General features: G+C 40.0%; 2 protein-coding genes across 4 annotated transcripts in view; one reads left to right on the top strand and one right to left on the bottom strand.

Moving 5' to 3' along the window:
* Positions 1–13,626, bottom strand: part of POLA1 (DNA polymerase alpha 1, catalytic subunit) — a 283,541-nt gene extending 269,915 nt beyond the window's left edge. For all 3 annotated transcript variants that reach the window (XR_010022374.1, XM_063083538.1, XM_063083539.1), the window contains exons 1-4: positions 13,525–13,626; positions 8,885–9,009; positions 6,032–6,128; positions 4,915–4,995 (exon numbers count right to left, since the gene is read on the bottom strand). Coding sequence is in view for 2 of the 3 variants with exons in the window: in XM_063083538.1 (XP_062939608.1) it covers positions 4,915–4,995; positions 6,032–6,128; positions 8,885–9,009; positions 13,525–13,567 (346 nt within the window). In the remaining variant the exon portion in view is untranslated. The remainder of the gene's footprint in view (positions 1–4,914; positions 4,996–6,031; positions 6,129–8,884; positions 9,010–13,524) is intronic.
* A 30,507-nt stretch (positions 13,627–44,133) lies between these two features.
* PCYT1B (phosphate cytidylyltransferase 1B, choline) lies at positions 44,134–119,898 on the top strand. The gene is made up of 8 exons (XM_063084296.1): positions 44,134–44,250; positions 69,282–69,381; positions 81,230–81,346; positions 91,060–91,211; positions 93,822–93,900; positions 99,937–100,079; positions 102,584–102,772; positions 119,686–119,898. The coding sequence occupies exons 1-8, from the start codon at positions 44,134–44,136 to the stop codon at positions 119,896–119,898; spliced, it is 1,110 nt and encodes a 369-aa protein (XP_062940366.1).
* The last annotated feature ends 24,281 nt before the right edge of the window (positions 119,899–144,179 follow it).

The raw sequence follows: 144,179 nt of genomic DNA, 5'->3' as shown, positions 1-144,179 counted from the left end.
CTTCTGGAAATTTTTCCTGAGGAAAACACCATATGCACAGAGTTATTAGATGTAGCACTATTTGTAATAGCAAATTATAGAAAATAATCTAAATGTCCACCCAAGGAAACCATTTGAATAAATTATGGTACATCCATACAATGGAATAGTATGCAGCTATATAGAAATAAAGAAGAAAGAAAGAAAGACCTAATACGGAGTGACTTTCAGGATATCCTGTTAAGTGAAAAAAGCAAAGTACAAAACTATCTATAGACTTTATCTTCTGTGTAAGAAAGAAAAGGAAATAGAAATACAAACACACAATTCCACTCCTGGGTATATATCCCCCAAAATTGAAAGCTGGTGTCCAAACAAAAACTTATACACAAATGAGTACAGCAGCACTGTGTACAATAACCAAGAGGGAAACAACCCAAGTGTCCATCAGCTAATGAATAGATAAACAAAATATTATATCCACAATGGAATATTATTCAGTCATAAAAAGGAATAAAGTACTAATACATGCTACGAGATGAATGAAACTTGAAAACATTATGCTAAGTGAAAGAAGCTAAACCCAAAAAGTCACATATTCTATGATGTTATTTATATAAATGTCCAGAATACACAGAAAGCAGATTAACGGTGGCCAGGGGCTGGGGAAGGAAGACCAGGGAGTGACTGCTTAATGGGTATGGGATTTCTGTTTGTAGTGATGAAAATGTTCTGGAACTAGATAATGGAGATGATTGCAAACACTGAATGAACTAAATGTCACTAATGGTAAATTTTAAGTGTATTTTACCACAATTTTTTAAAAAGGGTATTTTTCATATACCTAAGGCTGTGAAAAGATTTGTAGGAAATTTGTGAAAAATGTGAGGCACAAGAAAACAGAATAAAATTAATGGCCAAAATGTTTAGTATGCAAAATTCAGATCTCAAAATAGAGTATGAAAAGAGGTCAACAGAGGTTTAAATAGCAAAAAAAGCTTAATGAGGGGTCTTTAATCTCACCATTGTACGTTAGTAGGACTTAGACAGAAGGACAAAAAGAAAGATAAACATGAGTAAACATTTGAGGTGGAATTCTTCCACAATTTATTTAGTGTTTGTTTTCTTTTATTGCATTTTCACAATGATTTTTATTCAATGGCTCTTGGTTCATTTTTTTTCTCTACCTCTATTTGAAAACAACATGCCAGGGATTGGACTTACACCATAAAGAGTTGACCTTTTTACTTCTAGACAGAACTCTACAATTTCTTAAAAGTCTTTAAAGTGGACTGCAGAATTCCATTTCCCTTCCTAAGATCTTGTGACTTTACTGGGCTCCAAGTGAGGGACACTGAAACAGTGGGGACTTGTGGGTGAATGTTGTTGGCAAAGAATAAAACAAAAATTTCTAAGACTAGCTCTCTTCCAGAATGTCAAATCACTCTTTTCTCTAATGTATTACTGGGAAGAGATAATGTGATAACTATGGAAACACAGAGATGGCTCATTTATTCAAATACTGCATACAAGGGGTCTTCAAAAAGTTCATGGAAATATTCATATTATATTTTAATCTAATTTTTCCACGAACTTTGTGAAGTACCCTCTTACTTTCTTTGTGTCTGTTACTATGATTGACATTGGGGTGACCAGGACATGGGTCCTTTCTTAGAGAAGCTCCCTGTCCAGTCCAATCTCCTAATTTACAGTTGACAAAACCAAGGTCTAGACAGGTGATGGGACTAGTTCAAGATGATACAGACAATTAAGAACACAGCCATAACTCTAACAGAGGCTTCCTCAGTTCAGGGAGATAAAAGGAGCACATGAGTTCATTCCCTTCTTCATGGACTCATACAAACTAGGAACACACAATTAGCCACACTGCTACCAAAGTATAGAGCTTTACATCACACAGGCTGGCAGAAACCAGAAAGACAGTCCACATATTCTAATTTAACTAATGCATGAATGAATAAATAACATTCCACTTGGAAAAAAAAATACACACCTGCTTATTTTTTGTAAAAGGAAACATAGGAAGGATAAATCAGAAGCTAATAAAAATTGTTACCTATGGAGATGGGTAGAAACGAGGTAGAAGGCACAGGGATAAGAGCATGATTTATCTATCATTTTGATTTTAAAATCATCTGTTTTATAATATTTAAAAATTAAATTAAAACAAAATGATTTTTAAAAAACTGAAATTCGAATACAAACAAAAACAAATGAACCTGTGTAGTAAATTGATAATATAACACATATTAATATAACATATATTACTTTTCATATATAACTTCTGAAGACAACATTCTGACTGTAGACCCTCAGCAGGATATATGCCAAGAACAAAAAAACTGGAAAGAAATCATAAGCTTTACTTAGAAAGGTTGTTGGTAGAGGTACTGGTTTAGTAATTCTAAAACTTTTGTGTATATTTTAGAAGACAAGGGTTTTCATTAAAGGCAAAGGCAGATGTAAATATAGAATTGGGAAGATGAAGAAGCCGGTGATGTTGGATTTTAAACAATTGTATATATCAGTATGAATTCATGACATACATACATATAATCTCCTAGCTCTGCTCACTGAAAGGACCTAGAAGCTATTACACCCCAGTAGCAATGAGCATAACCACCCCCCAGATCTGAACCATTAAAAAGAAACAGGATTCTTGGGAGAAATGGTTGATTCCAGGTCGGGGACAGGAAGTGTACGAGCTAAACCCGGAACATCTTGTTGGCCCAGAAAGCAAGGAAATGCTTAAGGACTGATGCGGCCATATCAAAAGGACACAGAAGCTAGCTCCACTGGCCAAATCTGAGATAATTTGAAAATCATGGGGGCTGACCAGTTAGCTCAGTTGGTTAGAGCACAGCCTTATAATGCCAAGGTCATGGGTTCAGATACTTGTACTGGCCAGCCACCAAAAAAAAAAAAAAAGAAAGAAAGAAAGAAAGAAAAGAAAATCATAAGGAAAAATGATAATGGATACTAAATTATAACAGTAAATTTTTTAGAAATCCGTGAGTTTTGAAGTGATAATTTAGAAAAGGAGAGAAGGATCAATAGATCCTGAAAGCATTGGGTGAAAATTCATGGAGAAATGAGCTATACACATGGTCTCACATTATCAACCAATATTTGCATTGATCACAAGGAAGAAATCTGACAAACACCTTAACCAAGAGAACAAACTTAATATCAATAATAATGGGATGACTGACATTATATAGCCCTGTTATGATCAGTTGGAAGGACACAACTGCATCTATATTGTAGATGTTGCCAAAACATTTATTTATAAATAAATATTTATTTTTGCCAAAATATTTAACCTGAATCTAAACACAAAGAAGCAAGCAGGCAAATTCCAGGTTGTGAAACATTCAACAAAACAGTAAGCCTGGTCCCTTTAAAATGTCAATGTCATGAAAGACAAAAAGAGGTGGGGAGGAAGGTGCTGTTCTACACTAAGATTAAAGAGACATAAAAAATAAAGTGGAATCTGCATTTTAAAAAAATAGCTATAAAAGACATTACTGGGCTAATTGGGGAAATTTTAACATAGATAAGATATTAGATAATATCATGTTAATAGTATCATAGTTAAGTAGACAAGTATCCTAAGTTCACTGAAAAAAAATCTCTGCATGTGTTTGGGAAGAGAGAGAGGGGAAACAAATGTTGCAAAATATTAATCTATAAATGTTAATCTACAAATGAGAGTCCAGACTGTAAAGTGCAAGACAGCACAGACTTTAGACTTTGTAGCAACATACATCTCTCTTGCACTGTTACATATTCTTTGCATTTTTCTTTCTTTTTTTTTTTTAAACACTCTTTAAAAGTGTAAAAACCTAAGAATTAGCTCGAGGGCTGTACAAAAATAGGTATTATTTCCTTTTGGGGTAACGAAATGTTCTAAAATTGATTGTGGTAATGGCTGCACAACTCTGTGACAACAGTAAAAGCCACTGTATGGTATGTGAATTATATCTCAATAAAACTGTTTTTTAAAAAAAAAACCTGCTGTGAGTGGGCCATAGTTTGCTGACCCCTAATTTACCACTTGATGGTAGAAGACTAATTAACAAACTAAACCAATAAAAACAAATACTGAAGAGAATTTCCCATTCTCATTTTACGGAAACCAAATCAGGCTTGTTTACTTAAAAAAAAAAAAAAATTGGGCCGGCCCCGTGGCGCACTCGGGAGAGTGCAGCACTTGGGAGCGCACCGGCGCTCCCGCAGCGGGTTCGGATCCTATATAGGAATGGCCGGTGTGCTCACTGGCTGGGCGCAGTGCGGGCAACACCAAGCCAAGGGTTGTGATCCCCTTACCGGTCACAAAAAAGACAAAAAAAAAAAAAAATTGCCAATGATTGTGTAGCTAAAAAAATCTGATACATTCATTCATTTTAAATTTCAATTAAACAAAGCAAATTGATTACTCTAGTTCTAAACCTGTACTGTAAAATTGTACTATGCAATTACCAAAGAGCTAAAATTCTAAGTACATCACTTCAGTAGGAATTAAAAGGCATCCCTCAAAATCGGCAAGTCTAAATGACCACAGGAATGAAAATCTCAAAATAAGTAAAAGACCAAACTCTTTGGAAAATAAAGACATGAAACTTTTCATTTTCTGGTGTTATTTTGCTTCTTATGTTTAATTTTCTACATTTAACATCAAGGTCAAGGGTTCAGATCCCCATACCAGCCAGCTGCCAAAAATAAATAAATAAATAATGATAATTTTCTACATAACTATGCTTCTCTCAGTATCAGAACATATTCTATGCCTACAAACAATTTTGGTAGGTACTTCTCCCTCAAAGGGAAATTGTATGAGAGTACCAAGTCATCTCAAATTTCAGACAATTCTTTAAATCTCAAACAACACTCTTGAAAACAAAATGTGAGTACCTTTCTCACTAGCATCAAGGGCATCGTCTTCAAGGTCATCATCAAAAATCTCTCGGCCATCTTCCACATAGCCAATACCATCTGCAGGAACAAAATTTAATACTATACTGGAATCAAGTTTCTAAAAGTGGCCAATAATATTTTAGCCATGACAGAAAAAAAACCTTTTATACCCACTCAGATGTTCTCATGGCCTGTGCCATTTTTAAGTGCAACAGAATCCTGTTCAAATAGGCGTCAGACAGGGCACAGCATTCACACAGCAAGTGTGGAGTCAAAACCAAAGCAATAGTATAATATACCTAGCTAGGTGAGCTAGGGAAATGCCTCAGCCCACAGGATCAAAGTTTGCCACAAAACGATGCTTTACAGCAGTTTTACTCTACCAGAAGAATAAAAAGAAAAAGAATCAAAATTACCACAAGCCCAGAAAGGCATCCCAGTCTACAAGAAAAAACTGGCAATATAGCTGAATCCAATTACAGAAGGAGAAACATAAACGTAGTCACAGCGCAGTCTACATCTCTTCCCTGCGGTCAGCATTCACATGCCCAAGGAGTCAGACCCCATACACAGGAATCAGTGAGCTTTCTACAGGTGGCATAAGAACATCAGGACCAGCCTTTACACAGTGCTTTCCACTGCTCAAGTTACTTTTCACACTTAGAACCTCATGTACTTCTCATAACAATTCTGGGAGACAGGCAGTTTTCTCATTCCCACATTACAGATGAAGAACTTGAGGCTCAGAGAGTTTAAGTGACTTGTCTAAGGTCATACAGTTGGCAAGTAAGAAAGACAGAACTTGAACCTGCGTCCCTTAATTCCAAATGCTGTGTGTTGGCCCCACAGGCATGTGGCTCCTCCCAGTTTCGACACAGCTATTTCCTAGAGGATTTATACTATATCCTGAGGTATGTGCCTAGACTCTCCAAAATGTCCCCAAATGAGCTTCCTACTGTTTTGCTTCCTCATCCTCAAATAATTAAGGAAAATCCAAACCAAAGGTGTGATCCTAACAGTGTGTTACATCTGCCTAGGCAAAGCAGCAACTCCACCACATAACCTACGAGAAGCAACTAATTCAGTGCCTGGCAGGCAATTTCCTCCCACATACCATCATCCACGATCCAGTCATCATCCTGGCGTGCCTGAACCAGCTTCGAATACTGTTCTTCATCAACTTCTTCATAAACACTTGTGAAGTCCTCGACCTGCCATTACACAAGTTTGAGAAAAAGCTTCAAATGGAGTGAAACTGTTAAACAATTCTGATGGAAAAATTGTCAAATTGAAACAGAAATGGCAGCCTGAAGGAGTAGCTGCAACCAAATCATGAGTTCTGACATTCAACACCACTACAGGGTTTTCCTTAAATAGACATCAATTAACTTAGTATTACTTTTTGGTTGAGTGTTAACAGAAGATATTAAATGATTCCATTAGCATAATACACTTGTCACACCATCAATTACTCATCTACTTCATAAAAAACAAACTGAATTATAGCCAATTCTTCATTAGGTGCTTTGGGGATTATTCTCTTGTAATTTCTAGACTGGTTTCTCCTACACTCAGCAAACCTGTAAGTCATGCCACCTTCCTCTCCACTAGCTGACGTATGCTCTGCAAATAGACAATAATTTTAATAATTGTTCAACTAGCCAAATATAATGCAAAAAGAAAATCTCCCTCATCTGTCCCCCTCTAAAAATGAGCAAAACAAATAGACTCTATATTCTACATGCAAACTAGAAAGGGTTTTTGAGTGACCTGTTTGCATTACCACTGATTGATTCCCCCACCATTCTCAGGTCTTGGAACTGCACAGGGACTTGAATGCTGAACTATTTTGAAAGGCAAGTCCAGAGAGTGTGGTAGGTCCTCTGATTACCTCGGCTGCCAGAAGGTTGGAGCACCATGAGCTACTCATATGAATAAAGCAGACCGTCTCCACACAGTTAAAGCAACAAACAGAACAGATGCACATCACTGCTGCAGCTGCCCATAGTGGCAGGCCACTGACTTTACAGATAGATCCTGGGAGCTGGTTAGCAAGATCACATAGATACCCCATTAAAAATTCCTCTCTTCGGGCCGACCCCGTGGCTCACTCGGGAGAGTGCGGCGCTGGGAGCGCAGTGGCGCTCCCGCCATGGGTTCAGATCCTATATAGGGATGGCCGGTGCGCTCACTGGCTGAGCGAGGTACGGGCGATACCAAGCCAAGGGTTACGATCCCCTTACTGGTCACAAAAAGAAAAAAAAAAAAATTCCTCTCTTCTCTCAAGAGTTCTGCCTTTTTCGAATGGGGTATGGGAAAAACAACTCCACCTAAAGAGCTAAGACCCGGGCCGAGCCCGTGGCGCACTCGTGAGAGTGCGGCGCTGGGAGCGCAGCGACGCTCCCGCCCCGGGTTCGGATCCTATATAGGAATGGCCAGTGCACTCACTAGCTGAGTGCCGGTCACGAAAAAAGACAAAAAAAAAAAAAAAAAAAAAAGAGCTAAGACCCTAGGAAAAAACTTGGACACAAAGCTTTGAGAGTCTGATGGCCAGAGCTGACTGGATTTCTGCCACACCTACAAGGCTTATAATAATTACAGGATTAGACTTAGTTTTCACCTCCTTTTTACTTACTCTACAGGGATCACTGGCAAGTACTGATTTGGCCTTTCACCATTCGGTGAATCTGGCATAATTATTTTTGTTGGTTGAAGACATACTTTGTCTCGTATTTAAGTAATTCACTTATATACTATCAAGAAGACAACAGAAAACTAATTTTAAAAATCATTTTGACTTTATCTTGAAAAATAGCATTGCTACTGCTCAGCATGAACTCTTAGAGCCATACAATTAACATCCCAGTGTTTAAAGGGAAATCAGCCACATTGTGCCAACATCTGAAATGCCCCACAGAACTCCTTTACAGAAGTACCTACAATAAAAATGTTTTACTCCTGCTTTACTGTAATCCTTTTAGCAACCCTTTATGATCTGGTTGCCTCACTTAACAAATGATACCAACTGGCAAAAATCCTCTTCTATTTGCTTAATTGCCCAATATAGTATAGGCCATGGTTAAACATGCATATTCTGAAACCAGACTGCCTGGGCTCAAATAAAGTATCCGCCACTGTGACCTCACTAAACTTTCTGTGCCTCAGATATTTCACCTGCAAAATGCTGTTAATCACAGTATCTAACGTCATATGATTATTGGAAGGAGTAAATGAAGAAATGCATTGGTAAAAGCACTTAGTGTGTTGTTTAAAAAGTATATTAGCTGCTGCTGTTATTATTTTCTAGTACTAGTTAATCTCTTTTTAGCCTTGAGATAGTCAATGTACTTAGAGAGTGTTGAAGGTAAAGCTACACAACGTTATGCAGATGGTAGCCACTCTGATTTTTACCTACAGGCCATAAACAGCAGGTAGAGGAAAACAGCCAAAAGAGCATCACATTCAATCTCACAAGTAGGACAAGGCAGAAGTAAGGTCCAAGTCTCCACTGCCACTCCCACTGCAAATGAGATTAGGAAAAACAATTCTCTCCAAGAAGCAGTGCTTAGCTAGACTGCTCAATACTTTTTTTTTTTTTTTTTTGGTGTGTATCTTTACAGATTATTAATGAAAGTTTTAAGAGTAAAGTAAAAGCACCTCTAAGTTCCCCCATGGGACTTACCAAAGATGCAGCATGCTCAGTAAGGAAAAATATAAATATACCTACTTTCATTTTGGAATTTTAAAATCATCTATAAAGTGCCTTACAGGAACTTTAAGGGTCGAGTCCTTGCCATACTCTGTAAATCTACCTCATGCCCACTCAATATTAAGAAAATACTATTAAAAGAAGCTTGAAATATAGAAATATTTCGAATCAGTGGCAAAGGTGACTGACATAATGCTACCTGCAAGCTACGAATCAGATAAAGCACAGGGGGAAAAGAAAGAAAAAATGGTTACTTACTTCATATTTATACTTCTCACCAGCTTTAGCCTTTTTCAGTCTTTCTAGAGCTTCTTGGCGCCCCTTCTTTGATTTTTTTTCTCGCCGGGCTCGAGAAGCTATAAAACTCCCCGAATCTGACACAGCTGAAAGAAAGCCAAATTTACATGAGATATTACAAAATTGTCAGCCATCTTCCCTCAAAAACAAAGAAACATTTCTAGCCAAGAATAATACACAAATTTAATATTACACAAATGGATGTTTTTTATAATGTAAATAATTCACAAAGCTCATAGCCAAATATGCAGATCCTGTAGCTCTTCAGAAATTTTCTCTAAAATTCAGCTAAAACACCTGAAGCCACTGTTATTTTTTTCCTAAAAAAAAGAAAATCCCAAATTCAACTGATATCCTGTGGAGACACTAGAGAAGGGAGATCAGCCATTGGCTAGTTCATAACCTTTCTGTTAGAAATGATAGGCCACAAGTAATCCAGTGGGTTGTAAAAGAACAATTGTTTTGTGTTCTATTAATCAACATTTGAAAGGTTTTAAGGAGTATCTGAGAGACACAAAGATCAATAAGACACCGTCCTTGTACTCACAGAACTTAGAATCTAATATGGGAAGTAAATAGCAACTGGCACTAAAACAATATTTAGAAGTGATACATGTCCTAAAAAAGGTTCAGATAAAGTACCTGTAATTTCAAAGGAGGAACCGATTGGAAACTGGGGGAATTTAACAAAGATGGCTCTGAGGAGATTCTTGATTCTATCACTGATTTCAATGCTTTAAGTTGGTTATGACATTACAGGATGAAAAATTACTGAAATACCAGAGGTCCTCGGTGTTCACTTACTCAACTTTTGAATTTTTCATGCTTTGGGTCATTATAAACTGACCACCCCACACAGTTACTGAAATGAATTCATCCAAAGAACTATGACTTTCATATACCAGCTGATGAATAACCAAATCAAGCATGACAGTGCTGTCTGCCAGCCATGAGTTTAAGCTCAGCACGACTGCAATCTATGTCTGTGAAATTGAATATTTTATTGTATTTGGTGCTAATTAATTTACAAAAAGGAGTAGGTAGAGAAAAGGTGAAGTATTGATCAGAGGCATCCTAAAAGCTCCAACTCCACTGGAATGTTCATAACAACATTAAGCTGTTTGACTAAGTGTCTGACTGAAATAGAAGATACAATTTAAAGAACATGTTACCAAAACCCGGCAATAAACTGTTGAAAACTATCTTAAAAGTGAGGCATAATTAGAGATCCTATTTTTTTTCTAGTTTTCTGGGAATGGAATCTCTCTTTATAATTTCTCAGCCTATTGTTTGACTTTCACATTTGACTTTTAAATCCATTTTCAGAAAGGCATAAAGTACAAATTAAGGAATGCAGATACTTAATGATGACAGCCATAAGATCTTGGTTGTCACTCAAATAATTTCAAAAATCGTGAGCAGGCCTACATCAAAAGGTTTCGGAGATTACCATACAAGATTACTGAACACAATCACTTAGAGTGAAAAGCTGGCCTCAGTACATTCTCTTCAAGACTCCCTTGACTCCTGACAAAATCTATACGTCTTCAAATAGGCTTACTCCACAGGCAACCATGTTCCGCTACACAGGTTTGGGGTACAGTTACAAATAAGACAGAGTTGCCTGTCCTCAAGGGGCTCACAGTCAAGTAAAGTAAATGGATCTGAAACTACCACCATAGTATAAACATGGTGCCACAGAAGAGGAAAGAACTTAGTACTGTGGAAATGTAGAGAAGAGAGTTGTTAATTTTGCCTGGGAAATCAGGGAAGGATTCACAGGGGAGATTTCCAATACTCCAATACAGGCCTAAGACAAAGTAGAATTTCACCATCAGAGAAAAAGGTAAAAATGAGGCACAAGCAGGGGAAGATGCATGAGCCAAATTACAAAGGGATGAAAATACAAGGTGTACTCAGAAACTGAGATAAAGTCAGTGTGGAAGGTAAATTCAACATGAAAGTGTAGAGTGAGAAAGAGAATGAGGAGATGAGGGAGAAGCAGCACATCCCAGCACTACCATTTACTGCGTGACATGAGACCACCTGCTAACCGGTTAAGCAGTGGACAGGTTTTCTTGTTGTTTTAAGCTGCCCAGCATCTGAAACTGTTTGTGAAATTTCCCCCTTATAAAGTCCTGATGGGACGCAGGGCCTATGTCCCACTACAGAAGCTGAAAAGGCAGATGCTCTTTCCCAGACACCCTTGCAGCCAGGGCATGGACATAGGCTTATGAAATAGGCTCTACCAATTAGGAACACCTGCTCAGACTTTAAATCAGAAGCTAGTGTCACAACAAAGGGTGGTGACATTAAGGAAGATTCTAGAAGTAGCAACAGCTGCAGGAGGATTAAGAACCTGGGGCAACAGTGCCGACAATGTCCTAAGAAACAAGCTATAGCATCGAGTATTTGGTCTTGGTTGGCAATGACCTCCACACTGGCCCAGTTTTGTGGCACACTTTTAATCACTGTTCCTGGCTAAGCAGCCTCCAGACCAGCTTTCCAGTCATCCTGGAGTTTCTGTGAACAACACAATGTTCTAATAAATCCCTTTTCTGTTTAAATCAGCTACAGTTCGTTCCTGGAGCTTACAACTAAGGACTCTGACTAACGCAGAGCCTCAGGGTCCTCATCTGTGAAACGGGGATAATCATGTCTGCTTCAAAAAACTGTTAAGGATTAAATGAGGATGCGTATCTTACTTTGTACTTAGCAATATAGGAGCTCATTTATTTAATGTTTGTGTCTGTGTGTATAGATGCCGGGTAGTCAAGCACACACACACAAACACGCTACATCTAGCAGTAACACGCTGTAGCTTCAGAAAGCAAAAATAAAGCAAAGCAGTTTTCTCAGGGAAGCCTCAGTATAGCAATGCATAAAATTACATGTTTACCATCTCAACTCCATAAAGAGAGAAACCATGTCCAGCCTACCCACCATGGTAATGCCAGAGTATGGCAGAATGCCTATGCCTAATAGGTACATAATAAATATTTGCTGAATGAACAAATGAATGAACCATTATACCCGCTTTTTTGATCATTAAACTCTCCCTGATGTCTTTTCTTATATAACAGCAGCTAGTTAGACTTTTCAACTGTTCACTGCCATTGTCAAGGTGCCCCATCTTCTAATACTTAAGAAAAAAAAAGGCCTAGATTTTCTCTTTTGGAATGTCTCCAATGCTTCATGTAGGTAAGCTAGCAAAAAAGAATAAGCATGAAAAAATCTATTTACAAAATTTTAAATATTTGGTTCAAAATTATCATCTGGAGTACTTCTATCCTCAAGATCAGAGACACTAGCTTGCAGCAATCTTCCAGGTAATAATCTTTCAGTCTGCTCTAAAGGAAAAATTCCAGTAACAAGTCCCCAGCAACTACTTAATCAACACCATGATTTAAAAGGTGTCTCAAGATTGCACGGTATCCTCCAGAGAGTGATATCTTGATGTTCACAGATGACGTACAGTTTTAGGGTGAAAAAAGGGCTTCATGGCAAATCACTGATAGAGGGCTGCAAAGACTCACACCCTACATCCCATTTGTAATTCAGGTTAGTCGACTCTCCAAAATAAATTGTCTTAAAGAAACAAAAATCTAGAAGAACAAATTGAAATCTGTGATTCACAACTAGGTGAATGCAAAGGAAGCTGATTAGGAAGCAAGTTCTCGTTAATGGTGATGTATTTGAGTGACAGGACACGTGATGCTTGAGCTAAGAAATGGAAGCATCTGATTTTAAGTTAGAAGTTCACTGAAGTCACACTTTAGTTGAACACTGTTCAAAAATCAGGAATCAGACAAAGCTACTTGCATTTCTTATTCTATTTTTAGAAATAAAATATTACCACTGACAAACTGAGTGATATACAGGGCATCCGAAATGCTGCTGAACTGATCGGGGTTTTTGGGGGGGGGTTGGTTTTTTTTTAAGAAACTTCACCAGAAATGACTAGATTTTGGACACTATTTCTAAGCAGCACTTGAAGAACTTTCCATATAAGAATTTGAAAGAAAAATTGTTAATGCATATAGCAGAAACCCATTCCCTAAAAAGACAAAACGTATTTGTATCTGGTAACAACACTTAGAGCTTTCTTTCCCACTTTGTTACAATTTTCCTGAGAGTTCCTAGAAAGGGGGACACACATCTGTTCTGTCTTAGCCCTCAAGCGGATACTTGCGGTGGGAGCAGTGAAATACTTTCCGCCAAGACAGTGTCCCACCGGGGCCAGTCTACATGAAGTGCGCAGCACGTGGGCATGACTCACCAAAAGAAATAAAAAGAAAAGTAAGCGAGTGTGGATACCCTCAGGAGCAGAGGTGAGGCGGCCTCCCAAACAAAAAGCACTGCAGGGGGTTGCTCGGGTTTACCAAGAGCAAACCTCCCTGCAAGGAAGCCCCGTCCGATGCCAGAAGGGTCCCCGCCCGGGATGACCAAGGTCTGCGCCCAAACAGACCCGCGGGGCAACCCGGGCGCGAGCCTCCCTCAGAAAATATAAAGCCGAAAGCCCCAGAATCCCCACCACCCGCTGTCATGCCTCGGTCCCCACATTCCCAACCGGGCGCCTCGCGCGCGGAGTCGTCCCTCACCGCTTGCCCCCAGCTCGCAGTCGTTGCCGTGCACGGGCGCCATGGTCCCAGAGTCTCCCAATTCCGCGCCAACCAACCCAAAACTGGCGCGGGGGCCGAGACTGGCGCCAGCCCGAAAGCCAATCAGCTGCTCAGTAGACTGCGGACTTCCGCCCGGAAGGCCACTGACGCGCCGCGCCCCGCCCCGCCCCTGGCCTTCCCGCGGGCGCGTGTTTGGCGCCCTGTGATGACCCCTCAGGGAAAAGCTGGCGCTAAGGGGAGGCCGGAGGAGAGCAGGAGAAAGAAGCGGTCGGGCGCTGGAAAGCAGAAGCCTAGAGACTGCGCAGGCGTGCGCATGCTGATGGGAAAAGATTTAGGCTCGTGGGAGTAGGGGCTCTCTGGTTCTAAGCGATGATTTTTCCGGGAAAAGAGGCGCGGGCGGGCAAGAGGGTGGGCGTGGCTGGACCATTTTCCATGGAGCCTGGGAAAGCGACTGCCTCCTGCTGCGTACTCTGAGTTTTGCCTGATGCTTTGATTTTTTTAAATATACAGTATATGAAAGCCACCACTTAAAGGTATATGCATCATCTTAACCAAATGACTGGTACAATGTATACATCTCATTTTATCTTTTTCCAAATAGATACAACATATTTTTAAGTAATGCCTGCTACACGTTTGTAATATTTTTTCCTACATTTTTGCTCACATGCTTGTTGATACCTTCTTCGTGTGACAACAGTTTTTTAATATTTTCTCTAAAGAGGATATAAAGAATTCAGCCTGTCCTCTAGCATGGTCTCTTAATTTCTAATCTTTTAGAAATTTTTCTTTAAGCTTCATAACTCATTTAATATCATGTTAAGGTATGATCTGTATGTTGTGATGCATAACACGTAGTAATTCATACTTAGACACACTTGCTGTTTAAAGTACTAGTATAGATTTATGCCTACACTTCCTTTTAAAAAATTGTTGGAAATTTATATAGTTTTATTATCAAGTTTATCCCTAACAGGAGAGAATCATTTTGGCTAGACATCAATAAAAACTAAATCCTTCTCTTAGCAATTTCACATCTGATCACTTACCAAATCCAGTTTGTAATTCAAATCTTGTTTCTTTTTCACTACTGCTGTGCTCTGAATGTTTCTGTCCCCCCCAAAATTCATATGTTGAAACCTGATCACCAGTGCGGTGGTATTAGGAGGTAGGGCCTCAGGAGGTGACTAGGACATAAAGAGGAAGCCCTCACAAATGAGATTAGTGCCCTTATAAAAGAGGCCCCAGACAGCTGCCTTGCCCCTTCTGCCATGTGAGAACACAGCGAGAAGGCACCATGTGTGAGCCATAAAGTGGGCCCTCACCAGACACGGAATCTGTGGGTGCCTTGATCTTGGACTTCTCAGCCTCCAGAATTGTGAAAAAATAAATTTCTGTTGTTTATAAGCCACCCAGTTTATGATATTTTGTTATAGCAACCTAGACAGACTAAGACAACTATGCACATACTTTGGAGGCCAGGACCTGTAGGACACTTTCATATCATGATATGACTTCTGGCCCCACACTTTCAAGTCACAACTCCAGTTAAGTCAGTACAGTGGGGTAGGAATATTCCTGGAAGCTAGTCCTACACCAGGAGGTATATCAATAACGCAAGAATATATGAAAGTGACTTCAACCCACATAAATAGATGACACTAAGCCTAAACTAATGCAACATCAACTCAACTTTCCCATAGTAGAATCCCAAAATGCTTATGCCCATTCCACCATCACCAGGCAGGAAGGAAAGTGTATTGAAGGGACACTTGGAGGTTCTCAAGAGCTGATTGTAAAATATTCAAGAATTTTGTGATCTGCTTGTTAAACTGTTGGTAACGTGAAATCAGCCTTGGTGGGAATATTTACACCATGGAAATTGCAAGTGGTACAAATCAGAGCTTTTTATTTATTTATTTATTTTTACAGACAGTTTGCCAGCAAGTTGAAAGAAGTCATAACTGATCACAGCTAAAATATCTTACTATTGCAAATTGTATTTTTTCAAAAACATAAGGCCATTGCTGGAGCATCTTCCAAAGCCTTGGAAGCAGCCCATAGGCAAATGAAAGACCCTGAAGATTAAGTTTCATCAGTTTCACTGTAAATCTACCACTTTCATCTAATCATTCAAAAAAAATCACAATTTGTCTTAAACTTGCTCTCTCCTGTCCAGGACCAGTTTTACACCTGTATTGTAAATTGTTTTTGAGTTTCCTATTATATTCAGCCAAATTTAATTCTATAAGTTATACTTATTTTACTTATGAAGAAATTGAAACTCAGTAAGGTAAGTAGCAGATGGGAGATCCAGCCTCTTATTTGTCTAACTCCAAAGCTGATACTTTTTCCCACTGTGCAATTGTTTCTGATGAAAGTGTTGGGGGGTGGAGGGGAAGGAAGGAGCATGCCCCCTAGGTCAGACATTACTAGCAAGGTAAGTCTGCCGACAAGGTATGTATGTGTGTATAAATCTGATGCCTTCCCGAACCATATATAAATTAACTTTAGATCGAAAACAAAGATTATGTCTTAATTGATCTTTACTTTCATTCTCCTCCATTGGCATAAGTAATCAATGGTTAGCCACACTTGATACACTTGTTATATTTACACCTCTTTGATACAATGGGCATGTTCCCCAAAATGTCTGTCAATATTTACCTGTATTTTACATGTTGTAGGCCACCTTACATTTTTTAATTTAACTTTTTATTTTGAGATCATTGTAAATTCATATGTAATTGTAAGAAATAATACAGAAAGATCCCACGTACCCTTTACCCAGAGTCTCCCAATGGTAACATCTTGCAAAACTATAGTAACATATCACAACCAGGATTTTGACATCAATACACTCAAAATACAGGATATTTCCATCACTAAGGATTCCTCATGTGGCCTTTATATAGACATACCTGCTTCCCTCCTGCCCTGCACCCCCACTCTGAGCCTCTGAGCCACTAGCAACCACTAATCTGTTCTCCATAATTTTGTGTACAGGTCTTTGTATGGACATTTCATTTCTCTTGGGTAAATACTTAACAGTGGAATTGCTGAGTCATATGATAAATATATATTTAACGTTAAAATAAACTGCCAAACTGTTTTCCAATGTATGAGAGATACAGTTGTTCTGTATCCTCAGCAGTACTATCAGTTTTTATTTCAATTTTCATTCTAGCCAGTGTGTATTATTATTTCATTGTGAGTTTTAACTTGCATTCCCTGATTACTAATGATGTTGATGATCTTTTCATGTTGTTATTGACCATCTGTAACTTTTATTTTCGTTGCATTTGTTCTGTTTCATTTTTCCTCTTCTTTGGTTTTAATGGAGCAGTTTGTATGATTCCATTTTACTTCTTCTCTTGGCATATTATTTATACTTCTTTTTTAAACTTTTTAGTGGTTGCCCTAGGACTTACAATATACATTTAAAAATAATGTAAGTCCACTTTTAATTTTTAACTGAGTATTCCCAATTCCTCCCTCCTGTCCCTTTTGACATTGCTGTCATTCGTTTCACTTATCCATAAACTATAATCAACCAATACATTGTCGCTATTTTACTTTAAACTGTTATCTTTTAGATCAATTAAGAATAAGAAAAATAGATTTTATTTTACCTCCATTTATTCCTTCTCTGACGTGCTTCTTTTCTTTATGTAGATCTCAATTTTTGACCTATACCATTTTCCTGCTGCCTGAAGAACTTTTAATTGTGGTCATTACCATGTCACCAACACCAGCAGCAGGAAATCTGTTCAGCCATCCCTTGATCCCCTTCGAAGAGATGATACACAGATTTGTAGTCCCTGTGTTGTCAACACAGTTGACCACCACTCCTACTGGAAGACACAAGGAAATCCAGAATTTTGCACTAGAGAACCCACACATCCTCATTTTGACATCTTGAAAGCCAGAAAAGATCAGAACGTTGCATGTCTTCTTTGATGAAGTGTTTGTTCAACTCTTTTGCCCATTTAAAACTTCGAATTATTTGTCTAATTATTAAATTATGAGTTTTTATATATCCTAAATAACAGCCCTTTATAAAATATGTGTTTTGCAAATATTTTCTCTCAGTCTATGGCTTAGCTTAACTGTGTCTTCAAAGAGGAAAAATTTTTATTTTTGATGTTATTCGATTTACTCATTTTTGTGGTTCATGTTTTTTGTGTCGTATTTAAGAAATCTCTGCCTAACCCAAGGTCACAAGGATTTTCTACTATGTTTTATTCTAGAAGTTTTATGGCTTTTACATTTAGGTCTATGACCCATTTGAAGTTAATTTTTGTATATGGTGTGAGATAAAAGTTGAGGTATTTGGGAGGGGACGTTGTTTTTTGTTTTTGCGTATAGATATAAAATTGTTCTGGAATCGTTTTTTTTTTTTTTTTATTGTGGTAAAATATACATAACATAAAAACTTACCATTGTAACCATTTTAAAGTGTACAGTTCAATGGCATTAAGTACATTCATATAGTTGTGTACCCAATCTCCAGAACTCTTTTCATCTTACAAAACAGAAACTATAACCATTAGAAAACAACTCCCCATTACCCCCTCTCCTCTGCCCCTGGCAACCACCATTCTGCTCTCTGTTCTGTGAATTTGACTACTCTAGGTGCCTCATATGAGTGGAATCGTACAGTATTTGTCTTTTCGTGACTGGCTTATTTCACTTAGCATAATGTCCTCAAGGTTCATCCATGTTGTAGCACATGTCAGAATTTCCTTTCCTTTTTAAGGCTGAATAATATTGCATTGTATGTATAAACCACACATTTCGTTCATCCATTCATCCATTAATGGACATTTGGGTTGCTTCCACCTCTTGGCTATTGTAAATAATTCTGCTGTGAATGGTACCATTTTTTAAAAGGCAATTTTTTAAACCATGGAATTACCTTGGCACTTTTATTGAAAATCAATTGACCACATACATGTGGGTATATTTCTGAATTTTCTATTTTGTTCCGTTTATCTATATGTCTGTACTAATTACAATACCACAGTATCTTGACTATTGTAACTTTATAGTAAGTCTTACAACAGGGAGTCTGAGTTCTTCAACACTGTCTCCTTTTCAAAATTATTTTGACTAATCTAGGTCTTTGTATTTTCACATAATTTTAAAAAACAGGTAATCAATTTCTACCAAAATGCTTGCAGGAATTCTGACTGGGATTACATTGAATCTATAGATTAATTTGGGGGATGTCTCAGTCAGTCCAGGCTTCTATAACAAAATACTTTAGACTGGGTAATTTATTTATTTCTCTTTTTAAAATTCATTTTCCTTAATTGACCCATGATAATTGTATTACTTATGGAGTACAATATTATATTTGGGTACATTCATACTGTGTGCAATGATCGTATCAGGGTGCTTAGTATATCAATCACCTCAAACATTTGTCACTTCTTTGTGTTAGGAACATTCAACAACAACTTGACTAGCTATTCAAAGATACACAGTACTTTGTTGTAAACCGTAGTCTCACTACATTACTATAGAACCCTAGATCCCACTCTTCCTATCTAATATTTTGTATCCACTGACCACCCCCTTCCCATCTCCCCTTCTAATAAACAATAAAAATTTATTGCTCACAGTTCTGGAGGCCGGGAAGTCCAAGATCTACTTCAAGGCACCAGTAGATTCAGTGTCTGGTAAGGGCCTCTTCCTCATAGATGGCACAGAATATCTAAGTGTGTTTTTTTTATAAAATCACAAATTGATGCAGTTGCATTGTCCATAGAAACGAACATTTGAAGTTGGAGACGTTCTTAGAAATCCTTTAACTTGTGGCTCCTCCCACAAAACAACTTCTTCAGGATTCACATTTGAAGGCGAAGACTCTATCTTGCCTTGGAAGGTGAGAGAATGGAGAAGAGGGAAAGCAAAGGGAGAAAGATGCAATGAGCCAGGCTCTTGAGTCAAGCACAGAAATCTTGCATCATGCAGGGCTGCTGGCAAACAGCAAAAAGCCACGAGAAAGATGTAGAGGCCATTAGGAAATATATCATATTTAGTTTTTCTCCAAGTCAGTTGCACACCAAGCAGAAAATCTATTTTTCTGTTAGTGAGAAAAATGTCTGCAAAATCCCAGTGACCCATTAAGATCATTGTTATGAGGTGGGGGAAAGGAAACTATTTCTGAGTTATTTGGCTTATCACTGTAACAGCTTAGAGAAGTTTTGTTAATGGCCTAATGGATCAACAACCTTTAAAGAAGTTTATTTGCTTGGAGCTGGGTTGTTTCACTAAGTTACTGCGAATGAAACTACAGTGTACCTAAAAAGAAAGCTAATAAATTCCAAATGTCCTTGCTCCCTACAATTCTCAATGCATATATTTTTCTTTGACACCATTTGTTCTCATAACTTCATCCTCAGCATTATTCATCTGCCTTCAGTTCCCTCAGGAGTATCTCCCACTGTCAAATCAGTTTGCTTTTCTTTGCACTATTCTCCTATACATTCAAAGTCACATTGAACAAGAAGAAAATAGTGCAATTTCAACATCAAATTAATTTGTTCATTAACAAAATGTTCATTGAGAACTTAATATGTGCCAGGCACTGTTCTAGGCACTGAGGGTATCAACAGTGAAGCAAAGTATCTGCCCTTACATTCTATTAAAAGAGACAGACAATATACCAATAAATATAATACATCCCTCTGTGATTGGTATTATGAAGCAAAACAAAGCAGGGTAAGGGAGAATAGAGAGTGATGAGTTGGCGGTGGTTAAATTGATTATTTAAGTCAGGGAAATATTCAATTTAATGGCACTCATATACTGATTTATAGTTCCATGATGTCTGGTACTGTCTTAATTGTGTTCATTTTTCACCTGGCTTCAGGCTTGGCAGATAGTAGATGCTCAATAAATCCAATTGAAGCAGTAATATGCAAAAATACCTACATTGTACTCTTGAACTTGGACATATCTTGATATCATGCAGATGGACTATAACTCTAGTCCATACTTTGCATTCCTTCTCCAGAACCGTTGCTAGCTAATTCCAGGAGAGCAGAAAAAGCAAAAAGGCAGAGGATCATAGGTAGTTACTTTCCTCCAGGACTAAGGAGACTGTCATCTCATTGGTTCCCTAGCTTCATCTCAGGGCTAAGATCCCCAAAGCAGCCTTGGGCGAAGTCATTAGTCAAAAAGTTTCTACAACCGAGTTAACCAGCAAACAAATGCAAATAGAGATGATTTTTCTTGACAGCTAATCCAGGCTTCATTTAGTTTCAGAGAAACTTTCTATTCAGGTTGATCTGTCTGTGCTGCAAGTCGGGCCACCATTTCAATGGATGCAGTGAATCACTGTGGAGGAAATAATGTGCATAGGACTTGGGATTTTTTATTCTTTTTTAGTTCGTTACCTGGAACCCACCCCTAGAATGTGGCCTACCTCTGATGGCCAATCCCAGCCTCTTTGGGGGAATGGTCTGTAGGGAATAAGAATGAGGACAAGGGGAAGCCACAGGAGGGAAGATGAAAGAGGTATCTGCTTGGATCTGAAAAGAGATTTGCAGGGTGAGGGCTATAGGCAACTGTGGGGAGAGTTTCAATATAAATCCAACATCTCTTTCCTTGGGCTCCTCAGACTCTTTTAGACTCAAGTATGGGGTTTATTTCTCTATTGCTCTCTAAGGTCCCCCCATGCTGAGGATTCTCTCCTAACAGTCCTCATATTGTTTAGAAAAATAAGTGTATCAGTCCAAGTTCAGTTAGGGAAGCAGAGCCACTATGAGCTGTGTAGGAAGGGATCTATCATAGGAATTAGTCCTGGCACCACTGTGAGAGGGTGGGGGAGTGGAGGAAGTGAGAAGCCACTCACTGTGAGTCTGAGAAGCCCAGCACATCCAGCTGCCCAAGTGGAAGAGGGAGCCGGTGGGGAGACCTGTGGGAAGCTGTTCCTACCTCTGTGGGCTTACAGCCAAGAGTCCAGCGGTGGGCCTGGGGCTGCTGTTAGTCAACAGAGTCAGCAGTCAAGAAAAAAGATCTGAACGCAGAGCAAAGGAGAGCGAGAACAAGCTGGGACGTACTGTCATCTCCACCTCTGTTTGTCACCACGCCTAACCACTATAATCTTTGGAGAGTAACTGCTGCTGGCTGCTTCACTCTCCGCTTCCAAATCTTGTGCAAGTTCCTCTTTTGACCAACTCTAACCCAGAGCCTTACAGGAAAGGGATCTTGGGCAATGTGACTCCAGCTTACTGAATCAGCACGCTACACACTATACGCTAGGAAACCCATGGCTTATCCACTGATGGAGCTCCCCCAGCAACTGGCACGGCACCCGAATGGAGAAGGTGCAGGATGAATGGATGGAGGGAAAGGCCAAAAAGTATCCTTGACTGATCAGAGCAAGGTTTACTGTCCTGGAGCTTGGAATATGGGAGAAAAATACTAAGAGTTCTCCTGCTAGGATAGGACAGAGGAAATCTTTACTTAGCTGAGGTGAATTTAGGTGGACAGCAATCTTCATTCTGAGCTGAGGTAACAATCAGCAGCCAAAGTCCCCATTTTGATGCAGGCAGACTTAAAAAGATACTTTTTCTTAGAAAGGCCCAAGCACATGCATATTTAAAGAGTTCTTTTAACACACCGAGTTATCTGAAGGAAAATTACCTTAACACAAATTATGAAGACTCCACATTGTAAAAATGCACAAGTTCATTATCAGTGGTGCTTAGAATAGCTGCTTGGAAGGGATAAAGTGTTTGTTAGAATGAGTTAAAGTACATTTTAGAGATTTATTTTCTCCATCTTTATTCTTCTATTTAAAGAAAGTGCTGAGTTGTATATTAACACTTCAAGGTCTTGACCAATTTCTACCTTGAAAAAAGTAGAGAGAAAATGTTTGTCATTCCAGGGGCATAATCAGTTGAGCTGGCACACAATGTCATAGTTAATTCACCCACGGAATTTGTTGCCATAGCTCCAGCGAGAGACAGGGTAAATGAAACAATGGGCTTTTTCACGACTGCAGCTTTCATCACAACCTGCCTGTCCCTGCACAACAGGCCATCATAGCGCCGGTCCCGAGCACAGCAATTGTCAAGGAACAACAGCCCAGAGGGGACAAGAGGAGGCTTGCGATAAATAGAGCAAGAGCGCCCAGCACTTGAATCTCTGCTCGTCAATAACTGGGATTCTCCTCGATCCTACGAGTTTATCTTTAAGCGCTGGGCATAGAGAGATGGCTTGACCTTTGGTCAAGTGCCCCAGTAAGACAGGAGGAACAAAAATTTCACCCTGTGACTCAAAAAAACTCCAGAGGGAAGAGGACCCTCGAGAAGAGGGGAGGAAGGTCAGGAGAGACATGGTGGGCCACCAGGAATGCACCATGGAAAAGGACACCATGGACAATTGTGCTCCCACATTCTGGCAGAAGGTAATGTAGATGCTTTCTTATTGATTTTTGCCTCTCTGAATATCAAAGTCAGTTGAAAAATAAAGTCCTATGTATCTGCAAGTGTAATGGACCTGTGCTAATTAATAGAGTCACACTAAAAATGGAAATACAGTATTATCACCTCCATCTTAAGTTGATAAAAAAGAAAAATAAATTGTGGCTAATATTTCTCAATCCCCTTACACAGTATGTAAGCTCCCTGGACATAATTAGATGAAAGGAACAAATTTGCTTTCTAAAAACAAAAAAATGTGAAATCAATATATCAATATGAGGAAATGTAGGTAGTTCAAGGCAAAGAATGATGCTATGGGAGCCTGAGGGCAATAGAGAAATGTTTTAACAAAATGTTCATTATCCTATAAAATGAGAAATTCTCCTACTAGAAACATCATAAAATCCTGATAAAAGCATCCATTTCTGAATTCTATGCTATGCTATCACAAAGGTGAGACAACTTTATATGGTATTTTATTTGGGGGGCAGGTACCTAGGGGAAAGTGTGTTTGAAGGAGAGCCTTGTTAAACCAAATGAGTTTTCGATGGAGAAAGTTTAGGCAATGGAACAAAGTGTTAAGAAGTACTGCAAACGATGTGAAGAGATTTAGGACCAGGATCAGCTTCCCAGCAACCATGGAATTTCTCTGCTTAACCATGAAGCTGGTTTCACTCCACGCAGTTTCTCAGGCCTCATGGCTGTAGATGGCTGGTTTAAGCACCATAGGCTTCAGAAAGCAGTCTGGGTCCATAACCAACAGACACTTGAGCTACATGACTGGTAGGTTATTTCCCCCAATCAGTCCCTTTCTTGGTTGCCTTCATGCTATTTCAGATTTGGAGAAATTTGTATATTGAAGACTCAGGAGTGACTAGCTCGCTTTATTGAGCTGAGGAATCTGGACACATTTATTTGTCATTCATTCTTTCATGCCTCGTTCCAAAAAATAGATTTGCAGTGATATCAAAACAACTAGATTCAGTTCTTGACTGGTACAAACATGGAAAATTGAGATGATCTTTCTATGTTCCAGTCACGTAGAATTAAAATTGTGCGAATATTACTCTGTCTTCCCATACCTTTGGCGAATTGAAAAATAGACAAAGGCCTCTAAATTCATGGTTTCCCAATTTCATCACTTTTCGTCATAATAATGGTTGACATTTTTAGTCCTTAGTAGGTGACACGCCCCTAAGGTGCTAAGTACTTTCCATGCTTCATTTCATGTGATAACGTTCAGTAAAAGGGCTCAAGCTCCTAACCACTCCCCTATCCTGCTAATTTGTGCTTCAGTTTCTCCCAGTTAAATGGAATGGGTTTATTTAACTTCCTTGGGCAGTTAAGATGGATTACATTATTAATTGTAAAAATAATAAGCGATTGCATTAACATTTTTATCATGCTTTTCAGTTCTTGATGTATTTTTCACACACAGGTACCTCAACTTCTGTAAATGTAACTTTCTAACTGCCAGCTCTTTTGGGCACCATACATTGATACCCCTGAAGCTGACACATGGTCATTTCTGGCTATTGCTAACGGTGCTGCTTACCAGCCAATATTTACAAGCATTGTCATTAAATATTGTATCTCAAAGGTGACGATAATTATGGATTTATTCATATTTCAGAGCTCTCTGGGAATAGAAACTCCCTTGAAATGAGTTGATTATTTTCCATATATTTAACTTTGGCAGTTGATTGGCACTTATTTGGAAATAGAATAATGCCCAAACATTAGCTCAATTCTTCTTACCCCAAATCCTGTGAAGTAGATATTATTTATATTTTCATTTTCAAGTGAGAAAACTGAAGCTCACAGAGGTTAAGTAAAGTGTCCAAGGTAGTAAGGGTAGAGCTAGAATTCAAGTTCCTAGAATCTGATTTCACTTTAAAAAAAAACAAAAACAAAAAACCTATTCTGTCAAATAAGGTAGCCACTAACCACATTTAGTTGTTTAAATTTGAATTTAAATTAATTAAAATTAAATAAAATTTAAAACTCAGTTCCTCAGTCCCACTAACCATATTTCAAGTGCTCAATAGCTACATGTGGCTAGTGGCTACTCTATTTGGACAGTGCAGATATAGAATATTCCATCATCACAGAAAATTCTATTGAACAACACTGATTTAAACCATATATCTTTTAGATATATTGATACATGTCCTCAAAATGTATTGCAGTTTTGTTACAAGTAATATGAATTTTAAATTTTACAGTAAAATCTCATTCATTTGAAGTTGACTCATTCGCATAGCACCAAGTTAACTTTGATCTGCAAGTTAGTAATAAAGAAAAGAGTCAAGGAGACTGTTAAACACACTTCAGAGACCAAAGATTTTTAAGCACCATCAAATAACTCCAGAAGCACTCACTTAGATGTAAGCAATTGATATGATAATTACACATCATTTTTATTTATTCATTAAAACAGGAATCCCCTAAGGTGCCCTTGTAGGAAATGTGGTTAGCCTAGTTATTTCTAGCAATCCTTCTGCTATTTCTAAATTCTATGTAAAATCATTTTATACTACTGATTTACCTTCGTCTCTTCCTTTGGTTCATAAAGTTAATTGGTGACATAAAATGCTTTCACACTGAAATTTCGACTAGCTCAAGATCTAATTCCAAAGCCCTTGCTTCTTCCTCTATACCCTGTGATTCCCTGGAAGGGGTGGTCCTGTGGGCTCCACTTAGAGCCTGGTATGTAGTAGGGGTTCCATAAATATCTATTGGTTGATTGACTGACACAGACAGTTCTTTCAAGATACCACTCATTGAAGTGGACTCTACTTTTTTACAGAGAATATGTGGATCAAATGGAAAACCGTCTCCCATTTTTTTCTTTTTCCCTTTACCAGTCTTTGCTGCCAAGTCTCCATGGTGAGATAAGGGCTTCCTGTTTGTGAGAAAGAGATGACTCCCAGGCATTCAGGTGGGGGGAGGGGAGTGTGATCTGGTCTGACAATTTGGAAACTTAAACCTGCCAGCTCCTTCAGAAGGGAGAGCTGGCTGGCAAATATGCTGCCTTCCCACCACACTGCCACCAGTTAGCTCCATCAGTCCTTAAATATGATGTAAAGCACATTTGCCAGCTACCATGCTGGTTCTAAGTAATAAATAGGATGGATAGAAAAGAGAATTTTGAGTTGTTCAGAGAAGAATGGCACTTGCATTTCTAAACTCTTAGCTGAGGTGGTTTATTACAGCTTGCTGGGAATGGTCATACCAAACATTAATGCCTTTTTAGCAAAACTAAAACCCAATTCCTCAATTTGGTGTTAAGCTTCAAAGAATATGATTTGTCACTTCCTTGTCTTCTTTAAGGAAAATTTCTAGCCCGCAGGTCATAAGCAAAGAAGGAAAAATTAACAGAAACAATGCAAATGTACAATAAGTACTTAGTTTTTGTTTGGAAGGAATGAAACAATTCAGAACCCTCTAAATTTATGAAAGTTCAGACGTGAGCATTTTTTAAAGCCACTTAAAGGTAAAGTAGATATTACATTTTTACTTGTTCCAAAACATCAGTAGGCCTTCTTTCCTCTCATCTCTCCACACAGGAACTCCGGTATTACGGAACAGGCATGTATTTGCACAGCCTTCAAGATAACTCGCCACAGTTTTGTCTCCTTAGGAAACTATGTGGTAGGCTGATCCAAGGGTCACATGTCCTCTTAACTCAATTAGCAGATGTATAATCTTTGTCATAGGCTGCTCTGCTGATAGTTCTCACTCTGAACATTAATAGGCGGAGCCCATGCTGACTCTGAATCAGACTCTGTACAGTGCACTAACCTCTCTGTAGACTGTAGATCTTCACCCACTGGGGTCCTCTAAGGTAAGCCTTAGCGACCACACATTCTCTAAATCCTCCCCAGTTTACTGAAATGGCCCAATTGGCATGCAAAAAGATGTGGAGTGGGAAGCTAGACTTGTGAGTGTCTGTGGTGAAACCTGAGGTTTCCCTGGTCTTCCTAGTGCTGGGAATATGGGGAGAAGAGTCTTATTGGTTTCTCTTATTTTTGCCCTTCATTCTCAAGAACTTGGAGTCAGCTCTCAAATACCAGGGGATAAAGAAAATGGTGGAACTGGCATAAAATTACTTTTATCGCATTCTCACAATGAGGCCTAAAAGTGTGAAAACATGCTTTTTATTTCAGTTTTGCTCCAGGTATTAGAACTTCTTAAAGTTCTCTTTGTCTTTCCATGAGCCGCAGATTCTCTCTCTCTCTCTCTCTCTCTCTCTCTCTCTCACACACACACACACACACACACACACACACACACACACACACACACACACACAGAGAGAGAGAGAGAGAGAATTTTAAAAATTGGAAAGTATGGCCCAGGACAAAGAGAAAAATATAATCTATTTCAAATCTGCTTTCCTTAGTTCCATTGATTTAAGTCATAAATGAAAGCATGGAAAAATTTAAATGATAATTTATTTTGAAAGCAAAAGGCCAACATGATGAGAATTTTTAATAGTACCATCATATTTACTTAAAAAATCGATATTTAAGAGTTTGGCCTACATATATATTCTTGTTCTGTATATTCTTGACTTTGGAGACTATCTCATTCATCTTGGATGCATGGCTCTTGACGTGCTGTGCTTAGTAAATGTTTGTTGAATGAGTGAGGGGAATTTAAATCACTGTTTATTCTGTATTCTCCTTGCTGAGGGAGAGTCCTGAGTTTGTCCATGTAGGTCATCTCCACATCGTCCAGGAGAATGAATGGGTTTCAACCCAGCCTTTGAGGCATGGATCAATGTTGGATGGGCTAACTTCAATTGATTCCAGCCTCTAACTTGATTGACATTATCATTAACACCAGTAACAAAAATATTGTGATCACTGTTTACAAGTCTCTCCACCCCAAATCCTGCCAGACTCCTGCTATAGGTTTGTGATGTCTGAAGGCCAGGTGGGATCAGCTTAGAGATACTACAGATGGCAGGCTCACCATTCTACAACTTTTTCTTCAGCTTCCCTAGAGGGGTTGGAGCTACACTAGCCTTCAAGAGAGATGAGTAAGATTTGTGTACATATCTGTCTCATAAATTCTTTTCCTTGTGGCTACTACTACTTAGGGTGGCAATTGAAGGAATTTCTTAAATATCACATAAAGAATTCAAAGCAAAAAATGGAGAATTGATAAAAGAGCTTTGTAGGGTTTTCTCCATTACACAAGGTAGGAGACAGTTATAATCAGCAGGCAGCCTAGAAGTCTTCTTACTCTATACAATGGGTATGAGTAGGTCAGTTAATTGAAAAACAAATATAAATAAAATGGTTATAATGGGGAGTCATTTAAAAAATGATAAATACATACATTAAACATTTTATTTAAATTTAAAACAAATATATTATTAATTTGCCAATCCTTTGATTGGGCCGCTATTAGAGTTCTGTGTTGTCTTTTTTTCATTAGGCAGACACATATGCTTTGTCTATTATTTCCATTTTTGGCTTAATCTAAATGGAGTGAAAACTCAAGATACTTTCAAAATACTCTGAGTACAGAATCCAAAATTTTTGGCCATTTTGTCCCCTAGCTTTTACTGTTGTCTTGCCCTCACCTAATTCAACTGCAATTTTAAAAAGTCACATAACCGTATCTTAAAAGCAACTCTTTTTTTGCATCATTTTATCAGTTTATATAATATTAGACTAAGTTATATAATCGCAATCACAAGTACAATGGGCATAAATGGGTTTGGGGAAAAGTTCAGTTAACTCTTGGAAAATGTACAACTCCAATGGTGGGAGCAAAAGTAACCAGGCATCCTCAAGAGTAGCTTACCTACTGACCAGACGTGTTCATAGTGCACTTAGGACTCTTAGAGGAAACGGAGAGCATTGGTTAATTCTGCGGGTTGGTGAACTTGGAGGTTGCTTAAGGGAATCACTACTGTTCCTCTTTGGACATAAAATATAATAGTAATCAGGCTGGAAGGAAATCTTTTTGTGTTTGTCTTCCATGCCTCAGGTCTATTACATTATTCACCAAGCGCATACCTACTTTGTGATAGGCACTCAGGAGACTCAAAGATACATTTTTTAAAGATATAATTCACATTTTAAAGTGTACAATTCAATGTTTTTTAGTATATTCATGGGGTTATGCAAACTTCACCACAATTTAATTTTAGAATACTTTCATCACCCCACAAAAGAAACCCCATACCCATCAGCAGTCACTCCCCACCCCACCCAATACCGTCAGCCCCAGGCAATCACTAATCTGCTTTCCGTTATATGGATTTGCCTATTCTGGATGTTTCCAGAATGTAAGTGAAATCATACAATATGTGGTCTTTTGTATCTGGCTTCTTTCATTTAGCATATGTTTTCAAGGTTCATCCATGTTGTAGCATGTATCAGTACTTTATTCCCTTTTTATGGATATACAACATTGCATGGATATACCACAATTTATCTCTTCCTTCATCAGTCGATGGACATTAGGGTTGTTTCCACCTTTTAGTTATTGTGAATAATGCTGTGATGACGTTTGTGTACAAGTTTTTTGTGGACATATATTTTCAATTCTCTTGGGTATATATCTAGGAGTGGAATTGTTAGATCAAATGATAACTCTATTTTTAACTTTTTGAGGAACTGCCAGACTGTTTTCCAAAGTGGCTACACCATTTTATATTCCCACCAGCGATGCATGAGGGTTCCAATTTTTCTGTATCCTTGACGACACTCATTATTTTCCGGGTTTTAAAAAATTATTATTATAGCCATTCTAGTGAGTGCAAAGTGGTATCTCATTGTGATTTTAATTTGCATTTCCCTAATGGTTAATGATGTTGAACATTTATCATGTGTATACATTTTCTTTGAGGAAACATCTTTTCAAATCCTTTGCCCATTTTGAATTGTGTTATTTATCTCAAAGACCCGTGCTTGCCCCAAAGCAGGGTTTCTCAACCTCGTCATTATTAACATTTTGGGCTGGATAATTTTTTGTTGTGGGGAGCTGTCCCGTGCATTGTAGGATGTTTAGCAGCACCCCTAGCCTCTACCCACTGGATGTCAGCTGCGCACCCCATGTGGCAATCAAAACTGTCTCTAGACACTGCAAAATAACCCTTGCGGGGGGTGGGGGAGGGCAAAATCTCTCCTAGTCAATAATCACTGCTCTAAAAGATCCTCCTGATCAGCTAAGAAACATTTACATGGAAACATAACTCAGTTTTAGTGGAGTGGTGGAGGAAGAAGCCAGTCTGAGCGTGCTGAGGATGATGTAAGAAAGTGGATAGACCCTGGGGGTATGAACTGCTCTTCCCAAATCTGGTTGGTGAGTTAACTAACAACACGAGAGATAAATATCACAGTTACACAGGAGAATTAGGTAATAATATAAGATAAACAATAATTCAATGCAATAACACAAGAGGAGTTGTAAGGCTGGATATGAAAATATCAGAAGTGTGGTATATCTAGAGTGATAGGATTTCTGAGAAAGAGAATTGGCTATGAGCTGGTCTCTGGGGTAGAATCTCATCCCCTGACCCTCTGAGGCATGAAGTGCAGATGACTGCTAAGTCGCCATTCCCCGTTAGACAAGCTCTGGGCTTCACTTCTCATGTTAGTTTCATCTCTTGGTGGGGATGTATATACATCCATCTCAGACATAGATTGTATGGTTGCAAGGAACAGCAACCACTAAGTTAGCTCTTTTGATGCAAAAAACTGTCTAATAGAATCCACAGAAAGTTGAAAAGCAGGCTTCAGCTAGGACAGGAACCAGGGCAGTCTTGCGAAGCCCTCAGAAGGGGTCGTTTACTCTATTTTCTTGAATGCTCTGCTTATATATTTACTCTAATGCTCTGCCTACATTTCAGCTCTTGACCCACTCGGTCTCCATTCTTAGTTCTCATTTCTGAAAGAGGGGATCTGAGGATCTGAGAAACCATTTAACAGGCAATGGCTTGGCTCTCTTAATCAGGTGTCCCAACCCAATTTCCTGGGCTGTGGCATGGGGCAGTTTTCATAAAAGGGGTAGGGTGGGGTGAAGGGAGAAATAAAGAAATAGGAAATACATCATAGTTCCTTAAGTCCTATGATGCAGGACTCCGTATTTTTCCCACTTTTTATCTTTTCAAAGATTTTTACTCCATTTCCCCCCGAAACACACAACACACCTCACAGAAGTGGCCTTCCTGTCATTTGCCAGTTGAGTGCACACTTATCACCATTAACCTAACTCCTTTCTTAAGTGCATATAGCACGGTGGTCTTGACCTCAAGTGTACTGACTTTAGAAAGGGGATTGAGGGCAAATTATGCATAATATTTTCTATTTAACAATGACGTGGTAGGCAGGTGTCATCTAAATGGAGATGGACTGTTTTTTTTTTTAACAGAAATATAATCCATTTATATTTCTGTGTCTGGATCCCCTCCATCTCAACCCTCCTCCATTGGCATAATTGGGAACAAAGACTATGGAGCTGTAGCTGTCAGGAGATGGTACATCCCTTCCACTAGTTAATAAAGTGATGCCCTGCCTTCACAGTCTATTAATTAAGAAGGTAATCAGTGCATGCTTCAAGTTTAGTATTTGAAACTCAAAGGCAATAAAACCGGAACACTACTCAGATTTTTTTAATACAAAAAATGAATAACAAATTAGGGCCACAGAGTTATAGTAATTACATTTTGAATGATTTCTCCTGAGCATGCCTTTAATAACCTGTATGTGTTGGGTAAGAAGAACAAAGAAAGGCAAAGTTAATTACCCAGGAAAAGCTTCATCAAGGAATTTTGGTCACATCAGCCCAGAATTTCGCAACCTGGTACTACTGATATTTTGAGCCAGATAATTCTTTGTTGAGGGGGCTCTCTCGTGCATAGTAGGACGTTGAGCAGCATCCTTGGTTTCTAGCCACTAAATAACAGTAGTAACCCCCCCCCCACAACACGTACCAAGTTGTGACAACCAAAAATGTCTCCAGATATTGTTAAATGTCCCCTGTGGGGCGAAATCACTCCCTATGGTGAACTACTGAATTAACCACATACATTCCTTCTCACTCCCCACCCCCTGGAGCCCTCCAGGGTTTGCTGTTTTAAACTCTCAGAACTAACCATTTCATACCAGGGTTATCTAGATTTTCCAGGGAATTATCTGAAAAGAAATTGACTGGATCAAAATTACTTGTCCAGGTAACAATAAGGGCTCTCTGCATTTCTGTATTGAAAAGTACCAGACAAAAAGAACAAAGGAAGACAGTCTAATAAAGGTATTTATTTAAGGCACTCAGCTAAATACTTTATTTATATTTAATCCCCACAAAAACCTCAGGGGCATTATTAGCTTTATTTTATTGTTGAGGAAACTGAGATCTAATGAGGTTAAGATGTTTGTTCAAGAACACACAGTATGTAACTTAGTAGTGGAGTTAGAAGTTTGACGGCAAAGTTTGTGCATTTATGCATACTGCCTCTGTATGTGCACTTAGAGTGCCAGATATCTAATAAAGCAATTTTTATCTTCTTTAAAATACAATTTTTATTACAGAAAGTTTCAAACATATACATAATTAGACAAAATGATATATTCCCATTTGAACTGTTCGTGTGCTCCCCACCTAGGTTCAGCATTGGTCCACACATGACCAATACTGCTTCATCTAGAGCTTCTCAACCTCGGCATTATTGATATTTTGGGCTGGATAATTGTTTGTCGTGCAGGTCAAGCACACACACAAGACAAGGCAAGGCCAAGGTCTGGCTGATTCAACTAGTAAAAACTACAGTGAGCCATTTTTAGATTCAGACAGTTTATTACTTACATAGTCAGCAAAAGAAACAGTAAGTAGCCAGTGATGCCAGCTTCCCATGGTCCTCGTCCCACACACCAACAAGGATAACACTGAAACAAAAGGGGCCAGATGACCTTGACTCCCATTGCTGAGGAGCCCATTGTAGATTGCAATAAGGGGTTTTTTATTTTACAGCTCTATACTGAGAGGAGCAGGGCAGAAAGCTCCATATCCCAACAGAACCAAGGAAGTGATTTAAAACTGCCTCATGACATCCTCTCAGGGAGACAAGGAGACGAGTGGGAGATGGCCTTGGAGCAACTCCTCACAGGCCTCCCATCCTCTCACATTCCAGAAGGATCACAAGGTATCTTCCAATGCTCATATGAACTGCACTTCAACATTTTCCTGCATGATCTATGCGAGCACGTTCAAGGTTGTTAGGATGCCAGGGCAGAGCCATTTCCCTACAGTGGAGTACTGTCCTGTGCATTACAGGACATTTAGCAGCATTCATGGCATTCACCCACTAGATGACTGAAGCACCACCCCACCCCAGGGGTTGTGACAACCAAAAATGTCTTCAGACATCGCTAAATGTACCTTGGGGCAAAATTGCACCCAGTTGAGAACCACTGATCCAGAGCTCTATCCATCACCCACATCCAAACAACATATTTTGTCTGCAAATATTTCAGTATGTATTTCTGAAAAAAAGTTTTGAAAACATTAACATAATATCATCATCATACCTAAACAAATTAATAATAATTCCTTCATAGCATCCAGAAATTGTTCAAATTTCTAATTGTTTCATAAATGTTGTCACTGTTCACAGTGTTTCAAATTAGGATCCTAATAATATGGTCTACACATTGATTGATATATCTTTTAGATCACATTTAATCCATAGGTTTCTTGCCATTTTTTAGTTGAAGAAACTAAGTTTGTCCTATAGAATTTCCCACAATCTGGATTTCACTGACTGCATCCCTGTGTTGTTAATATGCACCTTCATCCCTTCTGTATCTCCTGTAGATTCATCTCAGATCAAGAGGCATGATCAAAGCGAGGTTCATTTACTTGGCAGACTGCTTCATGATGGTGCATGTACTTCTATCAGGAGTACATAACATTTTGCGTTGTCTGTCTTTTTGTCATATTAGCAGTAGTTGATTCTCAGCGCCTAGACCCAGTCATTCATTAGGGGTTATAAAGTGGGAATGACTCATTACCTTCTTACCTTATTCATTACTTATTACTTATGAGACACTTCTCACAATTTGGCCATCCAGAGGGAGTTAAAAAAAAAAATGTTACTAGAACTTATACATTCACATGAGCATTGTTATCTTCACAGTTTCAACTAGTGATCCCCCGTACTTACTATGTTTTTGTAATTACTCTACAGTAGTTACTTGAAGTGTGTGCCTCAGGCAACGCCTGGGAGCTTGTTTAAGATTCAAATTATGGGCCCTACCATGGTCTACTGAATTAGAATCTCTGGGAATGGGGTCCAGGAAACTGTGTTTAACAAGTTCTCCAGATGATTCTTAGTCACATTAAAGTTTGAAAACCTCTGTTCTACAAGAATTGACTTCAGAGCCTAGCTTTAGGTACTTGGGGACGTCCACTTAAGATCAAGGTCAAGGTCACAGTGTTTATCTCTAGCCCTTCAGGAATCTCTTGCCAGGGTAGGCCACCTCTCTCTTCTTATTGGATATCATCAGGGGCACAATCATCTCGGGGAGGGGTATTTCTGATATTTTTGAAATAACCAAAAGTCAATCAAAGTTTGATAAGTGTGTGATAAATCTGGTTAAAACCTCTTTGGATCCGAAAATCCAGATTTAATTATATAATAACTGATTTTCATGAGCGGCCTTATAAAGTTGCCATGATGAAAATTTCAAAAGACTTATTCCAAAAATGTTTTGAGTAATCGTAGTACTATATGGGCTAGGGACTGCCATGGTTCGCTGCTAAGAGCTTTACTCCTTCTGAGTTCCTACAGTTGAATGATGGGGTGAGGTTATTTTGAAGAAATAAAGGCTCATTTTTTTTTTTTTTTTTTGCAGGTGTGCTTATTACATGCTTGCTTACTTGCTTACGCAAGAGAATATCTTCTCATAGCAAGGGTGGGCTTCTCTGGAAGACCATTGACTGCATGTAGTTACTCTCAAGCACCCTTAGTGAGACATTTGACATAGCCTCTCATCTGGCATTTTAGTAGACTAGGTGTTTAAAATGATTGCTTTTAGACATATCAAAGGTTTTAATAGCCAGCTTCCTGGGATACATATACACTAACAGGGTTTCTTTCTCTTGATGCAAACAAAATAGAGATTCTTAAAAAAAGAGAGCCGAATAGTTTGGGGGTCAGAATCCATATCTTAATAAAGTTTCTCATCATCTCTGCTTCACCACAGTGGTTCTAAACTTTTTTTTTTTTTTTGGTTCTGAACTTTTAAAAGTCCTGATGCTGCTCCCCAGGTCAATTAAACCAGAATCTCTAGCGGGTTGGGAACCAGGCCTCAGTGTTTTTAAAAGCTCCCAAAGTGATTCTAATGTACAACCAAGGTTGAGAATGTTGTGGAGTGAAGCGAAGATGAGAGACTTTATTGAGATGAACTTAGACCACTTGCTATGGTTTGAATGTGTCCCCCAAAGTTCACGTGTTACACACCTAATCCCCAATGCAATAGTGTTGGAAGGTGGGGCCTAATAAGAGGTGATAGTAATATCAAAAAACACGTATCAAAAGCCTAAAAAATGTAAGTACTCTGACTTGGCAATTATATCTGTAAAAAAATTCATCCTGGGGGAACAACACTGGATTAATATGCATATCATTCACCTGCTTAAAAAATCCTTTCACGGTTCCCATAATTGCTTATAGAATAACACTTGGGGAGACTGAAGGGAGACAGCAGTTCATCCACTTACATTGGATAATTAAGACTGGCAGGTGTTCAGTGCACTGATGGTAGCTTGGTCTAGACTTGAACCTGGTTAGATTATTATCCTTGGGCCGACCCCGTGGCGCACTCTCGGCGCTGGGAGCGCGGCAGTGCTCCCGCCGCGGGTTCGGATCCTATATAAGAATGGCCGGTGCGCTCACTGGCTGAGAGCGGTGCGGCCGGTCACAAAAAGACAAAAAAAAAAAAAAAAAAAAAGATTATTAACCTCAAAGGTCCCTGTGACACCTTTGCTACATTTGGTGTTTTTCATTAAAATCACTGAAACAGTGATTGTAACTAACAGTTTCAATGTTAAGTCGGTGCCTGGCCTTGTATATTTATCATAAACTAGCATCCAATTTTGTGGGTGAAATAAATTAAAACTTTATATGTGTGTGCAATTGAGCCATTAAGTGTTGAAAATTACCTACAGTCTTACTTATCTACCGACATTCCGATAATATATTTGACATGCAAAAGTTGTGAATCCAAGTTATGCTCAAATCCAAGTGAGGAATCTTTATGCATTTTTTCTTCTGTATTATTTGTTTCAGTTGCACGTCTGGACCCAAACCCCATGAAGGAGGGACCAAAATTTACATAGCATTCTTGAGTATGATGGCGGCTGCATTTGGAGTTTTGATTAAACTGCGCTACATGTGTGATTATTACTTGTAAACAGATGATTAGATATTAATTAGACAATAAGTGATTGTAAAGCACTTGGAAAATAAAAGTGTTTATAAATACCACCAAGTAATAGCAACAATAATTCTTTACTGACTACACAGCTGCTAATGTCAATAAGAATGATTTATTCCAGCTAAGGGCAACTTTAATTTATGCAAAAAAAACCCTGCCATCATATCTGATTTGCTGTAGCAAAACAGATATATCGTATTTACAACATATTTCCATCATCAGCATTTAGATAAATACATCTTGTTTTAATAAAAACATATCTCTTTGCAGGCTTTCTCAAACACAGGTGCAACCATTATGATATGGTGTCCTTGAGTGCTAAGAATTTTGGAGCTGTTCATCTCTCTGACTTATGTCAAATATTTATTTCTTTTAAATATAAGATATATGATGACATTTCACTAGCTGTGTTTTCATTGATGCAGTAGGTTTGTCATGTTGGGTCTGCAGTTGCTCCCCAATGCCTTGAAACCATGCTTAGACTCAGTAAATTTTGGTCAAATGGATGAGTGAAGGTCAATTCTTTTTTTGGTTATCGTAGAAGTTGGAAAAAGAAGAAAATCCATCTTAAGAATCATTCTATCTTTCTGATTTTTTTTTCAAAAAATAAGTTTTGAAGCTCTGACTACTTTTATGTCTCACCATTATTTTTCCCTTAATGGCCTTTATAAGTCATTTACCTGTATAGGCCCTGCTCTTGACCCACTGGTGAGTCTGGCAATGCATCTGTGTTCATTTTTCTGTTATAAGTAAATTCAAGTACCTACAATCAGTCTAGATCCATGGTTGCACAGATGTGAAATGAACTGAATAAACACAAGTGAAGAGTGCTTCATGTTACATGAATTCAATAGAAAAGGGGTGAAGGGGTTATATTGGATGGTGAGTCATGCATGAGTTAGCTCAGCAACCTTGTTAATACAACAAATCTAACTATATCAAACAGTGAGGCAGCGTAGTTTGGTGGAAAACAGTGTTGAACTTTGATTCAAGAGACCTGGATTGAATTGATACTTCTCCCACTTACTGTGTGACCATAGTCAAGTCACTTAATCTCTCTGAACTTGTTTACTCATTTGAAAATTTTAGTATCAAAACTTGTCAGTCTCAGAGTGCTACTATGGTATAATTCAATGTGTAAAAGCTCCAAGTGAGGGGTGAAGTGTTTTTCACTACAAGATATATTTATTACCATATTTTCCTGGAGTGGGTGAAAAGGATTTATGCATAGTCCATTACTTAGTGTATTAGTCCATTTTTGTGTTGCCATAACAGAATATCTGAGACTGGGTAATTTGTAAAGAAAAAAAGGTTTATTTGGCTTATGATTCTGGGACAGCTGCATCTGGCGAGGATCTCAGGCTGCTTCTACTCGTGGCCAAAAACAGCAGGGCAGCCAGTGGGTGCAAGCAGATCACAATATGAGAGGAAGCAAGAGAGATGGGGAGGGGAGGTACCAGGCTCATTTTAACAACCAGCTCTTGTGGGAACTAATAGAGCAAGAACTCACTCTACCTTTTCCTGCCCCTGGCCGGAAGGCATTAATCTATTCATGAAGGATCCACTTCCATGACCCAAACACCTCCCAACACTGCCACATAGAGGATCAGATTTCAACATAAGCTTTGTGGGGGACAAACATATTCAAACTATATCACTTAGTATGGTGGAGTTTTCTTCTAGACTACGTCAGGTTTTAGGGCCAAATCTTAAGCCACATGTGGACTACTGGGGAAGTGGCTCAAAATAGAGACATAAAAGTAATGATGTTTCATAGGAGGTAATAATAGTTTCCAGGAAATCTTAAATTCTTCTGTCAACTTTACCCTGTGTTTTCTTTCCATCTCCCTTCCTTCTTTGTAATAAATTCCTTTTTTGGTAAATCTGAAGCAGAAAAAAAATGAATAAAAAAAGGAAACATGGAATAGTGGAGTCAGGAGCGATGGTATTGGGGAAGGATTTGGAATGAAGGTTTTACATGTGGCCTTCTTGATAAATATTATGAGCAGTGTAATATCTGCAGTGGCATACAAATTTTGGCAAAATAATCTTAAATTTTTAGTAGGGTTGTCCTAACATTTTTATACAATGGAAATAAAATTTCCAGCAGCATGACTAGATTAAAAACTGGAAAATAGAAGGGAAAGGTATTTTTAAAGAAGGGAAAGCTTAAAAGTAATGTTTACTTAAAAAAATAAGCTAAAAGATATTTATATATGATGCTATGATTCATTTTTTATCCACATGTGATGAGGTTATGAAAGGTATTTTGCTGTAAGAAACATCGTATTGGAACTTAATGATAGGGCACTGGAATGGTGTCTTAGTTCAAGATCCCCCGAAGCAGACCCTGAGAGAAGGATTCAAGTTCAAGTAGTTCATTTGGGAGGTGATCGCAGGACACACCCACACTCCTGTGGGCAAGTGAAACAAGAAAAGGAAGGCAACCAATAAAGGGTGCACTGTCAATCAAGCTACCACTGTGACAATTGGAACTTGATCCCACCGGGTAACTCTGGGAGCCAGCATAGAACATGCAATTTAGAGTTATCCCACTTGAGGGCTGAGGGAACTGGGGTATTCAATGACTGACTCTTATCAGTCATAAGTTGAGAGCTGCTGGAGGTGTGGGTTGTTAATTTTCTGGCCCTTCAGCTCTGCTCAGAGGTGGTGGTGGGAGGGCAGGGGTTTCTGATGGCCAGAGAAAACCCTCAGGCAGAGAGATGCAGATGCAGTGGCAGTGGGCCAGGTGTTGACTACAAAGGTAAGGCCTGAGGGGATTCAGCTAGACTTCAGACAGCATCTGCTCTAAAGAGATTGAGTTCTACCCTGCAGATCATTGGGAATGGTGTTTTCAACAATTTGATGTTGTTGATATGAAGACCACTTGTAGAAAGAATGATGTTATTTGTCTCTATGACTTCTCTGCAAAGTGGGGCAACTATACCTATCTGATTAGGTGTTGTGGGGTTACAGGGAGTCCGGGATAAGTACCTAGCATAGTGCTAGGAATGTAGAAGGTACTCAATAAATGGTAGATATAATAATGATGGTGCTTGTCAGGGGCAGCACTGACTTAAAAAATCTCACAGAAGGCATGCCCTGCTTGGAGAGGTTACGGGACTCAGAAGCTCTGTCCCCAAACATTCCCTGGGGATTTTCTGAACAGCATTCCTCCAACATATTTCCTCTGCCTCCACTAATTGGAGATAGGTATCTGCTCCAGCTTTGTTCCTCACTTGAGCTTTCTTGTTTCCTCTCACTGATATCCATGCACCTTTCTATTTGCTCATGTGCTAATCACTCCTGCCTCACCCCACCCCAATACCCAGCCCTTGATGCCTTTGGGGAGGAGGCTAATATCTTTTTTTTCCTGATTATAAGAGTAATGTATGCTCATTTTTGGATACTTGTTATAGACAGAAGAAATATAAAAAAGAAAACAAAAATATCCTACGATCCCACAGTGTAAAGATTTCACTGTTAGCATCTTGACATATTTCCCTCCAGTTTGTTTTCTATGTATGTGTATATCACACAATTGGGATCATTTTTGGGAAATATATTTTGTAACCTGCTTCTCTCACCTGACATTATAATGTTAACATGTTATTTAACATTAGAATTTATTAAAAAACCTGACTCTTAATGCATGTATAATATTACATTATGGATGTATTTTATTTTTCTTTTAACCACTCCTGCTATTGCTGTAAGTTGTATCTTTTTTGCCTTTTGTAAATAATTCTGCATGAAGCATCTTTGTACATAATAATTTGTGTCCTTCTCTGGTTATTTCTTTTGAGATAAATTCCCAAGTAGAATCCCTGGGTCAACGGGTATGAACAATTCTAAATGCTGTTAGCATATACTGACAAACGTCCTCCAAGGAGTTTTAATGATGTTAACAGATTCACAGATTTTGTGTAACCATTACCATAATCAGGATACAGAACAATTCCATCACCCCAATAAACTCCTCTCTGCTATCCCTTTATAGTCTCCTCCCCATAACCCCTAGAGGGTTATGGAATATTTAATTCCATAGTGTGGAATTAATTAGTCGTTCTTAGCTAATTGTCCTGATAACATTACAACACTCTCATTTTAAAATAGCCCATCCAAGTATTATCAAGTAGTTTCCATATCAGGTTGTAGTAGCAGCCAAGACTGGTCTATAAAATGGGTGGATCTAGTAAGGAGCCCTCTCAGAGTCATGCCTAAAAGAGTCCATTTCTGCCATTGGGACTGCAAGACATGCTGGGATTCAACCACTGGGCTGCAGGGAGAGGGACAGGAGGAAGCCAAGACTAGGCTGGAGTAGGATTAGTGGGAATGGAATTTGCTATACAGCTGACCCTAAGGGCAGTTAGACAGAAGTCTAAATTGCAGGTTCAAGGACTTGGGATGAATAAGTGTCAAGTGTGACTTGGATTTAGCACAAAGTGGCACTGATAGCTGTCACTATCCTCTCAGTGATGGGGATGAAAGGATTACTCAAAGCCCAAATACTTGAAAGTAATGAGAGGCCCAGAGTGACTACACCAAACTAACTCCCACAAGAAAGGAGAAAGTCAGTGCAGCCCCGAGCTCAGGCTTGTCTCGTCTTTTATTGTAGTATCAAGACTTTGGCCATGTGATAAGCTGAATACAGTATCAAAAGAAGTACAGAAAGGAGTGTGTGAACAGGACAGAAACTTATCTGTGTTCCCTACTAATGAATCAGAACATCTTCACTGTTTTCAGCATGTGCTGTTTTCAGTATGTAATATTCTGAGTCTGTGCACTCAAGGCTTTTGCCCTCTGTGCGCTCCCTGTACTAAACAGGCCCCTGTGTTCCCATAGATAGCTAAGGGTTTGATGTGGGCGGCCTATGAAGATACTCATCCTTGGCAGAGGCAGCATCTTGGTTTGATGGGACAGGGGAGGATGAGGAGAGGAGGAAGAGGGTATCGCCCACTTTGAGACAGAAAAGCCTGGAGGGTATAAGGGCATGGTCCAGGCTCTTGGACAAGAGGGGTTCACATGGATGCAGCTAGATATCAGAACTCTTCTAAATAAGCAGGTGAACAGTTGAGCCTCCCATTCTAGAAAAGGAATTGGAGGATCAATTAGAAACCAAATTGGCAGCTCAGTAGCCCAGAATACTGTGGGGGTTGTTAGGTGCTTTCCAAGGTGAACACGTGACTCTAAGGCAGTGGTTCTCAAACTTTAGCATGTGTCAGAATGCCTCCAAAACCAGGAAGTTTTGTTAAAACACAGATTCCTGGGCTCTACCACCTCAGTTTCTGATTCAGTACGTCTGGGGTGAGAATCTAGAATTTGGTTTTTTTCTTTTGGCCAGAAAGGGGATCTGAACCCTTGACCTTGGTGTTATCAGCACCATGTTTTAACCAACTAAGCTAACCGGCCAGCCCAGAGTCTAGAATTTCTGACAAGCTGCCAGAGCTGCTGCTGCTGCTCCCTGGAGGACCACCCTTCAAAAATCACTGCTCTAAGGCAAAGAAAATATTGAGATTAGAATAAAAATCTCATTCTCACATCACCCAGAATGGATGGGAAAGAGAATCTTAAATCTAATGCAGGGCTTGGGTCTTCCAGGTGACAGGCTTGGTAGAGCTAAACCTGCAGTTTGAGGTGTTTTGTGCTCCAGGGAGGGCTGACAGGGTAGTAAGGAACTGGCCCCTTTTCAGATGCCCCAAGCATCACTAGAATTCTTGCATCACTGGAGTTCTCTTGCGCATAGGTAATACTGCTGTCAAGTGATGTCACTCTGACTTAATGTGGCAAGGTCTATAACTGTCAAACTGTGTGCTTCTCTGCTGAAGAATCCATTTTCTTTTTCCCTTAGGGTGAGCCCTCTTTGCTTATTTGAGGAGCAATAATAAAAATAATGTCCCCTTACATTAGCATGTCACATTCTAATACACAAAGTGCATCCACGTGCTACCTCATTTGATCTCTCACAATTCTGTGAGGGAGGCAGGGCTGCTATTTTTTATCCCATCCTCTGGATTACTGGTTCTCAAAGTATGGTCCCCAGACCTGCAGCATTTGCATCGCCTAGGAACTTGTTAGAAATACAAATTCCGGTCCCACTCCCAAACCTACTGAATCAGATTTGGGGTCTGACATGGGGGCAATAATTTGCATTTCTAACAGTTCCCTGGTGATGCTGATGTTGGTGCTGCTGGTCCAGGGCCATGCTTGGATGAAACCCACTGCTGTACATAAAAATGAAAGATTAGAAGGCCAGAGACTTGTCTTAAGAGGACTTCTACCTAGGTTCTTTTTCTACTACACCTGCTGCATGCCTGCTCCCTGCCAAAATCCCTCAAGTCCCAGCTCCATGACTTATATGAGCTTTGAGACTGAGCAATTACTCTAAGTTGCAATTTCTTCACCTGTAAAATGGGGATGATAATAGGATCTACCTCTTTGGGTTCTTATGAAGATTAAACAAGATCTAGGTAAAGTACTTAGCACTGTGCCTGTGCTTAATAAATCCTAATGATTATCATAATTTTTATTTATATTGAACGTGTGACATTTCACTAGAACGAATACCTTTGTAAGTTCTTTGAGTGTGTGTCTTCAGAATATTCCTCTTAAAATGTTTATGTTCCTGGACAATTTAGACATTAAGGCATATCATCTTTAACATTCCATCTGGGATGTTTCTCTGATTGCCATGAGCATGTGGCTGAAAGCAGGAAATGGGGCCCAAGACTAGTAAAATGGGAGCAGAGGAATAATAGATCAGCTCATGGAACAGTGTATTGAAGGACAAAAACAGCAAGGCTTTCTTGAGAAAACTCGAAATAGTTGGGGAGGAGGAAGAGTGGCTGTCGGAGGAAGCAACTGGGGAGGGCAGCCGGTGGTGGGAGGCAGGCTGTCAAAGACAATCTACCTCCTTTAAAGTCCCTCCTAGGGCAGCCCTAGGGGTAGGCTCTAGCCCTCAGGGGATCTTCCAGTGGTCTTGTTGCATGCAGTACAGGGAATGAACACTCAGGTGACCACAGAGAATGCCCAGAGAGGCCCTCGGAGACCAGCTGGCAATTGGCCCAGTGAGTATGGGCTCAAAAGTGGTTTTGTCTTCAGGGTGACTCCTATTTGGCAAATATTCTGACTATAGCACATCATACACTCATGCCAGGTCCTTTTTTAGTGGAGGTCTACTATGTTCTTTCTCGAGGCGTCCTGGGTTTCTCAGGAAGCAGTTTTATCTTATCTGAGTAGTGCAGCCCGGGTCCCATGCCCAGAATGGACCGAAACCTTTTGTAACTGAATTAAACAGAAAAAAACAAAAGCAGCAAGTTCGGGCCCCGTGGGTAGGGCCGGCCAGCCAATGGGGCCCGGCCGCTCCCCGGCGGAGTGGTACTATGATGACAGTAGCCAACCAGCGCGCTCCATGCAAATGAGGCTACTGTATCCCGCACCAACCTCGCCAGTGCCGTCTGGTTGTTATAGTGATAAACTGAGGCCTTGCCTCTTGGCTTTCCGGAGAAAGAAACGGGGGGTGGGGTGGGGGGTGAGGGCGGGCAACCTCATTACTTCCCCCGGGGAAGACAGAAAGAAGGGAAGAAGAAGGGGGATGGGTAGGGAAGAGAAAAATACGTGACAAAGAAAACATTCTCTGCCTGGGAGGAGACTCACAGAAGGTGTAGTGCTGAAGGGAGCACTTACTGGCCATGCCAGTACTTACCACTGATGCTGAGTCAGAAACAGGTATCCCAAAATCCCTTTCCAATGAGCCTCCCTCAGAAACCATGGAGGAAATAGAGCACACATGCCCACAGCCTCGACTGGTAAGTAAAAACAAAGGATGCAAGTGTATGCGTTGCTATGGCATAAAAGAGTTCCTTATGCGCCCGCAGCCAGAGAGGAAAACGATGCTTAGAGGATTTTCATGTAAATGAGAACGGAGCTGCCGCCTAATCCTTCTCAGCTGTTTATACTTAGCTTCTATACCGGGCGCTGCTCTCAGCTTACAAAGCAGTATTGTATTGGCTGAGTAGGAAACGGGCTGCTTGGGATATGCTGTGTTTTTGTGCTTTGGGAGGAGGGGGTGGCTTTTTTCCTTTCAGGTGTATTCTTGTCTGAAGGTAAAGATCCTATAGTGCAATTTTAAAATGGTATTCTCTTTGCAAAGCTTGGGACGAGTCCCTTGTTAAGTTCTAAATTCTAGCTAAGGAATGATTCAGTCCTCAACTGATTTTTGTGCCTAATGCCAATCTTGGAAAAATGAAAACGACATGGAAGCGAAACTTCCCCATTCGTTTGAAAATTTAAAAATGAATAAATGTATGAGTCCCTGAATGATGTATTTAGAAATAATGTGTACTTAAAATGAATTGGAAACATTTCCAGAGTGTGCTGTGAGGGTTTCTCTTCAGGTAGGGGAAACCTGGAGAAGCTGCATTTATTTAGAAAGGGGCTGCATGCCTTTAAACATGAAAGTGTGGAAACGGGTCACTCAGAGCTTCCTTCCATCCCAGTAACTGGTATCTCAAATTTGATTAGTCTCTGCACTGGCTATGATACCTTAGGTAGATGTGGAAGTTCGTTCTCAACCACCTTAGCACGTGTCCTCAAGGAATCAAAAACACCAAATGGGTGGTGGGTTTTCTGTGGCCTGAAGTCTTGTGGAACTTGGGGAGACCTCTCTTTGAACCCCCAAATCCAAGAGACACACTAGTTAGAGCTATCGTTTCTCTAGTGATTCCAAGTTGTGATATTTTGGCTAGCCTGTGGAGTTTGACACCGGGAAGAGGTTTTCTAAGGATTTTTGATGTAGCATTTTCTGTGAACTCCCAAAATGAGTGCTCACAGATTCCAAGGCCAACCATCATGGAGCTGTTATTTCTTAATAAGGTTTAATAAGGGTTTAAAGGCAGGCTTAGAACAACTTCCTGAAAAGCATGAAAACAGAGGAAGTTATATTAGAGCCCTGTGGGCTTCTGTTCACTATGTTTCTTTGTTTTTAAATATATTTTCTTGGGGTAGTTTAATATTAACTGCACCCTAGCATTTTAGCTTCCTACTGAATGACATACACGATGTAGTGTCTATGTTCTCATGGGATACAAACCATCCCAATAAGTGTGTTACTAAGGGACTCCTTTGAGCCACTAAACAACTCATGGTTTAGCACTTAAAAAAAATTGACCACTAAAAGTGTTTTACAAGATCACCCAAAATATATTTCTTAAATAAACTCATTGTTCAAATTTGCATCACACACCTTCCTGACAGAGGTAAAGGTCAGGGGTGAGAATGGAGGCACCTGGCTCCAGTTTGTGTATCATTGCAGTCTCTTGTGCCTCCTTCTTTTCCTTTCCTTTCACCTTTTAGCTCTTCTGCTCCTTGGTTGCTTCTGCCTGAGAGAGGTGGGCAGAGGAAATCAAGGGAAGGAAGAAAGTTCAGGTTACTTTCTTCTACCACTTGTGTCAGGTGGTAACTTACCAGAACCATGCAAAGCTGGCAATGTCAGGCCTTCACCTTCCACCCATTTCAGAAATGAAGGAACAGAGGTTCAGAGAGGGTAAGCAAATTCCCCAAGGGTCACATTTCTTTGAAGTGGCAGGGCTGGGATTTGAACCCAGAGCTCTACACCTGACAAGTGGAAGATCTTTCCCCTAGAACACAGTCTTAAATGAGATTCGTTTCCTTCCCATATTTTTGACAGATCTGGCTTAAAGTGTGTGTGTGTGTGTGTGTGTGTGTGTGTATCATAATGTGTGCAGGTATGATAGGGACGAACAAAGTTGAGCTGTTGAAGCAATTGCTTAGGTCTACCTTTCCTAAAATTTTCCTTGTTGTTCATTATTATCATGAGCTTCTGAAAATTGGCTCTGTTAAATAGGAGCTTGCAACCAATTTGTAAACTAATATTAAATTTTTTGAAGTGCCTTTTCTCTTATTAGCAAACTTTGATCACTGTAGGATTATATTCTAAATTTAGATGTACACTTTATAGCCCAACTTTCCTTTGCTAATGATTTTACTTTAAGGCACATGTTAACTACTTAATAACAAAGTTCATTGATGAAGATCGTCAGTGGTGGCAAGTGAAAATGTGGAATAAGCATTTCTTTTTATGGTTTTTAGTAGTTTCTATTGATCTTCTAGTGTTGCTAATATCTTAATATTTCAAATTATATAAATTTCGTGTTTCTCACAGCACCCAAGCATATCACCCCAAATCACACGTGGGTCACTGATGCCACAGCCATCAACGGGGTGTGGCTACTAAGTTGCTTAACTAACTTTGGAAAGTACATGAAAGATTTGAGAGGGGCCTGCTTAGGAATGAAACTCCACACTTAAATTCCCCTTCAGCGGGCAGGCTCCTCCCAGTTGTTGAAACAAAGGGGGAAGCAAACATATCTGAATAAACAGGACTTTAAAGCAGTCTATATTTTTAGATCCCTGTAAGTAGCAAATTGATAATGATATTGAGAATATGATTAAATCATATTTCTTTTTTTAAATTTTATTTTATTTTGTCAATATACAATGTGGTTGATTATTGTGGCCCATTACCGAAACCTCCCTCCCTCCTCCCTACCCACCTCCCTCCCAACAATGTCCTTTCTGTTTGCTTGTTGTATCAACTTCAAGGAATTGTAATTGTTGTGTCTTCTTCCCTCCCACCCCAGTTTATTTGTGTATTAATTATTTATTTTTAGCTCACACAAATAAGACAGAACCTGTGATATTTCTCTTTCTGTGCCTGACTCGTTTCACTTAATATAATTCTCTCTAGGTCCATCCATCTTGTTGCATATGGCAGTATGGAAATTGTTCTGAAAGGAATACATGTAGTTTTTCTACCTGCCTTATTCTTCATTGGAAGAAAATATAAGAAAGGAGATTTTATATTATTTTTTATATTAATAAATATAATAAAATAATACTGATAAAGAAATTTAAAAAGAAATAACAGAAAATTACCTAGGTTTTACGATAGAGCCCATACCTTAGGATAGTAATCTTAATTACCCTTATCACCTTACCATGGTGCTCTGGTTTGAGATGTTTCTGAGAACTCTTCTTTTCATTGTTATAATGTTTATTCTTGACCCTTGACTTGTTTTCCGTTCTTTATTATTTTCCTGCTTTAATATGATGCGAGCTGACTCATAAGCTTGACTGTCAAAAAGAGAAGCTGAGTGGTCCTGGGTGATATGATGTAACAGCCCTCCTTGGAAATGTAACTCCTGAGGGATCAGGACTCCTTGTAGGCAAGGACTGTGTCCTCATATCTCCCCAGTCCTCAGATATACTTAGGCAAATCCTCTGAACCCAGCAGGTGCTCCATAAACCATTTCTAACAAGTCTCAGCCACGCTGAAATCTGTTTGCTTGAGGATTTGGTCAATGACCTTGGTCAAATTCTTCTAGGGGTGCATTCTGCTGTCAGAAGGAAGCTGTAATTCTAGCCTGCAGTAGTCACTTCCATGAAGATGGATGAACCACAAATCAACTGAGAAGGCCTTGGAAATAAAAAAAAAAAGGCTGGTTCGATACGCCACGTTAGCAGGCGTTCATTTCGAGCTTTACTTCAAAGTGGGGCACTGCCAAGAGACTGCTGTCTTGCAGAAGGTGCATTATGTCAGTTGAGAGGTAGGACACTCATCTGCTAGTGCCCAAAAAGATGACCAGATTTCCAGTGACATCAGTGGCTTCCATTATTAGTGTCACCATTTATTTAGACACTCTGAGCAGCATACATTTTTAAAGTGAGACACTCTTAATGTGCCGTATTGGTGAAAATAAACAAACATGAGCTTCCTTGGGCATTTACTGTGGTCAACTGGAAATCTGCCCAAGGTTATTATTAGACATCTTCCCGCTGGTCTCTGTCCAAATGCAACATCCATTTCTTGCAGATTGATGATAGTCAGGTGTATTGAGCATGGATGGAATCAATGAATTTGTTTCTTTCATTCTTTTAAGTTTGTTCTCTCACTACCTCTCCAGTCCCCCATTTGCCTAATGTTAAACTCCTTATGGAAAAAATAAACCTAAATCAAATATAAGATAGGCAGTTTCTTTGTTTTATTTTGGTGTTTGAGCATATAGAAATCAAAAGGGTACATACATCTTCATTCAGGCAGCGAGGGGAATTTAAAGTATTCAGTGATGCAGGGCTTTAAAAGGTAACAGAGAAAACTCAGTCCCCTACCAACCCCTAACAGTGGGATCTACAGTCAGCCAGGTGGTAAACAACTTCCAGACAAAGCAATGCACCAGGTGCTGAGGAGAGAAATAAAAGAAGTGAACCCACAGCCCCTGCTCTTAAAGATCATTAACATTTAATAGAAGGCAATAGTTTGGTATATGAAAGCATGCCAGGATGCTGAAATCCCTTCAGAGAGCTTTTTTTTAAGTTTTACTTTAATATATTGGACTTTCTTAAAAGCTGTATCTTATCCATTGAGCAGAAGTACTTCCCAGCAGGGGGAATCTGTTAATTTAATCCCTAAGTTAAGACAAGTCCCTGCATTCAAAGAAAAGATTCCCCTTGCTGATCCCCAAACATATTTTGGATCATGGAAAAGATCAGTCTATTTTTGAGGGGATCTTAAGCCCCCATTGTGGGTGGCACACTCTTGTCTGTACAGCAGTGGTGTCTAATAGAAATACAATGTAAACCACATATGTAATTCACAATTTTCTAGTAGCCACAGTTTAAGAAGTTTTTAAAAAACAGATGTTTTATAATGTATTTTATTTAACAGTATATCCACGATATCATCATGTCAACACACAATATAAAAATTATTAGAAATATTTTACATTCTTTTCTTCATACTGTCTGAAATCCACTGTGTGTATTACACTTGCAACACATCTCAATTCAGACTAGCCAATTTCAAGTGCTCAGTGGCCATATGTGGCTTTAGAGAGAGCTCAGACACCTGTTTGGCCCTGTGCAGGATGAGCTTTGAGGACCCACAATAATTAATACTTTTCATGGTGCACAGTACACACATGCATATATGTAGTCATAACTAAACCAAACATCACTTTACTTCATATTTTATACTCTTATATTTTCTTTTTCTAATTTTTTAATTTTTATTTTTTTAAAAATTTAATTGTACATATTTGTGGGGTACAGTGTGTTGTTTGAATACATACATATATTGTGCAATGATTCACTTAGGGTAGATAGCATATCCATCCCCTGAACAATTATCTTTTCTTTGTGGTGATCATGGTCAAGATTCTCTTTTCTAGCTATTTAGAAATATACTAGCTAGAAAAGAGGATCTTGACTGTAATCACTCATATTTTTTATGCTATTCTATTCTGTTTCAGTTAGGAGGCTGTTGCAGTGATCTCGATGAGAGTTAATAAGCTTGCAGTTATGGGGGAGCAGTGGAGAAGGAGAGAACTGGATGGATATGAGAGACATTAAGGAGGTAAATGTCCCAGAATTTGATAGCAGAGTCTGAGAGTGGGGCAGAGTCAAGGAACTCAGGAGAGAGTTCTGAGCTGGAGATGTTGACCTGGGAGACATCAGCATAGAGGAGATGGAAGTGAAACTGAGGTAATGAAATTGATGAGAGTGAAATTGAGTCACAATTTCTGGATTGAGATGGAAGTGGATGGAAATGGCTAGCCAGGAAAAGTGCCTCAGGATAATCCTACTACAAGACTAATTCTAGAAAGTAACTGACCCTGAGCCATCCTATCAGATTCTTAAAGGGGGGAAAATGGAAGAGCTGTAATTAAAGCTATTAGAATCCTTCTTATATCTGCCTGTCTCTACATGAAATCTGGTTAAGTTAATCTACTTTATCCCAGAATCTTTGCAGGATAGATTCCTGAGGAAGACCATTTAAAGAGCCAATAGAGGAATGATCATGCAAAGAAGACAGAGAGGTATTTCTCAAATAGCTGGGAGATCAGAGGACCAAGGGCAGAGTAAGTAGTTCCATGGAGAGAATGTCCAATAGAACCAAGTGCAGCAAGTGAGATAAAAAGGAAAAGTCTCCGTTGGATTTAGAAAGAGGTCAATGGTGATTTTTCAGTGAAGTGATGGGAGCAGAGTCTAGATGGCTGTAAATTGAGGAGTCTGTAGTTGGTAGGGAAGTGGAAACTTGACCGAGAGGGGAAGCAGATAGAATGTATAGTACCCAGAGGTGGATAAATCAGAGCTTCGGTTTAAGAGAAGCTAGTTTTTTCCCCTTTCTTCCTTCTTTCCTTCCATTCTTCCTTCCCTCCATCTTTCTTTCCTTCCATTCTTCCTTCCATCTGTCCATTCAAGAAGCCAAAGCTTTTGGTTGGCTTATTCTTGTAAGACAGTAGCAACTTGCACTTAAATATAAATGTGAAAGAGCCAATGGGAGAGGGAGAGATTGAAGGTGATAGGAACAATGGATGAAGGGAATGTCCCTTAAGCAGGAGGGGTTGGGCTTCAGTGCACAAGTGAAAGGATTGACTTCAGGGCCGAGCCCGTGGCGCACTTGGTAGAGTGCTGCGCTGGGAGTGCGGCGACGCTCCCGCCGCGGGTTCGGATCCTATGTAGGAATGACCGGTGCACTCACTGGCTGAGTGCCGGTCACGGAAAAATAGCAAAAAAAAAAAAAAAAAAAAAAAAAAAAAAAGAAAGGATTGACTTCAGCAGGAAAGAGACTCATCTCCCACTATGGTGGTGAGGAAGTTAGCAAGGATGGTTTGCGTAAGAATAAGTTATAAGATGAAGGGTACTGAAAGTTGAAGTCCTCTCTTATATGATAGCCTCTGTTTTATCTGTGAAGGTGGAGGCAAGGTATTGGTGGCTTAGTTCTGGCAGGTGTAGAAGTGTAATTCTGGAATAGCCTGGGAAGCCGGGTCCAGCCCCAAGATATTTCTTCTCTGGAGGCCTTTAAGGCTGGGTGTAGTGAGAGGTGGAAAGGCTGGGTTGGTTCCGATGAGAGCAAATGGATCTACTCGCTTTTGGCCTCTGGGGCTCTACACCAACCCTCATCGAGGCAAATCCAGATCTGGCCAAGGGGAACTGGATTGGCCCGCAGCAAAAGGGCTGGAGGCTGGCAAGACAAAGATGCTGAAATTTGGACTCTACTTACTGGAGTCTGCAATCTCATTCCAGTCTCAGTTTTGCCATTGAATTACTGTGTGGGCTTAAGCAAAACGCTTTTCCTCTCTGGAGTCCAATTCTATAATCCACAATGGGTTGGATAGATGATTTCTAGTTCTTAAACTGTGGTTCTAGCTTCTATCGCCATGGAACATGGTCCATCCTATATGCTCTGTTTGACCTGATGCTCCTATCAAAAGTCAGGATTAACCCACTCCTCACCTCCTTTTGGTTTTATCCATCGGGATAAAAACAGGTTGAATGGTCATATGGTAAGACACTTTGGTTAAAAACGAATAACAAATATTCACAAAGCACTTTGAAATTTTACATTAATGTTGTACAAACCACTTCTGCTGTCTACTGCTTTATTCTTCAGATGCTTCCTCAGAAAGCTTGAATGTATTCCACATCACATTTGGAATGTTCTATTCGTTGTTTAAAGAAAACTATGTCGAATCTTTTCTTTATGTGAACAATAGCCTCCTAATTTATCTATTTCAGAACACTAAAGTTTGAAACATTGGGCTTTCTTTGAGGCATGGCAGTATGGCATTGAACGCTAGAGGCCATTCTTACCTGATGCTATCCATCTAAGCTTATACTTGTGATTAAAGTCCAGCAGTGGGTCGGGCCATAGTCCTGAAACTCTTGCGTCTTTAGCTGGTGCCCACACAAAGCTTCTCAGTGGCCCTTAGGGAAATAAATGTAGGAAAAGAGTTATTTTGTCTGATTACCAGGGGCAGGATGAAAAGGAAAAAGCAAGGAAAGTAAGAACAAACTAAGTCATTGCAAGCTAGGCCTATTTTCTTCCAATAATCTCCCAAGTAACAGCTTCTACCTTGCTAGGATCTGATTACCCGTTGCTAGCCTCAGACCATAGCATTATTGTTTTAACATTTCTATCTTCCTCTTTATCCCAGCATGAACCACGTTGTATGGGAGACTAGGGAAGCTGACCTTGCTTGGGGATAAAGAGACAGTTTAGCACTCAATGATCTTGAAGGCAGACTTGAAAACACAGTGATTAGAAAATAAAACAGTGAGCCCTGGTAGTGTGCGCCTGTGTAATAATGTGCAGGGCCTCATGGGGCTAGCCTATTGAGCAGGATTCATTTTCATATAATCACTTCCCTCCTGCCAAAGTCTTTGACTTGGTGTTTTTTGTTTTCCACTCAGTAATTCATGCACGCTGAACCTGACTTCAGTGTAAAAGGTGGCTGAGGGTTATTTAAACTGGTATTTAAGAAAAATAACAACAATAATAGGTTAATAGAAACATGAATGATGTGTATAGCCTATTGCCAACCAAATAATGTTGAAAGCCCGTTCCTGGTACACACAGGATTGGTGCTTCATCTCTAGTATACCTAATATTGACTGTAGGCACAGTCACATAATGATAAATTCTATTGTACCTCCAGATTTTTTAGTTATAAGGTAATTGTTCTATACTGGGTTCCAGTCTAGAGGTCTCACTTATTTTTCTCCATGGGCAAGTGGGGGAATGGAACAGCCATTCATGGTGCATACTGTGTTGGACACTGTGTTGAATGCTCTGTATGTGTTATCTCATTTAACCAGGCTGCAGACCCATGAAATAAGAATTACTATTCCCCGTGTTATAAGTAAGGAAACCAAGAATTAAGTAATTTCCCAAAGATCAAATATTAACTGATTAAACTGGGATTTAAAATTAATTTTGTCTGACTTCTAAAGCCCCTTGTTTCCACTACACACAGTTCTGAAACATCAGTGAGCAAAGAATCACCTGCTCAAGCTCCCAGGTGGTTTAGAAGCAAGATGTACTTGGATGCACTTTGAGAAATGCCGTATTCAGCCCTCTCATGTCACATCTTCTGCTTTCAGGACCAGAAATAGAAACAAATCAGATATATAGGCTCTTTGTAATAAAATCAGAAATACAAAATAAATATTTCTGATCCAGCAGTTTCACTCATAGGAAATGTTTTATATATGCCCACCAAAAAAACTAGTATTAGGGTGTTTTTAGAGGCATTATTAATAATAATCCCAAACTGTTAACTACCCAAGTGCCCAACAGAAGCAGAATAGATAAATTGTAGTATATTCACACAATATAGTGCTATATAGCAATGAGAATCAAGAGTCTACAACCACCTGCAAGAATATGGACGAATCTCACAACCATAATATTGAATGAAAGAAGTCAGACACAAAATAATATGCACTCCATGTTCTATTTCTATACAATATAAAATAAAGTAGACAAAGCTCATCTATGACGTTAGAAGTCAGCATAGTGGAAAGAGCATGGGATGGACCCTGGCAGTAGTCAGTTACTTGATCTGGATGCTGCATGTACTCAGACTGTGAAAGTTCACTAAACCACACACTTAGGATATGTGTGCTTTTCTGTGTGTATATTATTCTTTAGTACAGAGTTTAAAGATATTCTGACCGAGGTAATGGAGAAAGAATATACTCTACAATGTATTTCCCATTTCCAAATAATTCTGGTGATCTAACAGACAATATTCTGAGGAATGATGTCAGATCCTACCTGAAATTGCAGCTTTTGGCCGCTAACAGAGTTTCAATATGCTCATCCTTTGAGGGGCCAGTATATCCAGCCCCAAATAAAGCTAATTTGGGTCCTTAAACTAAACGTTCCACTGAAGTTCACTAAGCTTGCCCCTCCATCCAAAAGCAGGCAAGAGAGCATTTCCAGGGTCCTAGGCAAGAGCTGAGGGCTGCAGCTCCGTCTGCCCAGAAGCAGACAAGAGAGCACACCGAGGGTCCTAGGTAAGGAGCCAAGTGCCACAGCCACCTCCACCCAGAAGCAGGCAAGAGAGCATGCCTGGGGTTCTAGGCAAGGAGCCAAGGACCACAGCCCCTCCACCCAGAAGCAGGCAAGAGAGCACGCCCTGGATCCTAGGTAAGGAGCTGAGGGCTGCAGCCCCCTCTGCCCCAAAGCAGGCAAGAGAGCATGCTGAAAACACCACTTCCATGCAGGTGGCCCAACACAGCCACTGCCACAGCCATGGCTGCCAAAAAAGTGGCTCAATACCACAGCAGCAGCCACAGCCACCATGCAGGTGGCCCACTGGACACTCGACGGCAATGATGCAAGGAGAGTCACCAGTGGAGACTGGAAAAAGAAGAGAACGTCGCTCTCCTCTAAGCCCACTGTAGAGTAATAGAATAAGCAACTGCTCTACCAGATGACTACACATCAATGTAGAGATACAAGAAATATGAAAACCCAAGATAATATGACACCACCAAAAGAACACAGTAATTCTCAAATACCAAAACCTCTAGAGCAGGAAACCCTTGAAGTGACTGAGAAGGAATTCTGAGCAACAAAGGAAACTCACTGAGATACAAGAACACTCAGAAAACATAAGAAATGAGAAAAAAAATCCAGGATATGCAGGAGGAAATTTACAAACAGATTAACATCTTAAAAAAGAATGTACTAGAACTCGTGGAACTGAAAGATTCACTCAGCGAAATAAAAACACAACCAATAGCTTAAGCAGCAGGCTAGAACAAGGAGAAGAAAGAATTTCTGATCTTGAAGATACTCTTTTCAAAATAACCCAGAGGGGCAAAAACAGAAAGGAAAAAAGAATTTTAAAAAATGAAGAAAATGTATGAGAGCTAGCAGACAATCTTAAGTGCACAAGCATTCAAATCATGGGTGTTCCAGAAAGGGAAAAGAAAGGAAAAGGCATGGAAAGCCTGTTCAATGAAATAATAATGGAAAAATTCCCAGGTATAGGGAGAGACATGGACCTTCAGATCCAGGAGGCTCAAAGATCCCCAAACAGATTCAACCCAAAAAGATCCTCTCCAAGATGCATTATACTCAAACTGGCAAAGCCCAAAGACAGGGAGAGAATCTTAAAAGAAGCAAGAAAAAAGCGTCAAGTCACCTATAAGGGAGCCCCTATCAGAATAACAGCAGACTTCTCAACAGAAACTACATGCCAGAAGAAAATGGGATGATATATTCAAAATATTAAAGGAAAAAAACCTGCCAACCAAGAATACTATACCCAGCGAAGCTATCCTTCAGAAATGAGGGAAAAATAGTGTATTTTACAGATAAGCAAAAACCATGGGCGTTCATCACCACACGACCAGCCGTAAAAGAAATCCTCAAGGAGGTCCTGCATCTGGAATATGAAAAATGATAATCACTACCACGAACACACAAGAAAGAACAAAACCCTTTGGTAGAACAAAAATGCAAAGAAAGAAACTAAATCTTACCACCACAAAAAACCATAGTGACAATGTAATAATGCCCCTACTTTATTTCTGATTTTAGTAATTTCAGTCTTCTCTCTTTTTTCTTCATCAGTCTAGATAGAGGTTTGCAAATTTTGTTGATCTTTTTAAAGAAATCAACTTTTGGTTTTGTAGATTTGTTTCTTAATTCCCTGTTTCATATATTTCTATTGTAATCTTTGTTATTTCTTACTTATATTTGCTTTTGGTTTAGTTTGCTATAATTTTTCGATTTTCTTAAAGGCAGAAGTTTACATTACTGATTTGAGATTTTTATTATTTTTAATATAGGTGTTTACAAGTATAAATTTTCCTCTAAGCACTGCATGAGCTCTGCATCCTCTAAATTTTGATATGTTGTGTTTTGATCTTATCTCAAAGTACTCTCTAATTTCCCTGTGATTTTTCTTTTTACCCATTGTTTATTTAGGAGCATTGCTTAATTTGTGTGTTTTCTAAATTTCCTTCTGTAATTGTGGTCAGACAACATATTTTCTATGATCTTAGTCTTAAAAAAAAAGACAAAGGAAAAATTTAAACAAGCAAAAAGTTCGTGGAAAGATTTCCATTATCTTTCAATTCTATTTTTTCAGAACCTTTTTGAAGTGCCCTTGTGTTTATACTCTCTTTTGTTGATTTTTTAATGCAATTTCTGTTGCTAAACTTAGATATTTAATTTATGTTCTTGATTTCTTTTTATTAAGTGAACTTGTTGATTTGCTTAAAAATTAATTTGCCTTTGAAAAGTTTATTCATATTCCTCTGTTGCAATCAGATATTTGCATACTTTTGGAAGACTTTAGATAGCTATTTAAAATAATTGTAGAGATTATAAGATGAAATATGTGAATTTTAATAAGTTTTACATCTCCAGTTTTTGTGAAAATTTGAAGCCCTACTTTCTACAAAGTATTTTGTAATTCATCTGTTATTCAGTTTATGTATTTGTTATTTGGACAAATAAATGTGCATAGCCTTAAAAAGTATAAAATAAATAAAGTTCACTAAACTTGAGCTAAACTAGGACCAGTCCAGTCCTAATCAGGTAATCTGTGAATTAAAATCCATGGTCCCTAATTTATATGCTTTGTCTAACGATATCCTAGCCTCGCAGTCAGACAATTTCTGGACTCAGAAGGAAGTGGATGGCATTGATTAGCTAGCAGGAGTGCCTCAGAATAATCCTGCGACAAGGCAAATTCTAGAAAATAGCTGGCCCAGAGCCATCCCATCAGGGTTTTGGAGGGGGAGAAACAGAGGAGCTGTAATTAAAATTATTTGAATCCTCCCTGTATCTGCCTATCTCTACATGAAATCTGGTTAAGTTAATCTACTTTACCTCACAATCTTCCAGGATGGAATCCTGAGGAACAACATATAGATAGAGCCAATAGAGGATCATGAAAAGAAAACAGAGAGGTACTTCTCAGATAGGTGGGAGATCAGAGGTCCAAGGGCAAAGCAATCACTTCATTGGTAGTTACACTTAAACAGTTTTCCTGTAAAATGTTTTTGTTAAAGAACTTATCTACTTTGCAGAATATATCTTCTTTGGAGCATCTTTCCTTTAAAGGCTTGGAAAAAGGGGGTTTTACTACTGAAATAGAATCTAGCAAATACCTCAAGCTGAGACATGTTAGAAATATCTGCACTTCCGTCCAACTGTATAGCAAACCTCCCGTACTGCATAATTTGTTCTAATGCTTGTTCCTTCCAATCTTCAGCATGTTTTCTATATGTCTTGGAAATATATTTGCTGACAAAGGAATGCATTTTAGTTTGACATCAATTTATTTTCTGCACATTAGAGCGGCTAGTTTTACTGTGGCACGAAGCACAGATGTTTTCGCAATGGTGTGGGACTTTTGTTTTTGCTCTGTTGAATTACAGAAACTCAAAAAAGACTTCTAAACACTTGTCTTTACATGTAATGGTATTTTGTGAAGTATTGGATTGAGTATCACATGACTTGAAACATCAAAACATTGAAACTTGAAAAAATCATAGAGGTGTATGTTCATTTTCTGGATGCTTTATTTTAAAGTCTCATGGCAATTACAATAACTTCATACCGTCATTAGCTAATGTCTCAGGGTACAATATATGCTTAAGGTGAGGTTAAATGTTAATAGTAACAGAAATTTCTAATAATTTTCTGTGTGATAATTTTTGATTCAGCTGTCTTCTTGTCAGATCAGATTAGGTTGTTATTGTTCGTACCTGATAATATGGCTGATGCAGAGCTCATACAGGGAATAGAAGTGTCAGCTCTGCCATTTTCTTGTTGTTCACCTGTGCTTGTATTATCTTTGCTTTCCTATTTTGTTGCAGGAAATTTCTTAAGCCATCTGCTGATCTTGTGAGCATTGGTTTAGTTACAACTAGATAGTATAATCCAAAAATGCATTTATCAAGGCCCATGTGAACTGCAATTTATTGCGATAAGCTGAAAGCAAGTGAAAATGTCAGGCAACCCAGACCACCCAACTTACATTCTCCCTTTAGGACACCTCATATACTTGATGTTGACAGAGATGGGGCATCAGTGCAAATCCATATATTAGAATTAGATATTAGTAATGTTTCCTTTCTTGATTTTTGATATGAAAAATAAATATAAGTGCAAGTGTTGCTCTCCAGTAGATTGTCTTGCCCATCCCACCTTAGAAAACACTGGTCTAGATGTTCTAAATCTCACTCTTGGATCTAGCCATCAGGGAGAAAGAACTGCATTTTCAGACTTCATGTTTGGCCCCTTATAGAAATACTTTTCTGAACTGCTTTTGGATTCTGGGGCTCTGCCTTGCATGGAGGGCACTATGGAGACAAACATAAACACAGCACTGTCTTTATCGGGGGGCTGTTGTTGAGTATGTCAGCATCACTACAGCATCACCCAACATGCCCTTTAAGGTGGCACCACAGGAGGAGTTTCTCTCAGAACCTGGCATCAGGAAACACTGCTTTTCCTCAATAGCTGTTTTGTTTTTTGCTTAAGGACAATATTAATTTTTGTTTTCCTCTTTGCCGTGACTGCTGGGAGCTTACAGCCATTTTTGTGGTCCACCTCTCCAAAATGTAGAGGACCGTGGTATGCATTCCTGTGTGCTCAACTCACCCTTGACCTTTAAAAAAAAACATATATATGTGTGTGTGTGTGTGTGTGTGTGTGTGTATATTTTCCCTGTCACCCCAGAGTTTGCAACTATTATTTTAAACTTTCAAATTTTATTTTTTTAAGTCACCTCAAAGTTACTTCAAGTTCTTTGGGGAAGGAGATGCAAAATATATGTGGTATAACATTGTTATTGATGTTCATTATAAACTCCTTAAGCTCAACAGACTAAGAAAAAAGTGATTTAGGCTACGGAATTTTTAATCTCTAGATAAAGATTATTTTCTGTTGTTACTAGCATCTATGCATTTCGTGAATCTAAGATGCTATTAATTGTAAGCTGCACTTCCATTTCAAAGGAGTTACAATGTGAAAAAATGGTTAACGCTGATTTTAAGACAACCTTTATTGTAAGATCCTTCCTAATTTCTGAATGTTAAAATGTGGGGGGGATGTACATTTTAGAATTAATGAGATGTGGTTTTACTTATAGCACTATGAGTCTTCCAGTTATTTGAAATTCTCTGCTGTGGGGTTTGGAAGGTGGCCGCATGGAAGGGAGTTAGGGTTTGTGGGTGGTCAGTGTTTTCAGGAGGCCTATATCCCCAGGACGTCACAAAAATTGTGATCCCTGATTGCCAGAAGGATAGTAATTACTAGCCTGACCTAGTTGTGGGTGTTCACACACTGGTTTAAAAAATGGACTTCTTATGAGGGTGCTCTAAATAAAGTTGAAAAATGAGTTTTTAAAAGATATTTAAGACAAGTTTTTTTGGGTTTTTTTTGTCATTTTTTCGTGACTGGCACTCAGCCAGTGAGTGCACCGGTCAGTCCTATATAGGATCCGAACCCGCCGCAGGAGCGTCGCCGCGCTGCCAGCGCAGCACTCTACCAAGTGCGCCACGGGCTCGGCCCTAAGACAACTTTTTAACTGTGCTATTGTTTTGCTTTTAACCAACTTCAAAATACTTATTCTCAACAATAGGGAAATGGGCAAAGAACAAATTATTCTCAGAAGAAAATACAAATGGCTAATGAACATTTGAAAAATGTTCAATCTTTCTTGTAATCAAAATAATGCAGATTGAAACAGCATGATGCTGTTTTTTGGTCTATCAAATTGACAAAGATAAAATTGATAAAATTGACTCAATGCCAGTGAGATGGCAGCAAGATAGGTGCTTTCATACGTTGTAATGTGAGTATAAATGACACAGCTTTTGTAGAAGGTAATTTAACAGTACATGTTAAAATGTTCTTCAAATATTTGTCTTTAAAGTGTTCATACTCCTGATCTAAGTAATTCATCTCCTAGGTGTCTATCCTAAGGAAATAATCAGAGGTTTAAAATTATGTTTAGAATGTTATTTATACTAGTAAAATATAAGTAACGTAATATTCAGCAATAGAGAAGTATTTAAATTATGGTTTTTCTATTCAGTGAAATGTTTTACAACCATCAAAATTAGTGAAGTCGAAAACTATTTAAATGACATGATAAAATAATCATGATATATTGAGTGAAAAAAACTGTCTATGCAGTAAGATTTCAAAGTTGTTAACATATATATGACATACCAGAAAGCCTGAAGTAAAATATAGAAAGTGTTAATAATGGTTGTCTCTGGGAAGTAAAATTGTTGGTGACTTTTGTTTTCCTCTCTTAATTTTCCCAAGTTTCCTGTGATATATATTATGATGATGATAAGAAAAAGTTATGAAACATTGATAAATGTATTTATTTTCTTATTGAGTTTAAAGCCTGTTTTTGTCTTTATCAATAATCATTCTCTCCAGTGACTTTATATTCCCTCATTCAACAAATATTTATTGAGGATCTTCTATATGCCAGGTACTGCCCCAGGGAGTAGGGATACAGCAATTAGTACGACAGACCAAGTCCTTGCTTTCTTGAAGCTTCCGTAATAGTGGGGAGAGACTGAGCATAAATAAACGATGTCTCCTCATTTGATGACCTGGACCTCTCTTCTACCTGCACTTGTGCCCCTAGATGAATGAGTGAATATAGTCTAATGGCTGTAAATATCACTTATATTCTGTCAGCTTCTACACCTGTATCTCTAGCTTAGTCCTCTCTCCCAAATCTAGACTGTCTTCCTGACATCTCCACTTGGCGATCTAATAAGCACGTCAAACCAAATGCTGAGAACAGAATTCTTGATCTCCTCATCCCTGACCCTCTCACCCCCAGACTTACTCTTCCAGTATCTTCCCAAGCCTAAGGAATGGCAATGCCATCTTTCCAGATCTTCAGGCCAGTAACTTTGGAATTATCCTGACTCCTCTCATTCTTACAAACTCTACATCCAATCTGTTCCAAATTTTATTTATACAAAATCAATCCAGAATCTGACCACTTCTCACTACCTCTGCTGCTATCACCGTAGCCCCAGCCTCTATCTTCTTTTTCCTGACTATTGCACCAGACCCCTGAGTGGTTTTCTTTTTTCTGCCTTTGACCTCTTACAGTTTATTCTCAGCATATCAGCCAGGTGACCCTGTCAAAACTAAGTCAGATTATATCACGCCTTGTTCAAAACTCTCTAATGGCTCCCATCTCCTTAGAGTGAAAGCCAGTCTTCACAGTGTCCTAAAACCCCACACGACTAGGTGTCTTGCATCTCCTTCCTTCCTGCCTCACCTTTCTGGCTATATCTCCTACTGCTCTTCTTTTTTGCTCACTTCTGTAGGCATACCAGCCTTCTAGTTATTCCTGGAAAAAGCCAGGTATGCTCCTGCCTCAGGGCCTTTGCACTTACTGTTTTCTCTGCCTGAAATGCCCTCTCTCCAGAGCTTTCTCCATATGGCTCAGCTGATCCTTTATATATTTACATGAATATCAACTTCCTTGACTATCTTGTTTACAGTTATCCTTCCTACGCTCCCCATTCCCCTTCCTGGCCTTATTTTTTTCTATAGCATTTAATTGCCTTTTAGCATACTACATATTTTACATTTTTTTGTTGTTGGTTTATTATCTGTAAGTGTTATGAAGGCAGGACTTTTTGTCTGCTTTGTTCCCTGATGTATCCTCAGAATCTAGACAGTGGCTGGCACACAGCACGCACTCAAGCAGTGTTTGTTGGATGTTGGAAAATGAATAATGGGTAGATACTATGAAAGCAACTTAACTTTTTTAAAGCTCAAAAGAGTTTAAATGTTCCATATACCTGAGAATCATATCATTTAACAGTTAGTTATAGATAATCATTGTTATTTTTCAAAATTCTCTTCTTTTCCTATTACACCCCGCCGCCCCCCACATTGTAGACACCTGAGCCTTGATTCAGCCTTCTCTTAATTCACAGGAGGGGAGATATTTCTGTAAATTTTTTTTGTTTTTTTACATTATGTCATTCAATGAATGGATTCTCATTGTAAAAATAAAACAAAATAACAGACACATATGGACTAAACATTGAAAACATCCCTTCATCTCTTCTCCAAAAATACTATGTTTTCCCCTAGAGGAAACTCCAGTTAACATTTTGGTATGTATCCTTCTAGGCCGGTGCTGTCCAGTAGAACATTCTGTGATGATGAGAATGTTGTATATCTGCACTGTCCAATATAGTGCCTACATGTGGTTATTGAACACCTGAAATGTGGCTAGTGTGACTGAGAAACTGTATTTAATTTAATTTAAGTTTTATTAATTATAATTTGAATTTAAATAGCCACATGTGACTAATGGCTACTGTATTAGCATAGTTCTGAACTATTTCTACACAATTACCTATTTCTCTCTCTTTCTTTCTTTTTACTACAAATGGCATCATACTATATAACGTGTGTACATGTTGTACATGTTGTTTTGTGACTTGCTTTTTGCATTCAATAAAATGTCTCAGAAATCATTCCCCGTTAGTACATATATAACTGTCTTACTGTTTTTAGTGGTGCCTGCTATTTCATAATGTACATATCATACTCAACTAAATGAAAAATGGATATATCTTAGTGCTGAGCCATGTACTAAGCCTCTTTTTCTTCTACTCCACTGACATCTGTTGGCGAGGCCTTTACACCAGCTGCCTGATGTGAGATTCTACATAATCAATGACACAGTCTAAGAATCCAGTGATTCACGTGTGTTGGACCTATGGTCAACTATAACATCTATTTTTACTTTCCTCTCTATCTTCAAAAAACTAAGATATTCTGCTCTCACATTAAATCAGGCTTAAAAAAATATGTTCAGAGATGAGTAAATATAAACCTAACAGTATGAGACTGAAGGATGAGATTTTGTGATGTCTTTTTGTAATTCTGAATTTGTGATTCTAATGCTTGTGAGTCTTAGGGCAAAAGGCCTACATGGGAGAAGTACATTCTTTCTGAATTCCTGTTCTTATCTCTTTTGCATATCCTGATTAAAATGTTTTGTCATTATAAAATTTTTTTCCTACCAGAAGACATTCTTGAGATGGTTATAACCTCAGTAACTATGCCTAATTCACTTTTAGTTGATCTCTGTGCTTCTAATATACTACATGAACATTTGCTAGCTAACATGTGTTGAGCCTGGAATCATACTGGAATAGATATTGTATCAGTCAAGGCCCTGTCAGGACACAGATGGTTCATTCTAAAGGTGAAATTTGGAGAGAGTTGAATAAAGGAACTATTTAGAAAGGTGTGGGTGGGGTTTAAGGAAACCTCAAGGATAGTATAGTACCTTAGGCCTGGAAACATTGGGGTGTTGCCACCCCTGTAGGCTTGAAGGGGCAAGGGAAGAGTGTGGTTACCAGAACCCCATAGAGAGCCCTATAACGAAGGCCTCCCTTACAAAAGCTCACTTTTGTTCTACCCTCTAGTAGTTTGCATGCTTCCCATGGACCCAACCCAACTGGAAGCAGGAGAACAAGGGAGCCCATGGGTGCAGTCCATACGGGAAGCCATACAGAAAAGAGTACAGAAGGATAAGAAGTAAACTCCGGAGAGGCAAAAGGAAGATATTTATCACCCATATATTATTTCATTTAATCCTCACCAGCTTCATGAAGTAGATCTTTTTATTATTCCCCTTTCATAGATGAGGATACTACAAGTTGGACAGCTTAAGAATCAGCAAGTTTCTAAAAATCAAATTTAAAAATATCAAATGGGTATTAAATAACGGAACTGGATTTGAACTCAGGCCTGACTGGATTGCCCCAGTGTAGTTAAGAATAGTTTATATTTTCTTTCTAATGAATTGTCTATTCTTGTTCTTTATTCATTTTATCATTTGCGGTCCTGCTGTTTTCTTACCAATTTGCTTGAATTCTTTTTGTTGTTTTATTCTTTTTTTCTATTAGTATTTTCCCTTTGTTGCTCTTTTGCCTTAAAAAAACACAACTATTATTATTTTGCAGTACAATCTCTTGCTCTTTTCTTTTGTATTTACTTCTAAGTTGAGGAAGGTATTGCTTCACTAGAGATCTAGAAAATGTTTCACTTAATCTGCTTTGTTATATAATAAGTGATAAGTGAAAAAACTTTTTTCCAAGTTATCAAGTCATTGTTACCGTACTATTTAAAAACTACACTTTCTCTTTATTGCTTTATGATCATAAATCTTTCTATATTTGTTTATTTTGGGGCTATCTAGTATCTTATTGATCTCTACGTTTATTTTTGTAAATATAAGTATGGAGCATTTTTTATTATTATCCTTTAGTTTGAGTTTTTACAAGTAGACAATAGGTTCTTTGTGGATCTAAATATTAGGACTTGATCTTAGGCCAAAAAGTTGGTACGAAATAGAAGAAACTTGTAATTACAGTTTTATCTGAATTTTTCTGACTACATGGTTCTGTGCTGTTCTTGAAACATTTATTTAATATACTTCTTTGGATGTTGCTTCAAATTTTATTTCAAAATTGAGAGTGAACTTAAAAATAAATGATAAACTTGTAAACAAACAAACAAACAAAGAATGGCTTAGCTTAAAGAAGCAACTCTGCGGTTGGCTATCACCATCAGCAGTACCATGTTCTAAGTTCTGATTGATTGATTAGCTTGTCTGATTGGTCCGATTGTCAGTCAGTGACGTACATAAGTACAGGTTCCATCAACCATTTTTTTGCACTCAAGTAATACCTGCATTGCATATTTTATATAGTACCTAATAGCTTTTGTTTTAAGCAAATATTTGACAAGGTCCAATTGAAGAGATTCTGCAAATGAAATGCCCAACATATGATGTCTTCCCCTTTAAAAAGCCTGATGGCAATATGGCGTTGGTATGGTACTATGGTCCATAACCAGAACTTGTGTTTTGGCAAATAGGCAACATATTCACGTACAATGACTGGATGTTCTAAAATCTTAAGTTAGGTAGAAAGAAGTTTTATTGTGGCCTAGCTCCAAGTCCATGGTCTGGCAAGGCCCTTGCACATGTGAAGTCCAGGGAACTGGGCCAGGGCTTTTTAACCATTTCAAATTCTCATTCTCTTCTGCTAACCATAAAAATCTCATGTGCCTCTTTAACCCTGAATTTAGAATATGGCTCTCTAGGGGTGTGTAGTCTATCCTCTGATGATCTCCATCAGTCCAGAAGCTTAGTTGCTATGATTTGCATGTTGAAAAGAGAAGGTTTTTTCTAAATATGAAATTATTGCAAGTTGAACATGCTTTTTCAAACTAATACCTTCTGCCATTCTAAAAAGGCCACCCTTCACTTTGGAAGATTTCTGTCCCAGAGCCAATTTTGTTCCTTTCTTATTTCTCTCCTCCATTTATCCATCCTCTAAACATCTAGCATCATATTAAACATATAGCATGTGCTAATAAACACTAGACAATGTGATCTGGGTGATTTAGAGTCTAAGCTGAGGCTTAACAGTAACTACATGTAAATCATCTGACCTGCTTCACTAAGTCTGGATAAAAATATGGTCACATGCTTTTATTTCTTCAATTAGTTGTTTGCCCCCCCTTCTCTAATTACTAGGAAGTCTGATATCTCCTTGTTGAGGTCTCTCCATCCCTATTGTCTAAGAATCCTGAAGGTTTCCTCAGTTCAAAGGGAACCAAAAAGGTAACTGAGTCTTAGGGATCTACCACTGTGGTTGCATCTTGCTGTCACTTGGTGTCACTGTATGGTTCAGTGGAGATAGTACCTACCTCACAAAGTTGTTGTCCATATTAACAGAACAAATATGTTTAAAGTGCTTAGCATATAGATAGAGGCTCTAAGAAGGCACTCAAAAATTTAGCTTTTCTGTTATGTTATTTGGACCTCAATTTTATGTCTTATGTAGGGCCTAGACCTGAGGATCCCTGGAAGCATCCCAGCTTTGGCAAGTGGTGAGGAGTAGATGGGGGCCTTGGTTCCTTGCAGGTTGGCCCAGTCCCTGCCCCTCGCAGGAGCCTCTGGCCATCTTATATTGTCCTGAAGTCTGTTTGCCCCTTGTATGTAAAGGAGGCAGAACCCAGGAGCATAGAATTCCTTATAAATCAAATGATTTTTTTCTGGCTCATAGAAGAAGGAGTTTTTAAATCGTAATCTGGGGTGTTTGCACTGAAAAATATTGCCTCAGGTCACAGGGCCAGTTGGTGGTAGATGGGCTTTAACCAAGGTCTTCCTGAATACAGAGCTTGACTCTCAACTCAGGGAGTATTCTGCCTTGCTTTGGAAGGAAATGTTCTGGAGAGCAAGGCTGTGGCTCATTTAGTTTTGCATTCACCCCATTCCAAGCACAGTGCCTTGTACATAACAAGATATACCCCCTCTCCATGTCAACTGCTGTTAAAGACACTCACATGTGCATACATGCACGTACAAGCACACTCACGCACTTAGGAATTCTCTCTGCCTGCTATCTCTTTGGTCCTCTCTTTTTCCTACTTCTGTGCCACAATAATTAAGAAAAAAATGCACAGTGCATATAAAACCTTTTCTTCACCATTGAGTAACTATTGCTGCTTTACAACTTTCTCTATCTTTGCTTTAATTACCAGATTTCACACTCTCTAGAATACACCTTTCTCGGAAAATGACAACACCTTCTCTCTTTAATGAACTTTGTGACTAACACACAAAAGATCTCCAAATAGTAATTTATTTTAGATCATGTGAGAAAGATTAACTGTTTGTATATATTAAAAGGCAATAAATCATTAGTATAAGCTAATTCCATTTGCCAACCTGTATAGCCATTTGAGTTGTGTCCTAAAAGTCCACTCAGGAGTCAATTTGCTTGTTTCTATGGAGAACTATATTATCTATTATTATATCATAATATAGTGTCAAATATTTCTTGCCCCAAGTATAGCTCCTGCTAAAGTGGCAACGATAGGCCACCCATGACTTCCATTGCTACATCTGTTGAGCCCCAGGGTGGGAGCCTGACCCAACACCAGCCAGTCTTGGTTGTGGCCTGATTTGAAAAGATGAGCTTGGCCAATTAGATTCTCCCTTAGGAATTTGAATTGAGAAACATGGAAAGAAGCAGTAAGTTGGTAGGAGCAGGAGCTGGGGCTGAAAGGTGCAATCAAAAGTTAAGTGAGTGTCGTAAAGAGGCTGAGGAGGTCATATTTAAGATGAAGTTATAGGGGAATGGAAGGCAAGCAGAGACTTTAATATAGTGGGAGGATATAGGGTAAATGGGGGTGGGACAGAAAGAATCACATGCAGAGAGCAGCCTCTGGCACTCTGGGGCCACGCTCTGCCCCTTTCTTCCTTTTCTGCAGTTTCTGTTCCAGGATAGCCTTAAAATAAATCCTTCATCTCTTGAGCTAACTATAGTGTCAGTTCCTTTAACCAGAGGAGCCAAATTAGAATATATGGCCAATAAGTGCTGGAAAGGAAATTTGAACCCCAGATTTGTGGCTATGGAGTTTCTGCTCTTTTCGCTGCACTCCTTTGCTACACTACAAATGCTGCTCTAGTCCACCATAGCCCACAAGGTCACCTTAATGTATCCACAAAAGAACCAATAATGTACTCATGTTTCCTGAATCCTTGTCCCAAGTCTTATTTTGTTTCCATAGCCGTGTAGGAGAGGGTGAGGGTTAAGAAAGTCTCAGGCAACTGGGAGGTCTTCAGACAACACTGGGGCAGAACTCTGCTTCCAAGGTTGGTGGTGCTGCAATGAGGAAAGGGCATGGGGGGAGGGCAGGGATTGGTTCTTAGTGCAGAGAACGGGCTCCTCAAGGGCAGGGACTGCTCTTCTCCCTACTTCTATCCCCAGATTCTAAGGTAGTGCCTGACATGTATTCTAACGAGTGAGTGGATGAATGAATGAGTGGCAGAAGTGGGTCCCAACCCTTGTTTAAATGTATGGATCATTCTTCAGTCGAGTCTTCCCAAGTTAAGTAACACCTGTCTCCCTCCCTAAGAAACAATTCATTCAGCACTATGAGTAATGTTTATAGTGGCCAGTCAACTTCAGCTTTAAAAATACCAGATGATATAGTGGTAACTGTGGTAAAGACTGTTACAAGTGGACAACTCTGGATTGCATTTGTCCTGTTTACCCAAACACCACTTGCTTTGTCTTCCTCTGTCTGGAGAGAGTGAGGTTTTCATTTTAAGAGGCTGACTAAAAAATGCAGGGCCACTTCCTGGGCAGGCTTCCAAGTGACTACATCTTTCTCACAGCATTACCCAGAGCCTCAGCCCAAGCTGCCTGGGGCGGGGCCTCCAGCCATTGATGGCTGTTAAAGCTACCACAGGAGCAGTTATCTGCAGCCCCCCCAGAATTGCTGGACTTTAGACTCATCCAGGGCACAGAAAACAGCCTTGGCCTCTGCAGTGAAGAGACATCAGAGCTTGTGATTGGCCAGGCTGATGTGTGTGAAATACAGGAGATGTCGTGCCACGCTTCTGAGTATGACATTTCTTCCAGCCAAGTACCCCGGGTGTGGGTGAGTCAAATGTTTGAAGACTGACCTTGTTGGTTGTGAAATGTTCAAACCTTGGTGTTGTGATTTTCCAAGGCCATGACCTGGCATATTTCTTAACCCTGCTGAGCCTCAGTTTCCTTTTCTGTGAAATAGGGATAGTATCATCCTAAACTATAGAAGGATAGAAGTATCTATCCATCATAGGGGGTTGTGAGGCTTAAAAGAGATAACATATTCAGAGTACCTCATCTGGTACCTGGCATATAGCAGACACTAAAAAGCTCTGATTATTTCTGAAGCATCAGTTTAAAAAAGTTTTCAGTGACAATGCCCTGTCCGTATTTCTAACAGTATAATATTTCTCTGAGAGACTCAGCAGATATATTCTACTTCTTAATCATACCTGTGTAGCCAACAGAAATAAAACTTCAGGGGGATGTTAGTGCCAAAGGAAAGTTTGTCAGACTGTATTCCCTTTCTCTTTTTCCCTTCTAGACCCTGACTGCACCTGCCCCATTTGCAGATGAAACCAGCTGCCAGTGCCAAGCACCCCATGAAAAACTGACCATTGCTCAGGCCCGCTTAGGAACACCAGGTGAGGCTATACTTCTTGTTCCCCACATGGGCCCTGTCTTGACATCTAAAGTATTAGAAGGGCCCATCATTTGAATAGCACTTGCTTTCAGTTGGAGAGTTGGCTTTAGAGATTATAGCACAGTGCAAGAAGGGTAAACACTAACAGTGATAAACTAGACCAAGCAAAGCAGCCAAGTGAAAGATGCAGTGGAATACGGGAGTTTGAGCCCTAGCTTTGCCATTTGCTAGTTCTACAGCCTTGAACAAGTCATGAGAAAGATCTGAATGTTTCCTCATGCAAAACAATGACAAGGAAACCTGCCCCACAAGGTTTTTGTAACTAGGTTTGGTTAAAAGTACCAAAGAATTTTTTAAGCCGTGAAGGCGTATATGAACTTAAGCTACTATAATTATTACCATTCTTAAAAGCCTGCATTTTTAAAAAAGTTTCAATTGTGCCTTAGAAAGACTGGACTCTGCTATAGAAGTTTGTTCATTCATTCATTCCTTATCATATACCAGAGGATGGATAGGGAAGAGATTTAAAAAGAACTGTAAGGTACAATCTCTGTTTCCTAAGATCTTTCGTGATAATTAAAGAGACGAGGCAACAAAATATGAAATAAAACCCACAAGTAGCATGCATGCATATACTTAGGGTTAAATTCTGCAACACAGATGATAACTGGCAGTTCAGAGAAGGGCAGATTCATTTGGCCTGGAGCAGTTAGGCAAGACTTCAGGGAGGGAGCAGAAAAGACCTGACCTTTTGGGAGAAGTAAGATTTGGACTGTGTGGGCAGAAAATGGAAAGGTATTCTGGGCAGGTGGAACAGAAATAGTGAAGGCACAGAGTGAGAGCTGTGTAGGAGTAAATGAACATCGTTCCAGTTAATTGAGATGGAGTGAAAAATAAGACTAGTTGAGCAGGTAAACTTTGAGCCATTTAAGATGCCATAACAATGGTTTCCACTCACCATTGCAAAAAACAAGCAACCCAAACTTACAAGAAAAATGGGACAAAGGATGGTTTACCTAATAATAATAAGGGATAGTTTTAAGTGCTTACTTATGCACTAAGGTCTTTATATGTGTCATGTCATTTTACTATCTCAGGTCTATGTGGTTAGTACTTTTGTACTTTTACAAGTACAAAATGAGGAAATGAAGGCTTAGAGAAGTTGTAAATCTGCACAAGGTCATTCAGCCAGTAAGTGGCAGTGGTTCTCACTCTTCAGCCTGCATCAGAATCACCCTGGAGGGCTTGCTAAAACACAGACGGCTGTATAGTTTAAAGTCAGGTAGTGTTATGCCTCCAGGATTTTTTTTTTTTTTTGCTCAGAATTGCTTTGGCTATTCATGGTCTTTTGTTATTCCATATAAATGTTAGGATAGTTTTTTCCAATTCAGAGAAAAATGTCATTGGAATTTTGATGGGGATTGCATTGGACCTGACTTTCAACTATAGTACAAAGCTATAATAACCAAAACAGCATGGTACTGGCATAAAAACAGACACATAGATCAATGGAATAGAATAGAGAATCTAGAAATCAACCCATACACCTGCAGCAATCTGATCTTTGACAAAGGCACCAAGTCTACACATTAGGGAAAAGACTGCCTCTTCAGTAAATGGTGCTGGGAAAACTGGATATCCATATGCAGGAGAATGAAACTAGACCTATACCTCTCACCATATACCAAAATCAATTCAAAATGGATTAAAGAATTAAATATACACCCTGAAACAATAAAACTCCTTAAAGAACACATAGGAGAAACACTCTAGGAAGTAGGATTGGGTACAGACTTCATGAATACGACCCCAAAAGCACAGGCAACCAAAGGAAAAAATAAATAAATGGTATTATATATATCAAACTAAAAAGCTTCTGCACAGCAAAAGAAACAATTAGCAGAATTAAAAGACAACCAACAGAGTGGGAGAAAATATTTGCAAAATATATGTCTGACTAAGGATTAATATCCAGAATATACAAGGAACTCAAACAACTTTACAGCAAAAAAACAAGTAACTCAATTAAAAAATGGGCAAAGGAGTTGAGTAGGCATTTCTCAAAGGAAAATATACGAATGGCCAGCAGATACATGAAAAAATGCTCAACATCACTCAGCATTCGGGAAGTGCAAATCAAAACCACACTGAGATACCATCTCACTCCAGTTAGGATGGCTAATATCACAAAGACTGAGTGATAAATGCTGGTGAGCTTGTGGAGGAAAGGAACCCTCCTACATGTTGGTGGGACTGCAAAATGGTGCAACCTTTATGGAAAATGGTTTGGGGGTTCCTCAAACAATTACAGATAGATCTACCATATGACCCAGCTATTCCACTGCTGGGAATGTACCCAGAGGAATGGAAATCATCATGTCAAAGGGATACCTGTACTCCAATGTTTATTGTAGCACTATTTACAATAGCCAAGAGTTGGAACCCACCCAAATATCCATCATCAGATGAGTGGATATGGAAAATGTGGCATATTGACACAGTGGAATAATACTCTGTTATAAAAAAGAATGAAATACTGCCATTTGCAACAACATGGATGGAGCTAGAGAGAATTATATTAAGTGAAATGAATCAGGCACAGAAAGAGAAATATCACATTCTCACTTATTTGTGCGATCTAAAAATAAATAAATAAATACACAAATAAACTGGTGGGGGGAAGGAAGACAACACAACAATCACAATTCCTTGAACTTGTTAAGACAAGCAAACAGATATGATGTTGATAGAGAGAGGACAGGGAGGGGGGAGGGAGGATTCGGTAAAGGGACATGAAATTCAACTACATTGTATATTGATAAAATTAAATTTAATTTAAAAAACAAACAAACAAAAAACACAGATGGCTGGACCCCACCCCTAGTGTTTCTGATTCCATTCAAGAGGGGTGGGGCCCAAGAAGTTGCATCTCAAACAAGTTCCCAGGTGATGCTGCTGCTGGGGGACTGCTCTTGGAGAACCATTGGTAAGGGGTAAAACTGGGATTTGATCTTAAACCTGTTTGTGTTAGAGCTTGACCTCTTAACCGTGACACTCTGCTTCCTCTTTAAGAATAACCTTCAGGGCCGAGCCCGTGGCGCACTCGGTAGAGTGCTGCGCTGGGAGCGCGGCGACGCTCCCGCTGCGGGTTCGGATCCTATATAGGAATGACCGGTGCACTCACTGGCTGAGTGCCGGTCACGAAAAAACGACAAAAAAAAAAAAAAAAAAAAAAAAAGAATAACTTTCAAAAGAGTCAAGGGAGGAGGATGAGCAGAGTTAGTAAGCTTTTGTGAGCTTCCTTTGAGAAAGGCAGCAAGAGGGTTGGGGAGGTAGTTCAGAGGAGCTAAACCAGTTGTTCCCAGACTTCAGTTGGCAAAGAATCACCTGGTAAGCTTGTTAAAGAAGCTGATTCCCTGTTCCATTCCCCCACTCCCCTCCCAAATCTGGGATGAGGCCCAGGCATCTGCATTTTTATCCGTTGGGATGATTCTGAAGTTGGTAGTCTGGAGACCACACACTGAGAAATACTGACCCAGATGAAAGTCCAGATGGTTATGAAGAAAACAGATTTGACCTAAAGTTAAAGGACCAGCTTCAGGCCCAAGCAGGAAAGGATCCTACTTTTTCAGGGAAAGAAAAGAGAAGTAGAACTTACTGAACATCTGCTTGGTGTTATGCTCTGTACTCTATCTCATTTAATCCTTGTAAAAACTGTGGGAGATGGCTACTATTGTGTCCTTTCTACAGAGGGGCAAAGGAGACTTGGAGAACTGAAAAGTAACTTGTCAAATGTCCTAGCTGATTGGGTAGAGCTAGGATTCCACCCAAGTCCCTTTCATCTCCAACCCCTACTTTGTCCATCACTGGAGGCTGTCCTGTGAAGCATGGCCCACAGCAGACCATGGAGCTAACTGAAAACACACTCAGGCTTTGAGCTGGAGGGTGGAAAGTGTGTGAACAAGACAGACAGACAGTAACTGTGACCTTCTGTAGTGGTAGGACTATCTTCCATGCACATTGCTGTTTCACAAGCACCTAAAGAAACACTTGTCACGTACTCTGTGCTCAGTAAATATTTTGTGAGTGAATGAATGAATAAAAGCTTAAGACAAGAGGGGCAGCTTGTCCTCTGGAAATAGAAGCAGAGAGAATGTTTTCTGATGCTTTGAGCCAGCATCAAGCTGATTGGGTGAGATTGAACACCTGTACAGCCAGAATAAGATGGTGGTGCATTTTGAAATAGCTGTGTGATGGGCTCTGTGGGAACACACATCACTACAGGGGAAGTGAGATGGGGCAAAGGTGAACTCCTGATCTTTAGAAAAGAAATTCTCCCCTTTTATTTCAGGTGATGACACTGGGGAGTTAGAGAATTTGTGATGTTGATGGGCACCTAGCCAGGGGAACTTCTGTTAGGAATTCTTTTACTGAGAACTCCTGATGTCAGTATAAAATGTGACAAGAACTTAGTGCTTTGATTACCTAGAAGGCACATAGTAGTCTTCAGACCACACTCTGGTAGCCATTATTTTATTAGAGCACTAGTCCTCAAACTGTAGTGTGCTTAGAATCCCCTGGAGGGCTCGTGAAAACACAGACTGCTTGGGCTGCACCCCTGGAGTTTCTGAGTCAGTAGGTCTGAAGTGGGGCTCGAGAATTTGCATCCCTAACAAGTTCTCAGGTGGTGCTCCTTCTGCTGGTCCTGGGACCACACTTTGAGAACCACTGCTTAAAAGTAACATGTTGGCAGTGGTTGGAGGGAGTGACAGAGAGATTATTCAAATATCATAATTGTTAAAGCATTGTACTGTTAGCAAAAGAGCTCAGGGAATTTTTTTAAATCTTGCTGTTTGAATACTATTTAAGAAAACAAGAAAAGCATACTTTTTTTTGAAGGGTTTGGTAATTTTCAAGAGTAGTAAGCGATTACCTTTTCATGGCACTGTCTTGAGTATTCCAGCAAAAAGATAAAACAGACCAGAATTTGGTGTTTAAAATGCTCTTCAAGATTACAGTTACAAATAAAGTCTCTCATTGTCTCCTACACTAGCCATATTTAGTGACTTAGTACAATTGCTTACAATACTCGTATGTTTCACAAACTTAGGTCTGCCCAAACAGGGGCTGGACTATAAATTCTAGAAGAGGTAGTGACAAACTCTGCTCATAGCTCTGAGCTCCTTGACCTTTTTTGTGAGGTCACAAGTGTGATGAAACCTCGAGAGAAAGAACAGAGAAGAGCAAAATGACACCTTTGGTCTTAGCTAGTCCAGCTGTAGAGCTATGAACCTATATGGTGTTGTATGTATCCGAGGCACAGAGAATCATTCTTTTGTCTTGACATAAAGGAAAAGTCCAAGTCCATAAAGGAAAAGTCAAAAGTGATTGTTTCAAGGGTTCCTTTTCTTTAAAGCTGGCTTTTTTCTTAGAGGGAAACTCAGTTCTGATTTTCTATTTTCCTAAAAGATTTGTATTATTCTGTTTCCACAGTGTGTTGAACTTCCTAAATTTCATTTTTCAGAAGCCACCTTAATGAATTTTGCCTTGTGTGCCACCCGTGTTGTAATTTACTTAATTTTTCTTTAAACATACTCACTTTTTGTAAACTTAAATATAATGTATTTAAAAAGCAAGCATCAATCACTATCCTTTACAGAAAATTGTATCACTGGCTATAAATAGAAGGTAACTGTAATGTTTGTACAAAACTATGTAAACTGTATAAAATAAACATATAACTATTAGATTTTAAAAGGTTAATTTTTGTGCCGCCTTGTTTGCACATTAATTGTACACAAAACATAATTACTGGGCATTTAGTAATAGTCTCTATTTTTTTTAAAAGAAAAGAATCCAAATTGATCTGTAGTTTTCTAGCAGGCACCAGGAGGTAGAAAAAGAGGGGTGAAGTTTGGTTTGCACTCACACTTCATCATAGATGACACTGGATAAGCTGCTTAACTTTGCTGAGCTTCCATTTGCTTCTTTAAGAGATGACAATAATAAGTCCACTTTTCCCTAGCTGTCTCACTGGGTCGATGCAAAGGTTAAGTGAAATATGTGTGCTTTGTAAATTGTATGTATTTTAAAGGCACTGTTTAAATGCCTTAAAATAGCCTTAATCAGAGCCTTGTTAATAGCCATAATCAGTGATGCATAATCACCCTTTTATAGTTGCCTGAATCTGAAGCAAATACCAAGGAACACCATAGCACACCCACAAGTAGTGTGAATTCAGATGCAATGCAGCTGGTGGTTGCCTCCCGTCTGGCTGTACAGTAGGTGTATGGTTAACTTTTTAACCAACTGCCAAACTGCTTTCCAAAGTGATTGTACCATTTTACATTCCCACCAACAGTGTATCAGAGTTCCAGTTGCTCTACATTCTCACCAACACTTGGTATGGTCAATTTTTTTAAAAAATGTTTAGCCATTCTAGGGGAGTGAAGTGGTATCTCGCTGTGGTTTTAATTTTTCTTTCCCTAATGATCAGTGGTATTGAGGATCTTTTCATGTGCTTATTTACCATCCATGTATTTATTTTCTTCGGTAGAGAGTCTGTTAATTTTTTTTGCCTTATTTAAATGAGTTGTTTGTCTTATTATTGAGTTTTGAGAATTTTTTATATATTCTAGATACAAGTCCTATATCAGATATATATTTTGTAAATATTTTCTCCTTGTCTGAGACTCACTCACCTTGTCTTTTGAAGAGCAAAAGTAAAAGTCCAATTTATCTTTTTTTTTGTTTCATAGTATGTCCTTTTTGGGGTCCTATTTAAGAAATTTTTGTTAAATCCAAGGTTATTAAGATTTTCTCCTGTTTTCTTCCAGAAGTATTATAGTCTTACCTCTTAGATTTAGGTCTGTGATCCATTTCTAGTTAATTTTTGTATGTGGTATGACATGTGAAGTAAGCTAGCCCCCTTCACCATTCCATTTACTTATAAGTGCTGAATAACTTATAATAATTTAGAATGTAAGACCAGGAAGCTAAAATAATCAGATTTTCCCCACAATACTGTACTATGGTCATTATTCTTATCCATGATCCTCAAGCAAATATGCAGCATTATTTTGGTATTATTTTTAATCTACTACATTTAGATTATTTGAAACATGACAATCATTTTACCAGAACATCACATTTATCTGGTATGCCTTACTCTGACCATTCAGGATAAACAGGAATTTACTTGAAATACTTTTCAAAATTTATAAAAATCTGTGGGCAGAAAGACTATAATGCCATCGTAATAGTTTTCTATGTTGCATAACATATTATCACAGACTTAATGGCTTAAAACAACACACATTTATTACCTCACAATTTCCACAAGTCAACAGTCTGAGCTTGGCTTAGCAGAGACCTCTGCTCAGAGTGTCACAGGCTAGAAAGGCTGCATTCAGGGTGTGACCCAGGCCTCATGTCTCATCTGAAGATTGACTAGTGAGAGATCCATTCCAAGCTCACTCAGGGCATTGGCAGAGTTTATTTCCCTGTGACTGTACGACCAAGGTCTGACTTCTTACTGGAGGTCAACCTTCAGCTCCTAGAGGCCACCTGCAATTTCTTGCCAGGTGACTCTCTCCATAGGCCCTCTCACAGCATGGCAGCTTGCTTCTTCTTAGTCACCAAGGGAGAGAGTGAGTCTGCTAGTAAGATGGAGTCTGATGTAACATAATCACGGAAGTGACATCTATTACCTTTCCGTATTCTGCTGATTAAAAGCAAGTCACACAACCCATGCACACTTCAAGGGGAAGGGATTACATAAAGGCATGGGCAACAGGAGGCAGAGGTCATTGGGAGCCACCTTAATGTCTCCCTACCACAGTCATGGAATGGTCGTGCTCTGATATCTAACCATTGTCAAACCTCCAGCTTCACAGGCCAATGTTTCCCAACATAGATGCTTTGGAGAGTCTCCAGATGCCCCAAATCTAGAAAAATCTCAAACAAAAGATTAAAAACAGCTAAATATACAAACTTAAAAACATTATTTTTTATTTTTTAAAAAAGCGTTATTACAGAGAATTTCAAATGCATACAAAAGTAGACTATGATGAACCTTCATGTGTCGGTCACTCATACCTAACAACCACCAACCCATGGCCAGTCTTGCCCCATGCTCGCCCCCATCTACTCTGTGCCCTTGAATGGTTTGAAACGAAATCCCAGACTTCCTGTCATTTTATCCATAAATATTTCTGTATATATATCTGGTTTTATTAAACATAGCCACTATACAATTTTCTTACCTTAAAAATTAATAGTAATTCTTTAATATCATCAAATATTCAGCCTTCCAATTTCCAATTTTCTTATTATTGTCATCACTTATTTACAGCTTGTTTGAACCCAAATCCATAATGTTCATACAATAGGTTGATATGTCTTTTAAATCTTTTTCAGTCTACAGGTCTTCCTTTCACTGTCTTTCTCTCTCTTTTTTTTTCTTGAAGTTTATTTGTTGATGAGACAAGGAGAGCAGGTTCCTTTTTTTTTTTTTGATCCTGTAGAGTTTCCCACAGTCTGGAAACTGCTGACACATTACAATTTTTAAAAGTGAGCTTACTGCAAAATCAGCTTTGCAAATACTCTTCAGATTTACTAAACAGCCTTTTTCTCAGTAATTATATCATCTTTCTTTACTTCTTTGCTTCCTGAATTCATTTATCTTGATCACCTCGGAATCAATAACAAAAAGTTCTGTAAAACTGCCATCTGCTTTCCCCTGGGGTTTATATCTTAAAACAAATTTTCCTCAATTGAATTCAAATTGAATAAGAGCATTGAAACCAAGGATCCCTCATTAGACAGTTTGTTATTTCAAAGCATTTTCTATTTACTGTGCCTTATTTAGAATACAGTATAATCCTACGAAGGCAATTCTGTTTGTTCAAAATAGTGTATAATTGGAAATAATTGCAATTCCCAATCTCACATAAAGTCTCTCAATTTTTTTATTAGAGAAATTTAATTTATTAGAAACATTGTACCATCTGAATCTATTAATATAACATTTCTTTATGTTTCAAATTAATGAAGTTGCATTACTTCAAGAAATAATCACCATTTTAAATCTAAGTCTTAAAGATCATTCAACAGAAGTTTGCACTGACTTCATTCTTTAAAAAAAACCCTATTTTTATAACATCAATATAATACATAAATATACGAGTATTTTTAAAAGTCAGTAGGACTCTTAGACTTATAAAGAAAACCAGAAATTTCCTTTCCTGCCTGCCCAACCCTGATTCTTGCTCCCCATAGGCACTCAACACTTGACAATCAATTTCCCAAAATGTTTTTGACATCTCTCATTCATTGTCGTTGCCTTTCTTGTTTTCTCTGCCCTGGGGGAATTATATCTTTTTAATTCTTTTGCGGTAATTCTTGTGGGGTTTTGGGAGAAAGTGGAGATAAATGTGTATGTTCAATTCACCATATTTAACTGGTAGTCCTCATGTTCCTTTTTTAAGAACACTATTGTGGCCACATGTCGCTTTCCTTCTCAGTGCAAGGATAAAATGTCTATATATGTTGCTTGTAACCATGGAGAAGAGGCAGCGGGTGCTTAGGATGAGAGCACTTTGATATAAGAAACTTTCTCCTATCATCCATTTTTGGATCCTCTTTTTGGATTTTCAGTTTCTAGTTCCTTTTTTGAGAGTCCAGAAAAGTGGAAAAGTTGGCAAAGTATATGGAATTTTCAACAAATGTAACAGGCATCTTCCAGACTAATTAGGATGGGTATATAACTTCCTCCAAACAGTTAAAGACAATACTTTTGTGACTTTCTTCATCTACCAAATTGTTGGAACTATACCTCCCAATCGTCCCCTCTGACTTGAAGGGGATAGGTCTTTGGCCTGGCTCAGCAATAGTGTCGTCCTGCAGTTTCTAGTGCAGTTTCCTGGCTCCCAGAGAGTTGTGATGGAGTGTGTCCCTCATCCTCATGGAACAGCACTTCCTAGAGCACCATATGCCACTGAGAGTGTGACTGTTGTGGCCCTTTCACTTTTGACCTTTCTCCCTAGGAAAGCTCGTAGTGTTGGTTGCTCGCCTCCCACCCTGAGCACCACTCCTACATGCAGCATTTATACCATGACTCTCCTCCCTTTGGGGCATGTGTCACAAAGAGGTTAGGGAGTGATCTTGTGCAGTGGTATGCTGGTAGGTGTTTAACACCTGACTGTGTAGGGGGAAATACACCTGATTTGTAGCATTTGCCAATTTCTGTTGCATAAACACTCCTACCATGGCTGACTTCAGGCTGCCAACATGACTTGGAGTTGGGAAGAAAAGTATCCAACTATCTCTTTGAGAATCATGAACAGACTCCAGCACATCACTGCCTTTGGGAATAAGATTTGGGGTTTTCATTCCAGACTGCCAGACTCAAGGACAAAGTCATTTGTCTTTTCCATTGAGCTCCTCAGTTACTCCTGCCTTGATATTCCTGCTGGGCTGACTCTGCCAGCTTAGACATCTAGACTCTACTCTGGGTCAACAGAACTCCCTAGTCTCTGTGTTTGTCTTTCCTGTTGGCTAACAATGTGTGTTCTGGTTCGATCTTAATTTTGTTATGTTTTTGCTCTGCTTTGATGTCTACAGAAGAACCTCTCTCTCTCTCTCTCTCTCTCTCTCTCTCTCTCTCTCTTTATTTATTTATTTATCTATTTTTGGTGGCTGGCCAGTACAGGGATTGAACCCTGGACCTTGGTGTTGTCAACACCACGCTCTAACCAACTGAGCATCCAGCCAGCAGAGAACCTCTTTTTAAAATCAACTTCATGCACTTATATGAAACTGATGGCATGTAGAGATTGTGTCTTAATACAGGTAAACTTCTTTTTTTTTTAAATTTTATTTTTCTTTTCATTGTACATGTTTATGTACAATGTTTGTTAAATAACAGTTTGTTGTTCCAATATATGCATGTATTGTATAATGATCTGATCAGAAGTTAGCACATCTCTCACCTAAACATTTATCATTTCTTGGTGGTTATAGCATTCAAGATCCTCTTTTCTGGCTATCTTGAAATATACAATACAGTATTATTAGCTATTGTCACCCTAGCTCACCAGAACTTATTCTTCCTATCTAACTGTAATTGTGATTTTGTACCGGTCTACCAACCTTTCTCTGGCACCCCTCCCCCCTCCCTTTCCCTGTAACCACTGTTCTACTCTGTTTCTGTCTTTTTTTCTTTCTTTTCAATATATTTTTCATAATTGATCCATGATAATTGTATATACTTATGGAGTACAATATGATCTTTGGGTACATTCATGCTGTGTGCAATGACCATATCATGGTGCTTAGTATGTCCATCACCTCAAACATTTGTCACTTCTTTGTGTGAGGAACATTCAACATCATCTCAACTAGCTATTCAAAGATACACAGTACTTTGCTGTTAACTGTAGTCTCTCTATATTATTCAAGATCCCTAGGTCCTATTATTTCTATCTCTCTAATATTTTGTATTCAGTGACCACCCGCTCCCGATATCCCCTACCCCTTCCCCCTACCAGTCTCTAGTATCCACTGTTCTACTTTTTACTTCTATGAGATCAACTTTTTTAGCTTCCATATATAAGTGAGGACATGTGGTGTTTCTCTCTCTGTGTCTGGCTTATTTCACTTAACACTATTTTCTCCAAGTTCATCCATGTTGCTGCAAATGGCAGAATTTCATTCTTTTTTTATGGCTGAGTAGTATTCCATGGTGTATATATTGTCCAGGTAAATTTCCTTACTGCACTGTGCTGATGGATGGTAACTGGGATTCCTTATTCTGCAGTTCTGTTAACAGTGTTTTCTTTCTTCCACAGTTGACAGGCCTGTCCGAGTATATGCAGATGGAATATTTGACCTCTTCCACTCAGGTCACGCAAGGGCACTTATGCAAGCAAAAACGCTGTTTCCCAATAGCTACTTGCTGGTAGGAGGTAAGAAGTGCATTTTCTCTGTGTCTAGAAAACTTCTTTATAATACGCTTCCTGAAAAGGGCTGCTTTCAGAATTCTATCAGTAAAATCTGACATTGTTAAATGAAATGGCTTTCATTTCATCCCATACTGACTCACTTGTTTACTGCCTAACGTTTAAAATGACGTTTAAAAAACTATAGGGGAAATTACATCATAGGATTGTATACGACTGGTCCTCAGAGAGAGACAAATTAATGATATCACCAAGGGTAACTACTTCATGTTTTCCGTTAATACCTTTCTCACTGTGATTGAGGCATGATCCAATTTATGTTTCTAAAATTTTCTAAAGGGTTAGGAGAAAAGCAATATTATTCTGATTTCAAATCTCAGAGAACTGAGGGGGTTCAGGATGATTAAGGGCAAACAAGGTCATTGCCTATTTCCTTTATGTGACCCACAGCACTTAGGATGACGTTGCGCTAACAGTAGTGGCTTATGACAGCTCTAATCAGTTGAATTTATGCACAGTGTGTTAAAGAAATGGAGATTTATGTACCCAGGTAATCGTGTTTCGCAAAGAAGGGACTGATGTAACTTCCTAAGCTTGTGGAAAGAGAAGGATAGTTAGATGTGGATTGAAATGTTCCTCCCCCAGAAGGCCTACCTATTTCAATTTGGGTAAAAGTGATAGTACCTGAATAGGGAGACCTGCATCTCACTTCTGTAGCTTCTGGAAGGAGCATATCCATTCAGTGATCTGCTGTTGTGGCATTATAATGAACTAGGCACCATCAACCCTTAGACCTCTACTGTGAGGAAAAAAAGTGCTATGTACCTGTTTTTTTCAAGTATTTTGTTATCTTCTGCAAGTTTAAAACTACTTTTTGGATATTTAAGAGGAATCCTTTAACAGATTTTGCCCAGGGTGGTGATCACATGGCTATTGAGTGGAGTTCTTTCTAGAAGGAAGGGATGGTGAAAGGCAAATCATGTTCGAGGGAACCCAAAGCAGGCAGGGAGCCTGACCTTTGCTCATTTCCCTTTATCCTGTGTGGAAAACCATTTCCTGAGTGAGCATTATGACCTGGAGTCTGGTCCTAGGCTACTGGGGCCCTGGCGAGACCTCTGCAGTATTATGGCTTTGGTCATTTTGGCAACATGAGTTTGGAGGGGGTTAAGTGTGGGTCACCATTAACTTGGGAGAGTGTGGTGCTGATAACCCCAAGGTCAAGGGTTCAGATCCCCTTACTGGCAAGCTGGCAACAACAAAAAAATCTTCAGAGAGAAAGAAAATGATATAGGTCAGAAACTTGGATGGATCTACATAAAGAAAAGAACATCAGAGAATGAATTAATAAAGGCAAAATTAAAACTTTTATTCTTAATTGATATAACAGATAACAGTTTGTTCAAAATAATAATAGCAACAATGTATTCAGTTATATGTGTGCATCTGTGTATATGCTTAAATGTAAGTGAAATAAATGATAGCAATTATGCAAGAGATGGGAGGGAAGAATTAGTAATATTTTGTTATTATAAGTCACTTACACTACCTGTGAAGCAGTACAGTGTTATTTAAAAATGGACTTGGATTAGTTTAAAATGTATGTTGCAAACTCTAGTGTGACTAGTAAAAAAAGGAAAAAAGTATAATTGATGTGCTAAAGGAGAGAAAATGGAAGCCTAGTGCTTCTCAGGATTTTCCTCCCCCTCATTTAGGTAAGACCGGATGGCTAAAGCGGGTTAGAGTCAGATGTTTTTCTTCCCTCCCAGATGGGTTAGGCTCCAGTAAAATTCCAGAAGGTTAGGGTCTAGAAAAATAGTTTCTCCCATGAGCAGGCCCTGTTAAGAAGAGAATGCTCTGGCATATTTCCCCAGAAGTATGAGGGGATTTTTCTCCCATATTTACTCTGAGGACTTAAGTCTGGCTCTTGGAGGTAAAGCTCACAACAGTGCAAGGGGTCCCCCTATGACTATGTCCCCTTGGAGTTTTTAACTCTCAGACTTGTCCACACTGAACCCCCATCAATTTGTCAGTTTAAATGTTCCTACCCCACTCCCATGGAGGTTTCTGCTTGCGGGTTCCTGTTCCACTAAGTTGCCATTCGCTTTATTTGCTTGTCCGTCTCTCCAATTTTGGGGGGCAGAGGTTTGCCCTGTGACCTCACTTCTCTGATGGATCTAAGAAGAGTTGTTGATTTTTCAGTTTTTTACTTGTTGTTAGGATGGAGTGGTGAGGTCTAAGCTCCTTACGTGCCAGACCAGAAACCAGAAGTTTTATATTGATATTTTACAACAAAATTGTTACCCCATCACTTAAATATACCTCATGGCATCTAAATATCATAATGCTTTGAAATGTACATCATACATTTACAAAATATATAATAAGCTCTTTTTTAAACTTTCAAATATTTTACAGATTTTCTTCTTTCTCCTCAAACTTCTACTTCTCTCACATAATTTTTTCTAATGTGAAATATTTTAATGCTTGCAAATCTTTTAGTAATCGCTCTGTCATACTTCTGTGAAACAAAAATATGTATATAAATTATTATACAACTAACCAAAGCACCACATTATACATTTTGATAAATGATTATTAAACATGCACATAAATTTGATTAGCAATGTATTTCTTAATAAAATGAATGGGATTTCCTTATTTGTAGATGTACCTGTGGATGAATGTAACTTATTGCTAGAATGAGGCAGGATTTACATCAATGTTATTTCTATTTTTCCTTGTTGTAAGTGCTTAAATATTTTGTTCACACAAATTTTCAGATGGGAGTGGAATTTGTTATAGTGATGCCTCTCAATTCTTTGAACTTCTAAGTTATTTGCCCAAAATCACAAAAATAATGTATTATTATTGCCATCAAAAGTAATTTCGATAGTCTATTGAGTGACAATTTGTTGATCCTCCATCAAATTTGTTGCAAGTAATGTATTACAAATGACCTGACCTGCAAAAGGATTTGTTGCCAAGCTATTAGAATCATTTGCTTTTTCCCTTTCTGGGAATTATAACAAAAAGCTATATCAAGACTTATCAAATGACTCTTAATTATAACCCTTACTATTTTACTTGAAAGCAACTTATTCAACCAGATATAGTCAGAAAGAGTTGGAGAAATGGAAACACTGGTAATTTCACTGCACCACTGCCATTCCAATAATTTTTGATAAAATGCTTTTATCATTTGCTTAAAACTTGTTTTTTTTTTTAATAAAACCTTGGGGCTGCAATTTTAGCTTACTAAATTTGCAGAAGACACCATCTAACCTAATTAGCAAAACCAATCCTCATTGTCAAACTTGAAAAAACCTAGCGTTGGGCTGGGTCACAGACCCTTCAAACTCGTCCTATGCAGATTGTGAGCTAGGTAGTTGGAAAAAGATTCTAGGAGCTGTTGGCAAGGTTGACATGCTTTATTTGGACGTGAGCTCAGCCCCCCAGCCCAGTTGATCAGAGCCATTGTCTTTTATATTAGAGTCAGATAGCCAAGGAACACATGTGTGCACACGTGCAGTTATACCACTCTTACATAGTATATTTACAACAGACATGCTGAGTCATGCTCAGCCAGATATGAGGTGAGGGAGCTTGACCATTCTGTCTCCATTTTCCTCACACCTAGTAACCAAGGAAGTGTCTTTTCAATTCAAATGTATTAATGTATTTCAAGAAGCTTTATAAAAAGCACTGAGAAATAAATTATAGAATGGATTATATAACATAGAATCAGTCAAGATTAAGATGGTGTAGATCTCAGTTACAAACAAAATGATAAATCAATGTATGTAATTTGTAGACCTGCAATGTAATGTATAGATAAAATTATATGATATTTATAGGGAGAGGAGTATGATTTTTAAAAGGCACGTTATTTCTTTTCTAAAATTGGTGTGTGTGTGTGTGTGTGTGTGTGTGTATCAAATTCTAGTGTTTGGCTTTTTGGAATAATTAAGTGAAATCAAGCATGAAAATCAGAAATAATTATCTTTATTAGACCCATAGCTAAACATTTCATATGTATTAAAGATAGAAAGGGGGATATACTCATAAAAAGTAGTCGGTCTAGAATAGATAATTTTATTTTTTGTTATGAGGAAGTAGGAAATAAACATTTTAGAAGATGAAATAGGATAAGGATTATTTGTAAATAGAATAAATATTTTATGGTGTGTATTGAAAAAATAAGATTTAACTTCCATTTTAAATAGTACATATGAAGTCTGAAAAAACAAAATCACATACGTCTTTTACCCACGTATTTATTCCAATGTATCTTGAAAAAATTGATAATTTCAGAAAAAATTCCAGTAACATTTCTAAGCAGCAGCATACTAGCCTGTACAGCTTTGGCTTATTGAAGTAATGTTGAAGTGAATAGCTGGGAAAAATATGCTTACTCTTAACTACAAGAGAAAAACCATTTTTAGGACTCAATATGAGCGTCGAGAATAGCTGGAAAAATGCTTACACTTAACTTCGTGAGAAAGCCATTTTTAGCATTCAATATTTCTTCCCAATGCTCCTTTTGCTTTGAATTCCTTCGCCTTATCTGTCAAGATCCATGTGTTCTTTGGCAATAGTTGGGAGAAGAGGAGACAAAGTTGTTAAGCAAAAATTTGCATTTTTCTCCACTCTGCCATATTTAGTTTCTAACACCACGTTTCACCTGTAACAAAAATGTAAGACAGGGAAAGACAGGAAGCTTTCCCAGGCATGTGCTTTGAATAGTCGTTAAATGAGGTTTCCATTTGGTTTGGCCTGAAGGCTTAACCCCCAACCCCTTGCAATGCAACATAGTAAGCCTTTCTTTTGTAAAGTGGGGTAAGGGTGGTTTTGGACACAGAGGCTTTAATTTTAGGAAAGGGTACTGTTGGAAGTTGAAGATCTGGACATTGATTCATTTAGAACTACTTGTGCTTGGATATACCTCTTGAAAAGTGTGTGTCTCTGGGGTATGTGTACCCTAGTTTGAGGAGACCTTTGTCTTAGACTCTTTCTGAAGTATCACAAACCAACTGAACGGCAGAAATTCTATACTGACGAAAGTTACAGAGCCCTTTAAGAATAGGTGTTCTGTGTTGTTGGTTGAAAGGCTGGCTCTTGATATTATGTGTGTAGTCAGCCGATAAAATGCTTACAGTGAGTTGAAAGAGCCTCCTGCCATATTAATCGTGGTCCCCCTTTTATCTTCAGGTAAGTTTGTTGTAGAAATTCCGTCAGGGAGAATTTGGAGCAAGGGCTTCCCTCATGAAACCACTTTGGTCAGGACAAGTACATGGACAGGTATTTGGTGGGAATAATTGGTATTTGGCAGAAATAATTTATTAAAAGACCAGAAACTATGGTAACTGGAGGTATTATGGTCTATTTCTCGACCTTAGGCAGTAACAGATACCACAACTGTCATGGTTTTGCACTGTGATTATAATATCTGCATTTCTAATTTTTTAAGCATGTAGCCAGTAATAATTTGAAGATTTTTCTATGAAAGCTTACCTTGTTAGCATTATTTTAGTGAATTGAGACTATTCACTTGTAAAGCTCCCTTTTCTCCATTTTAATTTACAAGTTCATGTCATTTAAAAACAGGTCAAGAAATTTAAATTTCTATCAGAGGTTTTTTCCCTAAAAAATACTTTGAAAGGATAAGAGTCACCAAATACCCACTTCTGCCTCACAGGAGGGAAATACAAATAACAATAAACATACTACTGCTGTTACTACTATAGCAGATATAAATATTACGTCATGAACTTGTGTTTATGCTTTCTTGTAATTTAACTGAAATGAAATATTCCTCTAAGATTCTATTTTGTCTGACTTGTGGGAAATTCAGTCTCAGTCTTTATTGGGCTCTCTTCACCTCCCCAGAGTCAAACAAGTGTCCAAAATGTTTACAGAAACAGGAGAGGGGCTTCAAGTCTTCAGGCCAGCACTGTTTTTGCACTACCCTCATCATCTGAGCTCACGTAATTCCTAGAAGGGAGCAGATCTACTGTCCCTGTCGCAGGTGGGGTATCAGCGGTCTGTGCTTGGGTGGGAAACCTGGTGCCTAGGGCCTCATGTCCTCATTCCTCCTGAGGCTCTGCCACTGGCCCCTGCTGCTCTTGGGATCCACAGACCTTTGGTCTTTTCCTCTCAATTTGGAGGAGTCTTCTCTCTCTTTTTTACTTCTTCCTTATAGAATTCCCCCCAGTTGCTCTGGCTTTGGGAAAGCAGAAGCCAGGAAGGCAGCTGTCTACCAGTGACTTGAGCTCACAGCTTCTGCAAGGGAGTTTGCACCAAGAGGTCTGGACACCTGCTTAGAAAGAGGGAGGGCAGGAAAAATACTGAGGACAAAATCCAAAGGAATATCTCCATAAATGATTCTATGTTTACTACTACTATTAACAAATGGTTAACATTATTGAGCAGTACCCTCTGCTCATATGGATTTTCTAATAGAATTCTCAAAACTTCACCATGTTTTAAAGACCAGGCAACTGAGGCTTGGAGAGTTTGAGTAACTTTCCCAGTAATAAGAAGCAGAGCCGTGCTTAGAACCCAAGTCTGTTGGGCTCTGAAGTTCAACCCCTATATGTTATATTTTCTCTCCTGCAGGGTATTTCATTTTGAGCACAGTGAGCTGCCAGGATAGGTTAGCTGCAGCATGAGCTCCCAGATAGCTCAATGGATTCATCCATGGAATGCCACTGCTCAGAGTTCTCCATCTGGTTGTCAGAGTGCATTTGCCAAGACTCAAGAACAACAGTGCTGCTTTGGGTGTAATTAATGTTTAGACAATAACTGGGCAGCATGTTCAGCTGCTTCTTGAGGCCACTCCTGGGATATGAAAATAGGACCCTGTATTGGCATAAACAGTATGTTTGTTTTCTTTGTGCTGTCAGAAGGCCATTACCTCAGTCATATAGAAGTTATACCAAATTGCTCAGGTGCAGGCTTCAAAAGGGGAAGGATATGGCCCAGCCTAGTTTTGTGCTGTTTAAAATAGAAAATTGATGGATCTGAAACCCATTTCTTTTTTTTTTTTTTTTGTCTTTTTGTGACCGGCCGCACCGCGCTCAGCCAGTGAGCGCACCGGCCATCCTTATATAGGATCCGAACCCGCGGCGGGAGCACTGCCGCGCTCCCAGCGCCACACTCTCCCGAGTGCGCCACAGGGTCAGCCCTGAAACCCATTTCTATTAAATATGATTATTGAGGTAGTATTTTAATAAAGTCCTAAAAGAACATTTGAAAAGTCTTAGATCAGTTTTTAAATTGTATTGTGTGGCCCATAAATAATTCCTATGTATGAGTCAAAAGCCAATGCGGTACATAGTCATTATGGCCCTACCACCAGCCTCCCTTTCCTCCTCTGCCTCTGGGCAGGTTGGGTGATTCAAAGGCAGGCAGGGCTCTTTGCTCAAATTGTTCAAAAAATGCTTCAGGGGTTTTCAAATGTTGTATGTATCAGAATTATCCCTGCAGCTTGTCAAAAACAGAGCTGCCTGGGCCCTACTCCAGACACACTGAATCAAAACCTCAGGAAGTAGACTGGGCATCTTTGTGTTTAACCAGCTCCTTAAGTGATTCTGATACCCATCAAAGTTTTTGAGCCAGCCACATGGTTGATGCTGTTTTGGTAACATAAACTGCTATAGTAGAAACATCTTAGGAAGTATGTATAAGAGATATACAAGCACGTAAATATGTATCTAGAGATTCATTAGCCTCTTACTTGCATGTATGTTGTTGAAATGTACCTGCAGATAATATACATCTATTATTTTAAGTAATAATAAGCATTTATTGAGGATCTATATGTATCAGCCACTGTTAGTTCCTTCAACAACTATTTTTAAGAGCCTACTAGGGGTGAGGTACTGTTCATCAGAAAATGGAACAAATAAAAGTCCCCACCCTCAGGAGCTTACAGGGGAACACCAACAATAAAATTAAATAAGACAGGTATATGAGGACAAGTGCCATGGCAAAAGTAAGTTGGGGAGGGGGTCACAACTTGGAACAGGTGGCAGGGGAAGATTGAGGGAGGAGAGGGAGTGAGCCCTATGAGTATTTGGAGCACAGCTATTCCAGGTTTGGGGAACAAGAAGTCAAAGCCCTGACCTGAGGAGGAACATTCATGGTGTCTTCAGGAAACAGCGCCAAGGCGGGGGACTGGGTCAGAGAGGCAACGAATAGGTAGAGGTGTGGGCCTTGTGGAGGCCTGTAGGGTGCTGGAGGACTTTAGCTTTTATTCCAAGGGAGATGGAAAGTTTTTTGAGCCTGGGAATGACACAATCTGACAGGTTTGAATGGGCTGATTGTGGCCAATGAGAACAGGCAGTTGGGGGTGGGCAAGGCCGGAATCAGGAAACCAGTTAGGGAGCCACTGCAGAGATCCATGGGAGAGATGGTGAGTAGGCTGGGGTGGGAGTGGTGGTGGAGGGGAGAAGAACATGGATTCCAGGAGCACTCTGAAGGCAGAGCCTGCAGTTTTGCTGATGGCTTGGATGCAGAGTGTGTGAAGCGACTGTAACAGGAGGTTTTCCAAGGATGCTGAGTGTGGCCGTTAGCTGCACTTCCTCTGCGGCCAGATTTGGTTCTGGGTGAAGGCCATGATTTGGTTCTAAGCAAATGATCGTATTTTTGTTTTTAAAACACACATTGTACACTTAAAATTAGTGAATTTATTGTTTGTACATAATACCTTTGCAAAAATCTTATTGCAAAGAGCAGTCAAGGTAGTTCTGTCTGGCTGCAGCAAGACCCTCACTGGGATCTTGGTAAACAGGGACTGTACCCACAATGACATTTCTTCCTGACATATAGGAAACCTTAGGAAAGCTGCCTTTGCCAGTCGAAAGATAGGATAGTGAATAATGTTTATTGTTCAGTTTATTTAAAAGTGCTTTTATATAAATCTTCAAAAAAATCCTTTCTAAGGCTGATGGTGAAGAATATTACTATTCCCATTTGAGGGTCCAGGATCCTGAGATCTAGAAAGCATAAGAGAAGATGTGGGAAGGATGAACTCTGCTAGAACAGACCTTCTCTTTTATGACTTTCTCCTCTTGATTGTGTGACCTGATGTGTAGTGACCGGACCTCGATCCGGGCAACAGAATTGTGTGTGTGTGTGTGTGTGTGTGTGTGTGTGTGTGTGTGTGTGTGTGTGTGTGTGTGTGTGTGTGTGTGTGTGTGTGTGTGTGTGTGTGTGTCACACTTGGGATACTAAATACAGCAATCTAGTAAAAGAATTGGAACTGATTGTTCAAACCTTCTATAATTCAGGCCTGTTGGTTACTGTCCTTCTCTCTCTTGTCTCTGTTCATTCGGTCATTTTATTTCTGAATAGTAATTTTCACTGAAGGGTAGGATAGGAAGATAAAAAGATATGAAAGTCACATTAGGTAGTGTGGAGAATAATTTTAATAAAAGCCTCAGAGGAGAATGCAGTTGTAATTAGCACTAAAATGAAATTCTGAATCGCAGGTGGATTCAGCTTGCTTCGCTCTCCCAATCCTTTGTTCCTGTGAAAAACTGAGTTTGATTACGCTACGCAACTAGCGTGGCTGTCTTCCTTTTGTCTTGCTGAAGAAGCCATGTCGTGCTCGCTTCGGCAGCACATATACTAAAATTGAAGAAGCCATGTCTGCACCAGGGCAGCTGTGAGCAAGGCCTGGGCCAGGTAACAGCATTTAATGCATTTGTCTGTTTTAGTTTGCAGTGATGATCTTACCCACAAATTCAAAGGGTTCACCGTGATGAACGAAGCAGAGAGATATGAAGCTCTCAGACACTGTCGCTATGTGGACGAAGTCATCAGAGATGCTCCATGGACCCTCACACCAGAGTTTCTGGAAAAACACAAGGTACTTCTCATTCTCCAACATTCTCTAAGTAGCAGGATTAGGGAGTCTGGTTCTGCAGCCAAGACCACAGAAAGCCCAAAGACTCTTGTAATTTCTAAGAGGTGACTTCAGGAACCGTCATGTGGCGTCACTTGATGTAGCACCTCTCTTCCTCCCAAGCCTGAGACTGGTATCCTTTCCCTTCCTTGAGTGTGGGCACTGGAGCTAGACCACCCAGGTCCAAATGCTGCCTCTATCTCTTTCTAACTGTGGGTGCTGGAGCAAGATATTTAACCACACCGTACTCACTTACCTTGACTGTAAAATGGGATGATACTGGTGTTTTTCTCGTGGAGCTGTTTTGAAGATCTAATGAGATGATCTAAGTAACACTGGCTGGCCCATAGCAAGAGCTCTAAAAATTGTCATCACCATCACCACCATCATTATTGGTGCTTATATATTCACAAGCGTCTTTTTTCATGGTACGAATAAGCACACATTTTATCCAGAAGGTCATAGGTCAGCCTTTAAGGAAAGAACTTTATATCTATGATTTTCTGATGCTGAGACTCCTACTGATATAAGATTTTTATTAGTTGAAAACATGTGAAATTCTTTTGATCTGCATCAAATTATGTGCTTTGTATCTCCCCACCAGCCCCACATTAGGAGCTATTCTTTCCTTTTATAAGCAGTACAAAAAAATAAGATTAAGCTGTTCTAAGAATTTTCTTTTCTATTTTTAAATTCACAATGCAGAACAGAATAGAGAACACTGATAAATGTGTGTGGGTAATAGCAGAGGAGACAATTTCCCAGCAAGAATAAAAAGAAAAAGGGAAAACTACAATATGATTTACTTTCAGTAATCACTAACACATTTTTACTAAGCATCTATTGTATATTCAACATGTGCTAGGCATTATGGGGGATACTAATAATGATAATGATGGCTGCTATTTATTGAGTATTTACCAAGTGCCCAGCACTGTGCTAAGGGCTTTGCTACTATATGAATTGAATCCAGTCTTGTGGCTATCCTGAGAAGTTGTTGTTATTATGCATTGGAGTGGAGGAGGAAATAAGTTTGAATATTGAGAATAGAATTAATAATAATAAACATTTACTGAGTACTTTCTGTGTACCAGTTATTATTTTTAAGCACTTTTACATAATTATATCATTTAATCCAATGATTCTCACTGGGGGCAAGTTTGCCCCAAGGGACATTTGGCAATGTCTGGAGACATTTTTGGTTGTCACAGTTGGAGGGATGCTACTGGCACCTAGTGAGTGGATGCCAGCGATGCTGCTAAGCATCCTCCAGTGCACAAGATAGCCCCTCACGCCAAAGAATTATCCAGTCTTGAGTGTTGCCAGTACCAAGGTTGAGAAATCCTGATTGAATTCTTACCACCAGCTTATGAGTTATATAGCTAGTAAGTGGTGGGGCAGGAATCATATTCAGACAAATTAAACCACTACTCAAAACTACCTCTCAAGGTGAAGTGAAGCCTCATTATGAAGGGCTTTGAAAGCCAGGCAAGGAGTGTTTACTTAATGTCATAGGAAACAGGGATGAAGATTAGCAGGCACAAGGATGACCAAAGGACATTCTGTTTAAGGAGGACACCCCATGCAACAGCAGGATGGCATGTGGAGGAGAGAGCCTATAGTGAGGAAGGTCAGATACTAGTTGGTGTCAGTAATCTAGGTGACAGGGCCCTGGATTTGGTGTAGTAGCAATGGAGAGGAAGTGATGGGCTCATGCTTGTGCGCGCGCACACACACACACACACACACACACACCAATGGGACCTGTGACCTATGCACTATGGAGAGTGAAGGAAGTAGGAAAAGAAGACTGATTCCAAAGTTTTGGGTCCAGGTAAACTGGGAAAATAGAGGTGCCATTGGAAGGGGGCACCAATTTTCAGGAAGATGAATTAAATTTAGGACAGGTTGATTTTAAAGTGACAGCAAGAAGTGGTAAAAGAGAAGAGGGCTGCAGTGGGAGTTAAGAAAGCCTGGCCTGGTTCCTGGCTGCCACCCCCATCTTCAAACCACTAACAAGCTGTGGGACTTTGGGCAAATCTAACAAGTTTTCTAGTTTCAGCACCTTATGTCCCAACTGAAGTAGTAGTATGTGTCCTACCCACCTCACAAGATGGCTATACGAGGATCAAATGAGAAAAGTGACAAATTCATTTTCAGAATATAAAACTTGACCTAAATGAGGGCCTATTGTCATCAGTGAGAAAGGAAATGGAGATTTGGGTTCCTCATTATAGCAGGAGTAATTAAAATCTGAAAAATGAATGAGTTCTTTGAAGGAAAAAGTTTAGAGGCAAAAGAACAGAAGACCAAGAAAACCTACTGTCAGAGGTAGGAGAAGGAAGAGGGGCCAGCAAAGGAGAGAAACCAAACATTTATTCTTTAATTCCCATTGTCTCACGGAAATAGAGGTAGTTGGAAAGACCTTTCAGTCAATGATTCAGATCCACACTGTAAATGTAACATACAACTGCCTTATTTCAAAAAGGCATTTTAGAGGCACCAGTCCCCTTTAAATCTGCAGACATACACATCCAGCCCAGTGGTGATGTCACTCTTCTGTCTCTCCAACAGATTGACTTTGTGGCTCATGATGACATTCCATATTCTTCTGCTGGCTCTGATGATGTTTACAAGCATATAAAGGAAGCAGGTGAGGCATTCCCCCGTGCTCACCGGTCCACTGTGGCACACTAACCAGGTGTAATAAAAGACATCTGCCCCAGGATATCTGCAGTGTATACACACAGGGTGTTGGAACTTCAGGTGTTTCCCGAGCAGCTTCTACAAGCCTATGTTGATTTTTGCTAAGGCTCAGTATATGGTATATAAAATTAGGTATTTATATAGGAATTAATCTGAACACCACAGTACTCAACTTCAGGTCTGAGGCTCTATTTCATAGTTCATCAGACTAAAATCACAGTACCCTATTTCTTAAAGGGCAGTCATTTTCTTCATTCACAATTAAGTCTTCACAATGAATTATTTCAGACTCCTAAGAAATTTCCTCCCAGAATAAGACAGATAACTGGCTAATTAATGATCTGGCTCCTTGTCTCCAAAGTCAGTCCTGCCATAATTCTAGTGTCAGTCTCTCATGTGATCATAATGTCCTCAGGTACCACATGTGGAGGGAAAAAAAAAAAAAAAAAAGGATAAATACTTAAATGGCTTGGCTCATTTTCTGCTGTTTTACTATCTACCATACCTCTGATCTATAGGCACTGTAGGTGCATCCACGTGTACCTTCCTACATACTCATACGTTAAGCCATTATCTGGCATGGTACACATACTCCAGTTTAGTGAGTTACCATGTACTCAGGGATTTCAGGAAGTCTGATACACCCCACTTTATACTAGAGCTGCCCTATTGTTGACACTTGCTGTCAGAACCATCTTCCCCACTCCTGGGGACCACTGGAACTCCACTCAGCTTGCTCCCACCAGTCCCCACTCTCAGCCTACTGCTGCTACATACAGCCCTTTCCTGGCACTCATGCACCTTCAGACTCTTGAGGTAGGATGGGCTCCTAAGGGTCACTAACCCAGGCTCCTAGTTCCTCCTTGGCATCACTGCCAGCTTCTGGTAGAACTGATGCCTGTACATCTCCTGTGATGGGGAACTCCCTCCCTCCCAAAGCAGCCCATTCCATCTTCAGATGGTTTTGACTGTCACTGGTCAACCCATGAATTTTCTGAGTGCATTAGCAAGCCAGGAATTGTTTGAGGGAAAATGGGATACAAATATGAATACAATGTAGCCCTCACCCTTGAGAGAGAGCAGAGACAGACATAAATAATTACACCCAAATATAATAAGCCTGTGGTAGGGTATATATAGCAGGCTAGATGGGACTGTATGAAGAAGCTTGGCATATTTGGAGAAAATAAAAATGTTAATGTAGTGTAGGGTGTGTAGAGGTGAGGACAGAGATGGAGACTGGCAGGATGGGTTGGTTTAGACTTACTTCTGGCTGGCTGGTTAGGTCAGTTGGTCAGAGCATGGTGCTAATAACACCAAGATCCAGGGTTTGATCCCTGTACCAGCCAGCCACCAAAAAAAAAATTATATCTACTTCTGTATGTAACATGAAGCCAGATACTGCTTTGAGGCAAGGGAATTTCATGATCAGGTCTCTTGTAGGGGAAGGAGCAACTATGGGGCCAAAAGTATTTTCTGTAGCTGAATTTACTCAGGAGTCCCCATTTCCACAGTTGACAGAAAAAACATGCTTGACATTTGAAGTAATTCAGACTTTTCTAGGTTTGTCCTTAGACTGTGTGGAGTAAACTTTTTGCCTTTTTCTCCTGGGGTGATCTAAGTTTCTGGGGCCTATGTATTGGCCTGGCATGGGATGGGGATCTGATTCTTGCTGATCTTTAGTTATGGGATAGCAAGACCTGCTGCTCAGCTATTACCCCCACCTACCAGAGCCCTGTCACAGCCTGTGACACTCAGCTGCCTCCTCCATCTGCCAGCCACTTTCCTTTTTGGTCTGTCCTCACTACAGCCTGTGCTGCAGAGTACCCTTCCCTATGCTACAGGTGTGCCACCCCAAGGCATGCTGATCTCAAATTTCGGCTACCTTCCATATTCCTCTAGAGAGTTCCCAGGAAATTGAAAAATGTCCTCCATAGTCTCCTGGAGGGTGAGGGGAACCAGGCAGTGGGAGGAGGCCATGTCAGGCCCTGTCTGACCTGCCTGCCATGAGGAATGCTCAACCGAGGCCTCCCTGTGTTGGACTCTGTGAGATATTTCCTCCCTAGTGTTAAACAGGGTGCCAGCCCCCCTGCTTTGGCCTTTCTAAAAGGGTCTCATTCACTTGTTTAGGTGTAGGAACAGATCCAACAATTTTCTAACCCTTGCAATCTGGCGTCTCTATTGTTGCATAACAAAATGACTCCCAAAGTTAGTGACTTAAAAGAGCCACTTTATTTTCCTCATGATTTTGTGGGGTAGGATTTTAGCAGGGGCTTGGCTGGGTGGTTTTTGATTGAGGTCTCTCAAACAGTTGTAGTCAGATGTTAGCCGGGGCCCCAGCCATCTGAAGGCTCAACTGGGCTGAGGCTCCCAGACAGTGTTCTTCTGGGCATTGGATGACAGCAGGCATTGGATGCTGGCTGTCAGTAGGGAGCTCAGTTGCAGTTGTCACTGGGGCATCTACATGTGGCCTTTTCATGTTGGTTGGGCTTCTCACAGCATGGTGGCTGAGAAGGGAGTATGTAGAGAACAAGCAACCTCAACAGAAGCTGCAAGGCTTCTGATCTAGCCTTGGAAGTCACGCAGTGTCACTTACACCACATTCTGTCAGGTACAGGCAAGTCACTGAGGCTAGCCTAGATTCAAAGGGAAGAAAATTGTGGCCGTCTTTAGTCTACCACAGTTCCCTTCCCAAATTGAATAGTCAAGTGGTATTTTACTTGCCCTGGGAACCCAGGCATAAGACTGTGTGTGACTTTTCATATGCACAAGAACCCTTTCTTGTAGACCATTAATCTGTTCTGCTGATTCCTCACCAGGGAGGAGAGCCATGTAAAGATCTGTTTGGGTACCAGGTAGAGAAGGTCAGAGTTCATTGTGGGTGAAGGATGCTCAGAAATGGCCTGAGCAGTCACATTTGGCTTTTGTACTCTAATCGTGGTTTATTTTGAAAGTCAAAAATCACTTTAAATGAAGCCAGAGATATCAAGGGCATGGATTAAGCTTTACAACACTCTGCTCTGCTTGTCAGAGCTACATGTCAAAATCCTCTAGCAAAGCTGGATGAAAAGATGGAGCTTAAATTAAATAGACTGTAAGGTCCACATTACTCATCGTCATTCTAATATTGCCTACTACTGTTGAAAGTTTCCTTCATTAACATGTGCTTTGCTGCTTCTTAAAATAGCTCCATAACCAATGCTGCAATTCTGAAAAGCATGATAAAAAAGGTCCTCTGATCATGCTCATTACTGAATATTTTTAGCAGAGCAATAATTAGGATTTGGAGGAAGCCGGGTGCCTCATTATGTCAGCAGAGGGCTTGGCTTCTTTCAGAGGCCTACCTCCCAACCAGCCATGGAAAATCTCTCCCCAACCCCCAATCTACTTTCCGTTTGTCAACCACAGAGACCTCACCCTCTGGCTTCTAAGAAAGGGTGACTTCATGTCACTAATGTCTAAATGAGTTGCTAAAATCCGTTAGTAGCTAGAGAATCTTCTTAACATTTCAGCAGGCAGGGGACTGCTGAAAGATGGAATAGATTTCTTACCAGAAAGCTCTCTGCTGCTCCCATCAAGGTGGGGATGTTGTCCCAGACTGCCTAGCTTGGGACCACTCAGGGTTTCCCCACCCACCAGAGCCCTCTGCACAGCTGGGGCAGCTTGGGTGCTATTTATGTTCATGCATTTGGATGTTTGCATCCTCTGCCTTCCATTTGGTTTTCTGTGTTTGATTTCTCCCTCCTAGAAGGCGATAAAAGAAGTTTGTGGTCTAATGGCAAGCCCCAACTCAGTCCTCTGAGTCATGAAATATTAGAAACTGGATGCTTTGTTTCTAACATCAGCAGAGCCATACTGCTGCTGATACTGTGACTGTGCAGAGGATAGCAAAAGAAAATTCCAAAGGGACACCCTAGTTGGGGCTACAAGACTGAAAAATCCAGAGAGAACTGGATTTGGAAGGGTGCTTAGAGATCAGTATTCATCTCATTCATTGTCACCCAGTGCTGAGAACGTAGAAGAGAACAGGAAAGGTACAGTCCCTTCCCTCGTGTAGCTTATAGTCAAGTGGGGAAGAAAGTTATTGAACAAGTTGTTTTATAAAGATCTTGCAGTATTTGAAGCAGTAGCCCATGGGAGAAAATAAATAACAAATAGGAAGACGTAGTCTAGGAGTTGAGAGATTTCCTCGAGGAAGTGACACTAAAGCTGAAACGCAATGGATGACCAAGAGTTAACCAGGTAGAGGTTGTGTTTGTGGCAGGGTAAGGGGAGAGGAGCCAGCATTTTAAGGACATTGAAGAAATCTAGTGTGGCTGGGCTGAGGCAGGGTCAGCCTCTTGCCCAGCTCCATAGAATACAAGAACGGTCACTCCCACCATCCCCTGCAGTTGTGCAGCACAGAGGCCTTGGTTTAGGGAGTAAAGGGGAGAGAATCTGAGATGAGGCTGGAGAGAAGCACAGGGAAGAGATCACGTGAGCTGCTGCAGAGCCAAGTTAAGGATTTGACTCAATCCAGAGGACAGTAGAAAGTCAATGAAGGGTTTTCAGCAGGCATCTGACTTGCATTTAGAAAGATCACTGTGTGGATATTGCTGTGTGGGTTGAGACAGACAAAATGACATTGCTGGAGACTGGTTTTGAGGCTCCTGCTGTAATCTTTGAATTAGATGGTGTTGGGTTGGTTTAGGATAAAGGATAGAGAAAAGTTGGTGAATTAGGGAAACATTTAAGAAGTATGTTGGTGATTGGAAATTGATTGGATGTGGGGAGTAAGGGAGAGGAAACATGGCACAGATGAGTCCCAGGTCATCTTGTCCAGCCACCTCACTTCTCAGCAGAGGTGACCAAGGTCAAGTAACTTGCCTTCAGAGGGTTTGAGTGACTTGCCCAAGTCTGCAACTGAAAACTCAGTGCTGTTGTCCCCAGGTTCTGTCCATGATGCCTGATGTCTCTGACTGTGTGGCCATAATGATATTGGGTAGAAAGATCTCAGTTGCCAACGAACACGTCATTTCAGTTGACAACAGAAGTGTGAGCATAAACCCAATTCTTGTCTTGGTTAATATTTGTAACCTCTTTATAGCCCTGTATTGGTAGGAACACCCAAATATATCTTTGATGACTTTAAGCAAGTTCTATCAGAACTTGGCATCCTGTGTGCTTGTTTATTTTTACTCAGTCCCACGTATTCCACATGAAAGGGTCTCTGAGTGGTGAAACCACCATGCAGAGTAGACTGTTCTAAGGGAGATAAAATCATCTAGCACCCCCGTCGGCATGTCTTTTGATCAGAGACGACAAAAATAGTACACTATTTCTTCTTTTCCTTCAGTATAATGTGACGCAGACTTCCTTGGGGAAGAAGGGGAGTTGCTGTGATCTGACTAATTCTCGACTCAGTCATTCTTCATTCACTTACTCATTCAATTTACATCTGTTGAGCACCTTCCATGTGCCAGAGACAGGGGCACAGAACTGGGTGCTGGGGATGCAAAGACAATTAAGGCATAATCTGTGCTTTCAAACTATTCACTTTCTACATGGAGATAGATATTAAAAATACCTTTGTTAATGGAAGACAAGTTTCTGTCCTAATGTTGTGGATTCTGCCCAGTGGTATCAGAAAAGACTTCCCATTGGCATAACCATGAATCCTGTACCTTACAGGATGAGGAGGAACTCTGCAGTTGATGTGGTTTGGGAAGGGGTATCCAGGGCAGAAACAAAGAGCTCAGCATGAGCCAGGCGAGTGCTTGGTGCAACCTGGGACAGGTCCACGATGATGAACATGCAGTGTTTGTGGTAGGGAGGAAGTGTATGAAGCTGAGGCTGGAAGAGTTGGCTGGGCCAGAGGTGAAGGCCTCACTGGCACATCCGGGAGCTCCAACTTTTTGTCCTGGAAAGGAGAGCCATTAAAGGAAATGGGTCAACCAAGTGATCTTAATTTTCCTCTCTTATTTTTTCTTTCCTTCTTGGACAGGAATGTTTGTTCCAACACAAAGAACAGAAGGCATCTCAACATCAGACATCATCACCAGAATTGTCCGTGACTATGATGTTTATGCCAGACGCAACCTCCAGAGAGGGTACACAGCCAAGGAACTGAATGTCAGCTTTATAAACGTAAGCATGCTACCCCACACCCTCTGAGGACCACCATGTCCCACTACCACTATCACCACTGCTGTTGTTTATTGAGCACTTTGTGCTATGCAATGTTCTTAATGCTTTGCGTTTATCATCTCATTTAATCCACACAACAACTCAATGATGTATTATTATCCCCATTTTACAGATGAGGAACCCAAAGTCCAAAGGGGTAACATAAGTTAACCAAAGAACACAGGTAGTGAGCTGCGCACTTTATAAAGGAACTTCCCTTTGCCCCAACCTCCCTCTTTAGGGTTTTAAGACTTGGTAGAAGGGTTTCTGGAAGATCTGCCCCTTGTAAGAGGCAAGAGTTGTTTTCTGCTCAAAGGGAAGGAAGGAGGGCAGAGGCAATGAAAAACTAAACCCAGAGAAAATGCTTTCTTGTTTCAACGTTTTTAAATTTTCATTTTATTAAGGCCTTACAGATGCTCATTAGAAACCTTAACAGCCGTTTTTTATTGTCCAGAGAAATTACAGCTGCTTAAATAAAGACTAAAGTCTTTGGCTTCCTTTTGTATTTCTACTGTATTGTTCCCACAGAGCTGCTGTTAGTTTAATAATAGAGAAACTGTTAAAACAATCTTTAAAACAAGCAAAACAAGCTGTTTAAAAGCAAAAAGGGCAGCCCAGTTGCTGGAGGTGATGTTAGTGAGTCTGGACAACTGTATTTGCCTGGCCTCCGAGGATTAATCTTTGATTAAAGTTAGAACTCTCCATACATACAGAATTCCAATCCTCCCAAAACATACTGTATTTTCAAAGGGTGATTTGTCTATAAAACTAGGTACTTATAATTATGTGCAGCCATAATTATCCAGCAGCTTACACAATTTATCATTGGTACCTTCAAAATAGGTGGACTTCATTAATTGTAAATCAGTGGTTATTAATTGTACTCACAAGGCAAGGAATGTTGAGTCCAGGTTCTATAACTTCATCTAAGCTGGGCAACAAAACAGAAAGTGTGGGGTTCAAGCGGCACCAGAACAAATGGCTAAAAAGAATTTGGTCAAAGTGATTATTTGGTATCTTATAGAGAATAAAGCCCTGGTTATTTCAATCAATAAAACTGTGTTCTTTTCAATTGAATTCAGTCAACCATCCAAGCATGTCGAGCCATTTCCAAAAGTTATTGCTCACTCTCTTTAAACGGCCTTTAGACAAGCCACTTAGCTCAAGGAACCATGCAGACAGTGTGGATACACTGGCTGCCTTCCTGTGACGACAAACCTGGCTGCAGCTCAGAGATGAAATCGAATGCATTGGATGGGCTTGTAGATGAATCATAAAACTTCAGAGGTGGCAGGGACCTGACGGGGGTCAGTCACCCAGTCCAAGTCTCTCGATTTACAGATGAGGAAAGCTGAGCCCAGAAAGGGCCAAGGTCCCTTGAGTAAAGGAAAGATGGAGGTAGTAACAGCCTCTGAGATATGAAATATGAAATGAACTTTAGTCCCACATAATAAAGAAAAACGATAAGCCTTATTACTCCATTAGGAGAAAACATACAGTTTCATGGGGGAAGACCCTTTGTCTGATGGTTTTATTTCATGGTTTTGATACCACTCTCATCAGGTAACACAGATAAATGCCTGTGCCACTTAATACTAAAGAAACAGCCAACACACATTGAACATTTGCTAAATGCCAAGCTTTGTGCCTAGCACTTACGTGCATTATGTTATCTAATTGTCATAGGAACCCTATGGGGTAGGGATGATTATTATCCCCATTTTACAGGAAATTGAGGAAATTGAGGTTTAGAGGTGCCTTGCCCAACATACGATGACTTGTCCAAGATATGATGGCTTCCAGGCACACAGCATTGCTGCAGAAAGGCTGTAAGAAGAACAAAATTCAAGTCCAGAGAAGCTGTCAGAACAAAAGCTTTCTTCGTCACAAAGGAAATTAATGCAGTTCACAGCTAGCCGCCAAAAAATAAAAAAATAAATGCAGTTCAATTCGCATAGTGGAAAATATTATTACCATGAAAAGTTTAGTATAACACATGGGTTTTAAGGTCCGGTCAATAACCCACTTATTTCAAGCAATATTAATTATAACAATGTCCCTGTGAAACAGAGAACTCAGGTAGCCTCTGAGTGGCCATTCTGTGCACAATTTATGTTTTTGTCTAAGTCCCAGTATAATAGAATGGGTTATTTGCCCAATAGCTACCCATAATAAAAAGAGAAACTATACATTTTTTCATTCTTATCATAGACGTTTAAAAGAAAGAAAACATTAAAACCACTTTTACTGCCATTTACATATCCAAATAGATTACTGACAAATGGCTTTTCTTACAATAAATGTGCCTTCCCATCAATCTAGCCTTTGGGAAATGGCAACATCCTGACTTTTCAGGTTAGGAACAAATACAAGTGGAAATAAAATGTGGCCATTAGTGTGAATGATTGATCTCTCTCATGCCCTCTTAGATAAATCCGTTTCTTTCTCCCATAAATTTTGATCAGGAGAAGAAGTATCGTTTCCAGAACCAGGTAGACAAGATGAAGGAAAAGGTCAAGAACGTGGAGGAAAGATCAAAGGAATTTGTGAACAGAGTGGAAGAAAAGAGCCATGATCTAATTCAAAAGTGGGAAGAGAAGTCGAGGGAATTCATCGGCAACTTTCTAGAACTATTTGGACCTGATGGAGCATGGGTATGTAATTATTTCACTTGGTCCCACAATGACAGGCATTTTCAGTTTATCCTCCTTTTCATGGAGCCACTCAAGGATGTCCCTTATCTCAGTCCACTATGTGGCCTCTGCTTTGGGCATCAGCCTGAATGACTTTGAGTCCATGTCACTTCCTTATTGAATTTCTGCCTTAGCCCTCAATATGGTACCCAGTAGCCCCCGAAGCCAGGTCGGGTCTCTGTTTCTGTTTCTTGTGCAAAGCTTGGAAGTCATCCAGTGCTCATAAATGCCTCTTATTGAAGGGGCTGGTTCCATAGTTTATCCCAGTAGCCCAGTTGGAGATGATGCAAAGCTTGGGGATAAGGTTGAAGTGAGTCAGTGGCAGCACAGAGCTTGTGTTGCAAGACAAGGCCAATGGGCTCTTGAATCAACCAATGGCACTTATGTTTTGGGGAGAAGAATGGAAAAGAAACGTAGCTGCTTTGGTCAGCTTTTGTTGTCAGAAATCCTCTTCTTTCACTGGTTGGAAGAGAGAGAAGAGGTAGAATTTTGCTCTGCATCTGTGTGTGTCATGCCCGATTTTCTCCTGTTTTTCCGTGGCATGCAGGTGTTGGAATTAAGGCACAAAAGTCTTTAGGGATGAAGCCATGATCTGTATTTTAAAACTGAGAGAGAAAATGTAGAGGGTCTCCTTGCCTAAATTCTACAGACAACTCTGAATGATAATTATGGAAAGAAAATTCTGGAAACCACCTTGTACCATTGGTATTTCTATTGTGCTTGCTCTTCCTGAGTAAATCACCAGTATTGTTAGCAGACTTGATGAGGGTTCTATGAGAGAGATACTTTTAAAACTAACTTTCCTTTTAAAACAAAAAGAAATGATTCCACTTGATTTCCCTGATTTTAAGTAGCCTAGATTTCCTATTATGATATGTCTCTAACAAAATCCACTTCGGCTTATTTTATTGATGGGTTGTCACTGCTGCCTCTGCTTGTTGGAGCTCGTTCATTATAGGATTATCTAAAAGTAAAACACTCGATTAGTAATAGAAAGAGAACAACATTTGGGAAGTTGAAAAGATGCTTTGCTTAAAGCCTAGCAGCCTCTCAGTGGTTGGAGAGGTGGGCGTTATAAGCTAACCATGTCCTGTCAGCTGTCTGAGAGGGGTAGAAGATTTGCGAGGGCTGCTTGATCCCTCAATGACTTCTAGAAAGAGCTGACAAGTGTGGAGGAGCCAGGGGCTGGGCTCCTTTTAATTTTCCCCCAGCCTGCTAAAATTTTCAGCTCAGACAATTTAATTCATGGAACATTTACTGATGTTCCCGGCTATACGTGGCACTGTGGAAGAACACAAAGAGAGACAAAGTGCAGACCCTGTTCTCTAATTTCTGTAACATAAAGTGTGAAGGTTCCCATTTAATCCAGAATGTATTTTAATAGTTCATATTTTTGCAACTAATTTTCAGGCTCTGAAGAAACAGCTAGTGGTTTTTAATGAAACTATAGAGGTATTCATTTGCTTACAGGGAGTCAGAAATGTGTCTCTGATAAGAAGCCCTAGTATTGTAACTCAAGCAGGTGGATGTTTTCTCCACCTGGAGTGAGCAAAGGCAGGGAAAAGATATAATTTCATAGAAACTTTATAGACCCTAGTCGTTTTAGGCTCCTGGTGAAGGCGAAATAGTAGCTGGAATGGTTCTTGGGGAGTCTGGTGACAGCAAGGTGAGGTGATTTTTAAGAAATGAAACCCAGCTTAGAGACTGGAGGTTTTTCTTTTAAAACTTGCTATTAGTGTCAAAACTGTTATTAACATTAATTTACCATATCAGCCAGACTTAGACATTACTTTTTTTCTGTTGACATTAAAAGTACAGGAATAGTTACAAGGATGTTAAACGCCAAGATAAGTAATTTGCTTTTCATGAATATGCTATTATTATAATAATTCTTTATTTGTGGATTCGGGACTGGAACTCATTTCTTAAAATAGAGGATCTGCATTACCCGCAAATACAGTACTGATACAAATAACCCAAACTTGGAAAGGTGTAAAATAGAAGAATTTAAGGTTCAAAATTTGGTACAACAGGATTGGTATGCAGCATACTATGTAGTTTATAGTGGGTACTCTGTATTTCTGGATTAAATAGATATATGAATGAATGGATGTGTGAAGGAGACCTATTCGCGAAACCTTCCAGCATCTGATATGGTGAAGCCTAAATCCTATGAGTGTGTGCATACATATGCATATACTATACATGTACACGTACACGTACACACAAACACATATATATCTTTAGCCTTTTATTGCTTATGGTGGCAGATACAGGTTGAATACGACTTGGTGTTTGGTAGATCAAATTCAGTAGGGAGACTTGGTTTGGTTGGCCCTCAGCAATGTTTTAAAATTTCTTTTACGGAGGGCATGAACTCTCTAGATTGCCATGGCCACACCATTTTTCCACTGTTCCTCTCCTCCTCTCCCAGCCCAACTCACACACTTATACTGCCCACCTGGCCCCAGGGAATGTTTGAACTTGCTCCTTGTGGTATATAGTCTTTAAGTCTTCCCAAATGACCTCATGTTTGATATCAATGTCCATGATATAAAATCCACACCTTCTATCTCTGAGTAGAAAGAAGTGATGATGATCACGATGGTGATGATGTTATTGGCTAGAAGTTGTGCAGCAGGTTGAACTCTTTCTGACGTCCACTCACATCTATTCTACCCATTTTAACCACACAAGAAGGTATATTGTAGCCATTTCAGAGGTAAGGAAATGAAGGCATAGAAAAATTATGAAACTTCCCCATGGTCTCACAGGAGTTTGGAGGCTGGGATGGAGCCTGGGACCCAGCTCTGTATTCTTCACAATAGGAATATCCACAGGATGCAGTCGTTTTGCTTCACTTACCTTTGGTCAGGGTGTAGCATTGTGGAGAAACTGAGGTCTACCAAAACCCCTGTAAGGCCTTGTGACAAAGCCAGTTGTCAGAATGGCACCTGAGGCCAGGTCATCTTGATTCAGGACAGGCACTGTCAGCTGGCTCCAGGCTTCCTAAACAAGCAGAAAGTGTGGTATCCATGGGTGTATAAATTTTCCATTGATATGTAACAAATTACCCCTAAACTTAGTGACTTTAAACAACAAACCCCCTGTATGGGCTAGCTGACAAAAAACAAAACAAAAACAAAAAACAACAACAAATAAACAACACTTAATATCTCAAACAGTTTCTGAAAGTCAACAATTGGGAAGCAGCTCAGCTCGGTGGCTCTGGCTCAGGGTCTCTCATGAAGTTGCAGTCAAGACGTCAGCTAGGGCTGCAGTCATCTGGGGCTTCCGTGCCCACTCATGTGGTCGTTGACCAGGTATCTCATTTCCTCAGCACCCGGTCATTTCCACAGTGCTGCCTGAGAGTCCCCAGGACATGACAGTTGGCTTCCCCCAGAGTGAGTGACAGAGAGAGAAATAGTGACCAAGACAAAAGCTACAGTCTTTTATAATCTAATATCAGAAGTGACATACCATCACTTCTGCCATATTCTGTCGGTCACACAGACCAATCCCAGTACATTTTGGGAGGACACTACATCAGGATGTGAATAGTAGGAGGTGGTGCCATCAGGGGCCATCTTGGAGGCTGCCTACCCCAATGACTTTTGAGAATTTGAAGCAAGCAGTCTACTTCTCAAATGCTATAGTAGGTGATCTGTTCCTACTTATTCAGGAACAAGATCTGATGGATGGATTATCCGAGCCCAAGTTGTTACTTTTCAAATCTCATTACTCCACTTATTTAACTACTTTTGCTTGATTCTTCTAACTAGTCCTGACTCATACTCAGAAGGTAGCTGTAACCCAGCCAAGCTGCGAAGGGAAGACTTCTCAGCAGAGGCTTGGTATTGCCTTTCTTCAGATGGAAGACTGTCTCAAGGAAGGGCTTATAAAAGAGCTTAATTTTGAAGCTTTGTTGCCAGGTTGGAAGTGATGCTGTTCATCTTCAAAACAGCTTGCAGAATTGAGGGTCAAGAAGCCTGTGTCGGGATGCTGGCTCAGTGTTCCGGGTTTGGTTTGGGGGTAGGGCCTTCCTAGTGAAACTTTTTGTTTGAAGTATATGAATTCCCAGAGCAGACACATTCTATTTAAATATTAACACCCCGACCACAGATGCTGGTTTTTAAAAATATTATGTATCCTTTTAAATGATTTGTCACTGTATTCCTCCATTGCCTCCGAAAACAGAGAATCATTTCCTGTTTAAAGTGGGTCTATTTTATTTTACCATATGAACATAGACCCTTTCTTTGAGCACCAGGAGAGAATGACCTTAAGTCAGGTGCAAGTTTTTAGTTCATCTTAGACCAGTGAACTCCCTTTGCCCCAATCCAGTCTGATAGATCCCTATGCCACCCAAACAGGCATTTGCCATCTGATGTACAAGACTACTACCCCTTTAAAAAACCTGTGTGTCTATTTTTTGGAAAGAACAAATTTACAAGATGTGAAGTCCACTGCTAATTTTTAAAATCGTGGCAAATATATGCATAACATAAAATTTGCTCTTTTAACCATTTCAAGTGTTCAGTTCAGTACCATTAAGTGCATTCATATTGTTGTGCAACCATCACCACCATCCATCTCCAGGACTTTTTCATCATCCCAAATGGAAACTCTGTACCCATTAAACAATAACTCTTTATTCCTCCTCCCCCCAGCCCCTGACAAACATAGTTCTACTTTCTATGTCTTGGAATTTGACTACTCTAAGTACATCATATAAGTGGAATCATACAGTATTTGTCCTTTTGCGTCTGGCTTATTTCACCTAGCGTAATGTCTTCAAGGTTCATCTATGTCGTGGCACGCATCAGAATTTCCTTCCTTTTAGAAAAACTACAGTGGTGCGTTGGACTTGCAGAGGGAGAGAACATACCTTAGGAAACAAACTGGAGTTGGGGAGAAAGGGGGAGAGGGAGGGAGGTTGGGGATAATTGGGTGGGGGACATGGGGTACAAATGTGGTAATTGGCATGCTGCCAGTTTGAATCAGGCCTTCACATTTTGGGCACAAGGGGTGACAATCAGCTTTGTATCTCATGAATATTCATAACCAATCTAAATAAATAAATAAATAGATAGATAGATAAGTAAATAAAATTTAAAAAAGAAAGTACGATACACGTAATGAACCTTGGACTGGAATTCTAGAGAACTAAAGTATAGATCCATTTTGTCTTTTAAATTGCTGTTGCATGACTATTTTCCTGGGCCAGAGGGCATTTAAAAAATAAAAAGTGTGGACCAAGTGGGAAAAAAAAAAAGAATTTCCTTCCCTTTTCAGGCTAATATTCCGATCTATGTATGTATCATCTTGTTTATCCATTCATCTGTTGATGAACTTTAGGTTGTTGCCACCTTTTGGCAATTGTGAATAATGCTCAAGTCCCTGCTTTCATTTCTTTTGGGTATATTCCCAGAAGTCAAATTGTTGGATCATATGGCAATTCTGTTTAATTTTTTGAGGAACTGCCATACTATTTCCCGCAGTGGCTGCACCATTTTATATTCCCACCAGTGATGCACAAGAATTCCAATTTCTCCACATCCTCAACAGCACTTGTTTTCTGGTGTTTTTTGTTTGTTTGTTTTAATAATAGACATCCTAATTATTTTAGGCACTGCTAATTTTTAATTTTAAGAAACTTTTCTTTTGATTTTAAGAAAACAGATATAAAATGCAGCTTGTGGACCTGAATTAAATTTTCCACTTGAGACTTTTTGACAATTGGTTGTTAAAAATTTATCTTTAAACAAATGTACAAGTACTATGTGAGTAAACAGTAAACAGGGAAAGGTCTTACTTGAAAGGGGCTATTTACAAGGGAGGTGGTCATGTGCAGGGGCTCACTTCCTAGCAAGGTGGCCTTGGGCAAGTTCCTTTGCCTCCCTGATCCTGACTCACAGCATCTGTAAATGGGAAAAGTAAATGTAGCCACCTCCCAGAGATATTGGAAGGATTAAATTGGTTCCCACTTTAAAGCCCTTAGAACAGTGCGTGGCACTGTGTCAGGGTTAGCTGTTGTTAGTGCTGTTGTTTATCCATTTGTCCAGAACTGAAGCATGGGCTCTTCTCTCTTCTTGAGTTTTGTTTTGCCTACCAGAGGTCCAAACCAGATTTTTTATTTCTATGATTTTTTAAAATTTCTTCTTGGGGCCAAGCCTGTGGCGCCCTCAGGAGAGTGCAGCGCTGGGAGTGCAGCGACGCTTCCGCTGCGGGTTCGGATCCTATATGGGAATGGCCGGTGCACTCACTGGCTGAGTGCTGGTCATGAAAAAGACATAAAATTTCTTCTTGGCAGATATGCAGGAGTATATCTGAAATACTGAAACCTTTAAAGGCATTTGTCAAGACATTTACTGCCTCGCTACATTTTAAGTATTTCTTAAAGGGAAAACTTTGTAGGGGGGAAATAGAAAATGACTTTCATATGGACAAGACTATAAATGGGATTATTTTCTTGGGGGACAACTTTATAAATGGAAACCTCTTAATAGAGTAGAAGACTGAATTTAAATACCTTTCCTCTTTGAAAATACCATGCCATGGTCTTTGTTATTCGTTATACTTCTAAAGTGCTTTTCTTCCCAGGAAGCTCATTACAAACTGTCTCCTGACCAGATTTAATTTAGCTCCTTTGCAGGGGAACCACCCTTCAAAATACACCAGAAACAGATCAGAGAGCCTGCAAATCAAGCCCAGGGTTGTTTGCATGGATTCGCATTTTATGAAGTGCGACACCATTGTTTATCATTAAGGATTCAAATTCTTTCATCCCCTTAGGCAGAATATTCTCAGTTATGAGCTTGATTCAAACTAGAGTAGACAAGTTGTAGATTTCTTAGAAAGTGGGCTTCTAATGGAAATCCTGACAATCCATTAATAGCAGGAGGGCTAATGGCTGCCACTAAAAATATACTTAAAAATTACAGTAATAAAAACACATATTTTAAAGTGCCTTCTAGAAGTTCAAGGATTTTTTTTTTTTAATGTTGCTGTTAATAATAGGTCACCCGATCCTTTTGGCATTTGATTTTGTCTCATAAATGGGCTTAATCTAAGTAATGCTGTTGTACTGCACTTTTTTTTCTTTTTTCTGTTTGATTTTGAGGAGAGTTGGATGTCTTTGGGCAGAATTAACAGTGCCCTTAACGGAAGGTAAATAATTGATGTGCTCGTAGACATATGGTATTTTAAATCTGGAAAGGATGTTAGCGATCAGCAAGTCATTTCTTACATTTGCTAGAGGAAACGTGGGGCTCTAAAATGTAATGGGCTAGAGTTTAGAAAAGGCAAACGAGTGCTGGGGGGAATCAATAACATGCCTGAGGCATTACTCTTTTCTCACCTATTTTCTCATTATTGAAACACCTGCCCTTCCACCTGATCGCCATGCCAGGGTTACCTGAGTTCTTTCTCCCTATCATAATACTTTTTTTATGATGATAAAAGTAATACACAGTCATCCCCTGGTATCTGTGGGGGATTGGTTCCAGGACCCCCGTGGGTACCAAACTGTTGTTGCTCAAGTCCCTGATATAAAATGGTGTAGTATTTGCATATAACCTATGCACAATATACATTAAATCATCTATATACTTTAAATATACTATAACTATATACTTTATACCATATACTTTAAAAAATTATATGCTTTATACTATATAGTTTAAATCATCTCTAGATTACTCACAATACCTAAAACAATGGTCACACCTCGCTTCACTTGTGTGGATTCAACATAGTACTTGGTATGTGGCAAGTTTTGCTTTTTGAAACTTTGTGAAAACTTTTTTTCTGAATTTTTTGATCTGTAGTTGGTTGAATCCACAGACGCAGAACCCATTGATATGGAGGGCTGACTGTATATTCATTACAGAACTATTATAATGTAAAGAAAAGACTAAAAGGAGACTAAAAATCACTTGTGGTCTCATCATACAGAGCAGTCATTGTTAATATTTTGCAGTATCGCTCCAATCTTTTTTCCATTTACATGTATATACGTTACTTCTCCAAAATTGAGATCATGCAGAATATACTGTTCTCAAATCATTTTGACTTGGCAACCGCTATGAGCATTTTCTCACATTATTAAATATTCTTTAAGAACTGATTTTCATCAGCTGTTCAGTACATCATCTTGGAGTTGTACAGGATTTCTCTAACCTATTTAGGGAGTTTGCAGTTTTGTCTGTTATGGCACTGCAGTGAATATCCATATACAAATAAATATTTGCTTATATCTCTGATTATTTCCTCAAGAAGTTTTTGCATCTACTGGCAAACTACCCTTGAAAGATGTTATCCTCCCACCAGCAGTAACATGAATGTGGTCCTTTTCCTGAGTCCTCACCAGGACTAGCCATTACAAATTAAAAACCAAAACCAAAACAAAAAACACCCAAAACTTTAGCAATCTGATGTATTAAAAGGCATCTCATTTCAATCATTTACATTTGTTTGATTACTAGTGATGCTGAACACTTTTTATAGTCCGTTTATAAATGTCTTTTGTGAATTGCCCATTTTTCTGTAAAGGTTTTTACCTTTTTCCTTTTGGTTTATAAGCTCTGTTTATATACCAAGATCTGTAATTTATAATTAAATGTTGCAAAAATTTTCCCCAATTTTTTAATTTGCCTTTTATCTTATTTTGTGTTATTTTTATTGCTTATACATGTTCATGGCATGCAAAGCTGATCGTCACCACTCGTGCCCCAGATGTGATGGTCAGATCCATACTGGCAGCATGTCCATGACCACAAATTGCAATTATTCCCCATGCCTCCCACCCAATTATCCCCAACCTCCCTCCCCATTCCCCTTCCCCTACTCCACTTTGTATCCCTAGGTACGTTCTCTCCCTCTGCAAGTCCAACACACCACTGTGGTCTTTCTTTCCTTCCTTCTTTCTCTCTGAGCTCCCACTTATGAGTGAGGACATGTGGTATTTTTCCCTCTGTGCCTGGCTTATTTCACCCAACATAAGTTTCTCTAAGCTCATCCATGTTGTGTCAAATGGCAGAATTTCATTCTTTTTTATGGCAGAGTAGTGTTCCATGGTGTATACATACCACAGTTTCCTTATCCAGTCATCTGTTGATGGACATTCAGGTTGGTTCCATATCTTGGCTGTTGTAAATAGAGCTGTGATGAACATGGGAGTGTAGGTATCCCTTTGACATGATGATTTCCATTTCTTCGGGTATATACCCAGAACTGGGATTGCTGGATCGTATGGAAGATCTATCTGTAATTGTTTGAGAAACCTCCATACTGTTTTCCATAGTGGTTGTACTAATTTACAGTCCCACCGACAATGTAGGAGTGTTCCCTTCTCTCCACACCCTCCCTGGCATTTGTTATTCTCCGTCTTTTTGATTTTAGCCAGTCTAACTGGGGTGAGGTGATATCTCAATGTGGTTTTAATTTGCATTTCCCTGATGATTAGTGATGTTGAGCATTTTTTAAAGTGCCTGTTGGCCATTTCTGTGTCTTCCTTAGAAAAATGTCTATTCAACTTCTTTGCCCATTTTTTAATTGGGTTATATTTTTACTGCGTAATTGCTTGAGTTCCTTGTATATTTTTGATATTAATCCCTTGTCAGATGTTTAGCTTGCAAATATTTTCTCCCATTCTGTAGGTTGTCATTTCACTGTGTTGATTGTTTCCTTTGCTGTGCAGATGCTTTTTAGTTTGATACAATCCCATTTATTTATTTTTTCTTTTGTTGCTTGTGCTTTTGGACTCTTGTTCATAAAGTCTGTGCTTAGTCCTAGTTCCTGAAGTGTTTCCCCTATATTTTCCCTTAGTAGTTTTACAGTTTCAGGTCTTATACTTAAGTCTTTAATCCATTTTGAGTTGATTTTGGTATGTGGTGAGAGGTGCAGATCTAGTTTCATTCTTCCGCATATGGATGTCCAATTTTCCCAGAACCACTTATTGAAGAGGCAGTCTTTCCCCCAATGTATGTTTTTGTTCCCTTTGTCAAATATCAATTGGCTGGAAGTCTGTGGGTTGGTTTCTGGGTTCTCTATTCTGTTCTACTGGTCCAACTATCTATTTTTATGCCAGTACCTTGCTGTTTTGGTTACTATAGCTTCATAGTATAATTTGAAGTCAGGTAGTGTTATGCCTCCTGCTTTATTTATTTATTTTTGGCTCAGGATTGCTTTGACTATTAGGGGTCTTTTGTTGTTCCATATGAATGCTAGGATTATTTTTTTCTATTTCTGTGAAGAATGTCATTTGTATTTTGATGGGATTGCACTGAATCTGTAGATTGCTTTGGGTAGTATAGACATTTTCACAATGTTAATTCTTCTAATCCAAGAGCATGGAAAGTCTTTCCATCTTTTTGTGTCTCTTTATTTTCTTTCAGCAGTGATTTGTAATTCTCATTGTAGAGATCTTTCACCTCCTTGGCTAAATTTATTCCTAGGTATTTTATTTTTTTGGTGGCTATTGTAAAATGGCTTACTTTCTTGATTTCTCTTTCTGTTAGCTCATTATTGGAGAATATAAATGCAACTGATTTTTGGGCATTGATTTTGTATCCTGCAACATTACTGAAGTTATTAACCAGCTCTAAGAGTTCTTTGATAGTCTTTAGGTTTTTCTATATATAGGATCATGTCATCTGCAAATAGGGACAGTTTGATTTCATCTTTTCCAATCTGGATGCCCTTTATTTCTTTCTCTTGCCTGATTGCTCTGTCTAGTATATCCAGTCCTGTGTTAAATAGGAGCATTGAGAGTGGGCATATTTGTCTTTTTCCTGTTATTAAAGGAAAAGTTTTTCCCCATTCAGGGTGATATTGGCAGTGGGCTTGTTATAGATGGCTTTTATTGTGTTGAGATACTTTCCTTCTATACCTAATTCGCTGAGAGTCTTTATCATGATGGGATGTTGAATTTTGCTGAATGCTTTTTCTGCATCTATTAAGATAATCATATGGTTTTTGTTCTTGATTTTGTTGATGTGCTGTATCACATTTATTGACTCATGTATGTTGAACCATTCTTGCATCTCTGGGATGAATCCCACTTGATCATGATGTATAATCTTTTCGTTGCTGTATTCTGATTGCTAGTATTTTATTGAGGATTTTTGTGCCTATGTTCATCAGAGATATTGGTCTGTCGTTTTCTTTTTTTGTTGTATGTTTGGTTTTGGTATCAAGGTGATGCTGGCCTCATAGAATGAGTTTGGGAGAGTGGCCTCTGTTTCAATTTTTTGGAATAATTTGAAGAAAATTGGTACTAATTCCTCTTTAAAGGTTTGGTAGAATTCAGCAGTAAAGCCATCCAATCCTGGGCTTTTCTTTGTTGGGAGATTGCTGATTACTGCTTCAATCTCTTTGCTTGTTATTGGTCTATTCAGGTTTTCTGTTTCCTCTTGGTTCAGTCTTGGTAGTTTGTATGTGACCAGAAATTTTTCCATTTCCTCCAGGTTTTCGAATTTGTTGACTATCCTCCAATAGTCTCTAAGGATTTTTTGTGTTTCTGTGGAATCAGTTGTAATGTCTCCTTTTTTATTTATGAGTTTTGTAATTTGTGTCTTCTCTTCTTTTTTTGTTGTTAACCTAGCTAGTGGTTTGTTTATTATGTTTATCTTCTTAAAAAAACAACTTTTGTCTCATTGATCTTTTGTATTGTTTTCTGGGTCTCTATATGATTTAGTTCTGCTCTAATCTTAATGATTTCTTTCCATCTACTTACTTTGGGATTGGATTGTTCTTGTGGTTCTAGTTCTTTTAGGTGTAGTGTTAGGATGTTTACTTGAAATCTTTCTATTTTTGCGTGTAAGCATTTATTGCTATAAACTTCCCTCTTAGTACTACTTTTGCAGTATCCCACAGGTTTTGATATGATGTGTCTTTATTTTCATTGTTTCGTAGGAATTTTTTGATTCCTGTTTAATTTCTTCTTGGACCCATAGGTCATTCAGGAATCCATTGTTTAATTTCCATGTATTTGTATAGAGCCCTGAGTTTCACTTGTTATTAATTTCTAGTTTTAATCCATTTTGGTCTGAAAAGATAGTTGAAATGATTGATTTTTTTTAAAGTTATTGAGACTTGATTTGTGAAGTAACATGTGTTCTATCTTGGAGAATGTTCTGTGTGCTGATAAGAAGAATGCGTATTCTGTAGTTGTTGGATGAAATGTTCTGTAAACATCTGCCAGGTCCAATTCATCTAAAGTTTAGTTTAAATCCTGTGATTCTCTGTTGATTTTGTTGCCTAGATGATCTGTCCAATGATGAGAGGGGGGTGTTCAGGTCCCTCACTGTTATCATGTTGGGGTCTATCTCTTTCTTTAGGTCTTATAGTGTTTGCTTTACATATCTGGGTGCTCCAGTGTTGGGTGCATATATATTTATGATTGTTATGTCTTCTTGCTGGGTTGATTCCTTTATCAATACATAGTGGCCTTCTTTGTCTCTTTTTACAGTTTTTGGTTTAACATCTATTTTATGTGATATAAGAATAGCTACTCCTGCTCATTTTTGGTTTACATTTGCATGGTATATCTTTTCCCATCCCTTCACTATTAGTCTGTGTTCATCATTATCAGTGAGATGAGTCTCTTGAAGACAGCATACAGTTGGGTCTTGCTTTTTGATCCAATCCGTCAGTCTGTGTCTTTTGAGTGGGGAGTTTAATGCTTTTACATTTAGGGTTGTTATTGAGAGGTATTATCTTATTCCTGATATTTAGGTTTTCATTTAGATGTTTTGAGTATCATTTATTCCTTTATTTTCCTTTAATTATTGGTCTTCACTGTTTGTGGGGATTTTTTGAGGTGGTAAAATTTAGTTTCTTTTGTCTTTCTCATTTGCATTTGTGTTTTACTAGTGGGTTTTATTCTTACTTGTGTATTCGTAGTAGTGATTATTGTTTTTTGGATTCCAGATGCAGGACTCCCTTAAGAATTTCTTGCAGAACTGGTTATGTGGTGATGAACTCCCATGGTTTTTATCTGGGAAATACACTATTTCTCCCTCATTTCTGAAGGATAGCCTTGATGGGTATAGTATTCTTGCCTGGCAGCTTTTTTCTTTTAGTATTTTGAATAGTCATCCCATTTTCTTCTCACCTGTAGAGTTTCAGTTGAGAAGTCTGCTGTTAGTGTAATGGAGGCTCCCTTATAAGTGATTTGATGCTTTTCTCTTGCTATTTTTAGGATTCTCTCTTTGTCTCTGAGCTTTGCAAATTTGACTATAATGTATCTTGGAGAGGATCTTTTTGGATTGAATCTGTTTGGGGATCTGAGCTTCCTGGATCTGAAGGTCTGTGTCTCTCGCTATACCTGGGAAGTTTTCCATTATTATTTCATTAAAGAGATTTTTAATGCCTTTACATTTCTCCTCCCCTTCAGAAACACCCATGATTTGGATGTTTGTGCACTTAAGGTTGTCTGCTAGCTATCTTAGACATTCTTCATTTTTTAAAATTATTTTTTCCTTTTTTTTTTTTTGTCTGCCTGGGTTATTTCATAAAGACTATCTCTGAGTTTGGAAATTCTTTCTTCTGCTTGTTCTAAACTGTTGCTTAAGCTCTTGGTTATGTTTTTTATTTCATTGAATTCATCTTTCAGTTCCAGTTCTGCTACATTGTTTTTTAAGGTATTAATCTCTTTGTAAATTTCATCCTTCATATGCTGGATACTTTTTTCTCATTTCACTGTGTTGTCTTACAGAGTCCTCTCTTATCTCATTGAGTTTCCTTAAGACAGTTACTTTTCCGTCATTTCAAGGGTTTCCTGTTCTATAGGGTCTGGTACTTGAGAGTTACTGAATTCCTTTGGCAGTGTCATATTTTCTGATTTTTTCATATTTCTAGTATCTCTACATTGATTTCTGGTCATCTGGGAGATCAGTTGCTTCTTCTATTACTTTGGAGTGGACTTCGAGGAGAAAGACTTCTCCTTTTTCCAGGCTCCTCCAGTGACTCTCCTTGTGTCGGTGAAGTCAAATATGTGGCGGGCCACCTGCACAGTGGTCTTTGGATGTTACTGAGGCTGTGAGCCATCCTTGCAACAGTGTAGCTATGGTGGTAGCTATTGTGGACCACCTCTGTGGAAGCTGTGTGAAGCCTCTTGGCAGCAGCCTCATGGTATGGGGTCCTGGCCTGTTCAGCTGCCTGTCTGAGTGCCTCCCCCATTGGTGGCAGCACGGCTTGGGGTCCTGCCTTCTGTGCAGGCAGGGTGGGGGTCTGGGTGGGTGGCTGACCTGTTCTGCTTCCTTTTTGAGGTACAGAAGTTTAAATTTCTATGTTATCAAACATCAATCTTTTCCTTTATGGTTTCTTTCTTTGCTTTTATGCTCACACCCAAAGATATTTCTTTTTTTTTTATTGAATCATAATTGATTATACATATTTTGGGGATTCAGTGTTGACATCTGTGGATCAAATCAATATTACTAGTATGCATATTGTTACAAATTGTACTTATTCTTTATGCCCCTTGTCCAATCTCTCCCCATCCCCCCTCCCTCCCCCTCCCACCACTGATAACCCTAGATTTCTTCTCTCCTTCTGAAAGAGTAATGGTTACTCTGTTGATTTGTTGCGTAGATGATCTGTCCAATGCTGAAAGGTGAGTTCAGGTCCCCCAATGTTATCATAGAGCAGCTGCTTCTTCTGTCACTCTGGAATGGGCTTTGTGGAGAGAGACATCCTCTTCTTTTCTTTGGTCTGTGCTGGTGACTCTCCTTGTATCAGTGCACTCCAGTGGCTGGCGGACCATCTGCATGGTGGTTGTGATGTCTCACACCCAAAGATATTTCTAAAACACAAATCTAATCATACCCCTCCCTTGATTAAAATCTTCCCGCAGCTCTTGGGAAGGAATTCCAGCCTCCTTCTGGTGCTCCAAGCCCAGGTTATTGTCACCACATAGGTACTTGGGGTTCTAGTTACATCAAGTAACTTGTACTTGGTACTTGGTGCCCTCTGCTTGGGAAGCCAGTCCTCCCCATCTCTACCCCTCTTCCAGTGCATTATCAAAGACTCAGATCAGACACAATCACCTTCTTTATACCTCTTCTTCCTCTTCCTCCTGTGCAGCACTTGGTACCCAGAAGGTTTCTGTAATGGTTTATAAAATGTATAGCCCAAATAACAAGCAAAGTTTAAAATCACTAATAGGAGAATTGGCTCTCAGGGCCAGTTTAGAATAAAAAAATTGGACTGAGCTGCTGGGGGCTCAGCTATGAGCAATCGAAAGACCTCAGGCAGCATGAGAAAGGCATTCAGAAGGTGGTAGAAGGGAGCGGCAGGCACAGGGCAGGAGGCCAGGGAGGCTGGCAGGGGTTCAGGGCCAAGACTAGGACTGGGTTTCCCATAGGGCTGAAGGACAGCCTCTAGGAAGGGCTCAGTTCTGAAAGCACCGGCTAATAGTCACCTGAGGTTTCTAACTGGAAAACCAGTTTTACCACCTAAACCTCCTCCTGCCCCACAGTCTTCCCCACACCAGCAAATGGCATACCACTTTCTCGTTCCACAGGCCAGAAACTGGAGTCACTTCGTTCCTTTTCCTCCCACATCCCACATCCCATCTGTCAGCGAGTCCTGTTGGATCTACCTTTAAAATGTAGCGAGGCCACATATTGTAGGAGTCCATTTCGATGACATCCTGGAAAAGGCAACACTGTAGGGACAGAAAACAGATCTGTTGCCAGAGGCCGGGGGAGGGGTAACTCCAAAGGGTTACGAGGGAATTTGGGGGCTGATGCACTCGTCTATGCCTTGATTGTTCTGGCGGTCACACAACCGTATGAGTTTGTCAAAAGTCACAGGATTGTATACAAAAAAGGGTGAGTTTATTATACCTTAATGCAAATATGGGGAAACATATATTGGGAATCTGACCATTTCTCACCATCATCGTGGCCATCACCCTGGGCTGGGCTCCATCATGACCTTGGATTCTTAGCGATGGGCTCTTAACTGCTCTCCCTGTTCCTGCCCTCACTTCACTACAGTCTGTCCTTTGAAAACAAAAAGCAGATTTTTGTTACTCCTTTGCTCAGTGCTCTACAGAGGGACAGTCCCCTCTTATTTCTCTGGCTTGATCTCTCCCAGTGCTCCCCACTCTTCGCTCACCACCACCACGACAGCCTCCCTCTGCCCCTTGAACATGCCCTGTGGTTCTCCTCAGAGTAAAAGACAGAGTTCTCAGCTTCTGCCCACCCAGCAGTCCCCCTGCAGTCACTGTGGCCTACTTGCTCTTCCTTGGCCTCGTGCAGTGTGTGCTCCAGGTTCTCTGTCTGGAATGAGCTGCCCCTGATTCCCGTTCATGTGGTCCCTCCCTCGTCTCTACAGGTCTTTGTTCACAGAGCATTTTCTCAGTGAGGCCTTCCCTGAGCACCCCATTTGCAAGTGCAGCCCACTGCCCCCACCCTACTTGCTATCCTCTTTCATCTTATTTCTGTCACAGACCACAGTTCCATCTGACATACCACATACTTGGTTTACTGTATGATTCCTCCTCATATCCAGGAGGACAGGAATTTTTGTTTGATTTTCTGCTACCCTTCCAGTTCTTAGGGCATTACTATTTGCCTGGCAAATAAGAGCTACTCAGTAATTTTGTAGATGGAAGAAAAGAAGGGGAGAAGGAAAGAGTCCCAAGAACCAGCAGTGATTGTAATCTTATGTATCAGCATCTCACGGCCCCCAAATTTTACTCAATTCTTTCCCATATGTTGTCGGCAACAGCAAGGAATGTAGTGCAAGTCTCAGTTTGTGGGTGCAGGGGTTTGGGGGTTGTCTCTCCTTTCTGCTTTTTTGTTTCGCTGCCACCTCAGATTGTTAAGTTAACAGATGCCTTCTCTCAAATTTCTCTTTAGAAGCAGATGTTCCAGGAGAGGAGCAGCCGGATGCTACAGGCCTTATCCCCGAAGCAGAGCCCCGTGAGCAGCCCGACCAGGAGCCGTTCCCCTTCCCGTTCCCCATCACCCACCTTCTCGTGGCTCCCCATCAAAACCTCTCCCCCCTCCTCGCCCAAAGCAGCCTCAGCCTCCATCAGCAGCCTGAGTGAGGGGGACGAGGACGAGAAGTAAAGGCTGCTGGCAGACAAGAGCCACACCACACAGGACGGGGAGAGCACGTCACAGGATGCCTGGGTGGTGTTTGAAGGGGACTAGTCACAGGAGCTGCAGCTCAGCAGGGAGACCCTGCTTGGGACCAGTTCTCCCTCACTGTCCACACAGCCCAACACTTGGGCTCCGCATGGAGGTTTCCAGCTGGACAACCTATACCAACCTTCTTAGCATCATCTGGAAGAATCACTCTACTTTAACCTTGCTAAGGAAAGAGGCAGAGTGCCCCAGGGAGACTTGCACGGAGTGGGGTGAGTCCTGCTTTGGTCCTTACACCTACTCCCAGCAAGTAAACCACCTGTGGAAGCGGCTGTTCCCTCAACCTGCTACTTCTGGCTCTGTCAGGGCCCTGCACGTTGCCTCCTACCACCGAAGCTCTGCCAGAATCAAGTTGTTTTCAAGAGAGGTCGCAAAGTGCTTCTGAAATAGTCAAGTTAAAGACAAATTCTAACCTTCTCCGTTCAGCCACTAAGACTTGATATTGCAACACATCGATTTTTTCTAGTTCCAGAAATGTGGCTCATAGACAAAGACTTGCTGAAGGTCAGCTATGAAAGGTGAACCTTATTCAAAGGATTGCTCTGTCAAGATGTGCTCCACATAAGGCCTAATGTGTTCCTGGTTGTACTTTCTCATCATTGGTTTGACTTCAATGTTTTCCAGAAATGACCTTAATCTGTGGGAACTGCAACAAAGAAAAACATCCTGTGTAAGAAAGGAGAAGCTGCTTAGCTTTGGCTCCAAGTTTAGCAGATGATAAATGTCTCCTGAAGCTTCTCCTTAAAGGATGCTATTATGGAATGGCTTTTCCCATCTCTGACCAATTAACAGTTTCATAGACCTCAAGTAACAGTTCAATGTACCAAACACATAGTGTACCAATAGGGGGTGCTACCTGCATGTACCTGTTCTGCGTATGCTCCAAATATGCCATTCCAGGCATATACCATATGCAATATGAATATATGATGGTGGCATTTTACAATATACTTCTCTCCTGCTCGCCATCCTAATACCCTGCTGAAATCCGTGGTCTAAAGAACCATCTGGTTCCCTTATGACTTGGGTACTTTGTCAAAAACTCATCCCAGATTCTCATAGAAATGTTTTGTCCCAACCAGGAAATTAGTTGGTTGTTCTCGTGGCCTTCTATAACATTCTGGGATGAAGGGAGGCTCTGAAGAGTTTTGCAGAGCACTGTGGGCTCAGTTATGATCTCAGTATCTGAAGGATCTAGCTGGTATTGTAGTCATCTCTGGCCCTAGGTTTGCTGAATGGAACTCTAAGCATTCCTGCTGAGTTGTCTGAAGTTACTGCTTCCTGATCATATATAGGAAATGAGCAGGTAGAGTCAAGGTTTGGAACCAAACTCTTGGGTATAAGTAGGTATTGCCTGGTTGTCCCTGTAAAGTCAGAGACAGACCTGGGGTCTGATGGAGCAGAGGCCCAAACCAGCAACTTGTGGGCAGAGTCCAGCATCTCTTGTGCCAGGAATGCCCTTTCTCAGAGGCCTTGGGAACCAGCCGTCTAGGCAATAAGAGGTGCAACCAGTGAAGGAAGGTGGCATGTCTTTCCCCTTTGTGTTGGGGTTGAACTACCTCCCTGCCCACCTGGAGATGAGTGGTGTGTGTTGGGAAGCAAAACTATGAGGCTAAGCTGGCCTGGAACCTCCTTGTTCCTGGCACTTTCTCCAGAACTCTGTAAAGCACTCATGAGGGACAGAGAACTGGCAGGAACCAGGCATGTGAGAAAAAAACTTCCTTTTGCTCTGCAGAGAGGCAAGGGCCCCGTTCTTCCATTGTGCCCACTTGGCCTCTGTCTTCCATCTGCATTCAGGACACACTGTGCATGTCTGCCTGCCCATTTCAGCTGGTTGACACCTGTAGCAGTGAAAGGACGAGGAGATCAGCCAGGCAAGTGAAGGTAGTGACAACAAGAGAAAAGGAGAAAAGGGGTTCCTGGAGAGAGGAAAGGAGGATAAAGAAAATCTGCTCTCTTAAACCATTTCAGCACCTCTTTGTAGATGAAACTCTCTGTTGGGGAGGGCTCTTAGGCTCTTACTCCATGCTCCGGGGCAGATAGATGCACTTTTACCTGAATCCTACTCTGGAGCAAATAATGTGGGGTTGATGTGTCAGGCCGACTAAACTTGCAGGCCTTACATGCCATACTGACAGGTGCCACTTGTGTGGCTCATCAGATAATGCCACCGTAGCTGCCAATTAGGGGAAACAACCAATGCCTGGGATATTCCAGGCATGGGCCAAAACAACCCACAAGTGGGTTCTAAGTCTCACCCTCCTAACCTCCAGCAATACCTCACCATCCTCCTAAGGCTACAAGTCTACTGAGAAGGTATGGGGAGGATTCTGCAACCCAGCTTTTGGTACTTCTTGACCATCTCTCAGTCTCTCCCAGGCCCCCCCCCGAACACCACCACCTCTCCCCTCCCAGGAGGAGACGGGGTTGCACTTTGGGCCGGCCAGTGAATTGTAATGGGGCAGATATGAAGATGGGAGAAAATGGCACTGAAGTAGGGTGGGAGTGGGAGGATAGTTATTTTCCACTCCCTTTCACGTGTGAACTCACCCGCTAACAGGTGAAGACGAAAGGGTTCCTTCTCCATACGTCCACGGTCAGCAGGTACCCACACAGGCTGTGGCGTCCCTGCGTCTCTGGCTTCCTCCTTTCAGCTCTTCTACGGTAGATGCCACATCCGCCTTATGAGGCCCCTGAAATCAAACATTCGCCCCTCCGCCAGCTAAGAAGCAAGGGTGGAATTGTAATGCCATATTCACGTTGGATGACCTGCTTCTGGCAAGCCAGCTCCTGAGTGTCAGGACCTTGCAAAGGCAAAGGAAAGCCAGCCTCAAGAGGAATAAAAGACAATCTTGGCTTTTGACTTGCTCCAGGTGGAAGAGACGCAGCCACGGGATCTCAATCTTGCTCCATGCCTTAGGCTCCTAGATACTGTGATTCTATCCCTTGAGGGAGGGATGGGAAAAACACAAATCGATTTTTCTCTCCATCTTCAGGACCTGTTTTAGCACCCAGTCATACCCCAGGGAGAGATGCGAGATGGCGTCACTGGCTCAGCTGTCACATGAGCCCGTATCTAGCAGACATGTGCCTGTTGTTCAGGCATCCGTTCAGCACTAGTCCTGGCCATCAGATTTTAAAAAAAGAAATAGCTCATGAGGCACTGCAACTTCTACTCCACTCTAGACTCCTCTCTAGTTCTGTGTTGTGTCACTGCGATGTGTTTGGGGACAAAGCCATAAGAAGAGCATACATACTTAAGACGATGCTGTACATATAAGACAAGACGACTATGTCTCGTCTGGGTTAAAGCACGACCTTATGCCCAAGCGTTTGCTCTGGTGCTGAATAATGCTAACTACTGAAATCAGCCCCCCCTTCCCCCTGCACCCCCTTCCCCCTGTTCCCAAATGGAACACGGCATTTCCAACTCATTTATAAATAAAGGGATGCAGAATTGCATTTTTGCTTGTTGTGTTTCTTGAAAGTATGCTGCCGTGTGCTCCTATTTATGAGCTCTCGCTCAACGTGGAAAATCCAGGCATTGTAGCAGCTGTCATGGTCCTCTGGCTGGCTCTGCCCAGCTATGGTCCCAGAGCTTCGGAATGATCTGGCTCTGTGCTGTGCAGAATGGGCCAAAGTCTTAGAGTTGCCAAAGGACCCACATCTGACTTAAAAGCTAGTTAGGAGCAGAAGCATCTGGAGGAGAGGTCCTGTGGGGAGCCCAGTCAGGACTCTGATTTGGAGGCTCCACCACTAACTTGTTTGGTGACCTTGGCCAAGGCACTTCACTTCTCTGGCCTCAGTGTCTACTTTTGTAAAAGGAGGGGGTTGAAAGAAATGGTTTCTGAGGTCTCCTTTGCCTGTAAAGGTCTTTGGATTTATGAGGCAGCTGCATTGTCCCCAAGCTTCTGCCAGCTACAATGTGGTCACTGAGCAACCATGAGAAAGTGGGAAGCCAGAGAGGTGGTCCTCCCGTCCCTTGGGGCCTCCACAACTGACAGCGTCTGTGACCGGTTTCATGCCTCGGCCTCCACACTTCGAGCATCAACATAAAAGGTTTGGGTTCCATCCACCCTTCCTGCCACTTGGTGGAATGCTTTTCTCTAAAGGGCACCTAAGCTTTGGGAAGTGGCCATTTCCACCATTTTTCCATCTTTAGGAAAAAGCTCCTTTGATCAGCTGGAGGCAGGCAGATGGGGTGGAGACCCTAAATCAGGATCCCAAATGTCAACAGTGAAGGCAGGTAGAGGCTTTCTGAGACTTGTGCTCAGGCCTTCCACGTGAGTTTAGGAGCTTCCATGACCTCCATCTGGAGAGGGTCAGTGCTTTGAAATGACCACAGTTCTGATCTTAGCCAGGCCTGCAGTCAGCAAGGGAGTGAATCTCAAACTGGTATGCCTGTTATTCATAGACAATATTACTTGGCTTTGCCCCACAGACCAGACGCATTCCTGACATGTTGTATTTAAAGTCACAGAGGTTTCTTCTTGACTTCCACGATAACCTCAGACATGCTCTCAAGGGAAAAACAATCAGTTCTAAGGTGTAGTAAAACATATTTAAGAACCTTGATGTTTTCCCCAAAGAGAATTAGCCTTTGTTAATAAACAGAACTCCTGGAGGAAAAAGGTACACTAGCAAGTGTTTGCACACACATCACACCACACACACAGTCCTCTTGTATTGGCGACCTCATGGGCTATTGGAGTTAAATGTTTAAGTAACTTCTCCAGGTTTTCAGCAGGACTCATTAAAAAGAGTCCCATAGCATTGAAGTATACCCAGTAACCAAATTCTTTAAAAAGCCATCAAGCAAAAACCAATAAATAACCAGTAAAATCTGACAGTATCATTAACAGCACAACTAACCCTTATGTTAGGCCCTTCTGTGCTGCCATAGCTTGCATTCTAGAAAAGACACTATATTGGCTGAATCTCAGGTGCAGTTGACCAAATGTGGGAAACTTGAAATGTTCAGAGTAAGGTTGACTTATACCATTTCCTGTAAGCAATTTCTATTCTTCTTAACTTTATAATCTTTCTTGGGTGGTGGGGAGAAGAAGTTAATCTGCAAACTTACTTGTATTAGTCCATTTCTGTTGCTTATAACAAAATACACGGAACTGGGTATTTTATAAAGAAAACGAAATTTATTTCTTACAGTTTCTGAGGCTGGGAAGTCCAAAGTCCATCTGGTGGTGGCAACAGTGACCCAGGAGTCTCACATTCAAGATGGTGGAAGCAGAGAGAGTGTGGGGAGGGAGAGAGAGAGAGAGACACTCTCTCTCGTTTTAAAGCCCTCAGAACCACACCCCTGACCACCATTTTTAATCCATTCACTAGTGCACAGTCCTACAATCTAATCACCTCTTCAAGGCTCCCCCTTTCAATTACCATAATAGGATTTCCCACCCTCTTAACAGTCACAGTCGGGGCCCAGTTTCTAATATATAAAACTTGGGGGACACAATTCAAGCTTTAGTGAGTTTTGGGGGGACATAATTCAATCCACTACATCTCTGTACTCTATTCATAAAAGCAGGATTCTGATGGAGAGATTAGATACAACTAAAATAGTTGATATGTAAACTTCCATTTATTTATTTATCTATTTTTTTATACTCATCAAGTTATTTTCTTATCACACTTTATGTCACATCTTAAATACTTTACCTTACCGACCAAAATATGTTTGGTTTTGTTTTTCTTTGGGTTTTTAGAGCATTGTGTGCTGTAGGATTTAACATTTCTTAACTGCCAAAATATCATTTGTCAAAGGCAGGTGAGGACTGGACATGCTGAATAAATACTTTTCTACTGTATCTGCTTTTTGGCTGAGTCCCCACCAATACACTAGAAGACGCTGCCTCCTCGTTACACTTGGCAGAACTTCACCAGCTACTGGAGAGTGAGAGCCAGGCACATTTTTAAATGGGTAGGTTTCGACATTCAGCATTAACAGGGCATTGCCCGCAAAGGGGTGTGGAGGTGTGTGTTAGTTCAGGTCCTCTGAGATTAAGGGTGTGAGGATTTTGTTAGGGAAAGCACCTATGTGAAGGAAAAGGTGGTGATGGGTGTGGGGGGGTGGGGGGAAGAACTGTCAGACCCTGATGCAAATCAGACTCCAAGCGAAGGAGAGAAGGAGAGGTGGTTGGGTGGAAGCGTTCTGGACTTCCAAGCAGCCTGAGGAAAGTTTGGCAAAGCCACTAGGGAGTCCTCAAGCCAAAGTCAGCTGACAAAGCAGTCACCAAGTCTCCCAGGATTGGTCTACCTCGGTATCCCTGCCGCACTCATTTCGCGGGCAGGAGCAGCCTGTGGCAAGCTCCACCTCAATGCAAACGTGGCTGTAGGCTTCAGAGTGCAGCCCTGAGCCCTGGTCAGGCCCATTTCCTGTGGCAGGCCCATTCCATGGCCTCCACAAGGTGGGAATTTTGCCTGAAAGGGGAGCTGTTGATCAGATGGCAGGAAACCCTTGGCAGCCCCCTTTCAAGGTGTAGGAAATGTCCTCAACCCAGGGTGAGGACCGTTTGCTCTATTGAGCCCTTGGAAGGAGTAACAAATTAAACCTCTTCAGTCAGTTAGTCCTCAAGATTAATTAACCATCTAGATCATTTTCTGATCCCAGGGAAGAGAAGAACAAAAAAACCTTGGCATAGGAACCAGAAGGGAGAGGTAGGGCACAATTGTCCCTACTTGGCCATTTTACCCAAGGTAGATCTTGCTCCTGATAAACCACATGTGGCCACTTCTGATTCCTGTGCCCCAGTCCTGGAAGGGGCTCAGGTTGCCGGGGACTGGCAGGTCACCTGTCCATTGTGTTCCTGGCTGCATCCCTAGTGTCTGTCACACCGCCAGCATCATAGTTATCACAGCTGTTGTCATCACCGTCATTGTCGGTGTCGTCATCATCACCATCGCTAACAGTGGCTCTGAGCTTGGCTATATGCCAGGAAACATTCTAAGTACCTTACTTGTATTAATTCACTTAACCCTTACATTAATCCCATGGGATCGATACTATGATTATCATCAAATTTCAAATGAAAAGCCTGAGGCACAGGGACATTAAGTAACTTCTTTGTTGTCAGTCAGCAGAAGGAGGTAGAAATAAACTATCGGAAGTCTGGCCTGAGCCCACACTTTTGATCACTGCACACTTGGACCCAATAAATACTTGTTAAACAAAGGAATAAATGGAGGGCGAGAGAATCTGTAGTTTCTCTACACTGTCACCTTCCATTTAAAAAGAATTAATGAATCCATACTTGAAAGAGTTGGGTCCCTTTCCACAGGGACCTTTTCAACTTAATGAACTTGCAAATAACCCAGTCATTCTAAAATTCCCAAGTCCAAAGAAAACCTGTCCTCATCTGCCATGTACATGGCAGGACACGACACATGACATAGCTTGAGAAGATAACCAGTCTTTTTTACTCGTTTGGTAGTCATGTTCCACTGGACAGATGTTGACAAGATGGCCTTTACTAGCCTGATCACAAATCCACATTAACGCAGCTGAGGCATTGATTCTTTTTCATCTGTTTTCATATCTGGTATCCAGGGATGAATGATAGATAACAGAAATTGAAAAGGTGTGTGTTAGTTTCCTATTGCTGTAACAAATGACGACAAACTTAGTGGTTAAGACAACACAAATTTATTATTTTAGTCCTGGAGGTCAGAAATCCAAAATGGACTAAAATTTCTGTACTGGGCTAAAATTTCTTACTGGGCTAAAATTTCTTACTGGGCTAAAATTAAGGTGTTGGCAGGTGACAGCAGTTCCTGTCTGGAGTCTCTAGGGGAAAATCTGTTTTCTTGCCTCTTCCGGCTTCTAGAGGTAGCGTGCATTCCTTGGCTTGAGGTCCCCTAATATTTTCAAAGCCAGCAATGGCCAGTCCAGTCTTTCTCACATCACATCATTGTGACACTCCTTCTGCCTCCCTTCTCCACTTATAAGGACCTTTCTGATCACACTGGGCCCACCTGGATAATCCAGGAAAATCTCCCTATTTTAAGGTCATCATCAATCTCATTAGCAACCTTAATTCCTTTTTGCCACGTAACACGACATTTTTCCAGGATCTGTGGATCAGGATGTGGACATCTTCGGGGAGCTATTATCCTGTCTACCACAAGGCGACTGGGGACAGTGGTCATAAGCCCTTGAATCTTTTTCCAGGTCTTGATGGAGTTGAGGAACAGTAACCTAACCCTCACGCAGTTAGAGAGATTGATTTTTTTTTTTCTTTTTAACGTCACTAATTAACATTTAAATTCCTGTTGAACAGCTACTAGTGAAGAGCTTGCTTAAATGTTTCTCGAGTCTTGACAATCCACCAGAGAAGCATGGAATAGATATAATGGGAGCTGTGTGACCCGAATGAACATGCTAATTGCTCCACAAGGAGAGGAAGTGTTGAGTCCTCAACTCATGAACATGGTATCATGGTAGAGAAGGAAGTAAGGGCCCTTCTCCCCCTGTTCCCCGTACATATCCTCCAATCCATACTTGGCTATACCAAGAAGGTAAGAAGTGAAAAGGGGAGCTAACTAACCAGGCTTTGATTATCAGACATGTTCCTGCTGAAACCAGCCCAGGGATACAGTTTCTAGCTATCAGGCAGATTCTGTTTCCTGCCTATTCTCCCCCTGGGTTTTGTTGTTGTTGTTGTTCGTTTGTTTGTTTTGTTTTGTTTTCCTGGTCATTTGGATGTTGACCCCAGGCAGTTTAAGCTGGGACTCACTTCAAGGTACTCCATGCTCTTTTCTAGAACAACTTACTTTCTTGTCTTGGCCTTTGATCTGCATTTTAACTTAAGGTCTGCCATGCATTCCCATCTGAAGTACTCAATAAACATTTGAGTGAGCCGTCAGGTGCCGGGGATACAGAGATTAGAGAGGACACAATCCCTGCCCTCCGCCCCCAGTTTCGGTTTAATAGCCTGGCTCTCAGCTCTGGTCTCTCCTGACTGGCCCTACCTTTTTGGCTTTACTGAGCTCTTACTGAAAAGTCCATGTTTCTGGCCACCCAAACTTCTGCTTCTACCAAATAGAATTTTACGATTATTTTGCTAACTTACTAATTTTACATTATTTTACTAATCTCTTTGGGGTGGAGTGCTCTCACTGTCCCAGGGTGCAAAGATTGCCAACTCTTACTCAGAGTAGGGGAAAATAAAAAAAATCAGATTTAAAAAAGATTTTCTATTTATTTGAAACCACTCTGCTTAAGCTGAAAAGAGGAGACTGACAACGTCATCCTTAGCCAGGCCTGTGAACAGCAGTAAGGTTCTGGGTGAGCCACCAAAGTCCTCGTTGACCCACACTCTCTCCTTGAGGGCCTTAACAAATAGGCCTGGGGCCTCATATGGAATAGTCTAAGCTCTCCTGATTGGATAAGGCTGTTTTATGGATGAGACGGTCATTCTAGGTCTCGCCCTACATTCTGTGATTGCAGACTGCCTGACGGCCTCTCACCTGAATGAGGGGGCATTTATTTTCCCTCATGAACTGTTACTTCATCACCAGTCGAAGCTCTAGGGGAAGAGCCGTTTTCATATTGGAAGCTCCATTCCAATTATTGTGCAAAGGTGACAATAATTATGTCTAACTTTAGAAGTAATTACAATATTATGTTAAGCTGTTACTTGGGAATTGTCAAAATCTTCTGCACCCATCACTTGTTGAAACTGTTAACATGTTTATTTTGTTGGAGGACTGGCAAATTCTGGTTGGATAAGAATGCCAGATAACAGTAAGAGTAGCGTTAGCTTAGCTTAGAGCTTTTTGCATGGAAGGAAACAGCAAGACTGCTTCATTGCCCCAAATCCAAACCCACAAAGCCTTTTCTCCTTTTTAAGTATTTTCCAATTACCTGTCCAACAGAACATCAACAGAGTTGCGAGGCTCCTAGGCTGCTCCGTGCCAGGTAGGTAGGATTTACTGCTGCCAGCGTTCCAGTTATTCTCAAAGGCTGGCCTATAGTTTGGACTTTATCAGTGGTTTTCAACCCTGTCGCATGTTAGAATCTCCTAGGGAACTCTAAAACCCGTATTTCCCAGAGCCACTCTGATGGATCTGAAGTGGGGCCCCGGTCTTGGAGATTCCACCCTGGAGCCAGTGGAGACCCTGTGGGCTATAGTAATACTTCAGCTCAGGGGACCAAGTGAACCTGAGAGTAACTGGATTCAAAGAGGTGGATGACGATCAATGGCTTGTGCAGCAAAAATGAGATGAGGATTGATCTGCTATGTAGCCGCAACAGGAAAAGATCTAAATATCATTTCGTTATTGTCTTATCCAGGGACAGACTGGTATGTTGATGAAAGTGTCACCAGTGGGCAAAGGATTCATTTTAAGACCAACATTTAGAAATGACACATTTTCTGTTAAGCACCCAGCCTGGTGACTGGTGAAAATGGGTGCTCAGTGTTGTTCAATTGAAAAAATTCAGCAGAAGGAATGGCTGTAGACAACTACACTCTTCAGTATGGTCACCCCTAGCCATATGTGGTTATATTTAAGTAAAAATTAAATAAAATTTAAAATTCAGTTTCTCAGTTGCACCAACCAGATTTTAACTGTTCAGGAGGCTAGTGGTGACCATATTGGACAGCACAGATATCGAACATTTCCATCATCCCAGAGAGTTCTAGTGGTAAATGGTGGTCTAGAGAAACCCTTCTCGGAGGCAATGCCTTCTACACAATGCCTTATGATTTATTCATGTGATCAAAATGTAAATCTATGTGTTGTTATGAAGCGAACAACTGAAAATATTAGCAACAGATAATCACTTGTAAGCATGCATTATTAAGTCATTTGGGAAGGGTTTTGAAATGAAGGACAAGGAAGTAAAAATATACACTAAAGTGCACAGCTCTGCAGCAGCTTCATGGAACCCGGTGATCGGAGCTGGAGAGTCTCTTTGTGAGTCTAAACCATATTTACTTTGTGAATTTCAAACCAGGGCAGGAGCGGCTGCTATGAACACACTATTCCCAAGTCGTATTTAAGCGCAGCGGCTGACTCTTGGTAAAATACAGATGGATAATTTTAAAATTCTGACTAAAACTACTACTAGTTTCAAGAGTCACTGGTTTTGTACTCTTTGGGCAAAATAGATCACAACAAGAAAGTAGTTGATTAGTAATCACTTCCTATTTTAGGTTTTTAAAGCGCTCCATAAAACATCAAACCTGGAAAGAGCCTTGGAATCCGTGTAGCCCAGCTCCCTAAATTTATAGATGAGGAAACTAAGCCGTAGTTAACAGAGCTAGCTGGTCGTACAACAAGACAAACACGATTTCCTGACACGAACACTCCCCAAGAGTCATTCAAACCCAAGGTTGTTACCTCGAATTTGAGAACTTTTTGGTTTTTAGTGACAAAGATGCAAGATAGCAGTTAGGTGGCTTTGATATTAAATTAAAATAAATGACACCCCATTTACCACGGAATGTTTAGTAAAAGAATGACCCATTGCTTACTTCTCTTAATTATCTGGGAAGCACATAATTGCAGCCAAAGGTCTTTGGGGGCACTGGGTTCCAGTGCTGGTGCTGTCCTGGTTCCTCATGAGACCACAGAATCAACAGCCCTTTAACTGAAAAATTCAAGTTATCTTCTGAATATTCCATATGGCAGCAGTTCCCAACCTTACACGTTTTAAAGAATTCCCCTGGGATATTTGTTAAAATATAGGTGTCTAGGCCTCCACTCCAGAGAATCAGAATCAGTAGGGCTGAGGTCAAGCCCAGGAATCTGCATGTAACCAGCATTTCCAGTAATTCTGTGTGTGTGGTCCACGGCCAAGCCATCTCAGTTTGCCCAGGACAGTTCCGGCTTACACCTATTTGCACAGTTTACAGCATGATTATTAATAGCACTCTTTTTCATTCTCAAAAGTGCCCTGGCTCGGACAATACATAGAAGGTCCCCAACTTATGATGGTTTGGCTTCCGATTTTTCGACTTTACACAATGCACATTCAGTAGAAACCATATTTCAACTGTCCATACAACCATTCTTTTTTCCATATTCAATAAATTACAAGAGATATTCAACCCTTCATTATACAAGAGGCTTTTTATTAGATGATTTTACCCAACTGTAGGCTAACGTAAGTGTTCTGAGCATGTTTAAGGTAGGCTAGCCTAAGCTACGATGTTCAGTAGGTGTATTAAATACACTTTTGACTTAAAATATTTTCAACTTACGATGGGTTTATCAGGATATAACCCCATCATAAGTCAAGGAGCATCTGTATTATATGGTTCTTTCCTGGCGCAGTCCACGCCATGGAAGGATCCTAAAGGAGTCAGCTTGGGCTGCCCTCTCCGAGTTGGCAGGACCGCCGGAGGGAGAGCTGTTGGCAAGGCCATAGCTACGAGCACTTGCTACAACCGTAAGGGTTCCTGCCTCAGCTTTGTGGTACCGCTTTTGCTTTCTCTTTCAATATTTTGGTTAGCGTGGCAGTTCTCAATTCCCAAAAGATTATAAAAATAACACAAATGATTTTGCGGTCATTGAACTAAACATTCCCACAGAAGATCTGAGTAAATTGGACAATTTAAAATTATCCCCTTATGATAAATTGACCACACCAACACATGCTTCAAAAGCACTGCTCATGACTAAATATGAGCTGCACTCTAAATAGGTGAAGTTATTTCAAAAAGGAAATTTCCATCCTCTCCCCACCATCTGGATAACAAAATGGGGAAAGGAAAAATTTGGTATCCCCCTAGGGGACGTCCAAAATATGATGTAGGTTGGCAAACATCATTTACTGGAGATTATATTAATGGCAAGAGAATGGTTGGTATTAATGGGAAATTATATGATTGGGATAAATTAAGTATATGGGAATAAAACCGTAGAATTCCTTCTACTTGGTGGTATCCAGTTTTAAATAAATCATTAAGAATTAGATATTGGGATAAAAATATATGCTGTAAAATTATTAGACCTGCAAAATTAGACCTAAGAGGTAAATGTAACTGGTTTTGTGAGGGATGGTGCTGTGCACAATGACACTTTGACATTTAGATCAATATTACAGGGCCACAGCCAATGCATAACCTTAAAATGTGCATGATAATGCTGCTCAAATATCCACTCTTCTTTTTACATTTGCCTCCCACCCTGTTAACAGGGTGGATATTAACCACAGCTTGCTAACAGAAAATGGTCACAAGATAACTTCAAGACAATGAAGGGATGTTTTGAATCTGATAACCTGATTCCAGGAAAAAGAAGCACGAGTTGATCACCTAAGACGTGCTGACCTCTAAAAAAGTTTCCTCCCTCCCTGCTTTTTGGACTATTGATTTAAGCTTGCTGATACAATAAAAATAGTACCCAAAGCCCCCCTGCTAAGCTGTATACCCAAATAAAAGGCATTGTTTCATGCTCTACTGGGCTCCAGCTGCAACACGCTGACAGCCGGCAGAGAGAGAACGTGCATATTGATGCATTGAGGTCTCCGTCCGTGTTTGTTATTTTCGCCGACCCTCTCTCTCCCTTTTTGGGTACCCACCCCTCGCTGAAGCTGGACTTCGGCACTTTCCCCCTTATCCATGGACCATATTTTGAAAAATATCACTGCAGAGCTCCTATATTTTGCTCATAGGATGTTTCCCAAAAAGGTGAGCTTGATGTTCCTTGCTACAGAGAATCCAAATAACCTATTTTTCCTTGACTGATCATAGAATTTAAGTAAGCATCCTTGCCCATTCCCATCAACTTGCAAAGGTGCTTGGTGTTCATAATGTACTGAATTTCAGAAACTGAAGAGATGACAAAATTCATAGGTGGTGTAAGGTCGCTGGGGAAGGAGACGCTAGCCAGGTAAAGGAAGAAAAGAAGATTTTATTAGCAAGCAGCAGGTGGACCTGCTGGGCTGAGCCGAAAATGGCATCAGCGCCCAGAGGCAGTAGGGTGTCTTCTTTTATCGGGTTAAGATTGGCATCTGGCCTAGCCTAGGAAGATGCTCACAGTGTTCCACTCCGGATACAGCCTGTTCATGGGAACAGAGATTTAGGGAGATAGAAACTTAGAGGAATGAAACTTAGAGAAACAAAACCGAAGGGTGAGGGCTTTCTAAAAGTCAGGTTCTCAGTTCTAGGGACCTAACAGGTGGAAGCGATGAGAATACGGACCAGAGCTCAGAAAACACCACATTGAGGCTCAGTGAATCACAGCTACCATTTTATTGTTCTGAATATTGGGGTACAGAATTGTCCATGTGCTCCAGAACTAGTTTGGCTATGACAGACACCACAGATTGCTCTGCAACTTACAGGAAACGTTATCTGAGCCACACACTTCTCTGGTCATGATTTTCCAACAATCCCAACAAAACACTTTTCTCCATGGAACGTAGAGTGACAAATTATCTCAAACCAAAGGCATCCTTCACTCATGACAGTGTGTATCAGCCAAGCGACAGAACAGCACAGAACTCGGGGGCTGGGGGGTGGGGGCCTCGTTCTGCAAACCACAAGGCTGCTCAGGAACATTGGACGTGTGTGTACATTTATCACTGTAACTAAGTTCACAGAAGCACAAAGCAAACCAGGTCAGATTCAGACTTATAGGTACAAATACTGTAATGAACTTTTATTTCGTATGTAAGTTAGTATCTTTTTCTCATCAAATCAGCAATTGTTCCCAGTTTAGACACTGCTTTTATGAGTCAAGGAGTTATGATGAAAAATCGACAAAGCAAGGAACTTTACATTTTAATCTCAGCATTAGACATGTTCATAGTGATATATTTTACTCCACGATGGCTTTCCTTATATGGTTCAATCATTTCTTAGGTATTCATAAGTTATGTCCTAAATCTGGGAAATATTTAAACTTCAAGCAATTGCATACTTTTGTGAGGACGTGAATTTAGAGCAGCAGATGGTATGCCTATAAACCTTAAGCAGCAATTACAACCTCAAATGATTTTAACACCAAGGAGTTAGCCAGAGTGCTAAAATGGTATGTTACATTCTTTTAAAAAATGTGTCATGTTGTCCAGGACTGACTCAGGCATAACTCCAGTTTCTAATCAGAGTGTAGCATTCAGCGCTAGTGCCGTGCAGTATGAGGAGAATAATAACAATGAATGTAACAGAAACCAAGGAGGCAACAGAACTGGATTCCTCCAACAATGGATAGTCTATTTAATTTTTTAAAAATACTTAGTACTTTATATAATCTAGGTAAACCTCTCCTTGGCTGTCCACTCAAGAGTCAAGATACATTTGGTTTAGTCTAAAATATTTTTAAGTACATGCACGATTTATTGGCTAAAATCACATAGCAGCACTAACAGGAACTTTTGAAAGTGAAAAGCAAGGTCCCAAAGAACTTTATGTGATGCTTTCCCCAGGAAGAGTTACACAGGCATCTAGAGAAAAAGGGAACAGACCCAGGATCTTGTCAAGCCCCTTCTTCTTTACCTTTTATGCTGGTTGCAACAGCCAGGCAGAACCTGCCTCCCAAGAGCACCCGGCAGGCGAGGCCCAGAAGATTCAGCCTGCTCCCACTTCAATGCAGCGAATCTCCCGGGTTTTTATTTTTATTTTTTTCAGATCCCTACAGGTATAGGCTTTAGCTGTAAATATTCCAAGACATTGTAATTAAACATGTGGGATACTAACCCCAGCATTTTTTTAGATGAAGTCATAAGCTAGTTTTTATTGTAAATACGTAGTGCCTTTAAAAACACATATTGAGGTTTCCCATGGTTAGAACAGCTCAAATGGCAAAAAAGAAAATCGAATTTATAAAAAGGGGCACCATGATATAAAAATATAATATTTTATACTCATCCTACCGATTTTCACAAACTCCTTTTGCGACATGACATTTAGCATGGCTAAATGGTGAACTCCATTGACTTCCAATCAGATTTAACTTTCTTAACTGCCTTTTTAATGTCTAGCATATGTCAATAGCCAAAACAGTCAGAATGTTAAGATTTTTTTCCCTCTCAAAAATAATCTCAAGGTAAAACTATTTTAAAACATTAAGCAGTTCGGTTATTAATACGCATTCCACTCTCAGTTTGTCATTTTCAACAAATTTGGAAATCAAAGATGAATTGGAGAGCGGTTAAAGCAGTCCTACGTGCCAGTTAGACATTTCTTTACTTTTCTTACTGTATATATATATGATCTTTGACATCTATGCTGTTCTGGTCCATTTGCAAAAGTTACCTAGAGAATTCAAGTTAATAAGTCACTGTTAGGTTAACAGAAGTTAGAATTATTTAATGGAATGTTCTTTTAAGTGAAAGTTTATTTTCCCAAAAGGACTCAGTTTCAATGGAAAACAGAATCCTCACTGAAAAGCCAAGAAGCAAAATCATCCCAAAAAAAGAAAAAGAAAGAAAGAAATTCCAAGGTTTTTAATGTCTATGAAAATCTCAGAGAAGCACGATAAAGAGATCTTTGTTTACCTCCCAGACAAAGGAAATTTGGGTGTCATTTATCATGAAAAGGGCAAAGTTCAGGTTTCTTGGGTAATCTTATGTTCCTGAGAAGACAATACTTTTGAAACTCTAGCTCTGAAATTTAGACACACCATGATAGAGTTTCAGAGATTTCCATGGGTTTCTTATCAAAGGCTATTCCCTGAGACAGGCAAGGATAGTGAAAATCTAATTCTCTGAGTACAAAAAATATACATATAAAATCAATTTGATTTCTTTACTTTACCGTTTAAGGAAATTACTAAAATAAAAAGATTTATCGCTATAGTCTACCTTTACCTGTTTTAATTTAAATTTTTTCTTTGAAATGAACATTTATTGTGAGGCCAGGCACGGGTGGGATGCTTTCATGTACATTCTATTGTGTGATACTTCTCTTAAAACCATCACTTGTACAGAAATAAAAATACAGTTTTTACAATTTACACAAATTTAGTGGAACCCTAAAATAATTAGTTAGAATGCAACAGTAATTCTTCACTTTTGGAAACTTAAACTTAATGGAATAAGTTAAGTAAACTTAATGGAATCCTAAAATGATGAGAACTTCTAAAGAATGCAATCGCAATTCTGTACTTTTGGAAAATATAATGTGAAAAACAAATCCAAAATACTTCTCTATGTAAATTAAAGCTCAAGCCATGGTATTCGAAATTAAAATGATTTACATAATCTACTATACTTTGTGTTTTTTTAGTAATTAACCTTCCTGAGGCTGATTTTGTTCTCCTTAGTGTTTGCTTAACTAAAGTGCCTAATAAAATTTCTACAGAATATATTACCCTCTCCATAGATGAATATTATTTTGAACTACAATCTGACAAAAATCTAACTACATTTAATTATGCTTGATTAATCCAAATGTCACTGAGAGATTTATAGAACAGAGAAATGTTTTTCAGGTTAAGTTCATACTCTTTTCAATGTAAGCTTCTTGGATCCAGAATTATCACAAATTTACTATCTTAAATTCTCTAACATTTAAAAAATATCTCACAAAAACTATTCCTAATAGTTCATACTGGACCAAGGGACTTCAGACAACAAGCTCTGTTTCTTATTATTTTCAACAGATATGCACATCTCCATCAAAGACTGAAGTCACCATTTCAAAGTCAACTCTACATCTTGGGTGTTTTAGACAAAGGAACGCACATACAGAATGCATTACGGACTGAAGAAAACACTGTAAGGATCTTAATGCAAGATTAGGAAGGGGCTTTCTTTGAAGGCAGGCAAATAACCAGATCAGATGTTTGCAGACTTTTAGTAATGATGCCCTAAGGTGCTTCTGTTTATATGCCAATAAGTCAATTTAAGGGGTGACAAATTGGCCCTACATATGGGAACAATTAAACACATTCCCTCTCCTTCTCCACATCAGTTGTCTCCTGCTGCTGGGTCACTCGGCTCTATCCCCCAGGGGTGAAGAAACAGATGGGTGTGGAGAGCCGCCTGTGTCACCCACAAAGTAACAGCCTGTGTCCTGGCTGTCCTAACCCTATCACCGGGATCCAGGGCAATTCGTGACCCTATTTTAGAGACAGAAGGAAAGGCACAAACAGAGGTGTATCAAGAATTTTGTGACCAAAATATTGTCATTTTATTTTCTTCATTTTTAGGGGTGAACACAGCTGAGGCCAACTTGTGGACTAGAGAGGGAAGCCTTGGATAATACTTTCCTCCACCTCCAAAACAAGTCTGGAAGTATTAAATAGGGTCTCTCCTACTGACAAGCAGCTATTTTAACTCCAGCATCACCATCCAGATGCTTCAACCTTTTATTTAAATAATGATTTTTGAAATTGTAAAATGACATAACCAGAACCTGCTGTACTTGTGTCTTTGTTACGAGGAAACAGCAGCCCACACCATTCAATGAAATCTGATCAGAAAAGCCGGCTCCTCTCACCTGGCCGCTGTTCCCCATGCCATGGACGCCGTTCACTCTGTCTACCAGAAGCCACCACAATGCAGGGACCTTAACAGGGCACTGAAGACTGGACTCTCCAAATTCAGACTGATACATACAAAGGTGAAAAAAAACTCAGGAATCACTAATACTTCCTCCTCTAAGGAACATACCTGTCCATGATGAAAACAACATTTAGGAGTTTGGGTGCAGCCCCTGCATCCCCCTTCCTGGCTTTATTTTTCTCCATAGCACTTATCTCCCAACTGTACTGTAAAATTTTCTTATTTTGTTTCTAGTCTGTCTGTCTGTCTCCCCTAATGGGACGTGAGCTCATGAGGCAGGACTTTCTGTCTGCTTTGATCACTGCCGTGTGCCTAGCATTTAGCAGTTTCTAGCACATGGTAGACAATGCATATTATTTAAGTGGAGGACTGAACATGGCTTTCCTTCACATGACTCCTCTGTCTGCCACCTTCACTTCATTAGTCTCTCTGACATGTGGGTAGCTATATTCAATTCTCCATTTCACACCAGGACAGAGACTAGGGCAAAGACCTTGACCTTAGGGGAAGGTACCGTCAGGCTACCATTTATGCTCCTTGATCATTATGCTGGAGCTCTGAAGGTGATAAAAGTTTGCTGCTGGTTGTCTAGTGGCATGTGCTGGCCGCCCAGGCAAGGAGGATTCAATTGTACAAATTAGGCCAAATAAAACCCCCAATGCACTTTTGAAACATTAACTCGTATGCTTCAGTGGTAGGTCCCAGACCTATAAACCATTTGAATGTATATTCATGAATCACACAGAAAAAGTCCTGATGAAGACTTAATACCTTTCTATTTCTTAATGAACCAGATTTTAAAATGGGACTGAAAAGACAGGTAAGAAAACCTGTGTCACAGTAAAGCTCTTGGAGGAATAACCCCCTCAGTGGGACAGCTCAACTAGCAACCTGTTTAAAAAAAAAAAAAAAAGGCTTATACTTCTCTTGACAACTCTGATGATATTCTAGTTAGAAATAGTCTATCATATTTAATTAACTAATTTATAATTGTGAGGGCTGGTAATGTCTTAAGTTTATTAAAATGTCACATGTTCCCTATCTTCAAACCAGAAGGTACTGATAACTGTAATCAATGGAACAGGAACCTGAGTTAAAAGTTATCTTTCCACACAGAACAGTAAACAAAAATCCTGTATTGATTAAGTTGTTAACGGCCCTTTCCTGCTGGCAATATTGGTTCCTTCTGTTTATAAATGTATAGATTAGGAAGGATATTATCTTCAAAGTCAATGTTTAAGCACCTGGACCACTGGGAAAGATGGCAGAATAAATGCATGTTTATATAAGTGCTCCTGCCCTCCAACACACACATCCAAAAATTGAAGAAGTAGTCTATAATGAAACTAATAAAAGCCACAACCCCATACCATGGACTCCAGGGGAGCGTTTGACAGATACGCTGAAGCTGGGGATTAATCAAGAAAGAGTCTTGTGTTTGCCAGGCATTTCTCCCAGTCTGAAGCAGGCCACAATTACTGGGCAGTTCATGAGAGGGTCCCAAAGAACCGAACCTATCATTTCTTAACCTGGAGACACAAGGGCTGACAGCAGTCACTCTGCACGGGCACATTTCCAGAACCAAAAACCAGAAGGGGAGGTTGAGATCTCAGGTGCACCATTTGTGTTCCTTCCTCCTGGCATCCTAAACAGGAAGAGTGGCGGGGAGTAGAAGCAGAGGAGAGTAACTCAGGAGCTGATCACAGAAATGCTCACCACATGTAATCCGGCAGGGCAGAAGGATGAACCCAGCACACTCCTGCTACAGTGACAACTAGTGGGAATGGGGAAAAGCAAAGGTCCCATCTCCAGATGGGACCCAGCCACCCCCAGGGCAGAGGATTCAACAGCATCCATGGAAGGCACTCAGAGACAACACATCCCAAGGAGGCTTTGCATCTGTCCTTATTCCTCCACACCCAGACAGCAGAATCAAAAACAAAAATGGCCTCCACCATTGCAACCTATCAAAAGCTAGTCTTACAGTTCAAGCGCCAAGGTCATCATCCAAACACTTCACACTTTAAAAAGGAGGATTTACCCACACTCTTCTTGGGCAGATAGAATTGGTCCCATGCAAAGAGAAACAATAAGCAGGAAAGGTCGTCATGATACCTGTGCAAACAATATAAACAGAAAACAATACAAGAAAAGGAATGAAAGAAGCAAAAGACAAATAAATACAACCCGGGAAAAGAATGACTTTAGAAACCACAAAAATTGTAGACAAAATGGTTCAGTCCTCAAAGAAATGAAATAAGGAATCCAAGAGGACAACATAATGAACTAAGGAAAGAGATAAAACATAAAACTAACAGAAGTGAAAGCCACATCACAAGTGACAAGATAGAATCAACAGCACAGAAAACTGGGTCAGCGAAATGGAGGATAAAACTTGAGAAAAAAAAAAGAATCACAGAGTGTAAAGAAAGACAGAATGAAAGTCACCAAAGTAAAGATAAATGTGAAGGACAGATAGCAGAGAGCCAATACAGGACACGTTCTTGAAGAAGAGAACAGAATAAACCGATGTGAAATGTCAATACGTAATGCTCGCATGTACCAGATAAAGCCAACAGACAACAGTCAGTCCTGAGATATACTTGAATGAAGAATAAACTAAGAATCACAAGTATCCAGGGCAAACAAGCAGATCATCTACAAAACAGGGGGTGGGAACCCATCTGGATTCAGATCCCTCAGCACCACCAGATATAAACAAGAAAGTAACGATGATCAAGTAACTTCTCCAAAGAATGGAGAGAGAAAGGATATGATCCAAGAATCTGATGGCCACCCAAGTTACTGTTCCTAAGTAACAGCAACAGAAATACATTTGTAAATACGTGAGAAAATCTAACCAAAGCTGTAATCCAGTCCATCAAAAGATAAAAGCATCAACTTTCAAATGTGGAGTCTTTGTGTGAAAGAGCTGGCAGTGAGCACTGAATTCTTTCAAACACAGAATGAAGCCTAAATAACTCCAGCAATTACCTAAAGCTATACACTTTAAATTGCCTGTCTTTCTAGGTAAAAGCTACCAAATCCATTTGATTATCTCCTCTAACTATGCCAAAATGGAAACACACGAAAGAAAATCTTTCCTGAATGGAATTGCCTTGCACTACAGAAAATTTTTGGTTTAGAGCTTACCCTTGAGGATTAGTATACTCAAGAAATTCCTCAAAAGAGATAACACTAATTATCTGGTATACTGTTCAAAGTACTAGCCTAGGGATGAGAAGACCCAACTACTCACTTTGGGTCTTCCATCCACTTCTCATGCCACCTTGGCAAACCACTTAACTGCTTTGGGATTCATATGAAAAACAGAAATACACCTTGCGTGGTCCACCTCATGGCACTGTAAGGATCAAATTGGATGCTGTATGTGAAAGTTCTTGGAATCTGTAAATAAGTGAGGCTGTGAATCTACGTCAAAGCTTGGATGAAAAGAACCCCTGTACTAAGAAGCAAAATCAGATATTCGGAGACGAAGAAAGGATCAGATGGCTCCCATGGATCCATCCCTACCTGCTTCTTTTCATTTCTCTACATTTTAAAGTCATCACTTAGCACTATAAAATGGAAAGTCAGTACTTCCGTAGCTCCTGCCTTGAATGATTTTCAATTTGGAGAAAAGGACAGCTTAAGAACTTAGAAAGATGACGCCCCACCATCCAAGGTAAATGTGTCAGTTTTCATTCTTTGAGTCAACTAATATTTATTAAGTATCTACTATGTGTCAGGCACTATTTCAAATAGTAGACACGGTCCCCAAGTACTTAAAATAGAGTAAATGACAGGGCAATACAGAGGGATGGGGAAGAATTTAGCTAAAAAGGGGTCAATGTCTATTTATATTACGTAGAAATCTGACTATCTGCTTATAGGTAAACCCAGCAAACAGCTAAGGGATGTGCCTAAATTCAGAGAATTATGCACAGCCAACAAAAAGGATAAATGAAAGGGTAGAGGGGCCGGTCAACTGTGAGAATGCAAGATGTTCCTGAAACTATTTTGTGGTTGCTTTAGGAGCAAAGTTAAATTCTTAATGAAGAAAACAAAGACAGGAGAAGCAAGACTGTACTGTAGTTAGATGGATACGAGTAAGTCAAAAAGTATATTAGTAAAGGAAAGAATGTGATAGGATTTGTCTACACCATATTTTCCATATTTAACCCTTACATGGTGCTGATTGTGAGGGTGGAGTGATCAATGGGCATTCCTCCAGCAATAAAAACACTGCCAGAACAAGCCAGTAGGTGACACCATCTGAATCTGGTGCCTCCTTTCCCCTACAGTATATCCCACTTGAAAGTATAAAGGGATCTGATTGGAAATTGAGGCCTAGTAAGATACTCATATGGGGGGTACTTACAAAAGTTTGTGGGAAAATGGGATCCAAAGATAATATGAATCCTTGCATGAACTTTCTGGAGACCCCTCGTACTATGTAATGTTTATAAGGAAGCTAGGGTCTTTAAATGTAAAAGAACATTATTTTTACGTTTTTTACACCATAAGAAGATAATCATATGGAACAGCCCCATCTCCAAGACACTGACTCGGTCCTCAAACCAACAGGCCTCCATACAGCCGTCTCTCATCAGACTCTGATGAGATCCTTCTAAGGGTGGAAGAGACGAGATCTTTCTAAAGATGAAGGGAACTACCATGAGCTCAGGTAGTATAAAGAAATGAAAGACAATCAGATTCATTGGAACTAAGAGAAACAGAAATGCAATCAAGCCACATGAAGCTGGTCAGAGCACAACTCCACCCAGGGGAAAAATCCCCCACTGTGGTGGCAGTGGGGACAACTACATTGATACTATCACATATGCTGTGGGTTGACTGAATTGTGTCCCCCAAAGTCCATATATTAGAAGCTTAATTCCCACTGTAACTGCTGAGGGTGGGAAATGCTATTATGGTAATTAAAAGGTGGGGCCTTGAAGAGGTGATTAGATTGTAAGATCATGCTGTAATGAATGGATTAAAAATGGTGGTGAGGGGCGTGGTTTGGAGGGCTTCAAAAGGAGAGTGAATGAGGAGGTTAGTTTCTCTCTTCCTCTCTCTGCTCTGCCATTTCACAATGTGATACCCTGCATCACTGTCACCACCACCAAGACCCTCACCAGATGTGTTCCCTGGACTTTGGACTTCCTAGCCTTTGAAACCGTAAGCAATAAATGTTGTTTTCTTTATAAAATACCCAGTTCTATGTATTTTGTTACAAGCAACAGAAATGGACTAATACAGTATGATTAAAAGGGGAGGAATACTTCACAAGTTAAAACTTCTCAATCAGTGTTCTCAATACCTAAAAATTGAACTGAAAACATTTATATGGACATTAAAAGAGGGCAGAAATCAGAGTAGATATATATGAAAAATCATGGTAAAGAGAAACATACCCTATGGAGCTGTATAAGACACTGGTTTTAATCTGGGCTCTCTGATAGCCCGTATTTGTAAGTGTAAATGTAACATCTTTCCTCTTTCTTTACCCCAAGTCATCTGCTAATTCTCAATTCTAACTTGTAGCAAAAAGTAAAGGATTATGAAAATCAGATTGAGCTGACAATTCTAAAACTGGTTAAAATTAATGAAAAAGAAAATTATGAAGACTTAGAGCATTTTTCAAAATAAACTAGAAAGAACTTTTCCCTTCAATAGTCTATTTTACAACTACTAAAGTGCATCGCACAGGAACTTCCAAATC

This window comes from Cynocephalus volans, chromosome X (assembly GCF_027409185.1).
Source record: "Cynocephalus volans isolate mCynVol1 chromosome X, mCynVol1.pri, whole genome shotgun sequence".
Taxonomy (NCBI): Eukaryota; Metazoa; Chordata; class Mammalia; order Dermoptera; family Cynocephalidae; genus Cynocephalus; species Cynocephalus volans.
The sequence above is the reverse complement of the archived record's forward strand: the minus strand, read 5'-3'. Positions and strand labels throughout refer to the sequence as shown.

Coding starts and splice junctions, on each gene's coding strand:
- PCYT1B (XM_063084296.1), top strand. CDS start 44,134: ATGCCAGTACTTACCACTGATGCTGAGTCAGAAACAGGTATCCCAAAA. Junction 91,212..93,821: donor AGTTTCTGGAAAAACACAAG/GTACTTCTCATT, acceptor TCTCTCCAACAG/ATTGACTTTGTGGCTCATGA. Junction 93,901..99,936: donor CAAGCATATAAAGGAAGCAG/GTGAGGCATTCC, acceptor CTTCTTGGACAG/GAATGTTTGTTCCAACACAA.